Source organism: Pecten maximus, chromosome 8 (genome assembly GCF_902652985.1).
Source record: "Pecten maximus chromosome 8, xPecMax1.1, whole genome shotgun sequence".
NCBI classification, from domain to species: Eukaryota; Metazoa; Mollusca; class Bivalvia; order Pectinida; family Pectinidae; genus Pecten; species Pecten maximus.
Genome location: NC_047022.1, coordinates 26,787,257 through 26,910,150, shown reverse-complemented (window position 1 = coordinate 26,910,150; position 122,894 = coordinate 26,787,257). Strand labels below are relative to the sequence as shown.

Here is a 122,894-nt window from a genome sequence, read left to right as displayed (position 1 = left end):
TATTTGAATTTCAAATCGTGTGGAATAGACCGATTTCAAGTCAAAGAGACTGGACACATTAAATACAAAATAATATTTTCATATCAGGTATGTTATCTTTACTGTCTCTAATCTGTCTAAAATCTACAGGATCAATCTGTACGTTAATGTATGTTGCACAATATCAAAAAGGTTTTTCCTCTTGCCCAAGAAGGTTGACATACAATTGTACATGTAGCCTTTTCAAAACTGTGAGAAGATTAGCTGCGATAAAATAGCATTACCGAGAGTCGTTTATGTGTTGTCGGGCATTCCGAAACCGGCCAAGTCTATTCGTACAAAGAGAAGATGACCTCTTCTCTACATGCCCTCAGATCGAGAGGAGTTGACCAACAGTGGAATGAGGTCTTTTGTTTGCGTTCTTAACCAATTGCATTACAGACGTTTTGTTATGCGCCATAACTTCCGTACTTCCATCTCTACTTCAAATTGCTATGGTAAAGGGTTGGTTTCATCACAAGTACATGTTGACTGTAATATAACATCGCCAACAATTCTAAAAGTTTAGTTTTTATTTGTCTTAGCGCCGTTATTGTATTGTTCTACAACGTTTGGAACCGAGTCATTTTGTAACATATTGCCTGTTAAAATAGAAAGACAAGGTCATTAACTGTCTGACACGATAATGATTGACATATGTCTGAGGTTATAGGGATCGAATGTTTTACCTTGAGAACTCCTAGTTCTAGTATCTTTATATTCGGATTGTAGTAGTTTGCTAGTACAGAGTCAATTGACATTTGTCTTACATTCAAGCTCCGAATTTAAATCAAAATACGTTTCGAGTCCCGAAATCATGCTTGCAGCTTGCTCAAGACAACTTGCGAAAAGTAGTAACATTGGTCGTTTGAGTGGTAAAACTGGATGAATTGCCCAAAATTACACCAGTCTTTTCGTGCTCCCAGCTTGCTGACATTGTGCTAACGGGTACGTGAAAACTACAATGACCCGAATTCTAAGTCATGGGGATTTGTTTGCCTGCTTGATCATTTTCGGACATGTGTCCTGATAATGCCTGGACCAGTATAGACTGGACCGTCCCATGCTGTCAACTGCAATCTGAGATATCCAAGGATATGGTGGTCTGTTTTGGGATGCTGCGGTATGTTGTAGTAAACGCTTAATACTCATCATTAATAGTGGTGGATAAACGTGTGCTTGTAAAATCTATTTCTGCTGTAAATGGAAATGAAAGCTTTATTTTTACAACAACTACAAAACATAGTTTATCGACTTTCATGATGCTGAATATCTCTAGCACTCGGGAGCAGCTACAAATGTATATACCTTTTAGTGCTGGTGTACAGACATTGTCTGTCCTCGGGTGTCGGTCCCAGTTTGTTATAGGTCAGTACTTGAGAATTACTAACCATTTATTGTCGCCTTGCCATATATTCCTGAAGTTCCCGGGTATAATGGGACCAATACACAATTTTACCTTTATTATAAAATACTGCCCCAGTAGACTGTTCTATTTTGTTTAATTTGATTTGTCTGCTAATTTCCCACAGCCACCATAAATGGCCATTTGAATTTAGGTGATGTGGAGGTCCCGAGGGAAAAGTAAACAGTTAATTTAATCTAACGACATTAGGCACTCATTCCTCGTGTTTTAGCGGTCTGTTTTTATTATATCGTGTGACAAAGTTAAATACATTTATTGTAACTGTAGATTATGATGAAATTAGCGACATTTATCCAAACGGAAAACTAACTAATAATCAAGGAATCAAGTTCATACTATTTTCTTGCATTAATCCCCTATATTTTTTATCAACTACCTAAAGACCAATTTATTCACCAAGTAATTTTTGCGTAAACATGAGATAACTGCAGTTCAAGTCACAATGAATAATGATGTCGCACAAACAAGAACAAAGCGGCGATTGCTGCTGACAAAATTAGACAAGAAGGAAATCTAAACACTTATATGTAAATTATTCGAACTGTTTTTAACAATATGTTTTGTTCTTTTTCTTTTTTTTTCTTTTTGTTTGTTTTGCGAGATGGGAGATTTACTATCTATTAAACTTCAATCCTTGAATTTTTGAATGAGAGCTCATTTGCCATAAAACTTGCATGGCAATTTATACAAATTACATCTCAAACTTTGTATTAAGACTGTGTAATTCCTCTCCGTCAAACAGCACTCCCTTCGATTTTACAATTATATGTGTTTGTTGTTGTTGTTTATTTTTGTTGTTGGTGGTGCTGTTCTTTTAGGATGGTGTATGTCTAGTTACATAGTTAATAGGTCTGCAAGGATATATAGATCGTGTATCCTTTCCTACTGCAGGCCTAAGTTGTGGTTATAATGAATATATTAACATTCAGCTAATGATGAAATAAGAATCATCTAATTGGGATATCCAGTGATATTTTACAAACCTATACATCACTTCTTTAGTACAATATAACAGTATCATAGCTAACCGTGGGCCTTGCCGTTGACATTTAATTTGTTGAGCTAATTGTACATTTCGACAAAGCATGCGAAAAATGCATGTTTTAGGGGAACATAATTAACTTCTGTGTAACATATATAACAATATAATAAGCGCGGTATAGCACACGAAAATGACATTTGTTTGGCAGGATTTTACTTGATATACGTATAAACACCGAAACTATTTCGACTTTGAATGCAAATGGCGGTTGTGAGTTATATCACATCAATATGTCATACGGTGGCATTTCAAACATCAAAATGTTATTATTGGACATTATTAAGAATTCTGAACATGGCAAGTAATGCCTAAAAAAAGATTTAAGCGCTGAGTTTGAGGGAAAAGATGCATATTTTTGAAAAAGTTCCAAACTCAACAGTTTAACTATTTGTTTGAAAGGATTGGATGTCTTAATAGTATCCAACAGGAGCCATTTTATTTTCGTTGAAATGCCCCCCTTTATGCTATATTTGTGCAATATCCTTAAAAACCGCCATTTGCATTTAAAGGTCTAAAAAGCAAAAACCGTGTTAACACAAACAAAGTAAATCCGGTCAAACAAAGGCCCCCTATTGTGTGACACCTGTGAGCATAGCGCATGGCTATTTTTCAGGGTTGGTTATTTGTGACAATACTTGTTCTCTGCTGCATCTTACCACAAAACTTATTTTGAGGAAATATTTTGGTGTATTACATGACTAGGTTTATGCATTTGTGGATATTTGTTTGGTATCAGCCTTATTATCAGACCTCGTGTTTTAGTTAGTTACATATGTTACGTTATTCAAAATATCCAAATTATAAAATATTTTAATTTCAAAGTTAAATTTTAGTCTTTGTGACTTTAATGACGTTGATTTGTTGGTGCCTTTCGAGTTAGACTGTTCTTTTTCCGATTTTTACCAGGATTCTCCGTACAGCTAGTCTGTCGCTTGATTGTTTTAAAACGTTCATATAGGAATTATTACATGCATACATAAAGATTGTGATATAATTGATCTTGATTTAAACATACATGTACTCTCGATACCACATTGGCAATTTAGCTAAATGTTAAGCTCAAGTCCAAACAAAGATTGTAATATAATTGATTTTAATTCCCCGCACAATCTTTTTGCTAGATATTTAGGTTGTGTTTAAATAGAGAGTGCGATAATGAATTTTAATTCTTAATTCTTTACACAATCTTGAAAACACATTGGTGTTTAATACAATGAATTCTGTAGTTCAAAGAAATGTATTTCTCCTGGTGAAAACTAAATTGTTATGCGGTGCCGTTGCCTCGTTTTGATTTAAATTCTTTCTATATTTCAAATTTTTGTTACCGAATTTTCCCTGTGGTGTTGATTGCGACGATTGATACGTTTTCTCTTATGCAACAATCACATTATGATGTGCCAGTTGTGATGCAGTTGTCTAACAAAAGCCTTGTGAGCGCCTCTGGCTGCTGCTGCAGCGCAAAATCACTTTTCTCGTGATTAAATTTAAAAATAAACCTGATTATGCTTGATTTAAAGATGAGCGTACAAAAGAATCTGTACATCGTCGATACGATAGTAAAAATACACTGTTACAGTCACCATCGTCAATAACCATGTCTCCACAATGAAAATTGGAAATCAGTAGAAATGACACACAAGTGTATAGCAATTCTAGATACGAGTTTAATCAATGACACAGTGTTTCGAGAGAGGCAGGTTGATAAAAGACATGGGGAGGTTTTATGGCCGTCCACATGATCTCATTACAAACTATTCTACTTCCTGGTGTGATATGATGTAAGACGTGTTTAAAGCCTGCTGGAATGCCTAGCGGTTCCATTGTTACCATAGTTCTCATTTTGAGAATGTGTCTTTACCCAGAATTGACATAGACCTATATAACGGGTATTGTCGGTAAAGCAGAAGACGTTTATTATTTCTGAACATCTGGTCTTTTTCCTCTTTTTCAATGATCTCCATGCAAATCTTGCCAGAATTCTTTACAGGAGCCAAATCTAGAAATCTATGAGGGAAGTCCGGAAAATCGAAAATGGCTGGGTCCGAACATCTGTTCAATAACAAAAGAGGAAACGCGCCAGTCCTTAAAATCGGCTCTTTTTTATTTGCATACATTGAATGTACATGTTTGGAAACCTCACATACAATATTTTTTTTTATCATTTTCGTCGAATCGGAGTGAAATTCAGTAACTGAATCCTATGAACAGCCATATTTAGATAATTAACGTATAACTGTGTGAAAATCGTAACACACGATAAAAAGGAAAACAGAATCCATTTAAATGTCCTATACCATTGCAGAAAATCTCGGCTTCGATTTCCCGTGAGACCTGACTTAAAAGTACATCGGCAATACAATGTTAGCGAGTTAGATTTTACTGCCCGAGAGAAGGTCCCAAGATATTTCTTACTGCCTCGAGTCTGCCTTTTCAAAACCATTTCGGAAAAGGCGGTGAAGGAGAGTAAGTGGGCGATTAAAGTATGGTTGTTTTACATGGCTATTAACTTCGGATTAGCTGGCAACGGCAAGTTAAAAAAAATAGCATGTTATGGTGTGTGCTTTATTTCATTTGTTATTGTTACCTCTCACGACCACAACTATTGTTGACATTGTCAGTGTAAGGGGATACTGCAAAGTTCCCTTTAATTGCCAATTAAGTCAGGACCATAACGTTTTCCTCCGGATAAAAGCATGCATTTGTATAGGATTTGGGAAGATCTGAAAATCTCTCTTGATGTGAGGCACATTTTGTCTTTCTAGAAAATGACTTTTTAAAGCTTATTTTGTGACCAGCAAGGCAAAGTTCAGAATCCTAAAATGTAGTGTTGACCTGTAAAAGCTTTGGACAGACTCCGGGCTTGACAAATCTACGGTCATGTTCATGTATGTAGAGTGTAGTAATTGTGCTTGTTTTCGCCCTCACAGCTTGATTCGTATCGTATATCGTTTTTTCTTTCCAAATAAACTCTTTTCTACCCGGTTTATTCGTTGACACTGCTTCACATTTTGTCTTCGTGTTGAACATTCTCACATGTAAGGAGGACAATGGGTTATGTTCCAAGACAGTCACTAATGTGATTGAAACTTGCTGCTTATCACTGAAACAGATGCAGAAAGAAACATAACTGGCCGATTGTAATGTCAGTAAAATGGGCCGGTATAGATGTCATGACATTGCAATTTGTACGTGACATTTCAGTGAACGCGGCCCTAGACTTGGTCCCATGGCTTCCTTAAATGACCTAGATGTGCTGATAGGTCGTACGATCAACCCAACTACATTTAGGTCAGTACAGCGAGCAGTGACCTATACTAATCTGCGACCAGCAATCTAGGTCAGTACAGCGACAGTGACCTGTACCAACCTACGACCACCAATCTAGGTCAGTACAGCGGCAGTAACCTCTACCCATCCACGATCAATCATCTAGGTCAATCCAGTGGCAGTGACCTTTGCCCATCCACGACCAAACATCTAGGTCAATTCAGTGGCAGTGAAGATACGAAATTTGGAAATAAACTTTTATTTTCTGGAACATTAAGACAACATTATGTTATGAATTTATCCAGGAAACGTTTGAATTTATCATGATGAAAAACTTTATTGTTTCGCGTGCCGTTGCCGTCTTTTGATTTAAGTTTGGCATTGAATACTTTAATCTCACTCTTATTCAGGCTTCAGGGATGCTCCAAATGATAAAAATCTTAATATAGTCAGTGTGTAACTAAGGAACTCACTTTACTGGGATACGAGACCACAGATTTAATTGAAATATAATTTTTCATATCAACTATTTATAACATAATAAAGCATTTAAGCTCGTTTTATGAAAACATATTTTCCCTTTCCATTGATGTATCACTCTTAAATTCTATTAATATTCCTAATTTTATTTTGCCAAAATTTGCCTGAGGGGATGATCGCAATGATTGATATGTTTTCTGATATGCAACAATTACATTATGATGTTAGCTGTGATGTAACAATTACATTATGATGTTAGCTGTGATGCAACTGTCCAACAAAAGCCGTATGAGCGCCGGGGGTTGCTGCTGCTGCTGCGAAAAATCAGTTTTCGCTTGACTTAATTTGAAAATAAACTGGATTATATCGGATTTTAAAGATGAGCGTAATACAATTCGTATTTAGTCGATACGATAGTAGAAATACATGTTAAGGACACCATCATCATTAACTACGAGTCAACAAATGAAAGTCTGTAATGAAGATTGTACAAAAGACAGTAACGACAACTACGGTCAGTGTAAGTGAGGCCTCCCTGTGTGCGAGATACATATGTGAAGTGTATGAATGAGTATTATTGGAGTCTGCGGTATGTTTGTCTCATAGTGGTCGCCATGATTGGAGTCTGCGGTATGTTTGTCTCATAGTGGTCGCCATGATTGGAGTCTGCGGTATGTTTGTCTCATAGTGGTCGCCATGATTGGAGTCTGCGGTATGTTTGTCTCATAGTGGTCGCCATGATGTCGACTTCCTAGTGCTATCTCACTGAAGCATACTGCGGTAAGTGTCACTATTATCAGAAGAAAATGTGGCCTGCAGGGTAACGGGAAAACTCGGGGACTAATGTCCACCAGCATGGCGTTCTACCCAAAGTTCTCAAAAAAGATTGCCAAAAAGACACAAGTTAATAGCACTTCAGCCATCAATTTGAAAATAGATACAGTATATACTGAATTATGAATGTATAAAACTGATAAACAGTAGTTTGGTCCAACCAGGATTATTCAGTGATTACAGGAGCGTGGAAACCCAGAGGGGAAGTCGGGTAAATCGAAAAGGGCTGGGTCCTAACATATGTTGAATACAAAAGGGTTGGGTCCTAACATATGTTGAATACAAAAGGGCTGGGTCCTAAAAAATGTTGAATACAAAAGGGCTGGGTCCTAACAAATGTTGAATACAAAAGGGCTGGGTCCTAACATATGTTGAATACAAAAGGGTTGGGTTCTAACAAATGTTGAATACAAAAGGGCTGGGTCTTAACATATGTTGAATACAAAAGGGCTGGGTCCTAACATATGTTGAATACAAAGGGGTTGGGTTTTAACAAATGTTGAATACAAAAGGGCTGGGTCTTAACATATGTTGAATACAAAAGGCTGGTTTCTAACATATGTTGAATACAAAAGGGCTGGGGTCCTAACAAATGTTGAATACAAAGGGCTGGGTCCTAACATATGTTGAATACAAAAGGGCTGGGTCCTAAAAAATGTTGAACACAAAAGGGCTGGGTCTTAACATATGTTGAATACAAAAGGGCTGGGTCCTAACATATGTTGAATACAAAAGGGTTGGGTCTTAACAAATGTTGAATACAAAAGGGCTGGGTCCTAACATATGTTGAATACAAAGGGGTTGGGTTCTAACAAATGTTGAATACAAAAGGACTGGGTCCTAACATATGTTGAATACAAAAGGGCTGGGTCCTAACATATGTTGAATACAAAAGGGTTGGGTCTTAACAAATGTTGAATACAAAAGGGCTGGGTCCTAACATATGTTGAATACAAAGGGGTTGGGTTCTAACAAATGTTGAATACAAAAGGACTGGGTCCTAACATATGTTGAATACAAAAGGGTTGGGTTCTAGTTCTTCTAACAAATGTTACAATATAAAAGGATGGGATGCATCATTTCCATGATAATATAATCACTGCCTTATTTTTGAAGGGTGAATACTTTTTAAAGGAACATTTAATGAGTGTAAAGATTCATTTGGATACTTCATATATATTTTGTTACCATTTTCGAGGAATCGGACTAAAAATGCTAAAATTTAGTAACTGGATCTTATTAATAGCAATTATAAGATGGTTCACTTGTAACTTCACGGAAACCGTAACACAAGATAAAAGGGAAATTAAAGGTAATTTTCATATATCATTACAGTAAATGCCGTCTTCGCTTTTTCCACCAGACCCAATTTAAGAGTACCTTGGCGAGTTAAATTTTAGAGAGAGAGAGTTTAAAATTTCTAGCACTTTATGGTGTAGGATTTATTTCATATGTTCATTTCCAGGACCAAACTATTGTTGACATTTTCATTGTAAGGGGATATTGCTAAGTTCCCTTTATGACAAATCAATATCCACGCGTACAGATGACATTTAAGTCAGGCCATAACGTTTTCTTCCATATAAAATATGCTTTTGTATAGAATTTTGGGAGATCTCAAAATCATTTCTCTGTGTGATTTACCATTTTCCGTTAGCAAAAGTGACATTAAGTATAAATAATTTAATAATGTAGCAGTGACCTGTTAAGCTATGGACAGACTGTTAACTTTAAAATATATCAATGCTTTGGACATATGCAGGGCGTAGTAATTGAACCTGTTACCCCCATTTTGTGGTTCGTAAGTGGCGACTTAATTTCGAATCTAATGTATTCTCCAAATAAACCCTTTACTACCTAATTTCTTTCTCGATACTGCTTCATTTTCGGCCTTCGTGTTGAACATTCTCACATTCGAGGAATACAGCGGGCTCTGTTGTAGGACCGTGACTTGTTAACGTGATTGGAACTGTTGTTCCACATTGAAAGGGGCGCAGTAGGAAACAGCGTGCCTATTGCAATGTCAGTATATAATAGACTGGTACATGTGTCATGCCAATGTGTCTGTGACATGACATATGAGAGAAAGCTGCCCTGGAGATAACTTCGTGTTGCCCTTAAAAGACCTTTATGTGCTGAGAGGTCGAGCGACCAAACTATAGGTAAGTACCTATAGCAATATACCTCCAGTCATCTGGGCCAGAACGGTGGAAGTGACCTGGACCGATCTACGGTCAGCCATCTAGATCAGTAAAGTGGCAGATGCCACCATGTGGCATCATTTGATAATATGATTAATGACATGGACTAATGACATAGACTAGTGACATGGACGTCCATGCCAGTCCCATAGGTTTTGGTTTATTTGTTTAACTTTATATCAACAGCTATTCTCATATAAGGTTCGTATCCCGCTTGTGCGCCAAATGTGTGTATGTTTTGAATGCATGTGTTTTGGGAGGCTGCGGTATGCTCAGGCGTGTATTTGAGAGAGTATATCCTTACCGATCCTACAAAGACATTTTTTTCACAAATTAAAGTGTGGGAAAACGCAAAATGAAAAGACACGAAACAAATTCGACGTAAATGTTCAAGTTTGAAATATGCTTAAATTCACCATTTTGTGTTAAAATCGGATTACTTTTCCGTCAAATGGAAGAAACTTTTACCTAATTGAAGTAGGATTCTTCGATTATAAGGAGCTCGATATCTGATTAAAACTGACAGGATGATTCCGGTAGCACTGACTCCATGTAACAAGGGATGGGAGTACATGGGTTTTAAAAGGACGCGGTTCCCTTTGTAGTGGTACTTAAATGAACCCTGAAAGATGCGTTTAATGTTTCTAGGTTTGATTTAGAGATTACAGATAGAGATTACAGGCAATACCGGGTAATAGCCTGTCATGGAATAAACATATCTTCTTTATAAAGTACATACGTGTCTATGTGTGTTGTCTTGTTTGTGTAAAATCTACAAGATATAACTACATGTTGTTAGTAACAGGTTATTCTTCACGGGGAATAGTCACAATAAACATGAAGTGTTATAGACAAGTTTTACAAGTGACAATAAACCCCGTCTGTAGTGTTATAAACAAGTTGACAAGTTTTACAAGTCACAATTAGCCCTGTCTGTAGTGTTATAAACAAGTTGACAAGTTTTACAAGTGACAATAAGCCATGTCTGTAGTGTTATGAATAAGTTGACAAGTTTTACAAGTCACAATAAACCCTGTCTGTAGTGTTATGAATGAGTCGATATGTTTTATACTCTTCACAAGGAACGCTGTCTGTAGTGTTATGAATAAGCCGACGTTTGTGTAATAGGTCTGTTGATAGACAAAACAGCTACGAGATGTAGGTAAACTAGGTATCCTTCAAGACCGAGGGGTCTTGGCCAAGCGTGATACGTAACTTATTTATTTCATTTATTTCGTGTTGTTTTACTGTTCATCAGCATGATCGAATTGGTTTTCAGCAACTATAATTGGTTTGAGTAAAAAACGATTGCATGTAAATAACCAAACATTTGTGAAAAAATGTATCGAACAGTGTTTTCTTTGAAATAGCGTTATATTTCTTTGAAATTTGTACATCACTTTGATATTATTGGTTGTTACCTTGTAACATTTTAGTTTGGGTTTGATGTGCTTTCTTTCTGTGAACGGCTGTGAATATATTAGGTTGACTTTTAAATAACTTTTTGTCTCGTATTTGACATCAATGCTTTTGTCAATTCGTTTTAACAACACAAAGAGAGATGTTTAGAAGCGAGATGTTTGGTTTGGTATAAACTCCGGTTTTACAATAATGTCAGACGTGGAGTGAAGACGATTTTGATGAATTATTAGACGAACCCTTTTATAGTGTTATCACACTGAAATAACACACCTTGTAGCGTGGCAATGCACCAGGTCGTAATATAGTAATATCGGGCAAACCAGTCCTTACTGCACATTGAATTTGGGTTATATGATTTTACGGCCCATCGACCTTTGGGCCACATACTGTAGGGTCAAACAAAGATATACATTGTAAGTAATAATTGATGTATAGTATATATAACATAAGTAAATTAATATATAACATCATAGTTTCCAACACTTGGAATTCCATCATCACAGACCAGATAAAAAAAAAAAAACAATGGTACTATCGCTACAATGAAATTTACTGACCAGAGAAAAAGTTATTTATTACCAGATTTACCAAGTTTAAACAAAACTAAGCGTAGACAACATCAACTATCCTGTATAACCTATCTCTTATATAATTAATTTCTATACTGTTAAACTATTTACACTTAGAACGTCACATTCTGTTATCAAGTAGACTCACTGTCTGTCCGAATAAACTGTTGTAATTCACAGTTCCAAAACAAAACGCCTTTCACAAAAAAAGAATACACAACTCAAACTAAAGGGAATGAAACATGAAGACATAGAGGATATCTAACAGTGTCTTCAGTAATACCAAATATATTTCACTAGTGGGGCTAATATTTTGATATTTTTCACGAGTGCGCAAGTTAGATATTCTGTTTATTACATTTTTTATCAACGAAAAACCTACCCCATATGCTAACAAGGCCTACAGCGATAATTCGTAAACAAAAAAGTAGTTCCCCCTGTCCAGGTGCTGACATATACATATATGTATGTCGGGCGATCTGATTGGTCAATTATTTTGGTATTTTCTAATCATTAATTTGATTGGTCATATCAGCAAAAGTGAAAAATATCACTTTTATAGAATGAATAATTTTTGATATTTCACTGGTAAACATGTAATAAATGCAGGTTCGTGTATGATGAAACGACTCGTATTGGCAAGGAGAAAGACGATAACCCCGTACGTACAAGTGGGACATACTATACATTGCGACGAAAACTGGACTCATGACAACTAAAGGACATTGTGACCTAAACAGGATTGCCGAGACCGATAATTACAGGACATTATCATTATTACTACGGCGTGATCCCAATATAAATCATAAAACACTCTCACTAACCAAACAAATTCTGCCGGGGAGTCCCTTCACCGAACTGCAATACACTACTGTCTGATACTATTACTATATACTATTGAAAATATGATGTCAAAACCATTATGGCAGCAAAACGGCTGGAAACGTAGACACGGTGGAAAGCAGTTAAACCTAACATCCATGATTTATCTGCTTAAAAGCATGATTTTATAATATCAGTAACGGGCAAGAACATAACAAGTCAGTGGAAGGAAAAGACGAACAGCTAGTCATATCACCTGCGACGGATTTGGGATCATCGATAGGCAATACTAGGAATATTATAGAGTACATTCAGATCGACAAAAAGGTGCTACTATTATTGAATCAATAAAAAGACAACTGCTTATGCCTTGATTAGAGGACGTTCAAATGAGTTTCCGTGGTATCGATTGGAACTCAAAGCGCGCAGCAAGCGTGAAAACTGTAAAATTGCAATGACATTAATATAGAATGTGTTTTAGTGAAGAACTGATTAAAGTAACCGTACTATAAAGCGCCTACAGAAGTTGTCAACACGAAATGATGAGGGGTATATGATATAACAAAGTTGGTGTCAGCCTGGTAAATGTTCAGAGACTGAGGTTCGTTTGTTACATAAAGGACATCAAAATAGCACTGCTGTTAGAAAGTCATTTTAATCACGGGTAAACAACTTATATTTATAAGATCAGGTTCAAGTTATTGCACTGATGATGAATACAGGATACATGCATGGATACATCACATGTGTAGCTCAGTGTTCATCACACACCCATGGTTATGTACTGTATGTAGATTGTCAATGTACATGGTGAAAGTGTTCTCCTCATTTATCATAAATCCGGGAACACACCCACACACCCACACACACACCCTCACTCCCACACACACACAAAATTACACAATGTACATGACGAAATTGTTCCCTTTTTTATCATAAAGCCGGGAACACCAAGAATATTTACACAATTTACATGACGATATTTGTACTTTACAAAATTCAATTTTGACTCCTACCGTATTTGTTACAAAAACCAAAGTTTGTCCTTATGTGTTTAACACTGACTGACCACGGTCTAGTGGTTACGTGCGACACAGTGACAATGACAATAGGAGGAGGCCTTTACAGCGTTACCGAGGTCATTGTTCGCTCATTGATTACTTAATTAGGAAGGCCGAGACTGCTATCTCCTGTCTCTCAACAGGGCATTAGTATCACGACACCGGAAGTCAAGTTTTAACAGAACGGAAGTTAACGCGAGACATAACGGAAGTGCCGAGTTGGGCGAGTCGGTATATGCTAGTAAGTAGGATATCTTCCAAAAGACGTATCGATTATTTGATTCTGGGACACCGGAAATGAAATAAATATAATGATGTCCTCGTAACACGTACCAGACACAGGTACCATGACGTCTAAGACCATACACGATCTATAATGTATTCATTTAAAATACAGCAAAAATGGCATGCAGGTGGATGAGATTTGACCAGCTTTGATATTGTGTATCATTGTGACAAAAGTACATTACAGTAACCAAAGGAATGCCGAGAAATTTTAATCAGTCGGAATATATTCAATGTTATGTAGAAAAAAAAAAAACAGATGAAGGATGAATGTCTATTGTGGCCGTTTTATGCCCTTTGTAGCCTAACGTTCACAGGTTCAAAGACTTATCTGACTAGTAGTGCCAAATGCTAATTAGCACTTTAATCGCATAAACATGACAGAACAGGACAATTCATTAACCTAAGTAGCACAGATGAAACAACGCTTTTTTTCTACCTCATATCATTGTGAAACTGTTGTCGCTCTGGTGTGAATGTTTGAACTAAACAACTATATCAATGATATTCCCTCTGGATTGCATAAGAAAAGAACATGTGACAGAAATATTCTTTCAGCAAATATGCTTTACGAAGGCATTTTGTTATTAATCAATCATACTACCACAGATTTGTTCACATAATGATACTTGGCACACTGTAACAACCCAAACAAAATCATATAGCAAACGAAACGTGCAGGTATATGTATATAAAAAACGATTTCGTTTTCAGGAGAGATTCTTAATTCGGGTACAAAAAAATGTCATTTTCTGATCTGAACCTAATGTCTCCAATGACTACATATGGTTACATACTATTTATGGACCGTACCTAGCTGGTGAGTGTCGACACCTACTGACATACTTGTAGGGTGGATGCACAGCTGATAGTCGAGAGTGTTTGCCATTAGAATAAAACCGCCACGACGCCTTACCGTGGGGAATTGGGAATGAAACCATATATTGTGAAAGACGAAAAATGAGCTTTGACTTGTCGCAAAGTAGGAAGAGCTGAGAAAAATAGGATGAGCTCAGAAGTAATGAAACATTGCAAAGCTCGGAGAGCTAAAAAGACGACATACATGTGTTTGCTTTTGTTGACGCTGCTTTCTTCGTTTGTAGCTCTTCCAACAATGCCAATATTGCTGTAAATACCAATGCTGCTATTTTAGTTAGAGAAAACGTTTCTGAATATACAATTTTAAACCACTGTTTCAACGGGAAGTGGGTTATATATTCGCGGGAAAATCAAGATTCTTTAATGTCACTACAATGACACTATGTTGTCATCTTTACTAACACATTCAGAGTAGCTGTCAACGGGTAAATAGAAAAAAAAGAAACCATATGTTCAAATATTACGAATACGCATGCTTTATCTAACTATATATAATGATGTTGCCTATTTCATGACGTTTTGATTATTGATGTTTAAAATACTAACGTCTCAACGGTTGCTATGTCATCATTAATGATGAAGCCGTAAATATTTAACGTATCGTTCATTTCCGCAATGAAACTGAATTTAGGCAAAATGTGATGCGGTTTCATTCAATACCACTTGCTGAAAACTAAATAAATTGCGTCAAATGAACATCTCTTTGTCTGAAGTTGGCAGATGCCAAGGAGACAAAAGCAGGGGCAAACAAGAGCCAGGACGTAAGAACAATAAAAAAAACAGAAGAAAGGACAAAAAGGTGCTTAAATAGGGGCAACATATCCATTTTGCTTTATTTCCTCAGTATACTCTAGAGGATATATTAAAAACAAACAAAAACAAAAAATCCAGCCAATTACTGTTTGTAAAATTCTACGTTAAGTCGCCTTCTACAAAAATATGCAATGTGATAGAGTAGGCCTTATCCTCCGCAAGACATCTACACTGTTGAAGATCCATTCATTAAGATGTCACTTAATGTTGAAGCTAGGACAATGGCATAGTGATTAAAAATAACCAAAATATCACAATGAACTCTAGAACTATTGATTTTGTCTTTTGTATCTTTTCTTTTAAAGATACATTTGAAAACAAAACGAAAAAAACCAAGAAATTAGTCTGAACATACAAAAATGAAATGCTACTGTTTCTATGGAGTTTTATTTCCTTTTCGCCCGAGACGAATCATAGGAGAGAAAACCATGAACAATTAATTACAGTGTCTGTGATATACGAGCATAGCTTTAGGGAGTATAGCTTGTTATCTTATGTCTCCCGTCGCCAGGCCTGTCTCACTAATACCCAGTATCACACTTTATAATCCTCAACACTGCAAATCCTGTCGCTACTTCGAAAACTCTGTAGCGTTGTTAAAACTCTAGCACACTCATAATTACGTTTGTGTCAGGAGTAGAAGAAACATCGGTCACGTTCGATAGATCGTTAGTACCATCTTAATAAACAAAGATCTGATATATTGGCCTGTCACCCACCACCGAGGCTCGCATACGTTAATGACATTGTTAGTACAACATGGCTGGAACGCATTGTAGATTGAATTATGAAAAAAAATCCACATAGAGTTCTTTCTACATATATTATGCAACAGATCCGCCGTGTTGTTGATACATAAGTGTGAAGCCATCAATCTCTACAAGGAGTGTACGAAGGACACATATGATGTAAGGGAACACATCTATGTAGCAGACTCTACCTTGTCCGTGAAAAATATAAGCGTTTGATGAAAGTGCTTCTTACATATAGAGAACGATAGTTAAAACAGAAAATTTGACGATTTAGGAAGCCATGCGCCATCTTGTTTCTGTCATGGTCGTCAATAGACACGCGCTGAGAATGCGCAAATCACGGAAAAGGAAAATATAGCACAGGTGACTCCTATTTTGCACAATATTGCATTTATCAGCAAACTTGCAACCTTCCTCAGGCTAATTAATCAAACAGTTTTGACAAAGAAAAGGCAACTTCAGACTTGATAATTACTCAGTTGCGAGTAAAGAGCACTGAAGAAGTGACAATACCACATAAACGACAAGCTTAAAATCGCTTTACCTAACATGTGACATACCCAGTGATTTGTTATTACTTTCTATTTCCGGGGTCCGCTATGCTATAAAATTGCCACATTTCAATACAGATTGAGTTACATGTAGAAGCATTGGAGCGAAAAATGAATTAAATTATATTATACAGATGTGTGTACTTTTAGGACTCGTCAGTAATGCTAAGAGCCGATATTGTTGATACCTTGGAGGCGAAAGAAGACCATCAAAATAGGTCGAAAGAAATAACAAAATCTAGATGGTGTCGTGTAGTAGCCGTTCTATTCAATAAATTTAATAATGTTCATTGTTGTTTTTGAAAGAACATTATGCATTTATGTATGCTTGTCACAATTGAAAAAAAATAATTACAACGGCAAACTGCGGGTCCTCCAGCCATGTTTACCGACTTAAATGGGAATAACCAAGGTGACAACATCTTTAATCTAGTATAAACTGGAGGTGATTCTGGAACACGGTGAAGAAGTAAAAAAAAAAACATTGACATATGTAGCTTGAATATTTGCCATCGAATTTTGTCGCTATCATGTCATTTATTTTACCAAGTTTAAATGGATTGAACTAACGCCGGTATCTACAACACAACGATGTCTTCCATTGTATCTCCTTCATATTACTCTTTTTCTCGAGATGTACAAGTAAAGTGTTTCCTCCTGTGAAACAGGTGGCATGTTATTACGATTCATCATGATGTTTGTCCCAGAGCGGTGCTCATTTTAGTTCAGCCTTGTGGAGTATATTAAGGCAATGACGAAAAGGCAAGTATTTAAGGGTCGCGAGGGAAACACTTTGTTTAAGGCGATTTGCTGAAATGCCATATTTTGATCAAACTGTATCCGGTGAAAATGTATATGAATTAGAAGTCGCACATTGTGATGTCGCACACTAAACCGACTAATCATGAAACAGTTTGTTATTTAAGATAGAGACTATGTTATAGGTAATTTTGATCTGAAATTTGAATATTACACTCCTTCTCTCAACATTTTTGGCGCGATAATTAATCTCTTCATCGAAACCTTCACAAATCATACTCAATAAAAACATTCTTGGCTTCTTTAAGGAAGATTCTTGCATCTAATAAAATGAATGTACTGGCTATGTGTGGGTTGTGCAAATTGAAAATATTAAAAAAAAGTTTATCTGACGAGTAAATATTGTCACTAGGAGTGGTTACCTTATTAACAGATATGACTAATTATAAAAGAAAATGATGTATGCTTAGAATTAATATTTGCTTAGTAGTTATGATTGTTTGTTAAATATGTTACAACGCCGTCGTATATATTGCTTTTCACAAAAATATCTATCTAGAAGCAAAGCACGATCGTGTTGTTCGATATTCAATTGATATTTAGATTACATTTGTATATCCATTTCATCACTTTAAACGAAGTTCAAACTTCTGATGTTTTATAGCGTAACGTATTAACCTCTGTGTAGCATCTTTAATATTCCTATAAGGGACTCATTTACATGCAGGAATGAATAATTCATTAGCAAATGATTTACCCATTAATAGTATTTACTATCTTATCAAGAAAAGTGAAAAACTAGTGACGTTTTATTAACTTGAAGAGTGGAGACAATTTACTGGAAGGGTGGATGATAATTTACCCAGAGAGGAACGATAATTTACTGAAATGGTGGAGAATAATTTACTGAGACAGTGGACGATAATTTACTGAAATGGTGGATGATAATTTACCCAGAGAGGACCGATAATTTACTGAAATGGTGGAGGATACTTTACTGAGACGGTGGTCGATAATTTACTGAAAAGGTGGAGAATAATTTACTGAGACAGTGGACGATAATTTACTGAAATGGTTGAGGATAATTTACTGAGATAGTGGACGATAATTTACTGAAATGGTGGGGGATAATTTACCCAGAGAGGACCGATAATTTACTGAAATGGTGGAGAATATTTTACTGAGACAGGAACGATAATTTACTGGAATGGTGGAGGATACTTTACTGAGACGGTGGTCGATAATTTACTGAAAAGGTGGAGAATAATTTACTGAGACAGTGGACGATAATTTACTGAAATGGTTGAGGATAATTTACTGAGATAGTGGACGATAATTTACTGAAATGGTGGGGGATAATTTACCCAGAGAGGACCGATAATTTACTGAAATGGTGGACGAAAATGTAATGAGAGAGTGGACGATAAAGAATGGATGAATATTTTTTTCTGAAATGGTGAACAATAATTGACTGAAAGGATGGACGATTTACTTAAAGGATGGACGTTGATTTATTGAAAGTGTGGACGATAAGTGAGAGAAAGAGTGGATGAATATTTTTTACTTACACGACGATATTTTACTTTAAGGATGGATGACGGTTTACTGGAAGGGTTGACGATCATTTACTGAAAGAGTGGACAATAATTCACTAAAAGGGTGGACGATGATGTCATGAAAAGTGGATGATGAATTACTGAAAAGTTACGATAATATACTGAAAGGATGGAGATGAATTATTGAAAGGTTGACAATAATTTAATAAAAGGTTGGACGATGGTTTAATGAAAAGTTGACGATAATTTACTGAAATGATGGACGATGATTTACTACAAGGATGGGCAATAATTTCCAGAAAGAATGGACGAAAATTCACTGAAAGAACGGACAATAGTTTACTGAAAGACGGATGATTTATTAAAAAGGAGTACATTAATATCTTGAAACGTTCATAATACTTTTTACTGAAAGAGTGGACGATCATTTATTGACATATGCGACTATTTTTGTAAACTTATCATTTACGTTGCCTGCAGACTATGTACATATGTACAACAGTTTGATATCAACATTGATGGTGCATTAGGACCCAGGCCCATGTAGAAATGCTTGAAAGTGTCTCAATACTCTGACATAATTCAGAGAGGCATCTTTCCGGATTAAATGGAATTACTGTCTACGTTAGTACATACGTTCCCCGTGTTGCTATGGCCCTATATCTTGGATACCTGAACTGCATTATTGTCATTGTTTCTTTAACAGGTAATATTTATTATTCAATATTGTCTGCTAGCGGCTGATGAGATGTACAGAAAAAAAATCTTCCCGTGTATATCGTTATCATCCAGTCTAAATAGGTCTATCATATCGATCATTGTTAGTGGATTGGAGTACAAGTACCTACTTATGATCTGACCAACTGATATCTAGATTGGAAACTCGTGTCCTGAACGTAGTAAAGTAACATTTGTAGATTAAATCTCTCTCTCTCTCTCCCCCCCCCCCCCCCCCCACACACACACACACACAGATACACACACATAAATGTCAATGGCTCACAAAATTAAAATACTCATTATCTTGATGGCCAACCTCTGGTTGCTTGATGGTTGCCAGTGTCTGGCGTAGAAAAGAAAAAGAAAAAGTGGGGTAAATGCTGTCCATTGTTCCAGTAACTTTAACACGTGTTTCTACCATTTTTTCTGTCCAGTTGCCGCCCCCTGTTACTGCCACCACCCTAGCCCCACCCCTTTATGCACGCAGTGACCACAGGCATGACCTTGTTTGTGCTCTTGTGCGTTTGGTGTGCGACTTCCTTTAGGTTTAATGGTGGATTCTCATGAAACTCCGGTGGACCATACTGTAGAAAAGTGTTGCGGTTTATCTGTGTTGCTCACATGACACACACTTTGTTTGGATATATTTATGTTGAGAATGAATATTTAAACATTTGTTTGCTGGGAAAATGTTACGCTACAACTGATACTGGTTGGTCCCTTGCATATAGCATTGTTTGTCACTGACCATTTTTCTCGTATATTTACATATCTGTTTTGGACACCTCCTTGCCTTTCAGTGCAATTTACTTCTAAATCGACGAAATAATTACATGTTCAGTACTTGTTATTGCTTTCCACATTAACATAGCGATCTTCCTAACTCCGCGTTCCCTTACGAATGTTTTATGTCCAATGAAATATAAATAATTCGGGGTTAGAGGCTCCCTGCAGAGTTGAGGGTTGTTTCTCCTTTGCCTTCTGTTCAGAGGACATCAGTGAACCCCAGAATAAGACCCACCGAAACCTACTGCATATTGATTGTTGATTGTAGAAGGCCACTAAAAGTGGGAATCCGGGATTTCCCTTCATGTCTTCAATTTAGGGGACATTGAAGAGACCAAAAATAGATCTTCTGTCTCCAATGCAGCACATTAGATCTTAAATCTTTTATTTTTTTCCTCACTGATATGTCTTTCTGTCCTTTATTCTCTTTTAAAGGTGTCGCCTTAACACCCGTCCTTTATGACCTTGGCTGTCGGTGTGACCTTACCACCCGTCCTTTATGGCCTTGGCTGTTGGTGTCGCCTTAACACCAGTCCTTTATGACCTTGGCTGTTGGTGTGACCTTGACACCCGTTCTTTATGACCTTGGCTGTTGGTGTGACCTTGACACCCGTCCTTTATGACCTTGGCTGTTGGTGTGACCTTGACACCCGTCCTTTATGACCTTGGCTGTTGGTGTCACCTTTACACCCGTCCTTTATGACCTTGGCTGTTGCGAGGACGTTAAACACCTAAAACAACCATACATTAGAGGGATATAAGATATAGGGTAAAGCTGAATTGAAGTGTCTGTTGTCTCCCAATGAAATGTAATCAGACCTACAATACATAACAGATTGTCACTCAGTAGGGAAGTCAGAAGTACACACGGGATACATTATGAATAAGACTTGTGTTATGAAAGGTGTGTGGTGGTGTACAAACTACTGATTGATGTAGGAAAAGCAGGCGCCTGTTTGATGTTTAAACAACGAACGACTTGGTTTACCAGTCTGAGAGGTACTGTTTTAATCACCAACACGAAAAAAGTAATCAATTGTCAGAAAGTGAAAGTGACATTTTTTACGTTATAGAGTTCCCTTTTAAGTTAACTTTTCATTGATCTTGCGTGTGTGTTTTAAATAAATTATTTTGCTACGGTCTGATCGGCTAATGGAGCGGTATCATTTGTATTGTGTCTCTATCTGGAGTTTTTATTTTTCATCTGTAGATAGATAGTCGTAACGTAAGCACTGACTGTTTACTTTGTTTACTTTACATGCAGAAAAAGTTGAATAATATAAGTTAACAAATCGGTCAAAAGTTTAGATACATTGTACTTCCCCATAGCTATAAATACATTGGATATTTATGTGATATCAAAGACGATGTTTAGCTGATTTTGTTTCAAATGTACTTCATACCAGTATTTCTTAACGATGACATTCAATATTCAATTATATACAATGAATGCAGTGGGAAAGGATGTTCAGGACGTCATTATTTGACTGCTCGATGCATTCGATAAAGATCCCCACGACAGACATACACAGACAATAACACCAGGTTTAATGATCAATGCACCAATAAAGTGTTATATAAAACTCCTTATTTCAATGCTCGCCTTTATTTTCATGTCTCATTCTATATCATACAAAAACGATAATACCGTCTAAAACAATACACATTGAAACATGCCAGCATAGCGCGAGCTTTCATGTAGCCAATGAAATAGATTCTATCGTTTGTTAATATACACGTACTTCCCCTTCTATGCACTAAACCGTCTTTATTATGTTTACAACACCCGCTGAAAGGCAAAAGACAATTTGTATTTCCACAGGCTGAAAATAAAAGGAATTAAATATGGTATATTGTATATCTATCGACTGTCGAATCTCATAAAATAACGCATCTGTTTCGTCGTAAAGCGTCCTGCACTCTGACTGCCGTTGGTTTATGGCCGTAATCGATGAAGTCCACAGCTTTCATGAGTTCCTTGAAAAGCAACACGATATGCCAGTTGAATTTTGCTGAACATTCCACGTATCCACATTTCCATTGCTTTTTCACTATATTTGCGACTTCCCGTCGAAATTTCCCGCGTTCATCCGACAAATCGTGTTTATTTCCAACAACAAAAAGTGGAACGTCATGCATATTGCGACTTTCTAATATCTGGTCGCGTAGTGATTTGATATACTGGAAACTATCTTCGGAAGTGACATCATACACTAAAATATAGGCCGTAGCGTTTCGTAATCCATACCCTCGGAAGTCCGTGAATTCATACAAAGAATTCACCGGGAAGTATGGAATGTAAGGACAGTCTATAATTTTAAGTTCATATAGGTGATCGTTGATGATGACAGAGGGCAGATAAACGTGTTTCCGGTCCGTTGGCTCGTAATCCTCCTCGAAATGGTTGCACACGAACTGTTTGACGATTGAAGTCTTCCCGACACCCGGCGCTCCCAACACAGCGAGTTTTATCTTCTGCTGGTCCGAGTCGATGTTCAAATGAGAGGTCGTCATGGTTACTTGTTGTCATTCTGAAAAAGACAAAGGGATAATGGTAAAAATGTAGCTTTAATTTCAGCTTCATCATACTGTTGTTTAGTCATTCTAGTAACTTCAGCACACTTCTGCCATATATTTGACATTGTTCGTGAACTACGAAAACCTATATTGTCTTCGGTTTGTTTTTAGGGGTTCAACGTCCTCGCAACGGCAATATGAGAACAGATATCAAGTAGAAAACAAAGCAAAAAAAGACAATGCAGTGAATTAGTTAGTTAAAGTGATTAACGGCGCATCAACACTATAAAGGTCATAAGGGCCAAAAAATGTGATTAAAATTACGAGCAAAATGGGCAAGAGACAATATGACATAGAAAAAAAACGAAAGGTACACTCACGATCAGTTTAAAATTAAAAAAAAGTGGCTATGATTACTCAAATGTTGTGATAAAGACCAATAACTTTCAGATAGTTCAAAATTTGGTATATACTAACAGACTCGAACAGAGTCTTCAGACTTGCCATGCTGTTGTAAAAACTCTCTCTTGCATGTTGTAGATCAATGCAATCCAATAGAAAGTGTTTGACGGTAAATGGTTCATTGCACACGATGCACTGAGGCTGGTCCTCACGCTTCAATAAGTAGGAATGCGTTATGTGTATTGCCCATCCTAAGACGGACAAGAACAACATGGTCTCGTCGATTGTACAGAACCGTAAGGAAATATTTAAGATCTCAAGTGTTCCAATAAGGGAAGAAGATCTACTTTTTCAATATCCCCAAAATAAAAAATCACGGAAGAGAACCCCGATTCTACAAGGTGCCCACTTTGATAATTTGTGTCCGTCATGTAAGGTATACGATATATTGTAAAGTCTATCATGACTTGTGTCATTATGATATTACCCATAATACACATTTTATACATAAATGCCATTAAAATAACGTGGTGGTTGTAATTTAAATTGTTCTTCTGGGTTTAATGAATAGTTTAAGAAATTTAACTTCAATAATTGAAAAGAAGAAAAAAGTATTTTTTTACTGCAAGCCTCCATACATATCTGACAACACGTAGAGAAGATATTGTATGGATTCGTCCTGTAAAAGGTCAAAACAGCAAAATTCACTTAAAATAACATTATGTATAATTGGTATCTTTGAACAGTCGTAGCACAAAACGAGCACGCGGAGATATATTTATTCTTGCATTTTCTGAACAATTTTTAAAAATGTATATACATATACTTATAGGTATACATCCTTAAGTCCACTTTTTTTTCGCAATAATGCAAGGCAACTCTTGACTACACACATGTTATCCATACTTAAACAAGCCAGAAACATTAATCTTACCAACGCTAATAAAAACTTTTCCATTTAACGTCGCTGCAGGGGGAAGTAACTCCAGTAATTCAATAAAACTGACGACGTGGCAACTATGGTATTGAACTTCGATCGATAGCTCATGCCGATGTATAATGAACATTTGCGGTCACTATTGGTCAATCTGTAGATACGTAAAGAAACTAATTCCCCGTGATTAATGCTTTGATCGTCTGGTATTAGGTGTGACCACTAGAAACAAGGACCGTAATATGACGACTGTTTCCTAAATTAATTACTTTGCGTAAACCTAGGAGCAATGTGTTTTCCCTGGAGACTATCACAACTCGGTGTAGCTGGACAACCAGTCTGGACACCTTTGGCAATGGCATATTATGTATATATAATGCTAAGCTACCAGGAGAAGCAAAGAACCAGGTTATTACTGAACCAAATTTAATAACTACATCTCAGATCCTTGCTGCATCAGGTTACGATGAAAAGAAGTGCTGAATTATGATAACGTCTGATACCAGACTAGAGATAGGATAAGGCCTTTTTAGGACCGGATACCTTGTTCGTAAACGAACTTATCACAGGACATACGTTTCGAAAACCGAGGTCTGCTTCCTCATACCGACATAACACTGACTATAGTAAGTGAGACGAAAGCTAGTTTGGTTTGGTTTGGTTTCATTTGTTTAACGTCCTATCAACAGCTAAGGTCATTTAAGGACGGCCTCCCGTGCGTAAGATATGCATGCGTGTGGTGAGTGCGTATTTGTGTTTTGGGAGGCTGCGGTATGTTTGTGGTGATTCTCCTTGTGATAGGCCGGAACTTTTGCCGATTTATAGTGCTACCTCACTGAAGCATACTGAGACCCAACAGGACACCCCACCCGGTCACATTATACTGACAATGAGACGAAAGCTAGCAATAGTCGTGTAGTTAGTAAACCTCTAACTAATGCGAAACGGTTTTTTCATATTGGCTTTTGTAAATGTAAATCGATGATTTTGAAGTAAAACACCTAAAGATGTATTTTCCTGACTTTGAAGTCAAGCTTCTTTCTTTTATCTTATACGAAATAATTTGTCCGAACACCAACCCGATTATAAAACATGACACATTTTGTAATGGTTTTTTCCCCTTTTTGTGTAAACTGAAATACATGGTCCATGAATCTCAATATGCTTTTTTCTGATTCTGATAGGTTTCGTTGTATTTTTATGTCCTATTAACAGCTATGATCCTACTGTCAATAGAGATATTTTTAGACGATTTATCAAAAAGTAAATTATTGTGTGTCAAAACCATTTTATTCTGCACAATATGTGTCTTAATAGTAGTAGAAAAACAATTATGAAAATATCAAATATCAAACTGGAAACGTAAATGAAAGCTTACATCGAAGTAACACAGACAAAAATAACAGTCTTCATCAATATATTAAACAATCCATAACCACGGAAGAAGTTAATTTCCGACCCATCTTAGGTTGTGTGTTGAGACAATAATAAGCTCTATCTGTCTGGTACGATGTTTCTTGTGGTAGGTTCCGCTGTGCGATTAGAACATAATCGGAAGTCTTTTCCTCAGCGCAATCCATGCAAGGATACAACAGACTATGGGCATACGATGGAACCAGCGATTGTGGGATTCAGTCTGCTAGTTTGTGACGTAAACCCTATTAGTTTGTCTAGCATCACTTCAGCGTCTAACAATCTTTTCCGGATTTCGGGATTTTCATGAGATTTCATATATAAGCGCATGTAGGTGTGAAATCTAAATGATTAGTCTCGCGTTTCTCGCGCAGTTTCAGACAATATTCTTTTGGATTAAATCCGGAAACAGACAAGAAAATATATGTATTGTTGCCAGCGTAATGTCTGCGAGGACACCTCGCGTTGATGTGACCACCTGGCGCCGATTTCATCAATATACCTTAACTTACTGTCTAACCTTAAACGTATTAATATGATGCCGTTACAGCTTCCAGGAAACTTCCTTAACTAAGATCTTCTTTAATACCAATAATGTTTTACTATGGACATTTGATAAAAACGAATTTCCTGTGAATATCGATGACAATGGCGCCTAGTCCGTGGGTGCGTCCTGTTATAACGCATGACGCGTTCAGTAAATATAAACATGTTTGTTTGTGTGTTTGTTTATAAGAGTTTAACATCCTCGCAACAGCATGGGCCATATGAGGACGAGTGTAAAGGATTTGTTTTGGTTTGGTTTGTAAAGGAGTAAGAAAATCAAGCACAGAATGATAGAAAAGTGACGAAAGAAGAGAAAGATTTGTGATCCCACGTGCTGCTACTGAAGTTCTATTTTGGTCTCTTAAATATTCCCTAAAAAGAAGTTTTTGTTCTGCCTCTCAAAAGAACAATTAAGGAATGAATAGTTCAGTGTACGGTAGTAAAATATATGTAATACATATGACATTCACTAAGCATACAGCGATTTGAAAGTACAACTGTATCAGCTTTTTTTTTATATACATTCAGATTTTCCCGTGTATGTTGTATTGATTGATTTTTACATGAATGTTAATTGGAAGATAAATCAAATGACAGAAATCAAATTCGTCGTCGTCCCTCCATCTAAAACTATCATTATTATATAATCAACATTAGGGCCAATAAATGGTGGCCAAAAAGTTTCAAACGTAACAACATCAAACAAACGAAATTCAAATTTTAGTAAGGTTACGTACATACTTTTAAATGATATATGTGGCTATGGTTAGTCATATATAATTATAAAGATCGCCAGCTTCCAGGGAGTTCATAATTGTGTTTATGTTAACAGCTTGGAATAGAGGGTTTTAATTTGTTTTACTGTTATAGAAATTATCTCTTGCATGTTTAAGATCTAAGCAATCCAATAAGATGTGTTTAACGGTAAAATATGTACTTCATGCGATACACAGAATTTTGTTCTCACATATGACCCAATGAGGGCAAGGACAGCCTGGTCTAGGCGACTCCCTTTATAGCAAGGCGACCATTCACCAGCGACGTTAAAATAGGCCAAATGGAATTTAAAATTAATTGGTGGACGTGATAATGTCTTGGAGCGATCTGCTTGTTTGTTACCAGGTACTCCTGTACATGTATATCCAGGAAGCCTGCAAATTATAACATAGAGATAATATTATCTAGTCCATATAATATTTGTGTAGAGACATTTTCCAGATTTCTGCTACCAAGACTGAAAGGCAGATAGATAGTCAGAATAGATAATTGCTTTCGGTATGTCGTAGGTACAGAGCGTGAGCTTCCCCTATTGAAGCTGAAGCTGAATACGGGGTTTGATGGGTTTGACTTTAATTGAAGTGCATATTGCAAGAATTCTTTTCACTTTTTGCGACAATTTTACATTGATGGTTCCCTCACTTCATTGGCAATATTGTGTATGTCCACAAGAAAAAGGCGGAAGGCTAACTACAACAAGGTTGGAACACTGTTATTATTCCTACTAGTGTTTGTTTGTTAACCCCGGCTGTCATTGGCGAAGAGAGTCAACGTCCATGCTACCCAAGCCAATTATCAAGTAACAATCGTTATCCCTAGCGGTATAGGCTGTGATGGAGTATATAGACGTATAGCCAATGCAACACTTGTTATCTGTCCACACGGACAACGCCCCGTACAACTCATTAATCATCACATGGCGTTAATACAATCCAGATATCTTCGGTTTTCGTCTGCTCCACAATCATCAATACTGTGAATCACCTAGTCTTTGAAAAATAGCATCGCGATGGTACTCGATTTGATTTATAAACGACATGTCAAACAATCAGGCCTTCTAACAAATATTGATCAGCGGTATTTGTGAATGTTCCGTAAAGAACAGTGAAAACATGTTAAGTTTCTGTGGTGAACATTGAATTAAGACAAACTTACTCAGTACATAACAACACTGGTATATGAAGTTAGTGAAGATTGAAGATGACCAGTCGTGTTCACCGGTATCATTCGGCAGCAGCAGCAATCACACTATCCACTCATTTTTTATATATGTATAAGTATGTCATTTTGAAATTGCAGTCACATAGTATCATTCCTAGACCTCTAATTGATGTATCAACTAAATAACAGACTTTCAAAAAACTTACCCCAAAATCTTTAAAGTGGGTTTTGGTGCAAAAAGGTTAAGTCCATAAAATGGCAAAATGCGAAAAAAACCCACATCACTCCTAGAACTCTCATGAATGTACAAACAAAATTAGAAGAGCGTGAGGTGTACATTTATTGACGTACAAGCTTTCCAAAAACTTACCCCCAAAAAGTGGGTTGGGACGCCGACGCAGACGCCAGAGGTACAGCATTAGCTCATGGTTATTCGAAACCGGTGAGCTAATAAGACTCTCGGTCGTCGTGTAAAATAACAGGGGGAGGGGGGCGGTGTCAAAAACTATACTAAACATGGACGAATACTAAACTGTTCTTAACAAGGATGAGCATTAAAATGAACAAAGCAAGGACAAACATTAACTTTACAAAACTAAACAAGGATGAACACTAAACTATATTAAACAAGGACGAACATTTAAATATTCTTTAAAAGGTCGAACACTAAACTATATTAAACAAGGACGAGCATTAAAGACTATACAAAACAAAAACGAGCACTAAACTATACTAAACAGGGACGAAACTTAAAATATACAAAGCAAGGTAGAACACAAGCTATATTAAACAAGGACGAACACTAAATTACACTAAACAAGGACGAACATTAAACTATACAAAGCAAGGTAGAACTCTAAGCTATGTTGAACAAGAACGAACATTAAACTATTCTTTAAAAGGTCTAACATTAAACTATATCAAACAAGGACGAACATTCAAAACTCTACAAAACAAGGACGAACACTAAGCTATACAAAATAAGAACGAATAATAAATAATGCAAAACAAGGACGAACACTCAGCTATACCAAAGAATGACGAACATTAAACTATACAAAAGATGGCGGAACATCAAATCATACTAAACAAAAATGAACATTAAACTATACTTTGCAAGGACGAACATTAAACTATACTAAACAAGGACGAACACTTAATTATATTAAACAATGAGGAACATTAAAATAAACAAAACAAGAACGAGCACTAAAGTGCACAAAAGAAGGAGGAACATTAAAGCATACTAAACAAGGAGGAACATTAAACTAGAGCGAACAAGGACAAACACAAAACTATACAAAAGAAGGACGAACACTAAACTATGCAAAACAAGGACGAACATGAATCTTTTCGAAACAAGGAGGAACACTTAACTATACTAAACAAAGGCGGATATTAAACTATACGAAACAAGACCGATTATTAGGCTATGCAAAACAAGGACGAATATTAAACTATTGATAGTGCTACCTCACTGAAGCATACTGCCGAAGACACCCAGCAGGACACCCCACCCGGTCACATTATACTGACAACGGGCGAACCAGTCGTCCCACTCCTAATATACTGAGCGCTAAGCAGGAGTAACAACTACCATTTTTAAAGACTCTGGTATGTCTCGGCCAGGGGACAGAACCCAAAGCCTTCCTCACTTTATTTAACAGAAAAGAATACTGAACTGTACTTAAGCACTGAACTGTTACCAAATGGTAGTATACGGTCGATATGAATACAATTTTGGGTGACAGATAAATAGAATGTCGCCCGTTAGGGCGACATGAAATATTAACAAAAATTAACAAATTAACAGATTCAAGTCTAACCGGTCAACTCAGTGTCGCTAAAGGCGTATCTCACTGGCCTGGAGACTAACTGGCGACCTACTGGCGACTCGAGTCTCCGCTAGTCGCGGCGTCGTCGCTGCGACGTCTCCTGGACACTAACCGAGTCTCCGTGGAGTCGCGGGAGAATCGAATATGTTTGATTTTTTAGGAGACTTTTTTTAGTCTCCAGTAGGTCTCCAGCAAGTCTCGGCGACGTCTCCGAGACGTCCCCCGAGACGTCCCTGCAACGTCGCCGCAACTGATGGAGATTGATTTTGTCCGCGACTAGAGAGACGTTTTCGCGACGTTGCGGAGACGTCTCCGCGACGTCTCCGAGACCTAATAAAGACTAATAAGACTGAGGAGACGTTGCGGCGACGTCTCCGCAACGTGTCCACGACGCTGCTTGACGTATTTCAGAGACCACGTGACACACCCCAAGCTCACATCGCCGATACTGCCGCGACTAAGGAGACGTCTCAGCGACGTTTCCGCGACATCCCGGCGACTTTTCGTGCAAATTGATCGTCAACTTCTCGGAAGTCGCCTTGATGTCGTCTTGGTGAGAGTGCACGGCATTTTTTCCCCCCGACTCGCCGCACAGTCGCGGCAATCGTGGCGACGTCTCCGCCAGTGAGATACGCGTACATAACTTAGCAGACGATTTTCAACTTCACACCCTGGCACAGGGGCTCGATTTTGTGAGGTAGGCCTTTGACATCAGTGAATAACCATAAAACTAAAATCCAGTTGGCCTACACATACACAACCGGAAACCATGTCGATAATCCCGATTTTTATATAAGATTTTTTTTTTCATAAATACTTTACTTTTATTGTTGTCGTGTCTTGCATTTCTGAAAATTCGGAACGAGCCGCTGTGAGTGTGACGACATTGATAGTTTGATCATGTTTCGTATTGATCAAGAATGGCACTTATAATAATTTCGTGTTGACTACATTTTTCTAATTATAAAATAATACTCTCATAACTTGTGACGTTGCTTTATTTTTCGTTGTGGCTTCGGTAAATAAATGCTAGCATTCCAAAGCTCTCTAGACCGAAAGTAACTGGCGGCCATTGTTAAACCTACAACACCTGGAGCTGTATTCCTACACTGACCGAATCTCTGTAAATTGTAGTATACAGTCTCATGAATACAATTTGGTTTACTAACGACATATAGACAAATGCAACACAGAATGTAAATATAAAACAATGACAAACACTTAACTATATAAAAGATTCACAGTATCTTAATGCCGTTTTGTGCTGAATTTGGATGAGAAATTAGACATCGTTTGTTTATCGTGATGCACAACTTATTTTGTAATGCTTAGTTATCTGCTGAATATGGTAATTTGAATTTTTAGCCCAGATGTAGATCACGTTTTCAGAACATACTAGTACTTGTAGACTTTAGGATAGTTATAACGCTACGGTTGTCTACAATTAAAAAAAATGTCAACATTGCGATAAACCAACATTCTGTACTAATCCACCAAAGCCTTAGCAACAATGCACATTTCCAGATATCACAGCCTAAACAACACACAGTGTATATATCGTGATATTACTTTTACTACCATTTAGGCTTCAACAACAACTTGAAGAAAAGCCCGAACATGGTTCCAATGTTTCAATATATATTATGTAGTAGTACAATCGATACGTGATAAATTAACTGACGATTTATCTTTTTGTCTTTTAAGAAAATATAACAATAAACCAGACAACAAGCAAAGCTAACATAATGGGCAAAATCTACATCCCGTTATCGGATAAAAGCCGATAAGACAATGTTTGTCACTAGCAGGTCTTAATTATTTTCAGTAATTGTTTTCTTTAAAATAACTTGTGAACGCTAACCGTAGTTCTATGACGTTATACCCCGGTCTGTAATGATTGCACAATTCTATATTGACGTCAGTGCGCTGCTTCAGCATGTAGTACATTAACAGATGTTAATGATCCTAGGAGCCTGCCTGGTAACCATAACGTAACCTGGTATGGCAGCTTTCCTCTCTGACGGATATTTGAACATTTTACAAGGCGTCGTATATTGAAATGAGGCGATGCAAATGGACTCTAATAGTAATTTTGATAAAATTGTTCTGTTACTATGATGTTTAGCATCTTAAATAGTCTATCGATAGTAAACAGTATTTGTAAGAAAAAATGCTTGAAAAACTTAAGTATAAGTCATTTCATTGTTTACTACACAATCAAAATGTATAGGGATAAATTTGCCCTAAAAATATTGACCCAAATTTGACCTCAATGCTATATGGAAGAGATTTTATGTCAAATTCACGTCAGAAAATGTACCTGAATTTGACATGTAATTTGCTTAATGTGAAATGCAGGTCAATTTCGTGACATTAATTGATATCTTGATATTTACAGGTCAATTTGACCTGAAAATGTTCCCATAAAACTGACTGAATAGTCATGAAGACAGTTTGCCTGTGTATTACAATCATCTCTTGCATTATCGATGGAGGTTGTCGGCCTTGATCGGTGTCGATTGATTGTGTTTATTTTGAATATAATTAATTAATGTATAATACGTGTAGGTGATACTTCGTGTTTCAATTGAATTACCCATGATACACTTAAATCAAAGATGTATAGAGATAAATAACTTTATAGAATAGGACCATAGAGAGAATGACATTTCAAACGCTATACGTCAGACACCGACGGCAGATCTAAATATCCTCGAACACGTTGGATATATTCTAGGCGCAAATTCTCCCGTTTTCCGGACATTGTGTCCCCCGGGTGTAAATGACATCGGCTATACCGCCTGTAGCTGTTAGATCTCACAAGATTATAAACGATGTTGGCTGAAAACCGCATCATTCACCTTGATATTGCCATGGGTCGCCAGATCAAGGCTCCATGTTTTGCGTGATTAATCATAATTAACCATTTAGTATACTGTATAAATGTTCGATAAAAAAAACTACCGATATGAATCTGACAGTAATATAGATTAATAGCTTCATGTTTTTAACAATATGTATTTGGGTGCTATGCTGAATTAATACAGAAATCATTCATTCAAATGTATAACTATAAACTTCATATTTTATCTCGTCATTTAAAGAGGTACCCACACACAGCATGTATTTCCGCAATTTTGGATCGCTGAATAATTCATATTTATCAACGCAACAATTAGGACCCTTTCCATACTCATAGCTAACTATCGCTTCAGCAGCTGTCACCACAGTGGACGCTATCAGTGGACACGTGCTATCGACCCTATCCCACATTATTTAGCGTAACACAAATATTTACTGTTTGCAAATTAGCTGATCAGAATCTGAGAGTAGATGTTTTTCTCTTGAATTAAGCTTACCACAATATACGAATCGCTGATTAAATTTATATTTAAGATGTAAGCCCTTGAAAGAAGAAAATCAAAATTGATTTAAGACCAGATGTATCTTTTGTACTCTCACTCTATCTCATATGTGTATATTGGGTTTGTATGTGGCTGGGGAGGGGTAGGGGATACATGTGAGATTGTATGAATGGTGAGTATGGGCATAATCTGATTGAAGTTATGTGTAATTAAGTTTCCATCAAACACACTAATTACATCTAATTTCAAATAGATTGAATGGGCGTATGGTGAAAGTTGTGTGCCAGGTAGATACGTGTACTGTTATGTTTGCTTTTGTATATAATGTATCATGTCTTGTGTTATTGCGATAAGTTGTAAAACTTAAGCAAATAAAGAATCTGAATCAGGTCTTTAATCACTTCAACCTGCATCGGCTAAGTATTGTTTAATGTCCAATCAACAGCAATGCCATTTAAGTCCTACCCTGTGTGCGAGACCCATGCGAGTGGTGAATGTGTGTGTTTTGTAAGACTGTGGTATGTTCTTGTTTGCCTCTCTGTGATAGAGTTGAACTGATAACCGACTTTATAGTGCTACCTTACAAACGCGTACTACGAAAGCCGCCAACAAGTCATCATGCTCGATTATATTATACCGAAAACGGGCGAACCAGTTGAATCACTCCGAAACTACTGAGCGTTAAGCAGGAGTATAAACTTGTTTAAGCATTGATGTCATTTTGTTTTTAGTTTCATCGGGGTATGAAACAAATTTTGTTTGCAAACTTCTGTAAGAATCCGCTACGCGGTTTCATACAGTTTGCAAACAAAATGTGTTTCATACCCCGATGAAACTAAAACGAAATTGACATCAACGCTTAAAATTAATTTTTGAAAATGATTTTCTAATTGAAAACATGTTTTATGTACAATTTTACTGGTTTCACAATGTAAATGGGATTCTTTTTCTCAAATCAATACGCAACGTCAATTGTCGTATTGTGACGTCACATTTTTCGCGCCATTCTCGGAATTTCTTTCATAGAAGAATGAAAAGAATTTTTCGACCAATCACATTTGAGTATTTACCATGAACACAAAGAAAAATTAATTATATACTTATAAACTTGAATATCGCGGCAATGGAAATTTAACCCAAAGCCCTCCTCAGAGGGGCGAACGCTTAACTAATGGCCGAAATGGGGACAATGTGAAAGAGAAAGTTGCTTAAAAAGAAAATAATATAAAATGTCCTAAAAAGTTTGACAAGTTTAGCAACAAGTTAAACAAAATTTGACGTCAATGAAAATATGCAAATGGTATACAAAACATCATTACAAAATAGTGCTATGTTGTATGACAATGTGTTGTATCACTATCAATTCCCATTACTGTATTTATGATATATGCAAGATGATACGTTGTGTACATATTGTACACTGTAGAGCTCTGCAGGGAAGTTGTAAGAATTATACCTGCCGTTCCCATTGCATGATCTTAAATATGTTGAACTAAATTTGGTATCTTGGGCAGTTTGCTTCAGTGAGGTAGCACTATAGAGTCGGCATTAGACCCGCACTATCACAAGGAGACAAACAAGATATCGCAGCCTCCCAAAACACTCGCACAAATACCTATGCATCTCGCACACAGGGGAGGCCGTCCATAAATGACCTAAGCAGCTGATAGGACGTTTAGCAATACTAAACCAAACCAAATCAAACATACATAGTATCAATATTGTACACTATGGCTATATATTGTATCAACACTGTACACAGTGCCTGTACACTGTATCAATATTGTACACCATGCCTCTACATTGTTTCAATATTGTACACCATGTCCATACATTGTATCAATATTGTCACCATGCCTATACATCGTATCAATATTGTACACCATGTCAACAGTATGCATCATGTCATGCTGTAATATATCAGTGCTGTATATCATTATCTAAGTGTGACATCCATTATTACCCTTATGTGGATTGAATACGCTAGCATATTGACAAGTTAAACACGAGAATTCTCACAGGGCATTAACATGTGCATACTTAACAAATTATCAGGGCTAATAAGAGATACGAGCATTTTAAGTACATTACCCTACAAAGGTTGGTTGCAGCTGAAGTTCAAGTCCTTTATTACTTTGAGTCTGTTGGCTCATCAGTTTACAATGCATCAGTATCGGTGATTACAGCTGGACTCATTAGCCTCTGATTAGAAAACATGTCCACACTTCATGGACAGCAGATCAATAAGATATTACAAAGTAGTGGTTAGCACTGTACAAATGCGTATCAAACGGAATAAAAACTAGGACATGAATCAATGTGTAACACATGTCCATGTTATTACCCGAGACCTGGGCTGATTGTTGTATTTGTAGCAGGTGGAATACACGTCCAGCGTCGTGGTAGATGTCAATATAATGAATCATCTGAGGCATCGCTAGTATTTTATAGCTAAATGCATTGCTAGTATTTCCTTAAACTACTTTCCTATTGATGATAAGTGAAAACAAATTATATAGTGAAATATCTTCGGTCGAGTACTGTTACCCTGGAAAGCCAAATTAAATCCACTATATACCAATTTCTACGATAATGGAAGTCTCCTGATATAACGACTGTTCTCTCAAATAATGCAATATTGTTCAGAAAGGGGGAAACCCCCCATTGAATATAGCGATACAATATAAGACGAATACTGCATATCAAGTGGGTGACATTGTTCATCTGGAGCGGGATCCTCAGTGGTACGCCAAACGTGTTGAAATTCAAAAGGGAAGTCAGGCAATGTGAAGAAGGGAGGAAGGTATAGGAGGAAGGTATTACCTATATAATGTAATCAATTTCAATATATCGTAATGCTGAATATAAATGTTAAACGCATAGGATCAACGATATTTCCTCGCGAAAAACTACATCTGTTTTAAATGATTGAGCTTATTGGTGTCAAATGAAATGAACGTATGAGTCTTCCTGTTAACTTACGCGTGAATGCGAATTTTGGAAGTTGGAAATCGGTAGGTATTTTTTTTAATACGACAGTGGTAACTTGGCAGAACACAACCGTCAATATATCTCCTTAATTACGGTTATGAAAGTAATAACTAAACAATGTAAGGGTTTGTTAAACTTGAAAATCGTTCCACTGAAAACTGGACATACATTTTTCATGTCAATATCGTAGATCATATGACGTTTATGGAGCCGTTTGAATTTAGCTTTTAGCTTACCTTGAAAATCAATGCTATGAATCACCTTGACCATCAACAGTAACACTATATATATTTCCACTATTTCCAACGGTCTGTAATATACCGATAGAAGCACGTTGCTGCCAGACATTGACAGTGTACATTTGATACATTTTCCGAATATAGTATGAGTATATTCTACAATACAATTAATAATTAATGTTCAAACCCGTATTCGACACTACCAATCCATCTGCCATTACTTCACAAATGTTGTCGTAAGCCGATTACCAGTGATTAGTCCCCGGGTTAGCCGCTATCTCTGCCGTATTGTCCACTGATTGGTCATATCTGCGCCCAGCTGTGATACGGCTGTCAGCTGAAGTACCACCTTGGGACAACATCTACCAATCCCATCTACTATATATGTATGTGTATTAATACAAGGTTTGTAATTATATTTCGTTCGTTACCTACGATGTATCGGGTAATTATACAATATGTTAGATTCGGCTTAGATTCATTTTGTACGCTAAATGAGCGGGCTGAAGTAAGGGGATTCGTTGTTCGTTATTGGGGATTCGAACGAATCCGCTGCCTGCAGCGGCGGATTGGGGATTCGAATAACGGATCCGCGGATTGGGGATTCGAATAACGAATCCGCTGCCATCAGCGGATTAGGGATTCAGTTCTTTATGTTTAAATGATATTTCGTTTTATTGACATTTTGACGATTTGATTCAAATAACGAATCCGCTGATGCATTGGATTGGGAATTCAGTTACTTCTAAGTATTTTTCTTATAATATGTGACTGGCGATTCAGTGATATGAAATATGAAATGATATTTCTTTTTATCGACATTTTGACGTTTGGATTCAAATAACAAATCCGCTGCGGCAGTGGATTGGGGATTCAGTTACATCTAAGTATTTTTCATATGTGATTGGGGATTCGAATAACGACTCCGCTGCCAGCAGCGGATCGAGGATTCAGATTTTTATGTTTAAATGATATTTTTTATTGACATTTTGACGTTTGGATTCAAATAACAAATCCGCTGCAGCAGTGGATTGGGGATTCAGTTACATCTACGTATTTAGTATTTTTCTGATCAACTATGATTGGAGATTCGATTTTACATTTTGATTTTGTGATTCGAATAACGAATTTGCTGCCAATAGCGTATTGTGGATTCAGTTCTTGATGTTTAATTGACTTATTTTAATCACAAATTACGAAAATTGTAATTTGCGGGTATTCCAATGATGGGGTCTCTTTACAAGTAGACGAAGTTTTATGTTTCTTCGCCAGCATTCTATGGTACAAATATATAAAGACCAGAGTATCATTTCGATATAGCTGAAGGTTTGATTGGAATGCAAACATGTACCCGGAATTTAAAATTCTATCAGTAAAATACTCTTGGTTATTATATTTATGCTACAAATTGAATAATATTGTTATACTAATCTGCTGTTATTCGAATCTCCAATCACATATTAAAAGGAAAAATATCAATTAAACATGTATGTAACTGAATCACCAATCCGCTGCTGGATTCGTTATTCGAATGTCCAATCATATTTTATAAGAACTAGAAATGTTTGTAAGACATAAATGGCCTCGGCTTCATGAAATTAGTTCCCGAAACATGGACAATATTTATATTTTGACCAATAAGGGGCCAGAAAAATTGCTTCCATTTTTTTTTTTTTTTTTTTTACAAAAATAGATACTGCCATTGACTTTGTATAGCCAGACTGCATATAATACCAAATTTCATGAAAATCGAACGATATTAAAATATCGACCAATCAGAAATCTCTATTTGGCGGCCATCTTGAATCGGCATTCACTACAGAGGAAATGTTACAATTTTTGTCGATTTATTATTTCAACATTGTCCTGAACGCTATAATAATTTGATATTCTAAACAATCATTTGCTTACTGATGCAATCTGGCAATGTTTTACTTGTACATTTATATAGTTGTTCTGCTGCATTATTGAAGTCTGTAACATCTAAAAAAAGAAGATTAAAACTACCAATTAGTTGTACTCTTTTTATATTGAAATACAAATGTAAAAGCTTAGAGTAAAGGCTACCTAACTAGCTTAGATTAGAAGAAATATCCCTTTAGTCTAGTGGTAGGATATGGAGAGTATAGGTCACCTTACTAGCTCAGACTAGAGGGAATAAACCTTTAGCCTAGTGGTAGGATATGGAGAGTATAGGTCCCCTTACTAGCTCAGACTAGCAGGAATATCCCTTTAGCCTAGTGGTAGAGTGTGGAGGGTATAGGTCACCTTACTGTATGTGTTATTGTGATAATATGTTATTGATTGTGAGAGGAAGCACTCTTACGTGGTCTGCTACACACGTGTTTCTTCTCCGGTTGTGTGTATACAAAATTTTACTTCCGGTATTGCGCATCGGAAATCTTTATATTTTTACACGCAAGAAAATCTTATCCTCTGGTTTGGTAACCTATTATAACTTAATTTTGCTATAATCGTGATTTTGTAAGCTTCTAATATCGTTTTTATTAGAATATAAGTAACATTTTCGATGTCTCGTAGTCCCGCAATTTACGATCCCTTCGAGCCCCTCGGACTTTTTCATACTGCGTAGCGATGTAAACAAATGGTGGCCCAGTTGTGTTTTCCCCTGGGACACAACACAATTTTCGATAGGGTAAGGAACATCCAATCATTTTGAATCAAGCCAAAATTCTAATATGTATATTGGAATCCCAGATAAACGTTCACTTTCAAAAATTCTGTGTTACTGTACAGACCACGTAGGTTGCTGCTTTGAAAGTCGGCAGCTTCAAAACTCTACCTCTCCCACCCACCCTTTATTATAAGTTCTCTTATGTTGGAAAATGTCAGTTATTTGTATCTGTAGAGTAGATTAATGTGTGTTATGTAGAAGTAGACTTTGTGATAGTATCAGTAGTTTAGAGAGTCAAGCTAAGGTTCCTCTGTCCAGGACAGTTTACTACATGGTTTATTACATGTTTTTCCTCTAAATGTATCTGTATTAATTATGAATATGTTACGTAATCCTTTATGCAATATTATGTAATCCTAGTCAGATTATGTAATGACAGATATTTACGCAATATTACGTAACAATGACAATACAGTAATAAACCTTAGCTATCACCCAAACCTGATGGTCTTTCTAGTTTTAATTCATTTACAACCATTAGTGGGAAGCAGAAAGTTTGTACAAGAAACTTTCTACTTGCATCTGCCTGACGATTGAACTATTAATAGCTCAGACTAGAGGGAATATCCCTTTAGCCTAGTGGTAGGATATGGAGAGTATAGGTCACCTTACTAGCTCAGACTATAGGGAATAAACCTTTAGTCTAGTAGTAGGATATGGAGAGTATAGGTCACCTTACTAGCTCAGACTAGAGGGAATAACCCTTTAGCCTAGTGGTAGGATATGGAGAGTATAGGTCAGCTTACTAGCTCAGACTAGAGGGAATAAATCCTTAGCCTAGTGGTAGGATATGGAGAGTATAGGTCACCTTACTAGCTCAGACTAGAGGGAATAACCCTTTAGTCTAGTGGTAGGATATGGAGAGTATAGGTCACCTTACTAGCTCAGACTAGCGGGAATAACCCTTTAGCCTAGTGGTAGGATATGGAGAGTATAGGTCACCTTACTAGCTCAGACTAGCGGGAATATCCCTTTAGTCTAGTAGTAGGATATGGAGAGTATAGGTCACCTTACTAGCTCAGACTAGTGGGAATATCCCTTTAGTCTAGTGGTAGGATATGGAGAGTATAGGTCACCTTACTAGCTCAGACTAGTGGCAATATCCCTTTAGTCTAGTGGTAGGATATGGAGAGTATAGGTCCCCTTACTAGCTCAGACTAGTGGCAATATCCCTTTAGTCTAGTGGTAGGATATGGAGAGTATAGGTCACCTTACTAGCTCAGACTAGCGGGAATAACCCTTTAGCCTAGTGGAAGGATGTTTCCCTTGACGGCGAGGGGCTCTAGTTCGAGGCAAAGCGATAATATGATGTTTTCATTACTCGTTCTTAATATACCAATAGTAGGGTTTTATTTATGGGAGTGCATGCTACTGTAGGTACAATGTAGAATCCTTGCTACCTTTCGTGTCGCAGTAAGGACGTGCGAGGTCGTATGTTGTTATTAGTAAACTGACAAATACCCACTACCTCTCGTCTCATCACAGTAAGGTAATGTGGTGGTGTATGTTGGTATCCGTAAACTGACAAATGCTCACTACCTCTCTCTCTCACGTCACAGTAAGGTAATGTGGTGGTGTATGTTGGTATCGGTAAACTGACAAATGCTCACTACCTCACTCCCGTCACAGTAAGGTAATGTGGTGGTGTATGTTGGTATCCGTAAACTGACAAATGCTCACTACCTCTCTCTCTCACGTCACAGTACGGTAATGTGGTGGTGTATGTTGGTATCCGTAAACTGACAAATGGTCACTACCTCTCTCTCTCTCACGTCACAGTAAGTTAACGTGGTGGTGTATGTTGGTATCCATAAACTGACAAATGCTCACTACCTCTCTCTCTCTCACGTCACAGTAAGGTAATGTGGTGGTGTATGTTGGTATCGGTAAACTGATAAATGCTCACTACCTCACTCCCGTCGCAGTAAGGTAATGTGGTGGTGTATGTTGGTATCAGTAAACTAACAAATACCCACTACCTCTCTCTCACACTCTCACGTCACAGTAAGGTAATGTGGTGGTGTATGTTGGTATCCATAAACTGACAAATGCTCACTACCTCTCTCGTCACAGTAAGGTAATGTGGTGGTGTATGCTGGTAGCCGTAAACTGACAAATGCTCACTACCTCTCTCGTCACAGTAAGGTAATGTGGTGGTGTACGTTGCTATCAGTAAACTGACAAATCTTCACGTCCTGTTTCATCATGTTCTATTGATTGTTAACAGGACAAATACCCCAATAACATCTCCAGGATGTGTTCGCGACCGTGACTAAACTGTTCTAATATGTTTGGAATATTCACCAGACAGAAGTATTAGTCTGTTAAAGATAATAATTGGATATATATATATATAGGCATGCATTTGTCACTACTGTATACAGTCCCGGACAAGCTCGACAAGCTCTTCGCAACTCGCTTCATCTGCGCGTTAATAACCTCGCTTAAGAGTTCTCCACTATAAATAACAAACATTCATATTAGCATTTTGATGAAGTATGAAGTATCCAACGTTATTTGGGGTAGTGCATAAACTAGTTATATATATTACACGCTTCACTTCTAATGATATAAATATTGAAAATTTCATCTAAATATCAATAGCCAACATTCAAATGAAGTATGATATATACATTGTTGTTTCGAGAAGTCGGTAATACAAAACTCTATATCACAGACAGTATGGTGTACTATTAATGATTAAATATAAAACCACCAGGCTTCAGGTGATTGTGTTACCAATAAAGGGTAAGGTCTGGAGTAGCATTGGAGCATTATAGGGACACACATTCCTATGGAACTAAATGTGAAGGCTGCATGGTTTTTCCTATCCTAACTTCAATCGTTAATCTATACAACCGACAACACTTGATTCCGCATAAGGCAGGCGTAAATATAACTCCTATTAATAGTAAAAAAGGAAAGGCTGTGTTTTATACGCGTTTTAATTGTATTTTGCTCTAAACATAATATTTTCGTAAATCTCGAAAATCAAGCATTTGAGTAGTTGCAGTTGAAAAGTGAGCTTTCAAAATCATATGTTCTAGTTGTAGGCAACACAGATACTTAATGAAATTCATGTGCCCTTGTTGAAAATGAAGCACCAAACATAAGTGTATGAACAGGTTCAATACATTAATTCTAACGCAAATTATTAGTTAATAAAGTGGTAATTTGGCAAAAGTATTATCAAGTGTTGTAAATTGAATTGCACACGGAGCTACTTCAGTGCACTATGAAAATGTTCTACAGTTAAAATTCAGTCGACCTTGACCCCGTTCGACGCTGCATGCTTTCAGCAGAATTGTTAAGAACGAGTGCATACGGGGTACTCTTGCACCATATGTACCGGTAAAGCATTACAAATCGAACATTTGAACAGTAGATCAGTTACACATTTCTTTTCGAAACGATTTTACAGTGAAATACCGCGATTGAGTGAAATCGGTGCCATGAAGCCCAGCAATTTTGTGTACACGAGAACAATATCCTGTTGGGCGTATCAGAGCCACAGGGAAATTTGGTGACCGTCCCAGGACGGACGCCCGCACATTACGTCGCGACGTCAATATTGGGGAATACGTTTCTCGCACTTCCGTAACCGATTTAAGACGGTGGCGGAGACGACACGTCATGTTCTCGGCACTCATTTGAGGGTTTCATTTAAGGCCACGATGTCCCTGTGTTGGCAGGCCCCTGACGCAGTGACGACGCCATCGTGTCGAATGCAGTGGCTGCTTGCACATGCGTGAAAACCCCTGTCGTAGTAAACTATGCACTGGGAGACACGAATGTCCTAGTTTTTTCATATTTTCTCCTAATTTAGATTTTTTCACCAATTTTACCAAATAAGCACTAATTTAGCACAGCACAGACTATTTTTTCAGAAACATATCTAATTATGAAATCCACACACTAGTTTTTTGCCTTCAAGCCGAATTTTGTGAAACGTACCTAATACTTCTGTGATAGGCACTAATATTGTTTTCAGTGTCTATTATTTCCCTCAATGTCTAAAAAAAGATGAATACTCTCTAATTCTCTCTTTACTGTCTAAAACTAGGTGATGTGTCCTATTATTCTTCAATTTTGACTATTTTTCCTGTTCGGTACTAGAAATATAGGACAGTGTCTAAAATTGGAGAAAATGACTTTTTTTCTTGGAACAAGGACTAATTTTGAGAGATTTGCCTCGGGCTATTTTATCGCACAGCAACACCACAGCACTGCTAGCTGTATACTACGGATTACTGATGTTGGAATATGTCAATAAAGTCATAGTTATGATAATGTTCGTGATGAACTCGATCTGCCTATAAATTAGTATCTTTGATGTGTACAAGGCTCACAGGGGTGATGATCTGTTAAAACATTTAGCAAGGAACAGTATACGTGTGGCGTATGTACCCGCCTGTTGTACCGACCAGCTACAACCCCTTGACCTTATCCCAAACAACATTTTTAAATGTCATCTGAAATCGGAGTTTCAGTCTTATTACGCAAATGAAATCCAAAAACAACTGGAAAAGGGAAATGACATCAATGGTGTAAAAATTGACTTGAAACTATCAAATAGCAAGCCGTTGCATGCATCGTGGCTTGTAGCCGCAGTTGACAAACTTGCAAACGATAAGGCCATGCTACGCAATGCTTATGGTTTTAATATTTTATGTGACTTTTAATACCATATAACCATATAGGGAAATAGTAGAAATTATACTTACGATGTACACATTTTATGCGACTCTAATATGATATCGTGAAACAGTAGAAACTACATGTATACTTACGATGTACATGTTCTGCTTAACAATATGCTTTAAATAAAGATTGTTTATTATTCATTGTCATAGTGGTCACTCATCACAAGGTGAAAAATATTCACGGGTATTTAATTTCGCGGACATTACCTTGACCGCGAATATAGCGAAATTAAATCCCCCGTGAATAAAAGCAACTCTACAGTACCTTACCTGGACAGCAGTAATCCCTGACCACCAAGCTCAGTGGCTAGCCATGGCCTGGAGCTCTCATCCATGAAGCTGTCTTATATAATTACCTAATTGATGGATATCAGGTCTTGAAATAATTAGGACACAGTAGGGAAATATTTCATCATTGTGATAATTTATTTGTGAAAATTAAAACACATACGTCTAAAGTTTAGTGATATGAAAAGGACTACCCAAAAAGCTGATTAATATTTCATCAATTAAAAAAATAGTCTGTGCTGTTCTAAATTAGTGCTTATTTGGTAAAATTGGTGAAAAAATCTAAATTAGGAGAAAATATGAAAAAACTAGGACATTCGTGTCTCCCAGTGATGGTAATCTTATAGCAGTACGATATCGGGATCAGGTCTTGAGACCCCATGTTGCAGCAGGACAACGCGGTTTGTCGTGACTTTCTGGCTTAAAACCACGTTCGAGGTCACCATACAGTCCATATATGTCCCCAATCGGACATTTGTGGGACGAGCTAGACAGGAGGGTTAGGAAGCGCGTCAACTTCCCGTACAATGTACGCGCCGCTACTCACACAGGTCCCTACTCAGGAGTGGGATAATATCCCTAAAAAGGGAATAACCACTTTGATAAGGTCCATGACAAGGAGAGTAAGAACAGCGACTGATGCCAGAAGTGGGCACTAACGCTACTGATTTGGATCGGGAGACGTCGTAGGATACTCTTGTTTTAACGATATTACATTAATATCGTCACAATGTATTCAGTAATGATGAAATAATCGAGAAACACCATGAACACATCATCATAGAATTATGTAAAATAGTAACGTTCGAAAATAAACCAACGCTCCTTTTTTCCGCTAGTATATTTCTGGTTTCATTCATTTAATATTCAAACAATTATTCAACAGATGATATATCTCAGGAGACTCCTGTTCATTCCCCCCTTGTGTAGGTTTATTTCTATCCGCATTTCTTGGTCAGCAATATACGCGCGCCACTATAGTAACACAAATATATCAGGTAAAACAATCGATATGACATCAGGTGTTAGGAGGCATTGGAGGATATTAGTTGGGTTTGCAATAAAATAAAACACGAAAAAAATGTTCCAAACTGTTGAATTAAAAGAAATTGATATCTACTATGAAGTATTAATATAAATATATCTTTCAAATATACCCTACATTTTGAAAGGACACAATTTTTTTTTAAATGTTTATAATTACTATTTGGAAATTGTTTGACAAAGCTGATTAATAGAGGGAAACACTGATTGCAGCGAGGGGACATTCGCCGTGACGATATGACAATAACAGAAAACGAGTACCCCAAATGGAAGCTTAATACTCTGACCCTATTCAGAACTTGAACAAGAAAAGACAAAGAACCTGTTTTCGTAAACTGAATCCACACCATCATCAACAGAACATTTACGTCAAAATTAGGTCAGGAACACTCGACTAAACTCTATATCACTGACAAAACAACTTGCCACAAAACTTAACCAATTGGTCACGGACAGAAGGACGACTGGACGGACAAAGACGGTATACCTTAACTATACCGAACTCGAACCAGGTAATGACACGCCTATCACAAGGAGACTTAACACGAACATACCGCAGCCTCCCAAAACACACATACGCACTCACCACACGCATGCATGTCGCACGCACGGAAGGCCGTCCTTAAATTACCTTAGCTGTTAATAGGACGTTAAACAAAATAAACCAAACCAAACCAGGTAATGACAAAATCGAGAACTGGGATGGTGACAAGGATACGGCCGTGTAAATCAACAAGCATCGAACACGTCCAAATTCATATCGCACGATGAAATATAACCCTTGAGATGATAATATCGACAATACAACTCTCCCGTGATCTTCATCTCTCGAAACCCGATGATATGAACTGCTGAACAAATAACACTTGATCCATGCCAATGAATGACTACTAGACGGACAAGTTACTACAGGATGGAAAAGCAATTCACTCGTTCGCAATTTTTTCTTACATCATGCTCTTACCTAGGTAACAGTATTGGTGATGGCTTCGGTTATTTGGATATGTGATCATTTAAGCATTGGCACAGAAGGGCAATGTATATGGAAAATGTCGTTTTATTGAGACAATCTCAATGACAGTCATATCTTATGTCATGAGGTACATGCGGTCTTTTCGTACACTATGGCCGTAATGTTTATTTAAGCATTGAACCGCGCTTCATGGAATTTGCCTCTGCCCAGTTGGCATTCATATTGACTATGAATGCCAACTGAAAGCCGTTCAATGCTTATATTTACCATCTGCGATTTTTTATTTGTCGTGCGATTTTTTTTTTAAATTTTCAAATTCAAATTTCAGTTGGCAGTTCATAAGCTGGTGAACTCGCAACTGAATTGGTAGGGTTATATGTAGTGGCAGTGCCATACAATGGTAAATATATGTATATAAACTATGTAGGAGACACAAACTGACATTATACATCGTGTGCAAAAACAATATATGGACGAGTCTGTATAAATGGACAAACCAGGCCTTTACGAAAATCTGATGTTTCCGCATCAACCGACCGACGTTATTGTCTATGACAGCTTCATTTTTCTTCGTCTGGACAACGTGTCGTTGGAGATCTGCCACGAGAAGCCGTTAAGTTATTTCTGTGCGAGACAACTGTCATTCATGTTAAAAGGCCATTGGTGTAGCTGTAATTCGGCTCCTTGGTCAAACGTCCATGACAGGCATATCCCATTTTAATACGAATCATCGTAAAGGTGCTATTTCAGTCGTCGACATGGCATGATTTTGTTAGATAAACGTTTATGTATACTTATCAATGGGTAGCGTTTCTACATGCAGGGCATGCATTGACTCGTCAGTCATCACGACCCGAACAATGCCATGTTTTCTCATTAGTTTGGAAACAACACACATAATCATTATTACTATCGATGTCAGTAACCCCTCGTTACCAATCTTGCCTAACAAAAAGCCTATCTGTTTAACGACAGGTAAATGGTGTATAGTGTTCTATGGAGTTAATGATATACACATATCAGGCTAGACATATTCAGTTTTGAATAAACAAGAAAAGGGTTATCATTAACTGCAAACTATATATTTCTTATCTAATATGCACGGCCAATGCATTGCGTGCAATTAAGCACATACATTATATTCTGTGTATGGATGCTGTAAACGTATATATTATAATAGTAATCTTATTTTAGTGTTTTCGCGCTGGAAGCATTCTGCTAAATTATGATTGTGTTTATTGTAGTTTATGTACATTGGTTTCTACGACAATCATTGGTGAGCTTATTCATCATTCCGCTAATCTGTTTAGTTTTGTGCTAAAATTTGAGTGCAACAAATTAAATACGTTTAAAGTAGTTTGTCATTACACTGTGTGTTGTTTTAACATATTGTATCGTTTATACTCCCAGCCTCGTCAGAATCCTAAAAGACTATATATTGTACATAATAACAGTCGGACATTATATTCCGTAACTCCCCTACCGTAGTATTGATACAATACCCTCAATTACACGAAGCCGTCTGTTCGGTCTGGATAGCAACTCCACCTTGGCCTAAATGATCTGATGTTGAATCGGGAGATTTGTTATTATTGTCACTGTTTATGTCGTTCCTCGTCTCGATTAGATGTATACAATACTCATAATCGATAGCTAGTTACAACGGCAAGCCGGTATTCTGTGGCCGAGTCTTTATCATTATGATTTGTTTTGTATATATATCGGCACTATACAAGTAATGTGGTAATGCATGTTTTACTTTGATATATCTTGAAATCTCGTTATAATTTACTGAAAACTGCTTCCGTGCCAATTAATTTATTTGTCTGTACAACAGAACGAAGCCTTTTTTTGCTTTATTGTATCGCAATATTTATAAAGCTGTTAGCAAGACAAAAATCAACATCCCTTGACCAGATGCAAAAAGTGTTTTTTTGTTTAATTACGGTTGAACAAGGCTTAAACACTTACTGATGTTATTCTGGATCTTCAAACATTGTTGATAGCACCAATCGAATAACAATACCGACGTGTAGTTAAGTGTAAAGATCACATGACTAATATAGAGACTGACTGTAGTGACCTTGGGGTCACAAATTCAGGAAGATAATTCGATCTACATGATCAAGTTTTGAAAGATGAAACAACAGTGTGGATTTTATTGGAGGATCTTGCTGGCAAATGCAATCAAGAAAGTTTCCACCAGGAATTCAATAATTTCCATGTTAACATTTTCAGTTCGTCTGCTTGCTGGGTTACTATCTAACAATCTAACAAGGCATGAAGTGACTCCTTCTGGTCCTTTGCAGTAACAAAACCAAAGTTTGCAATAGAAGATGCGTTCTAAATGAGCACTTCCTCAGAATCACAATTATACTCCTCGAGAGGACAGAATCATCAATATATTTCCTCAATAAGCGTGAAGCAGCAGTAGTTGAGCAACTAGTCAATTTAACAGCATGTCTTAAGCCTTTATGTTTTGTTTGTAGATAAAAAAATATATGCTTAACTTCATAAGCCCCTATATATTTATCTTCATTTAATTTTTTTCAAAACTTAAAATCTAAAGATAGAAGGTCAACCAATCCCACACACGCTGGGATACTTCCGCGGGTGATAAACAGAAAAAAAAACATTGGTTTCACTGCCAAATCAAGGCGACTTTTAACGTTTAACTCTATTATATTTTGCTTAACAGAATCATGTTGTCTCTAAGTCGTAAATGATGCTATATGCCGCACTCATTTTCTTTCCTTTTGCGGCAGCAACCAGTACTTCTCGTCGACGTTTGGCTGCTTTTATCGCCAGTTCGCCATTCTTCAAATCACAACAGTTTGCGCATGCATGTATGGCATATTTTCCAGGCCTCATTTACATACAGAGAGTGGAGCACCGATTTAGAGATTCCCCGCAATTAGTTATTGCAAATAAAAAAATGCGATATCAATTCTCACATTATTCAATCATTAGGGCATACATGCTATCATTCAACATATTTTGTAATTTTGTTGTAATTTATATACTAGGCAAAAACAGAGGAAAATGTTTTAATAAGTCACTAAGTTTTTTTTAATATTACAACATAAATATACTACAATCCTGAAATCGGTTATACTAACGCACAATCGTCTTCAAAAATGGAATCACCCGTACTTAAGGGCTTCTGAACTGCTCAACAAGTTCAGTTCTCTTTAACAATCAGGAAATAAATGTGTGCTCAAACTGGGATCAAGATACGAGATCTTTCGCCAAACACAATTACAGTTATACATACCGATCTTGCAAGTAGCTAGGTGTGGTCCTGTCATAAATGTAACGAAAAAAGTGATAAGTCTCCAATGTTAGATTTTTAGCTGCTAGTTCACACGAGGACGAGGGCCTAATGAATCTAATCCAATCGGAATGAATTCTAAGCATCATGTCCTCACGTCGCCAGGAAGATATTGATAATTGTTGAAGCATTGAAACACCATTCTCTCTGGCTTGAAGAATGTTGGTCGTGATTGATCCGTTGCATCTACAGAAGACATGTAAGAAACATCATATACACCGATTGCGACATCTGTCGCGTCCTTTTTAACAACTCACTGATTCGGTGGTGCATACCAAAGCACTAGCTTCACTGGCTGTTGAGGGGAAATTAAACGTGATAAAAGCAAAACACATTAAACATACTCAAGCGTAGGATGATAATGTATTTCCTCAAAATAAAGATATCCACTTTTGTGTGGTTAACAAACTGGCACGGCACTTCATACAGATCAAACTAACATGTCTCTCATTGTCTGACCTTCTTGAAAACATTATTGGACCAGACGTGATGATAACACAGAGGCTAAATGGGACAGACAAACTAAAACACGTTAACAAGGCGTTAACTGGTCTGAAGAGCACACTCCCGGGAATAGGGTTATTAACGTGACACGGATACATTTACACGTGTCTGCAAAATATCGAGGGAGGTTTCTATATAAAATCTGACAAACAATTATCGGGGATGGATTAGGTTTATTATGTAATTAAAAAACATCAATAACATTTTATGTGACAAAGATGTACCGGACCACTTTATTTAGTTTTATTGTTCTGTTTTATTAATAGTCGAAACGAATAAATAATTAACGTAAAAAAATCATTTATTTTGTCTTTCATTCCTATCCAATCGCTTCAAACTTCTAGGCTTTTCTCTTTTATAACGTTAGACATATTCTAATACTCCCTGAATACAAGGATTGAAATGTTAGTCCATTTTTTGTTTATTCGACGCAGAGAGACCAGAAATGAATAATATACACTAAATCATCTACAAAAGGTCACCTGCACTCTTTTTGGGATTGTCTTGATAAAAACCGCAATACACGTACACGCTTATAGCGGTTTTATGGATATTGCGAACTGATTCCGATTCCCAGGGTATTCTCCCTCCTACTTCTATGTAATTCTATAATTATATTGCGAATTTCACAGCGAAATATTGTCTATAACGAACCAATTTAGCGGTCCCGTCGGCTGAAATTCCATGTTATTTAAACACTATTGTACGAACCCATCTTCCAAAGTCGGTAAGTCATGCTCAGTTGATCACGCCCGTGTCCCCGAGAGGTGCCCGAGGGCACATTTCAGGGTATATATTTGTACGGCTATTGAATCGGTGAGTTGTGTTTTCGATGACTTCTGAATAAAGTGGGTTGTTTTATCGATGTTTATATCGAGTTGTTAATCCATTCTTAGATGTCGTAGTGTGTACACAATACATGTATGTTTCGCAATGGCTTTATCATCAAGCGACTGATAGCTAGTGAAAACGAGGCTTCCGGGGTAAAGGTCAACGCGAACGATTTCGTCAGTAATACTACGGTGATGATTGATGCAGATGTTGTAAAAGACGTGGAGAAAATAGAGGCAGAGGAGGAACATTCCGTAATCAGTGGTGCTACGGCGGTGATTATTTACACGAGATGAGCCGTTTTTTGCATCGGCAAATAATTTTAACCATTTTATTGAATTTATTTTAACACAATCGAGTACGAAGTTTTCCATTATGAAACCATACATTACATAAGCTTTATTCAGTGCAATGACAAAAGCAAACATCAGGCATTTACCTTTTGTTACTACTACTACTACCACTACTACTACCACTACTACTACTACTACTACTACTACTATCACTACTACTACTACTACCACTACCACTACTACTACTACCACTACTACTACTACTACTACTACTACTACCACTACTACTACTACCACTACCACTACTACTACTACTACTACTACTACTACCACTACTACCACTACTACTACTACCACTACCACCACTACTACTACTACTACTACTACTACCACTACTACCACTACCACTACTACTACTACTACTACTACTACTACTATTGTTTTCGACTCTATATTAATTTTCCAAGGTGTAATTAGTGTTTGTAAACATCAAACTACAATTGTACACAGCCACAACTCTAACAACATAATGAATAGCGTATGTCAGACACATTTAAACGAAAATAAATGTACTTAGCACACAGTAAAGTCTTGAACACTCGATATACATGTACTATTTACTATTCTACCCACGTCTTATTAAAACATCTTCTAAAATTCTCTTTCAAACATGTATGCTTGGTTTGAGCCTTTCATTGTGTCGAGAGATAGAAACGTCGATCTGTACATGGTTTACGCACTTTGTAAAAAGAAGTGTTCGGGCTATTATATGCCATTTAATGAACATCTGTCATAACAAACACTCTTCTATCCTGAGGTTTGTTTCACGACTTTTTGTTCTTAATGATTGTTTTTCTCGACTTTTTGTTCTTAATGATGCTTTTCTCGACTTTTCCCCCCACGTCCTCTGTATTCCTATTGATGTGTTAGTCTGGGTAATGAGAACTGATGGTGTCGGTGGATATTGTGCTCTGGTTTATAAGAGAAGATTACTATTGAAAGCTTTGAGAGCGGAACGTGTCATAAAGCATTATGATTGATAAAATTTGGTTTGGTTTGGTTTATTTTGTTTAACGTCCTTTTAACACCTAAGGTCATTTAAGGACGGCCTCCCGTGCGTGCGACATGCATGCGTGTTGTGAGTGCGTATGTGTGTTTTGGGAGGCTGCGGTATGTTCGTGTTAAGTCACCTTGTGAAAGGCCGGAACTTTTGCAGATTTATAGTGCTACCTCACTGCCGAAGACACCCAGCAGCACACCCCACCCGGTCACATTATACTGACAATAGGCGAACCAGTCGTCCCACTACAAATATGCTGAAAAAAGACACAAAAATGAATATCACCTATAGATGTGAATTTAGTTATAGATACAGAATATATCGAATATAAACTTCAGCGATTAGAGAGAAGAAACAAGGAATCAAGAAGGAAAGTTCGGAGCATGTGCATTAAGCCCATAATTTTACTCATTTCTTATTTTATTTTGTGGATTTTTCACAGCATCGGCCAATCGAAACATTGATTGATATCATATATCGTCATTATACTGTTTTAATTACGAACAGAAATATATTAGCTCATTTGTTGTGATGAAGAATATAACATTACAGATAAAAGCTTGTGCTGCAAAGGTATGGATGAATTAGCTAGCCAGAAATATTTATCCTAATTTTGTTCAGGATGTAAAACAAAACACCACTGAGATTAAGTGTCATAAAACGACTTGAGGGTTAAGTCTGGAAATCCCGGGATAACATATAAAATTTCAGTCGCCGACGTTCATTAATGTTCACACAGCACTAAAGCAGCTTCTGGGCACGACAAAAAAGTCGTGTCTATCGCCTATTTCTCCACAATACATTAAACGTTCAGACAAATCCAGTTAAGCATGAAGGTCAGAATATACATAGCGACAGCAGTAGTACTGGCTCCGGCGTAGTGGCTAGAATCTCTATATCTGCCTAGTAAATGTTACTTCTCGGTACATTTATCAAAAGGACGGAGGGGAAAGTTTGAATTACGTTATAGGGTTTGAGTATAACTACAGCATAGAGACGCTTCGTCCTTTTTATGGGTTTACAGTTTTGCTATTAGTCAAAAGTGAAAATCTAAAATACAAAAAAGCGAAACAAACGATAAAATGAACAAGAGAAGGTTCACTGACCCCATATCTCGGTTTCAATTTGTGTTTTAACACTCGTGGATGATAGCTGAACACATGTTATATATTACGTTTGGTTTGGTTTGGTTTCAATTTGTGTTTTAACACTCGTGGATGATAGCTGAACACGTTATATATTACGTTTGGTTTGGTTTGGTTTATTTTGTTTAACGTCCTATTAACAGCTGAGGTCATTTAAGGACGGCCTCCCGTGCGTGCGACATGCATGCGTGTGGTGAGTGAGTATGTGTGTTTTGGGAGGCTGCGGTATGTTCGTGTTAAGTCTCCTTGTGATAGGCCGGAACTTTTGCCGATTTATAGTGCTACCTCACCGAAGCATACTGCCGAAGACACCAAGCAGGACAACTTACCCGGTCACATACTGACGATGGGCGAACCAGTCGTCCCACTCCTAATATACTGAGCGCTAAGCAGGAGTAGCAATTACCATCTTTAATGACTCTGGTATGTCTCGGCCAGGGGACAAAATCCAAAGCCTTCCTCACAGGGGCGAACGCTCAACTGAAGACCAAAAGTGAGGCATTGTCAAGGGAGACATTAGGAAGAAAAAAGTTGTTCAGAAAGAGAAAACATAAGATCCCAAATTGAGTCGCCTCTTACGATCATGCAATGGGGGCAGCAGGTACAATAAACTCTTCTCAAAGTCTAGGTGAACACTTTTCAAATAGTATCGTAACCTTCCTCCTCAACCGTCTGAATATTCGTTAGTGATCATCCGAGGGTTGGTCATTGACCAGTTTATCGCCTGTCAATGACTATTTGAAAGTTTGACATGTAGCTTTGGGACTAAATAGAAGACAATGTATGAACAAGTCAATTGGTAGTTTTATCGGGTATGGATGTTCTGCAATTATACAATATACATACAGTATGACAAACTGTATATACACAATGGCTATGTTTCGGTTTAACGTCCTCGTACTGTTCAGTGATTGCAAAAGAGCATGCCTGTAAACAGCTTCAATTACACCACTTAACAGTTATCTGAACTGTAAACTGCTCATCGGTAATATGGTAGCAAAGTGAGTCCGCATTCCAACATGCTAAATAAATATATCGTTTCTACATGTTCCTAGCAAAATGAGTTGTTAGATGCAATGTTGGCATATAATGCTTGTTCCTGGTTTCGATAGATGAAAGATGTCTGTATTGGCATCACATACCCCACTCCTGATCATTATAACGACAAACCGTTCATATAGGAAAGGACAAACTCTGATGAATAGCTCTTGATTAAAACGACTACAATGCGTCTGATTACCGCATTGAACGGTGACAACATACGCCCGATCTTATCACTACGATTGATGTGTAGACATGCTTGTGTTCCCGCAGTACTGAGGTGGGTAAAGACCTCAATGACTGCCCTCTTGGGACACAACCCTGAGCTAGGCTGGCGTACTATACAGTATGTTCCGATTAGCCAGAAATAATAATATATCAGGTAGCAGTTCGAAAGGGTCAAGGTCACGTTAGTATCTATACATCGTCTGCTCCTACGCATTAAAACAAGCTCAGATAATACAGAGTAACGTATTATGTACATTCTTAGGTATTCCGAGACCACGAGTATATATATTACAATTATCTACTTTGATCTATTTGCACAGAACACATTCTAAAGCAGGAAAGATTTGAGAATGTTAGTCCTACAAGTTACCATTCAATAACGACAAACCTTATTCGGCATAATCGACCAGTAATTCTCACATACCATTACATTCGTCATATTTCATACTCTACCAGTTATCCTCACATACCAACCCCAAAATCATTTGTCACAAAGTATCAGCCATCCTCACCTTCAGATACAATCACCATATTGTATACACTACCAGTCACGTGCACTTGAGTATACTCGCATACTGATACATTCATCACATATCATACAATACCAGTTATACTCACATACCGATACATACACCGATGTAATACACTACCAGTTATACTCACATACCGATGCATACATTGTACACCATGTCATACAATACCAGCCATCCTCATATACACCGTGTAATACACTACCAGCCATCCTCATACACCGATACATACACCGTGTAATACACTACCAGCCATCCTCATATACCGATATATACACCGTGTAATACAATACCAGCCATCCTCATATACACCGTGTCATACAATACCAGTTATACTCACATACCGATACATACACCGTGTAATACACTACCAGTTATACTCACATACCGATACATACATTGTACACCATGTCATACAATACCAGCCATCCTCATATACACCGTGTAATACACTACCAGCCATCCTCATATACCGATACATACACCGTGTCATACAATACCAGTTATCCTCATATACCGATACATACACCGAGTCATACAATACCAACCATCCTCATATACCGATACATACACCGTGTCATACAATACCAGCCATCCTCATATACACCGTGTAATACACTACCAGCCATCCTCATATACCGATACATACACCGTGTCATACAATACCAGTTATACTCATATACCGATACATACACCATGTCATACAATACCAGCTATACTCACATACCAATACATACATCGTGTCATACAATACCAACCATCCTCATATACCGATACATACACCGTGTCATACAATACCAGCCATCCTCACATACCGATACATACACCGTGTCATACAATACCAGTCATCCTCATATACCGATACATACACCGTGTCATACAATACCAGCCATCCTCATATACCGATACATACACCGTGTCATACAATACCAGTTATACTCACATACCGATACATACACCGTGTCATACAATACCAGCCATCCTCATATACCGATACATACACCGTGTCATACAATACCAGTTATACTCATATACCGTGTCATACACCGTGTAATACAATACAAGTAATACTCACATACCGATACATAAACCGTGTCATACAATACCAGCTATACTCACATACCGATATATACACCGTGTAATACAATACCAGTTATCCTCACATACCGATACATACACCGAGTCATACAATACCAGCCATCCTCACATACTGATACATACACCGTGTCATACAATACCAGTTATACTCATATACCGATACATACACCATGTCATACAATACCAGCCATCCTCACATACCGATACATACACCGTGTCATACACTACCAGCCATCCTCATATACCGATATATACACCGTGTCATACAATACCAGCCATCCTCATATACCGATACATACACCGTGTCATACAATACCAGTTATACTCATATACCGATACATACACCGTGTCATACAATACCAGCCATCCTCATATACCGATACATACATCGTGTCATACAATACCAGTTATACTTATATACCGATACATACACCGTGTCATACACTACCAGCCATCCTCATATACCGATATATACACCGTGTCATACAATACCAGCCATCCTCATATACCGATACATACACCGTGTCATACAATACCAGTTATACTCATATACCGATACATACACCGTGTCATACAATACCAGCCATCCTCATATACCGATACATACATCGTGTCATACAATACCAGCCATCCTCATATACCGATACATACACCGTGTCATACAATACCAGTTATACTCACATACCGATACATACACCGTGTCATACAATACCAGCCATCCTCATATACCGATACATACACCGTGTCATACACTACCAGCCATCCTCATATACCGATACATACATCGTGTCATACAATACCAGCCATCCTCATATACCGATACATACACCGTGTCATACAATACCAGTTATACTCGCATACCAATACATAAACCGTGTCATACAATACCAGTTATACTCATATACCGATACATACACCGTGTCATACAATACCAGTTATACTCATATACCGATACATACACCGTGTCATACAATACCAGCCATCCTCACATACTGATACATACACCGTGTCATACAATACCAGTTATACTCATATACCGATACATACACCGTGTCATACAATACCAGTCATCCTCACATACTGATACATACACCGTGTCATACAATACCAGTTATACTCATATACCGATACATACACCGTGTCATACAATACCAGCTATACTCATATACCGATACATACACCGTGTAATACAATACCAGTTATCCTCACATACCGATACATACACTGTGTCATACAATACCAGTTATACTCATATACCGATACATACACCATGTAATACACTACCAGTTATACTCACATACCAATACATACACCGTGTCATACAATACCAGCCATCTTCATATACCGATACATACACCGTGTCATACAATACCAGCCATCCTCATATACCGATACATACACCGTGTCATACACTACCAGTTATACTCACATACCAATACATACACCGTGTCATACAATACCAGCCATCTTCATATACCGATACATACACCGTGTCATACAATACCAGCCATCCTCATATACCGATACATACACCGTGTCATACACTACCAGTTATACTCGCATACCAATACATAAACCGTGTCATACACTACCAGTTTTCCTCACATACACCATGTCATACATGAGCAGCACTTGTCACATACCGATACATACACTATTTGTCATCATACACTACCAGCCATCCTTACATATCGATACATACACCATGTCATACATGACCAGCAATGGTCACATGCTCTTACATACACTATATGTAATGGAACGATATGATGCCTTATAGAAAGAGGACACGAGGCCATACATCGCCAGTCAATTTTATGTTCACGTGGTATTGTACATATTGTAAATCAAAGCAAAACAGAGAATTGAAGGTTGATTCAGTAGTGTTTGTTGTGTACGAGTATATAACGTAAAACACAATGCTTGATGGCCTGACCATATGGTAGAAATAAGTGGACAGAAATAATGATAATGTATATAAATATAGCTGAACAAAGTGTTATTTATTTACTGCCAATGGCTATTTTAAGTATGGAATCCTTAATCGGCGATACGATGTGTTCCATATTACATGTACATGTGTAGGGATTTGTTCTTTGTGAGTCTTTGTTCTGAATGCGTGATCGTATCACAAAACTGTTTTATGATTTTTTCCTTGGATAACGTAGTTATAAATACATACATATCTATAGCAGTCCTAATAAGCGAAAACACAATACTCGGAAACCACGATTTCTAGAACGACCGTCCAGATCGTCCAAACCTAAATCGAATTGCTTGCCTCACATTCTGTATTCGTGACATAAAGTCGATGAAATATCATGGAGTCGAGTCCCGCTATTGACGCTATGTTATATATGTCTGCTGATCCTGTTGATTGTGGGGTTGTATGACGCTACAGGCAATAGAAGGTCAAATCTCAACATTTAGATCATACAATATTTATATATATTGGGGGTAAATCTCTATATCACTGGGGAATCAATACCTTCACATGGAAACGGACCTTGTCGAGACATAGGCATTTTCAAAAACAATGACAATTTTAAGAAATACATTTTGATATTTTCCCCAATATCCTTAATATCCTTACTCATAACAACTATCTTATATTAGCCAACGAGAAAAGTGTGTGTCTTGATAGACCTTTTTTTCGCAAAACAACCATTGCACTTTAAAGACTTTGTTGGATTTCCTTTCCCTAAATGATTGACATAAATGCCAACGCATTGTAAATCCAAGACATACACCCGTGTACACGTAGTACAACATAGTATAAATGCTGAACCTCGTGTCTGTGGTCAATGTTTATGTAAATTACTATAGCTGCAGGACAAAACACCAACGTTTGTCTAAGTAGGGCATATTTAAACGAAAGGCCGTTTCCTTGTTGATAACAATTATGTGATTGACTCACTGACCGATACAGGCAAGTCTGTAAGCAAGTTATCCTAACAAAGCGTATCGTAGAAACAGTTTCCCTTCGTCAATAGCTTGTCCTCCGGGACGGATCGATACAAATCACGGCAATACTTATCTGGTTATTGTATCGACACAGAAATACAGAATTCATAAAACTCATTTGATTATAACCCCGAGTCACGTATCCTGATTCCGGAAGTTGCAAAACACGTGACCGGAAACGGTGTGGGGCTAAAGTAGGCTTCATTTACATAGGTAACGATTTGCGATAACACTTTAAAGCTAGATGGTTTCTTTAACGACCGTCAGTGTTGTCAGTATAAGGAGTGTGCTGTCACCGTTGTTTGTTTTACAGTCAAATCATAGGGAGGTATAAGACTAATGGAGGTAATTACCAAACTTAACATCTTACACTCTTATTGATAGTTATTCAATAATGCCAGTCAGTAAATCCCCGTATATAAACCCTAGTAACATCCGTCGGCAGTGTAGGAAGCTATAATTAGGCACTCCCTAAGATTTCGTTCGACCCATCGGCAGGTAATGTCCTTTAGGGCTATGAATTATCATTATCACGACAAAAGAAGAAAAAACAACATATTTATATGTGTCATTAACTTTATCACATGCTTACATTCAACATATGTATTGATTATTTGTATCCTTTTGTATAAAGAAGGTTATGACGATCTGGTGTGTGATTTGTAGCTAGCAGGCTCCCCAGTTGTTATTGGCAGTTTCTATCGGGATTAACAATCTATATGATGGAAGAACGATGTATCCAGCCTCTACATTATCTTATATCATTGATACGTTCTATTTTGATACAAATGACCACAAGTTGATGCCCCGCAATATATATACCACACAGACGTAATGCGTGCGTGAATGATATATGAAAAATGTTTGTTTTTGTGTCGCCTTGAATAGCATCTTTCACATTTTTCAAATATAACTTTTCTGGAATAGGATAGAACCATAGGATATGCTATCAAAATATGCAGTGCCTGACTGCAAGTCTTAGGCTGGTAGGTTAATTCTTCTATTGGTAACGGAGATGGAATTCTTAAGAGAAAAAGACATTAAAATTGAATCAATTTTGAAATGTTAATTTTAATATCATGATAAGCTTTGAATTTATTTATTATTTAGATAAAAGTGTCGAAACACAGACACAAGACACGGAACCGGATAAGTGACAACAAAACAACCAGATATATCACCAAATACTGAACCGGGGTAGTGACAACAGAACAACCAGACACACCACCACACATTGAACCGGGGTAGTGCCTACAGTACAGCCACCGGACCCCGAGCCACGCTATATACCGCTACCATTGAAATACAAAATGTATGTCCGTATTTTCCCTGGTCTATGGTCTTCCTTAAAACTCTACATGGGTCATATTTTCATTATCAACCCCCCCCCCCCCCCCCCCCACCCTGAATCTAAATTCCTCTATAAATTCTGCCACAATGCCTCTAAGATGAGAATCCCAGCCAAAAATGTGCTAGTTGGTACCATCATCTTGTTTCCAGGCACGCTGGATGGTACAAAAAGTCATATGCGGTAGCTCGCTATAGGGACCAACCAACCAATTGTTTTTCCATAGACATTAGTGTTAACGTTTTGGAGTATTTCATTCAAATTCTTGAATTCAATATGACAATTATGGTTTATAACAAAAGTTTAGGGTCTCATATAACACCTAATCAAAAAAAGTTGGGTCCTTTAGCTCAAATTTTCTCCAGGGTAGCCATTTTTGAAAATGGGTGAATTTCGAAGTAAAAATTCTAAAAAAAATCTTAAATGTTTACCTGTTCTTTTATTACTACCTGAACTTTTGAAAAAAAAATCAATCGGACTTTTATTTTTAAATTTGTATCAACATCTCTTATGGATAGTTACCTATCAGGCTACATATCTATTTTCTTACTTCATAACATACTGGCCAATCAGTGGCTGCCAGACATTTGATCATTTGCTCAACTTTCTATAAACAGGGGATGTTTCAAAAATCTATTTTTTCAATTGGTTGGTTGTTTCCTATAAAGGTGACATATAGGTACTACTATGTCGGCGTCGTCCGCATAATGGTTTCCGTCCAATAACTTGAGTTCCCTTGGCCAATCAAACTCACACTTCACATAGTGCTTCCTTACCAAAAGTGCTTGCTTGGGAGTGTTTTTCAGGTTCAAAGGCCAAGGTCACTGTTAGTATTAATAGAAAATTGGTTTCCATGCAATAACTCGAGTTCCCTTCGGCCAATCAAACTCGAACAACTTCACACAGTGCTTCCTTACCAAAAGTGCTTGCTTAGGATTGCTTTTCATGTTCAAAGGTCAAAGGTCCTTGCTACTATAAATAGAAAATAGGTTTGCTTAATATAACTTGAGATACCTTGGGCCAATCAAACTCAAACTTGATGCATTGCTTTCTTATAGAAAGTGCTTGCTTGGGATTGCTTTAAGTTTCGATGTTCAAAGGTCAAGGTCACTGTTGCTATTAATAGAAACTATTAATAGAAACTTGGTTTCTATTTGATAACTCGAGTTCCCTTGGACCAATTACACTCAAACTTTGTATAGTACTTCCTTATCAAAAGTGCATGCTTGGGATTGCTTTTCAGGTTCGACAGTCACGGTCACTCACTGTAAATAAATACAAAATCTGTCCAGTTTCTTTTTGGTCAATCAACCTAAAACTTCATATAGTGCTTTCTGGTTTCTGTATGAAAAACACTAAAATTTTGCATGAAACTTGTTTTAATTTGCAAAGCAGATCAGTTTGATTTTTAAAATTCAAATCCTAGCTTGGTGTGCAGGCGACACATCCACTTCCGTGGAATTCTTGTTATGATTCAGTCTCCTACCAGACAGAAGAACTGGAAGTGATGAAGCGTTTCATGTATACACTCCATTGCGGAAAGAACGGTTAAGAACGCAACTCGGTGAATAGAAACAAACCTCAGCAGACACCAGAGCACTAGCAAATGCGTCTTACATGTAACTACATGTTAAACGTAGCGTTTCTGTCGTCCATTAAATGTACAAAGTTACAGCCAAACTCATGTGTTACCTCTGCATGACCGTTAAACATCGTTCCTCCTCGATATCAACAGGCTCTGCTGTCAGCATATCATGTTTAATTACACGGATAAACATGATTTCAATTTCCACGTGTTTATATTTCTCATACTTAAAATTTGCATGCCACAATTGGTGTGAAATTTAGGTGCATGGTCCAAACATCACAATGCACCGTCAAATTAACGATGTAGGTTGATAAAGATACCGATGAAAATACAAAAGAAGCCTCAAGATTAATCTTATTTTCTGATTTCGTGATATTTCTTATCTGTGTGCAATTTGAAGAACATATTTTTTTTATTATGTTCATGCTTTTACGAATATGAATTTCTTTGTCGTAACCCTGGTTTTTCAATTTGAGACCGTTAGCTACTTCTCGAATGTCGTAAAATAACGCATATCCTTCCTGTAGACATGGATTTATTGCCAATGCACAGTTTAATGTTTTGAACATGCTTTGTATCTTTTTATTTTTTTACCAACAATTACAACTATTTACGGTATTTTCGTGTTTTAACGACCTCGGTTGCTTTTTGGTTGATGATGATATAAAATTCCAATAGGGAATATATTATCTTAACCTAACATGTGGATCATTAAGCTGTATTTTCTAAATATGTTTCAATGACGTGAACGTATTTGTTTTCAGCTATTTCAATGTATTCTTTATAATGTAAATTGTACTACTCCTTTTCGTAATATAGACAGAAAAAGGTCTACATTACATACTCATACAGATCTTGCGTCACATAAGCGTTAAAAATGAAAAATATGCAGCAGTTGAACCGATATTGCACATCATTTGTGAGAACATGAGCTGGCGTAATGCAGCATGAAACGCACACGGATGTATGAGAATATTCGTTATTGAAATCGATACCGCAACACGTGATGAATATGCAGCATTTTACGTTTCATTAGATTTACTGAAATAGAGTTAATAAACACAGAATATCATTAACCTGATTACGCCGTTTTATAGGCACTGTGAAGGATTACGCAATACATTTTTGTATATGAATACAGTGTAGGCCAACTGTATCATCTAATCAAACGGGGGTCTAATATGATAAGTTACTCTTTAATCAAAAGTCGATGGGCTTCTCCTTGTTATGAACGTAACTTACGACGTCTGTCCTGGTTATGCTTACATACATTATCGTAGCTTTTTAATCAGTTAACTAACGTTCCTACCAGAGAATGTAGGATTTGATTTCAGAAAACCCAGCGCGAAAGGCTGCTGCTTCTTACTGCATACACTTTTACTCAAAAGGCAATGTTTGACTGACCACGTATACTCCTACATGCCTTCCTCATAACATGATTATTAGAGACAACTCAATTTGCAAGTTTATATTTTCTTTTGTATCTACGTAAAATTTGAAATTCATGAATCCCTTGACACTGCACCTCTATTGGCTTTTGGGGAAGTCAACATTCCTCTTTTGAAATGCCATTTTAGGCAAAATCCCAAACGTCTTTAAGACATATAAGAAAATTCGTAAGCAAGTCACCGCAAATATTCATCTGTATCGCAAATGAAAACATTCTTTGATAATATCTTTTAATTATTAGTCTACAGGTTCCAATAGTTTTATTGCTCAAAATGTAAGTAGGAAAGTTTCACGTTCTAGATGATTCATTTGAAACTGGACATTCACATATCATAGTGTGTGCGATAAATTTATCTAAATATTAGTTAACGATCAGAGAAAAAAATCGATATGATTTATTTAGTTTTATTTGATCTACTGTTAACAATTCCCCTAAAAATGAACTTCTACTGATGAACTATTTTCTATTAGATATAATTTGGCCCTTCATGGGATGATCAGCCCTGATTACAACCAATATTAAATTATATTATTATACCTCATATTTGTAACTGTGCCCATTATTACTTGAAACGCATCACGTGGCAGGGTATACAACATATATACTTCTCATGAGGGAAATTAGAGATGTCTCCCTTCCCATTGTTTACAAATGGCAGACGAACAGAAAGGCAAACGTTTTCGTGCAGTCGAAGCAACCGTAAATATAAAATTCTGCAAAACAAGAATGCTTAGAACACGACAATATATATCGACAAATATACCGATCAACTGTTTACAAGAATTTCTAAGGGTAATAATACCTTGGTTTAGAATCGTATCAATCCAGCGATTTGGATCACATGGTTTGCAATAAAAACAAGAACTGTCGCCAGGATGGCTGACTGATACCCCAGCAATCTGCACGAGTCAATGGTGAATTGGAACTGTTAATTAGAGGCTAACTAAGATAACCCGTGCATGCCGAAATTTCTATGTCTGAAATATGTGTTGTTCACAATTAAAGAGAATTCAGTGACCGGTTGCCATAGCAACCATAATTTTGAGAAAAAGAAAGTGGCATGCACATCTACACATGGTCCTCTATATTTGTGTGAAGTTTCAATAAAATCGGCCCTTCGGTTTAGGAGGAGTTGTCCGGACAAACTTAAAAGTTATGGTTCTTATCGGAAACCCTGTTTATAGTGACCAGTTGCCATAGCGACAATAATTTTGAGAAAAAGAAAGTGGCATGCACATCTACACGTGATCATTAATATCTGTGTGAAGTTTCATTGGAATCGGCACTTCGGTTTAGGAGTTATCCGGACAAAATGTGTCTACGGACAGACGGACGGTCGGACGGACAACCTGATTCCAGTTTATCCCCTAACTTCAATGCGGGGGTATAATACATTTTCAATCTTTATGCTTATTTGGAGTACCATCAATTATTATATACTAGTTACATGCACTATCGAATTATGATATGTCATAATGATGCCACAACTTAAATATATTAACCTGTAATTACACGCGCAACAATCAATATGACCCTGCTAAAGTTTAATATTTCTATAACGACGTTACGTGATGACAGGTTAATCAACTCTACGAAAGAATCGGATGTATCTATTGATTTTAACCTAACCTAAGGCATAGTATTCTAACAACCAATGACATTACGCATATTTTTCTTTTAAGATGAATCTCCATAGCACGTTGTCGTCCTTGAAACGGGATGATAAGTGGGTGTTGCTATCGCTCAGCTATAGCTTGTGGCCATCATAAGACATATTAATATGTTATTATTCGCCAGTCGCGAAATATAAATCGGATTGAAACTGTTAAGGACGTTTTCAAATGTTAAACATCTTGAAATAAGGCATCCCTATCGAAATGGCAATTTTTTTTTACAAAATCTGGCAGGCAATCAAAGAATAATATGGACACATTTGATGTACAATCAATCCGAGATGTGAAAAGTAATATGTAGTATGAGATTTCTCTATCAGCATTGATGAAATATCAAATAGAAAGAAATCGATTTGACCAGTTGTACATAGAGTAGATAGTGGAGACGCTAAGACTAACAAAGGGATATAACCGACATATCGAATAATTCAGATCACGGAACACTCTATGACCACAGCCTTCTGAACAAATCTTCCAATTTAATTTCGGACCTCCATCGAAGACGATTTCAACACGCGTTTAAACGAACCTTCGACAGACTGTTAAAGAAAGGCCAAACGATGTTTGCATTTTTTAATTTCTGGTTTATTATATATGAATGTCCATCTAATATCAATATCAATAGACCTCGACATTTAATATTTCTACAATGGTAGTATAACGAACGGAAATATGTTATCTTTACGATGCTGGAGTGTTACTACAGAGGAAAATTGATTATCGTGAAATCCTTCATGTTTGTCTTTCGTTAAGACCTTTGCTTTCGCCATTTTCTTCAGTAGTATTTAAACATCACAAGTGTTTCTGATTGGTTATCAAAGAGTTTATTATTTTGTCGTGTGGAAATACGATCTGTGCAAAATAATGGTATAAACTAAACCATGAGAATACCTGAAAACCATAATTCTAAATCCATGGCAAAGTAACAAGCAAAATAAAGATATGCACGGAGACAATTGAAAACGTACAAAATTAAGACTACGTGTTTCGGAATGATATGCGTCATCTACTTCATTGTCGACACCCGCCATACAAACCTCGGTACATCCAAGTTGAATCACATTCTCTAAACGAGAACTAGTTTGGTGACATCGGAATAACTAGGTTATCAGGAATCATCGAACATGGCCGACTTCAGATCGCACGAGGATCGAGTATAGTTTCAAATGGTATCACGATGTCTGATGCAATAACTGTGAATTTATATTCCCCTGTATCCTCCCATCTTAATAGTGTTGTATGCGTTGTGAGACTAAAGAACGAATTGATTAGGTAACCACTATTGTGAAACCACCAACTTCATTCATACAACGCAGACCTTGCCGTTCTGCAAACGTCACTAACGGTCTTATTACGTTTGACAGCAATGGCATTTTGTGCTCATTGACCATAACACTGTCTGTTAATACATGTAACGCTTAATCTAATTTCACCAATTGGATTGTTTACAATGACTATGACTAACGATGTTTTACCTTCGACGATGTCTAGACGGAGTTATATCTTAGGGTGTCCTCACGTTGAAGTTTATGTAACTGAAACCAGTTCACTCATACCACTTTTCTGTACTGCGTTGCACGGTAATTCGAGGAGACCATGTGTCATTGTCGTTCCAGAGACCGTTTAACATTAGCAATGGTTATGAACTATTGGTCAAGCAGATTGTCTCTTTCTCTATGCCATCGTGAATATTTAAACCCAAAGGAGTCAAACGTCTTGACATTCACCCAACATATACTCGATTGCTAGAGCATTTCCACTTTATATAAAGTAGAATCCGCATGTTATATAAACTAGTTTTCTATAATATTTTTATAGAAAACGTTTGATCGCAACTGCAGAATCGATTTGACATCCCTCAAGAGAACTTAAGTACTGTTTTAAGAAGCAGCGGAAATTTTATTGGTTGACACTATTTGACCATTAAAAGCGATCGCAACGAGGCTCCTCAGTACGCTTATTACAGAATAGAAGTGTTACACAGAATTCTTATAGCACGGTTATTTTTAAAGGGTATCATTGACGATTTTCGAGCCTGCCCTGCAGGTAGGGCGTAACAATTGTACCTGCTGCCCCATTGCATGATCGTAAGAGGCGATTAAATTTGGGATCTTATCGTTTCTCTTCTTTCTTTACAAATTTCTTCTCCTAACGTCTCCCTTAACACTGCCTCACTTTTGGCCTTTAGTTGAGCGTTCGCCCCAGTGAGGAAGGCTTTGGGTTCTGTCCACTGGCCGATACATACCAGTCTTTAAAAATGGTAGTTGCTGCTCCTGCTTAGCGCTCAGCATGCAAGGAGTGGGACGACTGGTTCGCCCGTTGCCAGTATGTGACCGGGTGGGGTGTCCTGCTGGGTGTCTTCGGCAGTATGCTTCAGTGAGGTAGCACTATAAATCGGCAAAAGTTCCGGCCTATCACAAGGAGACTTAACACGAACATATCGCAGCCTCCCAAAACACACATACGCACTCGCCACACGCATGCATGTCGCACGCACGAGAGGCCGTCCTTAAATGACCTTAGCTGTTAATAGGACGTTAAACAAAATAAACCAAACCAAACCCCCTCCCCAGGGGCAAACGTGAGACCCCAGGGTCATGAAATTCACAATTTTGGTAAAGCAACATAAGACCCTTCCATCTTTGAAGTGTGTTTAATATCATATCTGAGAATAGAGAAGATTTTTGAAATTTCAGTCAATTTGACCTTTTTCAGCCCAGCCCATCAGCCCCTGGGGGTCAGTCAAGAGTTCGTCTCAGGTGACCTAAAAACCCAGAAAATGTACAATGTGTTATCGAAAGTGAAATAAAATGCGAACATGAACCAGTAGTATGTGAAGATTAGACATTGATCAGGCTATCCGGAATGGAGCTTGTTAGTAATAAATTTGATCCCCGTCGTAACCATATTTTTGTGCTTCCTATAATATCGGTAAGTACCGTTCGTCTATAGTGGCCGTGGTTGACGGCAACTAAATTGATACTCCCTAAACAAAACCTCCCTAGAGGCCTATACATCGTACATAATGGTATAGGATATGCTTGATGGTCGTCTTCATTCCATCATTTCACATTTCTCGGATGTGAGTTTAAGTGATGCAAACTAGAAATGGATGGCGTGATGGAGGAAACGTCTGATTCTGCTTTCCCCTGACGGCAATTGAACCGAGCCACAGCTCATGCCTTGAGCTCCTGCTTGTCACGTATACGTTTGTTTGAACCTCGTAAAAGTGTTCTAGTCCAGAGTCCTCTGAACATTCGCTAAAAACTACCTTATTTACTTGTATAATAATAATTCACTCATTGTTATTGGTTTGGTTTATTTTGTTTAACGTCCTATTAACAGCTTAGGTCATTATTATACTTGCAACACTTTTCTCTTTTCAGAGAGGATCTAAATGTGAAAAAATTTCAACGGTAAATGTCAGAAAGAATATATTATTTCAACGATATATCTTAGTAGTATTAACGAACCGATAAATCATTAAATATGACGTAAACTAAACGAATTAACCATCACATCAAGTTATAATTTACATTTTTAAAAAGTAATTTGTTTTATCTAACTTTCTTGCAGACGGGAACTTTGTATTTCGCGATATAACACGAGATCTTAGCTACCACAATATCACGCTTTCTGACTGTCTTCAATGTCGACAGATCTCCCCACGAAATGCTAGCAGAGTGAATCCCCGTTCCTATAATAGTGTTGTTAGCGACGAGCTATCACAATGAACTACGTATCAATCAAGTCCGTGATTCATGAACATAGAATACCAACGTCAAACGAAGGACGCTTTAGAAAAAATAACAAATCTCCTCAATTGCTGCGAATCACTTTGTCCAGAAAAAGGCTCGTGTAAAGAAAAACAATTCCAAGATCAATACCGCGATAAGTAGCGTTTAGACACAAAACCAGTGATATATAGATCTGATGATTTCTACAAAGGAGGGTTAGTTCACTGAAATACCCTACTTAGAGGATTTCATGGCGTTTGTTTGGTATGGTGTATCTGTTTGTTCGGTATAATCATGACAGCTCATATGGCTTGATGTAGAAAACTACAGGTAATGTTATATAGAGTTAGACGCTTAGACATTAGTAAATTCATACTTGCACACATTGAAATAATACTTGCTTTCATATTGGTTTGTTTTAGGGGATGAACATCCTCGGAGCAGCCATGTTAATTTGGGGACACGTGTCAAGGAAACGCCAACAGGAGAACAGTATAGAAAAAAAGTAGAGGTAAAAGAAAGGGAAACACTCAATGTAATAATATAATACATAAAATAAAATATATTGCATTTAGAAATAGTTTGGTTAATATTTTTTGTTATCATATTCGTGAAGTTAATTTTGAACAATGTCGGTCTACTTTTCATGAATCTTCATCGATAGAATCGTAGACTAAAATCAAATACAGAAATTTCAGCAAAATCAATACACATTAGCTTCTGCAGAAGCACCATGTTAATATGGTAAGTACATGTCAATGTCTGCCTTTCACATGTGCCATTACCTGTCATGAAAAGAAGTCGATTGAAATATACCTAAAATGCATATTTCCTATCACAATGATGCAACTTGTTTTGTTTTCGCATTAAATGTGAGCATTTTTTAAACAAAAATAATTTTATCAAAACAAACAAGAAAAGCCGCTAAATAAGTAGTAACTAATAATCAAATATGAATTAAAAATAATTTCACATAAACAATTGCAATAAATGCATGTGATTGATGTTGTTAAGCGTTCTATCAACAGTAAATGTATGGTCACGCAAGAGCGGATTATCTGTGAATACTACAAAACTACATGACGATAAGATACTAAGTCAATGGCACACGGAAAGATGCATTATATAGATTATTTAATTAATGCTGTATTACGTATATCAAGTGTTAGTAAATAAATATGACCCTAGCTGTTGATAGGACGTTAAACAAATCAAACCAAACCAAACCAAAACAAGTACATATATAACACTTTGGATACAAATCACTATCCGTCAATCATGAAGACATTAGTGAGTGTTGAGAATTGTATCAAAACGAAGACAGAGCAATGCGTTATTTATACAGTATGTATCACTTACCTTATCATAACACACACAAGTAGGACTCCACAAACATAGTCCAGTCGGTTATATAATCACCCCCTTTCTGAGGAGCGACGTGCGACACGCCAGTATGCTGATATAACTGTGATCGCTGACATCCCCCAGTGACCACCATGTGCTCTGTGTGATAGGGCTTGTGCAGAAATCTAGAGTGACTAAGTAGCGATGCGTCACAAGCTAAGTAAGGGATGTACTAGGTACTCTTTAGGATGTCATGCCCGGATTAGTTTAACTGTCGCGTTTGATGTTTGGCATGGTAGATAAATACATGTATATTGCAATGCAGTCAAACTGATCTTTCACAAAGCAATACCAGGGACGTATTTCCAATCTTGATCAGTTCAAACGTATTTCCAATCTTGATACGTTCCGAGTGGCTAGCCGTTAAACCGGCATGTATGTAACCAAAATGATATTACTTCCTGGCTGTCAATATAAATTTGATCTTGGATTTCAAATTTCCCCAATTTTCATTGGCTAATGCATGGTCACGTGAGATCACTACTTTCAGTCAATATTGTGTACTAGACTGATAATATAAGATAACTGATTAGTTGATTAACTCATGGACAAATCAATACTTCAAATGTTCTCGGTACATTTTACTGTAAATCAAACTATTACATATTTTATGGAAATATAATTAGAAAATGATTACCGTATAAGAAATTTAAAACATGAAATGTTCCTCTAGATTAGGATGTAATATCTTGGTGGTTATCATTTTGTAATACTGTAAATTGGCATCTGTCGTGATGGCGTCTGTTTGTCTAAAAGTACATGTCATTATAAACAATTGGTCTGTGAGAACGAACACTATCTTCCTTACTTAATCTGTTTCTCCGAAATAACAATTATCAGTCTAGAGATCGTCGAAATAAAGCACAAGTTTACATGCAATTCTAATTTGTTCTCGTGAATAAATTGTAACGGTTAAACACGAAGCGAAGAGTTTTACTCTATATGTAACAGCTTTTGTTTTTGTATTTGGATTTTGTCCCGGCAGTGTATGATTCCTATGAAAACATGTTTGTTCCCTTTTGGTTATTAGTATAGAGTATTTTCAGTTCTAACTCCAATCCAGATGTACGTCTTTTTAAACAGTTAAACGAGTTTCCAGTATTTGAAGAGACCGCATTTTCCTACCTTTTCATGGCGTCGGCAGCCTCTTTACCAACTTCATAAGTCACGAATTTAGCAACTCGCAGACAAAGTGTTCTAATCACCAGTGACATTGAAGTCAAAATCAATCATGAACGTCTCTTTGACCTGTCAATACAGGGAATACAGGTTTATACAGAACAACGCATCAACACTGTAATGGGAACATGTCTGTTTTAATTAAGATCATTCGGGTGGAACACGAGATCATCCTTTTATGTGAAAGTGTCCGTCAACATTGAAAGGAAAGACCTATTAAGTCAAAATACTTCACAAGTGATAGTGTCCGTCAAATGTTATAGACAGAATTAATATCATTAAAATTCTACAAGTGTGATAGTGTTCGTCAAACGTAATAGCCTGGGCTGATATGATGTGATCTCAGTGTTAGTTATGCATTATAGCCAAGGCTTACGTAAGATGGATATAATTATAAACGTGTGATAATGTCCATTAGATACTGGACTGTTGCAGTTAAAATTCTACATGTGTAATACTTACTATCAAACGTAATAGGCTGGACTTATATAGCTAAGATTTGTAGTGTATTAGGAAGCCGTTCTGTAGTGGGTTTTGTGTTTAGCTTCTGTTCTAATCACTCATGTAAGATTTGTGAAAAGATAAAGTAATACATGAATATTACATTGCTATTCCGTATTTTGTTTATTTCTTCAGAAAATAAGTTGATTTTAAATCAATAAGTCAATTAATTGTTTCCAGACCATGTTCTCATTAGACAACACAGAGCTTTTATAATGACAGCACGCTAAACGATATGATGTTAAAAGAGTTTCTTAATTGTGTTGTCGTGCATTAAAGAAACCACACTGTTTGAAGTCAGGTTTGTGACTACAACGCTTGATACCCTGACACATCAACAAATTCTTCCTAATTATCGAATGATTAAATTAAAAACTTGCTTCATATCAATCTACTGATGTTTAACCCGAAAAGAAAAGAAAAAAAGTATTCTGCAATACACAAGACGATGTTTCAGTATTTGACAAATGTCTGCTTAAATTACCATTTTCCAGGAGTCATGGAAACTAATTACGGCTTGACAGTTTCACTCAATTTTCATCACGAAAGCAGTTTTACTTCAAAGATATCGATTTACTGGTTGTAAAGCAGTATGAAGTAACACATCGCATTGTTCCGGAAATGTATACATCGATAGTATAGTGCACGTTTAAATACATGTATACATATGCTAAATTGGTACTTTATTAATTCTTTAATTTTCCAAAATTCAAATACCATGATTGCATGAGATATAGGTCTTTTTCAATGTTCACTCCGAAAGTAGTACCAAAGTTCAATTTAAACAAGTACGTCATGTGTTAATTCTTCAGTCTGGATTTATAAAATTAGAAAATGCCATTATTGGCAATGTTAACTGATAAATGCTGTTTCCTTTGTTCCCGTTAATCACGAAAAGATTACATTTTGCATGGGATTCCAATCAGTCATTGCCATGGTAATATAAAAGCAATATCATTGTTTACGTTGCGATATGTTTTTGAAACGGCCGAAAATCTGTAATAGCACAATATTTTATATTTCGCTGGGGTCCTGGATATACGGGAACGTCTGGTAATAAAAAGGCAGATCGTGCCTCAAAAGCAGATTTATTACTAGCGCCCAATGACTCTAATGTACATTTTACCGATTTCAGGCCATTGTAACTATTTTTAATATAACGGTGGCAAAAGGAATGGAGTATGAACAACAAATTACACTATGGTCTCTTGCTAGAGAGAATCACCAGGACGAGGTATTTTACCCGCCAGAGTTTGCAGATTACCTTCAATGTTGATTCATTAAATATTTTTTAACTCACCGTTCGTTGACTCTAACAACATTGTGTTGTTGGGCCGATGGGAAACTCTTCAGTGATAGACATACGCACCCACCAACATACATACATTATTGACGTATTGCATTGATAGTTTACGCTGAAAACGACAATTTTCAGATACACAAGACACATTTGTTGAGAGACCTGTTTAAAAAAAAACTCATTGAGAATATTAGCTCAATGTTTTACAGGAGACACTTAAGACAGCTCGGATGACTTCGGCAGTGTTTCCGTGAGATAGCACTTTAAAATCGACAAAAGTTCCGGACTATCATAAGGAGACTTAACACAAACATATCACAGCTTTCCAAAACAAGCATACGTACTCGCCACACACATTCATATCGCACGTGCGGAAGACCATCCTAAAATCACCTTAGCTGTTGATATGACGTTTAAACAAATACAATCAAGCCATTAGGTCGCCGGTTCGAAGTCTAAGGGAGCTGTTTTATATTCCCGTTGTCGGCGTCAATATACAGCACGCTTAGTAAAAGGGTTGTTTTTTAATAAGTTTGTTTCAGTTCTAATGAGAATATAGCTTATGTATTTGCATGCGTGTTACACGAGATGAGACGTTTCCATTGGTAATATATTTGTTGACTTGCTGACCTTTGACCTATGTTTATGAAATTAAATCAGAATCACAGCACACTCGACGAGCTATGTTGTCTTCTGTCGAGGGTTGTTATAGATTCTGGTATGTCTCTACCAGGAGACAGGATCCAAAGTCTTCCTCAAAGGGGTCAACTCTCAACTAAAGGCCAAAAGATAGGCAATATAACGGAAGAAATTAGGAAGAAAGAGTTAATTTGCCAAGCCTCTGAGGTGCGAATCAAACATTGTAATGACTTTAATAATAGCTGCGAAAACGCTTGAACATTTGATGGTCTAAGCGCAAGGATGAATATCCCTTTGACCGAAGGTTTGGTTTGGTTTGGTTTATTTAGTTTAACGTCCTATTAACAGCTAAGGTCATTAGAATTTGTGTTAAGCTTTCAGCAAATTTCTGAGTATGGCTCACTATGCCTAAATATTTTAAGAAGAATAACCAAATACTTGTAATAACTACAGACAATTGTTAGAGATGATAATTGCTATATACTTAACTGTATAGCGGGAGTATGCATGTACTGAATTATGCGCGCGCACCACAAACGGAAGTTGTCTATAATTTAGTTATCTGGACAAAATCAATAAGCCGCTGAGCTCTCGCCAGGAAAGGCTTAAATAAGAAGGTCATTAGAGCCTACAAATGATGGGCTGAAACGATTTAGAATAGACACATCAAACAGACTAAAGTGAAATAGATACGGATAAAATTCTTCGTCTTCATATGGTTTAAAATTGTAAAGGTTGTATAGGCAACTTTCAAATTAAATGAACCAAGCCTAACTTTCCAAACCAGTAACATGTACATTCGTACCTATGAAAAGTTACTCTATCACTGAATCCTGCATGCTTTAACATAACCATCGCAAAATAAAATATTTTCAATTAAAGCACGAGATAACAATTTAAGCTGTAATTGTATTAACAGAGCCTGTGTTAAATTTAGATTAATTTCATCATATCACGTCTATATTTACATTATACCACATTAAATTCCACTAGTCATTATTTCCGAGCTGTATTTATTATTTTTGTTTACTAATAACCTGTGGTTAGAGGCGACTAATTGAGTACACCGTGCACGATTGGACAGTCTTCCTTTGTCGTATAGTCAGCGACACTGGGGAGCCAAAGAATAAGTATCACACTGATTGTAGAATATGACTAAACTGGCCCCTAAAAATCGAGGATTTTCTTCAGTGTCTTCTTTTTAGGGGACATTGAAGAAATCAAAATAGATCTTTTGTCCAAGTTGCAACATTTGGGATCTTCAATCTTTATTTTCTTTCCTCACTTCTGTATTTCTTTGCTTTGTTTTCTTATTCTAGGTGTCTCCTTGACAGCCGTCATCATATGACACCAGCTGTTGCGAGGAGGACGTTAAACATCTAAACACAAACATCTAGATAATATTCATTCTGGTGCGTAGGAATACATTATTGCATGTTTATTGGCTTATCAACACTGGGTTGACATTGAGGTTGGATCGGTGAACAATGCTTCAAAATTAGTGTAAATCTGCGATACTTTGCTGCATAACATTGCGAATATATTTTTTTATAAATTATATTAAAAACAATATGTAAATGTTTGAAATACCTCAAAGAAATGGAATGAACATATGATGGTATAGTGGAACTATTTTCTGTTTATTTCCCGTAGTTGAAAAATTTGAATTGGCTGTTTATTTCGTCGTTGCGTATGAAGGACTCGCATACGTATTTTATTATACATTGTACATGTATGTAACTTCTGTTGACTTCATCTCCTTAATCGCTCACTGAATGTGTTCAACCAATGAACCTTATACAATATTCTTGCGGGGGAAAATTTTAATTTAGTGTACCCAAAAAAATGTCAGAATACTGAGATTGTATTTAATGGAACCTTGACGATAAATGTGAATTGATGAATAGAATAAAGATTAGTTCGGCAAACGAAAATATTGCGAATATTATTCTGTTTGACTTAAAAGGAAGAACAAAAGCAGAACAACAAAAGAAGAGCAATATAGATTTAATTCATAATTTAATGATCAGTTACTTTTAAGTTTAATGTTAATTATGTTGAACACGTTTGATGTGTTTGTTGTCTATTTGTTTCCCATTCGATTGCAGACATCTCAAAGTAACAAACTAACAAGGCATCGCAAACGATACAAATCCCCTCGCGTGCTAACACATGAACTCTGACGCAAAATGGGGTGAGGTGGGGGTTATTGCAGGACATTGAAATAACATCAGTTGTCATTTGCACTGAAATGCAATAGACATGGATGGGCTTATTATCAGGCATGGGCTCATTGCCAGATAAATATGGTATATATTGTTATGCATTCAACAGTATCTGGTTACGCATCACACTAGCAACTTCATTTCATGATAGTTATTATAATTATGGTCAGGATCCATTCAAAAATGAAGTCGCAAGAACACTGACAAAAGGTTTTCTATAAATAGTAACGGTGACCTTGACCTTGACGCCCTGAAACACAAACTTGTTTGAGATATTGCCATGCTTGACCCATATATGAAGTTTGGTCAGGGTCCCTTCAAAAATGAAGTCGCATTACAGCGCTGACAAAGATTTTCTATAAATAGTAACGGTGACATTGGCCTTGACCTTGGCGCCATAAAACACGAACTCGTTCGAGGTATTCCCATGCTGGACCCATATATGAAGTTTGGTCAGGATCCGTTCAGAAATGAAGTCGCAAGAGTGCTGACAAAGATTTTCTATCAATAGTAACGGTGACCTTGACCTTGACCTTGGCACCCTGAAACACGAACTCGTTCGAGGTATTCCCATGCTGGACCTATATATGAAGTTTGGTCAGGATCCGTTCAAAAATGAAGTTGCAAGAGCGCTGACAAAGATTTTCTATAAATAGTAACGCTGACCTTGACTTTGACCTTGGCACCCTGAAACACGAACTCGTTCGAGGTATTCCCATGCTCGACCCATATATAAAGTCTGGTCAGGATCCGTTCAGAAATGAAGTTGCAAGAGTGCTGACAATGATTTTCTATAAATAGTAACGGTGACCTTGACCTTGGCACCCTGAAACACGAACTTGTTCGAGGTATTCCCATGCAACTAGCAACTTCATTTCATGATAGTTATTATAATTATGGTCAGGATCCATTCAAAAATGAAGTCGCAACAACACTGACAAAAGGTTTTCTATAAATAGTAACGGTGACCTTGACCTTGACGCCCTGAAACACAAACTTGTTTGAGATATTGCCATGCTTGACCCATATATGAAGTTTGGTCAGGGTCCCTTCAAAAATGAAGTCGCATTACAGCGCTGACAAAGATTTTCTATAAATAGTAACGGTGACATTGGCCTTGACCTTGGCGCCATAAAACACGAACTCGTTCGAGGTATTCCCATGATGGACCCATATATGAAGTTTGGTCAGGATCCGTTCAGAAATGAAGTCGCAGGAGTGCTGACAAAGATTTTCTATAAATAGTAACGGTGACCTTGACCTTGACCTTGGCACCCTGAAACACGAACTCGTTCGAGGTATTCCCATGCTGGACCCATATATGAAGTTTGGTCAGGATCCGTTCAAAAATGAAGTTGCAAGAGCGCTGACAAAGATTTTCTATAAATAGTAACGCTGACCTTGACTTTGACCTTGGCACCCTGAAACACGAACTCGTTCGAGGTATTCCCATGCTCGACCCATATATAAAGTCTGGTCAGGATCCGTTCAGAAATGAAGTTGCAAGAGTGCTGACAAAGATTTTCTATAAATAGTAACGGTGACCTTGACCTTGGCACCCTGAAACACGAACTTGTTCGAGGTATTCCCATGCTGGACCCATATATGAAGTCTGGTCAGGATCCGTTCAGAAATGAAGTTGCAAGAGTGCTGACAAAGATTTTCTATAAATAGTAACGGTGACCGACTTTCGTCGCGAGGGGATAATAAAGTAATCATCAAATTGAAATGGGAGATACATGACCAAATAATATTTAACAAAAACAATGGTTGAAAATGATACAAACATATCAGCTTATCCCGATAGAAATTATTGTAGACTTTATCTTTTTGTTTCGGTGTCCGTTCTCCTGACCTGCTTCTAGTGTATGACGTCATGTTTAACCATTCATCATGTGGAAAAAAATGCCTCTTAATCCGAAGTACCGTTCCCTTTATACGCCTGGAAGTACAGCTTTGTCTTGTATGTCTTAAAAAACTTACAGGCAAGCACAACACATTCCCCCCTATAGAAGAAAAACACTTTCAGAAAACAATAAATCTCACCGATAATACTACAGTAGTATGGCGATCAAGTCGTTCAATTCCCATTTAATTGCTGTAGAGATGTCTTTGCAACTTCAGGGTTTTTACAAAGATCATTGTCTGCTAATTGAATGGAGAACTTTCGTCGATAATATGTAGCTGGTGCCTGTTTGATTGAATCTTGAATTTTCAACTAGGACCGCGAACAAACTGTAATCAGTACTGTGCCGATACATATACTAACGGATGTATGTTTCTCAGCTATTCATAGTGCACAATACATTTTTAACTTTCCTCTTAAAACAATGTACTACAGCGTCAACACCTATGATGCAATAAACACGAAAGTCTATATAAAAACGTGAGTGAGAACGGATCGATCAATGAAGGTTTTGCAGATATGTTAACGGACGCCCAAGGTTAAACATTTGACATGTGAGCGAGCTGTGGTAATACATAAACGTTTAGCATCACCATGCGTTTTCCCCAGTCCTTTATATTTTCAAACACTTTAACAAGATATTGAATATTACTAAATCCCCTCACAGCCATACATGTATGTATAGAAACAAAACGCCTCCACGTAAAGTGTTGTTTACATCAGTTTCGGATATATACATTGTAATGTGAAAATCACAAAAACTTATACCCATACCGATTAAGAACTACAAATTTAATGCTTACGTGATGTTTGCTGGGAGGGGCGAGGCTAAGATAAATTTATTCAAGTTAAACAATATAATAAGTCTTCATCATCCTTGAAAAGTAAAAATGAATTCGTAATAAAATATCAGCTCGATCCATCTGAAAACTTGCTTAATTGAATTTTGGCATAAATCTATCTACCATGATTATATAATATTTTATAGATATTGAACGTTCACAGCGAACGCAAACCCGAGGGTAAGCTGTATTGATTCAGGGATGGTCTTCAATGTGTAATCCCCAAGACATCATTAATCATATCCACAAAGTGATTATATCAATTTTTGTTTTACATAGTTTGTTTGATGTTGTTTCGTTTAACATTCGATTTTTACTCGCCATTTGTTGGCTTTATAACCTATTCCGTGTTAATAGCCGTTAAAATGTTTTATCATAATTGTTCACTAATTTGGTTAGTAATAATAATGCATAACTTTTAAATAACTCACAGCAATATTGATCAATCTGAAAAAGGTACGCTCTTCGAAAACTTGTGGTAAGGATGTGGAAAGAGATTTTCGTCGTCGTTTGAATACATATCACAGGAAAAACCACTAGGCGCTACCTCACTTAGAAGCGAGATTTGTGGACAAAATTTCACTATAACACTGCATTTTGGGAGGCATAGAACGGGCGAACCAGTCCTCAATTCCATTTAAGATTGACCATATCTCAGGAAGAGCTGAAAGACACGAGAAGCTTTAGCTGAAATCGCTAGACAGACATCATTCATTGAACATTTATAAGTGTATTTGTGTTTTATTTGCTATGTTCACACCAAAGCGTTTCTTAATAATACCATAACGTGTAATTGACTAAAACATGATACAGGAAAAAATACGTTATTTTTGTCCATATTGTACACACGTGCTGAAAATTAAGCACTTTCAGAAATTGTGTTTAAAGTAAATGGAAAACCGTAAGGGTCAGGGACAAAACGACTAGGTACGTTTATCGAGAATAAACTACTCTACTCAATATCTGACAGGTTATACGGAAAGGCGAGACCTCCTGAACCACAAGAGGCATCGGGAGTAGTACATGTATCTCGTCAATTCTACGAAACATGATAGGTTTCATGTCATCAAAGATCAAGTCAGCATGTTTGTTAGGAGTTTAAACCCCTCGGAACAGCCGGTTTTATACGATGATGGCTGCTGTCATGGAGACTCGGAAGAAAATAAAACAAAGAAACATCAGATAGGAGAGAAAGAGAAAGGTCAATGATTCAAAGTGTTGCAACGGGACAGATTATTTCTATTCTCTTTGATGTCCTTTTTACAAGACAAAGAAAATGCTCCGGTCATGTAGGGGCCCAGTTTTATTCGTCTCCTATGATCAATCTGCAGTAGTATTTTTTTAACGTTTGTGTTTTATGATTTCATTTTCATCTAGAGTGATATAAAACAAGTCTACATGAATTTAAAATCATCGATAGTGAAAATCAAAGACGAAAAGCCTCTATAACATCCATGAGCGATACAAGTGTTAACGGCCAATCTAGGTTACGTCATTATTTATTTTAACTGATATTTTACTTTGGATATACGAACATCAACACAAATGATCATGCGGTGCTTAATAGTAAAATGACACCACATGACGAAGTAACGTTGATCAGCTGCCCCCTTTAAAAAGTGTGAACTTGTAATAAAGCCGGGCATCATCGACATCCTTTAATATGTACTTTCTTTTACCAAAAACCGGATTATAAATAATAAGTAATTAATGACCTGTTTAAAACTGACATTTTGCAACTTTCTACCTTAGGATACACTTGTCCTCATATGACCCCGACTGTTGCGAGGTCGTTATTTCCATGAAAACAAAAACTTTGGAATAATTTATTTTGATTACCCCAAAACTAACTCTCATGTGTTGAAGAAACGATATCACTAATGCGGACTTGTAGACGAGTTATCAAAATAAGGCTCTAGTATTAAGATATTTTAACCATGTATCAAAAAGGCGATACATGTCAAAACTATAATGTACCATAACACTTACAAAACCTCTAATTTCCCTGTCGAGTCGTCCATCCAATTAGTGTAGTGGATTTACGAGGCACGTTTTGTATGAAATAACCCCCTTGTGTCATCTCTTATTGAAACCGACAGTTGGAAACCTTTCCTAGACCTATAGTTAATACACGTACAGCCATTAAGAAATGGTATCGACTTTGTTCAACGCAGCTGGACACTAAAAGATTTTTGTAACAAATAGTATATATATGCACACATATATATGTAACCTTTTGCTAGATAACATAGTTACGTAAATAATGCAATTGTTAAAGATCACGGATTCAAAATAGTAGTTTGATAATTGTCTACTGAAATTGCCTATGTTAAGAAATTCCAAGACGAACCATTACTCTCTTGGACGTGGTGGCTTGACTTTTGGAGCCGAACGGCATCTTGTTCTCCAAGATGCACATTCACAATGTACCTTCTCTGAATATGCATCATTTAATGAAAAAAAGTACACTATGTTACGAGATAAGTTCAATCTACTTAATCCTTCTTGTTGGTCCGGATGGCAGCGCGCGATTGATTTAACTCTAGGGATTGGTTTGGTTTGGTTTTTATAGCTCACCTGGACCGAAGGTCCGGTGAGCTTATGCCATGGCGCAGCGTCCGTCGTCCGTCCGTCAACATTTGCTTCAAATCGGTACTAGTCATACAGTTTTTATTGGATTTTGACCAAATTTGGCCAGACACATCCTTGGCAGAAGGGGAACAGATTTTGCATAAATGGTGACTGACCCCCGAGGGGCCAAAGGGGTGGGGCCCAATAGGGGAAATATAGGTAATTCCTTTAAATCGCTACTAGTCATAAAGTGATGAATGCATGTTCTAAAAACAATTATTAGGTCTTTCAGACCTTAGCGAGTCTGTGCTTCATTAATCTTTAAAGCAGTTCGGATTCCCACACTATAACCATATATAGCATTGTTAGAGATTTACAAATAAAACAAATTGAATATGAACATTATTTTGACATTTGGTCTTATCCAACCAGGTGAGCAATACAGGCCCCATGGGCCTTTTGTATTTGATTAACGTCCTATTAACAGCTAAGGTCATTTGGAGGCTGCGATATGTACGTGTTAAGTCTCCTTGTGATAGGCCGGAATTTTTGCCGAAGACATCCCAGCAGGACACCCCACCCGGTCACATTATACTGACATCGGGCGAACCAGTCGTCTCACTCCCAAAATGCTGAGCGCTAAGCAGGAGTAGCAACTACCATTTTTAAAGACTCTGGTATGTCTCGGCCAGGGGACAGAACCCAAAGCCTTCCTCACAGGCGCGAACGCTCAACTGAAGACCAAAAGTGAGACAATGTCAAGGGAGACATTAGGAAGAAGAGTTGTTCAGAAAGAAGAGAAAAGATCAGATCCCAAATTTAGTCGCCTCTTACGATCATGCAATGGGGGCAGCAGATACAAGTCTTTGCCCTACCTGCAGGGCAGTAAGGACCCGTTCAAGATATACATCCTGCATGTAGAAGTACCCTCTTCTGATATACTTATGTTTATACATGTGTAAAGTAACACAAGGTAAATTTTCTCAAGTTATCTAGAAACCATGTCTCAATCTAGTTTAATGATATATAATTAACACATTCAGATTAATGTTGATCCATATGTTTTTAGCGAGGGGGTCATAATAATGCAAATATTTATTATTTTCAATATTATATATAAGCTACTATTCTTTTGTTATATAACATTATGGAAATTTCGTAGACTCTTCATAACATATCCGGATATGCATCAATTATTTTGCAGCTGTACTTTCTCCCACTAAACATCCGGGATGTAGTATACCCTCTCCAAATATAATTTTACATAATGTTATACCGAACGGTTTCTACAAGTGTTTAGTTTTCAAACACCGAGAACAAATATAACACAAATTACTCGAAGATGAATCGCAGTTCTTTGTGGTCCTGACAGTCGTTTGAAAGAGCATTGTTAAATGTCAAAAGGCCATATATGACTCGGAAGCAGTGTTCACCTTAAAACGTATTTTTTCTGCTTTTAATATTTTTTAAGCAAAATTTCATTTTTATCTCAAATTCGTACACGTGAACATCAACACTCACTCGCTGTTGAACTTTGACCTCGCCACTGATCACGATGTAATTAATGCATTGATAATGACCGTCTGTTATTGTTAATAAACCTAATAATTTGCTGTCGTATACATCTTTATTACATGATTGATCGATCAATAAAAGCAATAACATGTGTTTTACTAGCAAATATGAAAGCGTATTAGTTTTATAAGATCGATCCAGTACAGAAATAGGTAATATTCCATAACATGAACACATAAAATGCCCCCATAACCATGAGTGCCACCAGTCAGCAGTTATAAGTGTAACTTAGTTACGCCGTGCGTGTACCTCGTAATCGTTTGTGACCTGATGTACGAATATGATTTGCACTGGTTCACATTAGGACATGGTGTGGATGATACCGAATAACACACGTCCATGGCGTTTTACATACCAGAGTACACTCGATATGATGGCGGTGTCCTTACATTTGTCGTGTTTAACCTCAATAAATAAAAGTCATTTTTTAAAATGACATTTTGATAGAAAATCAACTGTTGAAATTAAGAGTTGCCATGTGCCTATGATGCCAAGGGCCAATTCGGTTTCCGAGAGTATGCCATTCCCATGACACCAAAATTGGTACCGTGTCTAGATCAATAAAAGCTCGTGTACACACAAAATCTGTACGAACACAACGCCACTCAGGACCAATACAGCTAAGACAACATATTTAACAGTATCTGATTATTTGCATCTAGAGACGTCGAGTTAATTTTATTTCCACAAGTGTAATTTAAGGGTACTGAAATAGTTTCATCAGAGTAATTAACTAAACTCTCAAATTATCTCCTGTTATGTGCAGATGTAATTATCTACTTTCTTGTTGCAGATAATTACCACTAGTCTGTCATAGAGGTATGTAATTATGTATATATATAAGATGCCCTGCAGGTAGGGCGTAAGAATTGTATCTGCTGCGCTCATTGCATGATCGTAAGAGGCGACTAAATTTGGGATCTTATCTTTTCTCTTCTTTCTTTACAACTTTCTTCTTCCTAATGTCTCGCTTGACAATGCCTCACTTTTGGCCTTTAGTTGAGCGTTCGCCCCTATGAGGGAGGTTTTCGGTTCTGTCCCCTAGCCGAGACATACCAGAGTCTTTAAAAATGGTAGTTTACTACTCCTGCTTAGCGCTCAGCATATTTGGAATGGGACGACTGGTTCGCCCGTTGTCAGTATAATGTGACAGGGTGAGGTGTGCTGCTAGATGTCTTCGGCAGTATGCTTCAGTGAGGTAGCACCATAAATTGGCAAAAGTTCCGGCCTATCACAAGGAGACTTAACACGAACATACTGCAGCCTCCCAACACACACATACGCACTCCACACACGCATGCATGTCGCACGCACGGGGGCCCTCCATAAATGACCTTAGCTGTTAATAGGACGTTAAACAAAATAAACCAAAACAAACCAAACCAAGGTAACTGTATGTTCAATATCTTATGAAGCTCCTGATTTATATCAGGGTATACTAGATAATAAATTATAACTAATCTTTTTATTTAAAAGATTATTGATGACAAAAACTAATTATGCATTACTGCTTAAATATGAAAGTAAAAAAACGAGACGAGTTACAAAAGATACAAAGCATACGACGCTATAACAATGTTGTTGTGTAAATGTCAATATCCTAGGACGTAAATAATCAATTTAAAATTCTCTAAACTGTACTCGTATTAGGAGTTGCAAAGACACCTAGTACTGTAACTGCAAAATCTTTGTCGATAAAAAAAATCGCACTACTTCTAAAATTATAACAGGGATATGGTATTGAATGCGTTACATGATAATTTACTATTAATTGATTTCGAACATGGAGGATGGACTTTCTTTAGATGAAACTTGGTGATAATGTATTGTTCTGATTGAATCTTTAATTCTTGGAAATTAAAAAATGCCTCGGGCAGCGCCGAAATAATAAACAGAGATCAAATGTTAAGATGTGCTATTGTCAAGATTGTCCCGGATAGATTAACATCAAATGACTTGATATCACAAATTGGAAAAGAATTGCCAGATTGTAGCGGAATGAATATATGAATGTTACGTTGATGCAAAGAGTATAATTACTTGACATGATATATAGTTATCAGGTTGTAATCACACGGCTTTTATCTCAGCATGACGCAAACACATTTGCTCGCACGGTTAGTTGTATTACGTGTTATCAAAATAATCTAATTATGTGATAATGAAGTATTGTATTTTTAGGGTTAATCATAGGCCGTTGTATAATAAGATAGCATCGTGTCATTCAGTTATTTCCATTTTTGTTTGTTGAGGATATGTCAATGATTACTGTAAAATGGTGACATATTTAGTCCTGGATACCTGAAATGTTCATACGTTGAACACTCGTTGGTGTACCCTGTGGTTCCCCACTAATTTAAATAACGTGAAAAAGACAAAATTTGTCCTTGAATAACATTCCTATGTCGTCCATCAAACAAAGACACCTACACTTCCGGAACACGTATACTTATTTTCCTAGTTTTGCACAAACTGATCGTGTCTATCTATATTTTGTTCATATTTACCGTCCTTTATCAACTTTGTGTTGGTTTACAGGTATAGACAAATTGTTCGTTTCCCTCAGAACCCATAGACAGCCGCGACCAGTAAGTACATGTACCCAACATTAGTACCACAAGGCGCGACCAGCGAGTACAAATTACAAGGCGATACAATATATGAACATCCAATGAAAACAAATTGTATGAAGTGAATACATATACTGAAATAGAAGATCAATTACAATTGCCATGCAATAGTAAATTCTGTAATGTTTGAAAAGTATGGCTTAAAATGAAAACGTGGCTATGGCTGTTCAAATATGTTGATGAAGACCAACAGTGTTTAAATCTTCTGATACATATCAATAGCGTTTAGATAGTTCAAGATTCAAGTTCAAGCTGCAAAATGTAGTTGGGAGTGATAATGCCGTTTATACGGTGCGATCTGCTTTTTCATTGCCAGGTATTCATGTATGTCCAGAAACAAAACAACATTCTGTTGTCAAGTCTCTTTAAGGCAGATACGTCTGAAAAAAAAAATATATTATAAACGTAATGCGGAAATTGCATATTTTCTATAACAAAAAATGTAGACAAAATAATAAGTCGTTAAACTTAATTATCCTGGATATTGTAGTTCCGGTTTGTGTTGTATTAATTCGCTGTTAAGTGTAGGGCGTGATGGATGGCATTTAAACGTACATCAAAGCTAGAGCTCTCAAACTGACTATATAGTGACAATGCCAGACACATATAAATATATACAATTATGATTGGTTTGGTTTGGTTTATTTTGTTTAATGTCCTATTAACAGCTAAGGTCATTTAAGGACGGCCTCCCATGCGTGCGACATGCATGCGTGTGGCGAGTGCGTAAGTGTGTTAAGGGAGGCTGCGGTATGTTATGTTCATGTTTTAAGTCTCCTTGTGATAGGCCGGAACTTTTGCCGATTTATAGTGCTACCTCACTGAAGCATACTGCCGAAGACACCCAGCAGGACACCCCACCGGTCACATTATACTGACAACGGGCGAACCAGTCGTCCTACTCCCAATATGCTGAGCGCTAAGCAGGAGAAGCAACTACCATTGTTAAAGACTCTGGTATGTCTCGGCCAGGGGACATAACCCAAAGCCTTCCTCACAGGGGCGAACGCTCAACTATAGGCCAAAAGTGAGGCATTGTTATTGGAGACATTAGGAAGAAGAAAGTTGTTCAGTAAGGAGAGAAACGATAAGATCCCAAATTTAGTCGCCTCTTACGATCATGCAATGGGGGCAGCAGGTACAATTCTTACGCCCTACCTGCAGGGCAGATACAATTATGAATTTTGCAAAAAATGGTCAAATGAAATCGCATCTAAATCCTTAGATATTTGACCGGAACGATTCACTTTATTAGGTAATGATATGACCAAACTTTGTACAGAAATTATTTAAACAAATTAAAACAGATACATTCTATTACCATGCATTCGGAGAGCCCCACCGGACCGTATATATATTGTAATATATGTAAACATTACATGAATTATCCTTCCATTTGCCACGTCAAATATCTCCAGTTTGAAGCGATACACGGCTACTCATGGTTATTCAGGGAATTATAAGCGCCCTGCTGACATAGACCATTAGAATAATTATAGTTAATTGTAATCGGTAAACATGCAGCGTGTGATTTATGGAAACCTAAAGAAGTATCAGATATTTCACTCTAGTAGTTAAAAGGATAGCTTCCATCACATGATGTGAAAGTTTCGTGTAGGCGTTATCCATTATATTGTCTGATTGGGAGTTTATATTTGACACGAGCGGATATTCACAATAGAAATTATTCACGAGCAGCTTCAAATCTATGACGCTGATAACGTAATTAGGGCTACACAACAATACTAGTTCACCGAGGTGATTGTCACTTTAGATCTGCTCAGAGTAGCGCTATGTTTCATGGTATCTTGCTTCGTCATTTTAAGCTAATTAGAATACATCAGGTGCTGCATGCTTAATATATATACTCATTATTATTGGTTGTTTGGAGCCGTGATCAGAACTCCTCACTCGTTGCTATTTCTCGATTGCATAATCTGAATGTGGAGCGAGGGTCACGAATGAACAGTAATCTATTGGAATCAGTCCGTTTATGGCTGTTTGGTTTGTTTGGTTTTATTGATTTAACGTCCTATTAACAGCTAAGGGCATTTAAGGACGGCCTTCCGTGCGTGCGACATACATGCGTGTGTTGAGTGCGTATGTATGTTTTGGGAGGCTGCGGTATGTTCGTGTTAAGTCTCCTTGTGATAGGCCGGAACTTTTGCCGATTTATAGTGCTACCTCACTGAAGCATACTGCCGAAGACACCCCACCCGGTCACATTATACTGACAACGGGCGAACCAGTTGTCCCACTCCTAATATGCTGAGCACTAAGCAGGAGCAGCAACTACCATTTTTAAAGACTCTGGTATGTCTCGGCTAGGGGACAGAACCCAAACCTTCCTCAGAGCGGCGAACGCTCAACTAAAGGCCAAAAGTGAGGCATTGTCAAGGGAGACATTAGGAACAAGAATGTTGTTCAAAAAGAGAAAAGATAGATATAAAATTTAGTAGCCTCTTACGATCATGCAATGGGGGCAGCAGGTACAATTCTTACGCCCTACCTGCAGAGCATGTTTATGGCAGCAACGGTATTACCCGAATAAATGTTGGAACATGAAGGTATCAATTTCTCAGCAGTGCCGCTTGCATTCAGTCCTGGTTTTTATGTCAACAGGTATTATGTCGGTATCACCAATAATTCAAAAGCATACTATATCAAGCTAAACTGTGAAGAGAACATTTTGAGCAACCAAAAACGTCTTTATACAAAGAAATATTCAACAACAAACAGCAAGTACAACACGGGTCATTAAATCCGATAAGAGTAAATGTAAGCACTATCATAACACCATTATATAGCATATTACAAAACGATGTCCACCTAAAAAAAATATTGGAAATATATAAGCCACCACCATAGCCCTAGGCTGAAGAAAGCCGATTTTCAATGGAGGAAAAATATATATTAGAAATTGACCTTTTTTCTTTTTGCATGGCCGTGATTTATTTGTATAGAACACATTTACATTAGTATGTTTTTCGATAAAAACAAATCATAATTACATTAAAGATAAATATTTAAAGAGGACATGCTTTACATCTAATGACCAGTTCGATGGAAACTTGGTGATTGTGTTGTAATTCGATTTCCATGTCGAGGACATGTTTATGTAATGCTGGGTTGGTATGAAGAAGATTGCTATCACTTCAGCGCTCTCAACGTTCTCTGGCGCATTCCCATAAACACTACATACGTGTCTCATCTCTGTGCGAAACTGCTTTTTCCTTATTTTATTTGTTTGAAACAGATCTTTATAAAAAAAAAAAAAAATCTCTTTACGATCAACCTGTGTTGAGGAAATACATTCCCCGATCTGTATTATTGCAATGGAACTGCGTCATCTATTTTCCGAAACCCTGGAAATGTCGATGCCAAGATCCGCCAATGATAAAGAATGCGCATCAGGCCACGTATCCTTTACACCATTAATTGTTCGATTTTGTTTCAATGGATGTTGTGACAATGGGATACGTTCAGTAATTACATGAAATCGTTTTGCCTTGTTGAACAGAATTGAATTCGAATTGGGATAATAAAATCGTCAGTCCAAAATAACCCGGGAATTCGTTCTATTACTGCTACACAGTCAGTATTGTCATAAAGGGTCTTGTATACTTCTATTATAATCCATTTAAAGAAAACTTATCATGCGTTGTTCCTCTGTACTTATGAAGGGTAATGACAAGGCGTATACCACTTTCTACTCCTGCATTATAATCTAAAAGAATGGTCCACACGTCACTCTAGCTACCATGAAAACTAAGTCACGGGCAATTTCTACATTACAAAGTTACAAAGACTCTCAAATCATTGTTCGTTTGTTCTTCTGAAACACAGATAATAAGGTTATTCATTTGTCTTTTCTACTTCTACAACAAAGCTTACACTATTAGTTTTGTTTTATTTGTTTAACGTCCTATCAACAGCTAGGGTATCGTTGTTATAACGCCTTGTCCAGAATTGTTTCCGATTTATAGTGCTAGTGCTACTAGCTCGCTGAAGCATACTACCGAGGATACATAAAGGACACTCCACCCGTTCACATTATACTGACAACTTGCAAACTAGTCGTCCTACTCCCAATCTGCTGAGCCAACGTTTTAGAACAGCCTTTTTAATACCATTCAAGGTGGTAAAAGGTTGATGAAAACAGTTGTCTTCGTAGAATCTTTTATACGTGTACATTGTACATTGCTACAGCCATCACATAAATCATGAGCATTGAAGAGTTTATGTTCAGTCAACGTTTTGTAAAAACACCGATAGTACCAACCTTCATCAATAAGTTTAACTATAAGAGCTCACTGAAGATAAATATATCATTCAAAGGTAAATTTATACAAAATATCTTTTCACAAAGGATTGGATATCTTTTCAGCACGAAACTGATAATAGTGGTCACCAGCGCCTGCTAATCCCATATTAGGATATGGCATATATCATTTAGAATTATGTGACGTCATAATGATTCGGACAATCATAACGACGATTCCTATTGTAAGCAAACCGAAGATATTCCCACCAATTTCACCATAGGAACGATATTCTGTATTTATAGTTTTACAGCTATTGACAACCCAGTCATTTAGGGCCACACAAAAACAGATTAGAAGGACGTTCATAGAAAGAAAACACCTAAAACTAAAGTGTTTTGAAAATATTTAAAATCGAATGAACTGGTTGTAAAACACTTAATTGACTGTATAGTTCCAAAACACATTAAAAATCGAATATAAGCGATGCAGATATTTTATCGAGAAAGTAGTCCATAACGTTAAAAGTGATCGAACGAGTGTTTGAAATCGGAACACTCAAAAGTAAAATGCTTGACAATAAAGGTTAATCGCGGTCATGGCAAAAAGGAGGGTATTCTGGCAATATTAAAAAGTCATTAGAACAAGATATGTTGCTACTTGTACGGAATATCAAATTGACGTATCCGTGCACAAGGGCAAAATTGAGATTAGTTTAAGACGCTGCCATACAAAATCAGGAAGTTGTGGCGAACAATATTTGGTGCGAAGCCGTCTTTTAGTCCATCCAATGTAATATTGTACATGTTTAATACAGCTCAAACAATACATTCGTACAATTACTAGTGGGGCGACACCTAAAGGAGTGTAGTGAGGGGCGATAACTCCGTTTGAGCACGAAAGACGGATAAAATAAATAAATTCCCTTCCTTTAGCATTAATATCTTCACTTGCACATAATTACGTTCAAAAATTCATACTGGCATTTAAGGTTACTAGTGTAATAATTCTCATAATCTACAGTTTTCTGCAATATGACACTTGATAATGAGACATCAATTCGCATCTATCCAAACATCCCAACGTTCTTATTGGATTTTGACCAAATTTGGCCAGAAACATCCTTGGCAGAAGGGGAACAGATTTTGCATAAATGGTGACTCTGACCCCCGAGGGACCAAAGGGACGGGGCCCAATAGGGGAAATAGATGTGATTCCTTTAAATCTCTACTTGTCATAAAGTGATGAATGGATTTGAACCCAATTTAGTCAGAAACATCCTTGGGCAAAGGGGAACAGATTTTGCATAAATGGTGGCTCTGAACCCAAAGGGGCGGGGCCCATTAGGGTAAATAGAGGTAATTCCTTCAAATCACTACTTGTCATGAAGTTATGAATGGATTTGAACCCAATTTAGTCAGAAACATCCTTGGGGAAAGGTGAACAGATTTTGCATAAATGGTGACTCTGACCCCCGAGGGGCCAAAGGGGCGGGCCCAATAGGGGAAATAGAGGTAATTCCTTTACATCGCTACTAGTTATTAAGTTATGAATGGATTTTAACCCAATTTGGTCAGAAACATCCTTTGGGGAAGGGGAACAGATTTTGCATACATGGTGACTCTGACCGCAAAGGGGCGGGGCCCAATAGAGGAAATAGAGTTAATTCCTTTAAATCGCTACTTGTCATAAAGTGATGAATGCATGTTCTAAAAACAATTCCTGAGGTCTTTCAGACCTTAGAGAGTCTGGACTTCATTAATCTTTAAAGCAGTTCGTATTCCCACACTATAACCATATAGCATATAGCATTGTTTGAGATTTACAAATAAAACAAATTGAATATGAACATCATTTTGACATTTGGTCTAATCCAACCAGGTGAGCGATACAGGCCACATGGGCCTCTTGTTTAACAACTTTCTTCTTCCTAATGTCTCCCTTGACAATGCCTCACTTTTGGCCTTTAGTTGAGCGTTCGCCGCTGTGAGGAAGGCTTTGGGTTCGAGACATACCAGAGTCATTAAAACTGGTAGTTGCTACTCCTGCTTAGCGCTCAGCATAGTGGGACGACTGGTTCGCCCGTTGTCAGTATAATGTGACCGGGTGGGGTGTGCTGCTGGGTGTCTTCGGCAGTATGCTTCAGTGAGATAGCACTATAAATCGGCAAAAGTTCCGGCCTATCACAAGGAGACTTAACACGAACATACCGCAGTCTCCAAAAACACACACCTTAGCTGTTAATAGGACGTTAAACAAAATAAACCAAACCAATAGGACGTTAAACAAAATAAACAAACAAACAAAACCACTCGGAACTCCTCGGAGAATCATTTCAGAGACAATACCCGATGAGTTCAAGATGGCGTTATCTATAGTTTTCCTTTATATATGCGGACAAGCCGACCAAACCAATTGTGTCAATAATTTTTAAAACGTATACATTTCATACATCAATCTTAACGGACCTGTTGATGTTAATGCAGGCTTTGAAAGACATCATTAAGATGACTCGCCCAAAACAAATATAAAACCAGCGGATCCATAATGATTTTAATGCTAATAACTTTGTATGCTGATCGGCTCCATCTGTTTAACCGTGCTAAACAGAAGGGAAACGCCTGGTTCACGTCATCAAAACAGTCTGTCTATTTATAGGAAAATACTCCTGTCGAGTGGAAAAATACTGAGAAGGTCGAAAAAATAGGCCATTTTCAAAACAATCTATGACCGTTGTGTTAAAGATATCGAAAAACTAAACAGACCGTTTTCTTCAGAAACATGTATCTATTTACATACACGTATGCATCATATATGTTTCTGGATTTTTGTTTTGAATTTTGAGAGCGATTTAAACATAACCTCTTAGTCAAAATGACGATTTTGGCATGTTTGACCGAAAATATCTCATAAATACGAACTTCCACAGGGATACCAGATACATCCAGCCGCGTTATATAATAGTTCAAAAAACAATCAAAATTGTATGTGCCATTTTTTCCACCTTCAAATCTCTACAAGAGCCGGTAAATGGGCGAAATAGCCCATACTTTCATTACGTTCCGCAAGGAACGATAACAGAGTTATCGCCCCTTACTATTCTTTACTGCTTATCGGAATCTCGCCAATGTAAACCGGAAACGAAACTTACCGAAAATGAACCAGATTGTTATATCCAAGATATTTATTTAAAATCTTAAAATTGATTTTTTTTGACGTTTTTGAAATTATACTTGATATTAATAACGTAAGGTTTAAATATATTTGTCGTATCATCGTGCAATTGTCTGATGATATGGTCCAGCTATTTACATGTTGGTATTTATATTAAATTGATTCAAAGGAGGAGTTATGCAAAATTAAGCTGACGTTTACCGAACCAAATGTGAAGGTGAATTATTCCATTTAGTAAGCCCTGCAGGTAGGCCGTAAGAATTGTACCTGCTGCCCCCATTGCATGATCGTAAAGGCGACTATATTTTGGATCTTATCTTTTATCTTCTTTCTTAACAGCTTTCTTCTTCCTAATGTCTCCCTTGACAATGCCAATGTCGCCCCTGTGAGGAAGGCTTTTGGTTCTGTCCCCTGGCCAAGACATACCACAGTAATTAAAAATGGTAGTTGCTACTTCTGCTTAGCGCTCAACATACATGTACTTGGAGTGGGACGACTGGTTAGCCCGTTGTCAGTATAATGTGACCGGGTGGGTTGTCCTGCTTGGTGAGGTAGCACTACAAATCGGCAAAAGTTCCGGCCTATCACAAGGAGACTTAACACGGAACATACCGCAGCCTCCCAAAACACCCATACGCACTCACCACACGCATGCATGTCGCACGCACGGGAGGCTGTCCTTAAATGACCTTAGCTGTTAATAGGACGTTAGACAAAATAAACCAAACCAATTCAATTTTGGTACTATGATATATAACTAGTTATAACATGTACAATAAAATTACAGTATTCGATTAATTTTTTTGGTATGGATTTACTTTATGTGTGTACGTCTCGGAGCTATTGATTCAACAATATAAAACGTGATAATTGGTGATAGATTCTGATTCTGTGAAAGTACACATACCCCTGTCACAGAAAGATGCACTGACCTATATAAGACGCCTTTGTTGTGTGTTATTTGGCGGTACGTGTTGGCTTATCGAATTGATCTTTATATCGAATCAACTCTAACCATACTAGTTGTTACCGGATAGATTGCTTGTATATGTGTGTATTGTAAGGAATCCTAAAATCAATCAAGGAGAAATAAACTTGCCTACAAATGCTTCAATATTCAGTTACCAAGTAAACAAAACATGGACCTTATACACTGGCCGCCCCTCACAAATGATCAGTGGTTCCTGAACTTCTTTGTATAAAAATGTAATTTTACAAACAAATGAAAACCAGGCGACCGAGTATTTCTCCTAAAGTTGAAGCAAAGGTTATATACATGTCACGTATTATTGGGGAAATCAGCTGAATCTCAGCATATATGTTATTGTTTACAATAATATAATCATCTCAAACATCGTAGGAAAATACGTTCTGAATTACGGTTTTGTAGGTTCGATCCCGCATTTTCGAAAAAAAAATTGGATACAGAACCTGCACAAGTATAAAGTCACTTGATTTGAAAGCATACACATACATTGTTTACCACAAAAACGTGGTGAAAGTTTAATCAATGAGAAACGCTTCCTTTAAACCATTTCGAATGGACTAAATTTAAAGTGTGTAGGATTTACATTAAGTCTAGCACAAAGAGTTACTTTATTGAAAAGATTATATTATCAACAGGTCTTCCGTTGAAACCTTAGTAACATTTTCGTTTACCTATGACTTCGAGGATTTATGTACTGGGAGATTAATTGCATTTGTTTCAATGAAAAATGTCATTCCATAATTGTCTGTCTTCACCAACATTTTGATACAGAATTTGCACAGTATAAAGTCACTGATTTGAAAGCATATTCATATATTGCTTACCATAAAAACGTGTCATGTTAGGCAACAAACGGGATTAATCTTAAATCAACGAGAAGGACACCTTCACACCATTTCCAATGGACTCAATTTTGTAGGATTTACATAAAGTCTAGCGCAAAGAGTTACTAAATTGATACTAACAACAGTTCTCCCGTTGAAACTTAGTAATTACACGCGATTTGTCACCTTATCGCTTTGTCACGACTCCGAGGATTTGCTTTAATGAAAAAGTAAAACGAAATTAAAAATCACACAAAAGATAATCACATTTACGAAACTGGCGGAACACAAAGGTGTGTGCTAGAGTTATTACTGAAGCGTAGTAATTGAAAATCACACGAAAAATAACTTGATTGATTTTCTATTGTGACAGCCTTCTTGTAAGTTGGGGATTGGCTCTGCCCTGCAGGTAGGGCGTAAAAATTGTACCTGCTGCCCCCATTGCATGATCGTAAGAGGCGACTAAATTTGGGATCTTATCTTTTCTCTTCTTTCTTCTCCTAATGTTTACCTTGACAATGCCTCACTTTTGGCCTTTAGTTGAGCGTTCGCCGCTGTGAGGAAGGCGTTGGGTTCTGTCCCCTAGCCTAGACATACCAGAGTCTTTAAAAATAGTAGTTGCTACTCCTGCTCAGCGCTCTGCATATTTGGATGGGACGACTGGTTCGCCCGTTGTCAGTATAATGTGACCGGGTGGGGTGTGCTGCTGGGTGTCTTCGGCAGTATGCTTCAGTGAGGTAGCACTTTAAATCGGCAAAAGTTCCGGCCTATCACAAGGAAACTCAACACGAACATACCGCAGCCTCCCAAAACACACATACGCACTCACCACATGCATGCATGTCGCACGCATACGCACTCATCACGTGCATGCATGTCGCACGCACGGGAGGCCGTCCTTAAATGACCTAAGCTGTTAATAGGACGTTAAACAAAATAAACCAAACCAAACCGTAGTTACAAAAACAGATTCTGCAGATTGTTTACTGTTCGGTGTTTTGGACGGATGGGGTGAGGGAGGTTCTGACAGAGTCCTTTTGTTCTCCATGGTAAACTTTGTCCTTTATTGACCGCGGACACTAAACAAGTTGATTAAGCAAACAGTGAGCTCTGTGCTGTCATCAGATCAATTTATACGGTAACACTGTCTGCAAGTCCAAATGAAATGTAAAAATCCGCGGGATGGCGGAGTTTAATATAATGCATTTAATATTAAGATAGTCCGTTAGTAACTTATGACTAAATTGATCATTACACTTTTAACATAGGACAGTTACAATCTGGAGGTGTAACGCATACATTTTAAACGCATAATGAAATATCAAACTTCATACTTATGGCTTTTTAAAAAATAAGTTTAATTGGATCATGGCGACAATACCATGTGGCACTGAATGTTTTTGGATTGCCCTGCAGGAAGGGTATATCTCATATGAGGCACCTTAATTATCGTGTCTTTTCTCTTCTAAAAATGCCTCATGGTGGTCTTTAGTTAAATGCCCTCTCCCCTGTGAAACAGTTAATACGTGTTACCTTATTTAATCAAACATTACACATCTTATGCACCAGTCTCCCACATTTCGGTCCCCCAATAAGACTCTCATTACATGATTATTAAAAGCGTACTTGCGACACATTACGAGACAGTTCTGTCGGTCCGGCGACAAGTAATCTGCTGCCCCGATTGTATGTTCGTAAAAGCCTTCTTTATTATTTTTTTTTCTCTTTTGGTTCAGATCTTTTCTATTCTCTCTGAACTACTTTCCTCTTCCTCATATCTCCATTGACACTGCCTCACTTTTGGCTTTGGCGTTTTGTTGAACGTTCATCCAGTAAGGAAGGCTTCCGGTTCTTTCCCATAGCCGAAACATACCACAATCACTACTAAAAATGAAAATACGATTTGCATTTCATTTCATACCAACCTTTCTCCCTATTGTACCGGCACATGGATCATCGCCGTACATAAATGTAATAACAAAGTGCGCCATCCAGCCTGAAAACCTTCATAGGCGAACAGGAAGGTGTAACAGCTCATGCCTTTTCAAGAAGAAGAAAAAAAAAAAAAACAATCAGCAGATTTCTATTTTTTTTTGTTGGTTTGGTTTATTTTGTTTAACGTCCTATTAACAGCTAAGGTAATCTAAGGACGGCCTCCCGTGCGTGCGACATGTATGCGTGTGGTGAGTGCGTATGTGTGTTTTGGGAGCTGCGGTAGACGTAAACGTAACTTACGACTGCAATGGAAATCAATTATTCCCATTGCATGATCGTAAGAGGCGACTAAATTTGGGATCTTATCTTTTCTCTTCTTTCTGAACAACTTTCTTCTTCCTAATGTCTCCCTTGACAATGCCTCACTTTTGGCCTTTAGATGAGCGTTCGTTGCTGTGAGGAATGCTTTGGAATTGGGTTCTGTCCCCTAGCCTAGACATACCAGAGTCTTTAAAAAATGGTAGTTGCTACTCCTGCTTAGCGCTCTGCATATTTGGAATGGGACGACTGGTTCGCCCGTTGTTAGTATAATGTGACCGGGTGGGGTGTGCTGCTGGGTGTCTTCGGCAGTATGCTTCAGTGAGGTAGCACTATAAATCGGCAAAAGTTCCGGCCTATCACAAGGAAACTCAACACGAACATACCGCAGCCTCCCAAAACACACATACGCACTCACCACATGCATGCATGTCGCACGCATACGCACTCATCACGTGCATGCATGTCGCACGCACGGGAGGCCGTCCTTAAATGACCTAAGCTGTTAATAGGACGTTAAACAAAATAAACCAAACCAAACCGTAGTTACAAAAACAGATTCTGCAGATTGTTTACTGTTCGGTGTTTTGGACGGATGGGGTGAGGGAGGTTCTGACAGAGTCCTTTTGTTCTCCATGGTAAACTTTGTCCTTTATTGACCGCGGACACTAAACAAGTTGATTAAGCAAACAGTGAGCTCTGTGCTGTCGTCACTAGGGTCAAGTTTTAGTCATTCGTTAAGGGAACTACCGTTACTTCAAATAAATGACCTTAACCCTCAATAATGTCATTGGAGTGAAATACACTAAAATCTTCACAAACCAAGAGGCATGGGGACTTGATATTTAGCCTTGAGCATTCTTAGACGAAGGGCTACAAAGCCCTTTCAAATGAAGGATCTTTATCTACATTCAAGATAACGGGGTTCAAATACGCCTTCATCTTTAATCAATGATTAATCGATATCCTGGAGACTCCGAGGCCTGATATTTGGAAAATGGAATAAAGGCCTAGAAAAAGTATTCGCATGGATAAACCTAGCTTACTCTAATAATTGAATAAAGTGGTCATCAGCATAGTGTCTGTGGAAATTACCTAGATTAACTTCAAAGTTGCTGTAGAACCAAGCGAGTGATACAGGTCCATCGGACTTCTTGTATATATCTAAATCTAAGAACGTAGGTGACTGCTAAGACCCATGGGTCTCTTTTCATTTTTGTAATTACAATAACCGATCAATTAATATATGTGCTCAGTACCAATTATATCAATGCGTTCTATAATAGTACTTTATGGTATGATACGCGTGCTATTATCATTATCGTACATGTATGTGCGTGTCTGTCAATGTACATGTCACTATATAAGGGTGTGATCATGAGTCTGAATGTATTTTATTTTCTTTCGATGTTGTTTGAGATGTATTTGTATTGTTCTTCATTTCTCTTACTCTTAACATTTGGGGAAAATAAAGGAAATAATAAGAATGAAAAGAGCGCATTATTTCTAACACATATTAATGGGAATTCGATTTTCATTTAAACAATTTTGCGCAGGTATAATTAATGACAATTATATAGATCCCATTAACAAAGTTGGTGCTAACACCCAGTCAGATTCCTATGCATTTCTTCATTCATCACGATAATAGTTCATTTAAAAAACCAAGCCTGATTTTGCTGAAATTGAACATGCATTTTACCATTTCGTAATTTTTGTTCACGTAAAAGAATCGGGCTGTTACCACATGGCATGTAACAAAAATATTGTTAATATCCCTGTGGCTGTTACGAGGCATACTATTTATCAGCATTAAAAGAATCGGCGTTTTCAGATGCTGGTCAAGAATCAAATTGTTATAAATTGGTCTATGCATATTTCATTTATTTATTTTTCTATTTACTTTTTAAATTTTGAAATTTCGTAGTCAGACTTTTCTTAAGTGTAAATCATAATCGCTTCATGTAATGACGTACAGTAGATCTTCAATTACAGCTGCTAATCACAGTGATTTATCTTTAGAGAAAAATATTTCTAATAAGACTACTTCATACCACATAATTCAATAAACGGGTATTAATTAATTAAGTAATAATTATAAATAGTAGAAAATGTATAGAAGCAGAAAGTTGGATTCAAAGGAATACCAAATGTTTTCTTACATGTCGTAATCCAATGGTGACATAATTTAATTGACGCGATACAGATTAAAATAAAAACACACTCACAAACATATATACATTATATACATTGTATATAATAGTCTCTGTATAATGCTAAAGATTCGTTCGTATTACGCAAAATCAATGTGTTGGTTGAGACTATCTTTAATTAATGGCCTTGCGGCTTTCCCCTATAGTACATTTATTACGATTTATAAGGATATGGACAGTGTTGTATAGCATCTATATCTATATCAATATAAACAGCAGGAACAGTTTTTAAAAAGCTCCTGTATTTATAATGTTGTTGCAGTTTGTGCCAAAGATAGACTATTAAGAAATTTGTTTTTTAATAAAGTGTGGCCTCTGGTTTTATTAAATTTGTGTATACGGAAAAAAGGTTTTGCAACAAACCTTTGATTTCTATTTAGTGCGAGTGTTGGTCAAGTTGAGAACAGTATATTACTTCTGTATTCTTTCCGTAGTCCAATGTTTAGTCCATTACCTATGATATTTGATTGTTCAGAAAACAAAATTATTAGTCCCATAATGAAAAGTGGGTCACATCTTACAATCTGAACTATCCTAACAGAGGAAATACATAGAATATAACATATTCGGTTCTCCGTGAATATGACCCGTCATCCAGTTTATATGAATTATGTTGTGTCATGTAACATCCGTTGTTCAAATCGTCTGCTGTGATGAGAATTTGTTTTGTTTCACTTACGTTTCATTTTAAGTGTACTCAAGTGCAGATGTAGACTTTCGTGCAGATTTAAGCTAACTTTACGCTTTGCGAAGTTACGACTTTTAGTGAAACTCATATTAGACGTAGGATACGTCAACGTCTACGTGTAGACTTACGGCCTTTAGTGAAACTGGGGCCAGGTTATTGCAGTGAACGTTTCAATATTGCTTTTGAAATCCTGATACTAATTCGTGCGCCCTTCCATGATGCAGTGATTTGCGTTTTATCATCTATCTTTTAAATGAAGTGAATAGAAAGATATGAAGTTATTCCGATGTTATGTCGTACTCTTTAAATATATATTGACTTTATATAGACTTTTGTACGACATCTTTTGGAACCTCCTGGATTGATTGGATACCAAATATGGAGCAGAAAACATTATTTTATCTCCTGTTTGTGAAAAATTATGATGCTATTTTTCTTCTGAATGAATGTCTCCTCATTTGTTGTTGTCGAGTTCTGTTATCAATTTGTTAGTGTAACGTGTGTGGATTTCTGTTTACTCGAGTGTGGAGGACTGCTACTGATATAAAATGACCCGTATGCATATAACTAGAGTATGTGAACAAACTATATATATAGCAGATAATATAAGCATGCCAAGTAACACATTTGCCCGTCTTATTATTCACTCATTCCTACATTTCATTGAAAGTGAATTAAGTGTATCAGTGCAATGATGCCATTGCAGACTACTGGTAGGTGATGAGTGATCTTAAGTTCGGGATACACGATGCTTAATTAAAATAACTATATAATGCTTGTTACTTTATATTGTAAAATTACTATTGCGATATATGCATATTATGTTAGGTGTGAAAGCAGCATTTTTGATATTCTTCACTATATGAGGCGCCTTCAGACTTCATTACACAATGAACAGTTAGTTAAAGAGACATATATGTGACAGCTATGTCACTATTATAAGATATGTGTGGACAGGCACTCACCTCGAGCGATGTCGTTTCTTCTGTAGATGTCAAACAACGTCAACCATGCTGTTCACTTCCGGAGCGCGTGACTGTTTTCCGGAAATAGTAGGTTTCCGTAGACAAATGTTTAAAGGCGATGTATCCGTTGACGTGCTTTTGTCAATACTGTTGGATGAGATGAATGGTAGATGCCAAGTTGTGACAGGGCGACGACACACAGCGACAAGAAACAGCCATAGAATCAATAACACGGATAGACGTCCATGTGTAGACTCATGAGCCAGTCCTGATATTCACACTTAAGATGTGTCCCGCTCGTCTTTTTTCTGTCCACGCCGCATATAAATAACGTGTATACATATATATATATAATCAAGCACCGCCAATCGTGCAAAGAGAGACCGTCTCCCCTACACAAACGGTGCAGAAATCTCGCATGCGTGTGCTGTCCGTACCGAATCTTGACAAGTTCGGCTAAATGTCACCTCAATACACGTCTAATCACGAGCGAACATAAGGACAAACAATCGTACAATCTTTATGAAAGTAAAATCTCAAAACCAACAAAATGGTAAAACGTCTTAGCACTTAGGATGTTTGAATCGAAGCTACCATCGCATGTTGCTGCAGCCTAATGCTGCCTGGTCTATCGATCGGTTCCCACCACGAAACACAAGGAAAGCCACGCCGACCCCGGCTTGTCTTTGGTCTATGCGTATGGCAGATCTGAACGTATTTAGTCCTCCAACGGCAATATACTTGGATGTTTTTCCATTATAGATTTAATTACCTGCCTCACTAGGTCTCTATTCGGGTTCAATCAGCGATTGGAGATGAACTATTTTATATGACAGTGGTAAACTCCTCTTCTAATTGTCCATGAAATACCTTCTTTGGCTATTCGTAACAAAGCCAATTTTCTTATATAGAAGGCAACGTTAACTTCCAAATGACAGGGTTTCTCCACTTGTAGTGTCGAAAAGGTCAACGAGGGACAATACTGCCGATATGTTGAGTCACATTCAAATTAAAGTCGGAAATGCTGTTGCTTAAATATAGAGCAGCATACTGCCTTGTCCATCAATGTCTAGATTGACTAAATCGGTGAAACGTAACGTCAGGTATGTTATGGCGTTTTGCTGATATATAGAAATCTCCAAAAGTTACACCTAAAATGTAATGTATACCATTCAGGTAGTATATAGTTACACATGAAATACGACCTTTAAGAAATAAACACACTTTTGTCTGTTTTATATATTCATATCATATTTCACGGTAAAGACTGGTTCGCTTGTTGACTGGCAAGGGTGTCATGCTACCGCATAGTATTTGGTTTGGTTTGGTTTGGTTTATTTTGTTTAACGTCCTATTAACAGCTAAGGTCATTTAAGGACGGCCTCTCGTGCGTGCGACATGTATGCGTGTGTTGAGCGCGTATGTGTTCCTGGGAGGCTGCGGTATGTTCGTGTTAAGTCTCCTTTGATAGGCCGGAACTTTTGCCGATTTATAGTGCAACCTCACTGAAGCATACTGCCGAAGACACCCAGCAGGACACCCCACCCGGTCACATTATACTGACAACTTACGCCCTTCCTACCTACTACATACGCCTTGTCGTACACAACGATTAGACAACATGTATGATATGGTATTCCAAAACGTAACTGGCACGACGTTCTTCTTAACAGTAAACTCATCTGGCCATAGCCTAGATCAACTGGCCTAGAAACAACGGTTAAATCGACCCCTGTCATTGGATATATAAAATTCCTCTGATCTTTTAATCTCTCCTCTTTTCTCAATCTCCTCATTTTCATATCTATAGAAGGATTGCATTGCTCACTTATCTATTATCCCACTTGTTTACTTACTGTATCATAAAAAGGAGACGGATTAATATAAGTTTAATACTTGTTTTCTAATCCCATTCAAATTATGATTGTATGATTACATGTGAATTGTTTATGTTTGAATTGAATGAATTAAATAAAGTTTATATTAATGTTTAATACTTTACTAAATTGTTTTTTGATAAAGCCATCCTTGAAATTTGACAAATTCTTATTTATAAACAATAACATAAACATCAGAACTGTTTTCAAGCCAAATATATATGTAAGGAAGCAGGATATTATTTTTTCCTTGGCCTAGTAGTGACAAGGAGCATTTGCTCTGATTATACACGTACTTTCCGTCAGCAATTACTTATAAATAAAAACGTGACTAAGTATGCATGGGTTAATAACACAATTATACAATTTACTTGATATAGTATAACGTGTAAATTATAATGAATCAATACATTTGTCAAACTCTTTATCGGTCTAGGCAAGCTTGGCGGTGTTGACAAGATTAGTTAACGCATGTGTACTCCTGAAATAGTTACCTAATAATGAATAAGTTAAAGTTGTCTTGATACATTAGGTAACCAATCTAAACCAGAGTCCCCTTTAATTATCTAATAAATTGTGCCCCATGTTCTCAGACATAATATGGTACTTGTATATGCATACAAGAGGGAGCCTTGGGTTTGGCACTCAAGCCGGCCGTTGGCCGCAAGGCTGGCCTCTTAAATTTTGGATGTAAACCATTATATATTGTGTATATACCTGTATTGGATTCTAATAAATATATACAGAACACATATATTATATTTCAGTAAACACAGGAAATGGTAAATAATGAAATACGAGATGTCTGGAGGGACCATCTAACTGCATGTGTTCCGAGATATGGTCATTTTAAGTACAGTAGTTTAATCATTTCTACAACACAACATTGAGATAAATCAATCACATTTCAGATATACAACTATCATAACTTCAACATACAAGTATAGCATTTGTGACCGCATTAAAACCTTATCTGAGATTAGTCCCGTTGTTATCGACTTCACTTAATCAATGTACTTCTTGCTTTCTACAGTATGTTTGGTAAGTTTTATTTTTTTTCTTAAAAAAAAGGGCGTTATTATCGAAAATAAACCGTGATGAACTTCTTGTGTCAGTTTTCTTCTGCGTGCCAGATTATACTCTCGGGAATAGGCAAAGTGAGCAAATCATTTCCTTAGTTCTCCTTTTAAAGGATAAACAATGGTTTATACGTCTTTGCTTATGAATTAAATTTTTCTGTGGTTTCAGCACGACATACAAAAGCAAATCGAAGGTCTATACCGACATAAGGTTGTACATTAGTTTTTGTGTAATTAATCACGATTTTGATGTTTAATGCAAGCATTTACCAAACAATGGAATTCACGTTCCTGATGTCACGCCACAGCTTTGTATAGTTTTCCTCTTTGGTAAGCTGAGTAATTACCCAATAATGATAAACACTCGCTCGCAGATTCTAAGTCTGTACAGTTAATTAAGTAATTGGTGGCAAACAATCGATTGAAGTAGTTATTAGCCCAGCAGCAAACACAAACTAAATGATCTTGTCTTCCATCACTCAGCACGCAAACAGGTAATTTGCATGTTTAATAACATTATACTGTTTCTTTTCATTTCAGTTCTTGATTGTGAATGTTATTTGCCAATCTCGCCGAGGCGTTTTATTATTAAATGCTAAAGTATTTTTCATTCGTGTACTATATGTACTTGTATGCAGTCTTTGAACTCTTTTTTTTACTACTTTCTGTCTGTTCTATCAGATATGACTTACCATAGCCACATTGATCATGTTGGATCACATTCGTGAGTGTACTAACTCTTTTTCAGACATTTCGATTGTTTGGTGTTGTTTTAAACATTTATACTTTTTAATCACAATATATTGACTCTAATGATCGTTTCAGTGTTGATGGGCCATTAAATCTAGTAATAGTTTCGGACAGTCACACACCAGAATAACCATGGTGCTTTTTATATTGTCGTTTGGTTTGGTTTTGGATTGTTTAAAGGCCTATCAACAGTTTGGTTTGGTTTGGTTTATTTTGTTTAACGTCCTATTAATTCGTGCGATATGCATGTGTGGTGAGTGAGCATTGTATTTTGGGAGGATGCGGTATGTTCGTCGTATGTCTCCTTGTGATAGTCCGGAACTTTTGTCGATTAATAGTGCTACCTCTAAGAAGGATACTGCCGAAGACACCCAGCAGGAACATCACACCTGGTCACATTATATTGACAAACCGGTCATCACCCTGCCACAATGCTGAGCGCTAAATTTGGTTTGGTTGATTTTGCTTAACGTCCTATTAACAGCTAAGGTAATTTTAACAGTCATCACACTGCCACAATGCTGACCGCTAAAGCTATGGGCGGCGGAAAGGGCAAAAATCCATTAAAACAAAACCAATGTCAAAAATCATATCAATAGACATCCTTTTCAAATCAACATATATTATGGAACAATCAATGTTCAAACCAAACCAACAGACAAACAAGCGGAATCAATAGTCACGGCTGCACAATCAATAAATATAAATCAATGAACTCACAAACTGACGCTAGATGGCGTTGTATTATAGTATACGTCATCGATACATGTGCACATCAATATTCCGGCGCTTTATGAAGACTCTTGCCAGCAGAGGCAAGGATGATGACACAAGTAAACGCCTCCGTATCTGAAACCGTTAAACTTTTACGGCAGGCAGCTGACTTGCTCGATGGCAAGTCAGAAAACGAGTCCGGAACTTTGCAACAATTGTCACATCGATATCGTAACCGGCAAAGTACACCAACAACAACATCAAGTTTAACTGTTTTGCAAGAACAATGCCAACTGTTCGGGCGTTTAAACAGATCTTAGGCCACAACAACCAGACAATTTACATTTTCGACTTCTCCAAAACCGCTTAACCAAATTCAATGAAATTTGGCAGAAAGCTTCTATGGCTAAAGGGAAACCAAAATTGTGAATTATATGTTCCCAACCCTCAAGGGGCCTGAGGGGTGGGGCCAAAAAGGGTCACATTGACTAAAATCTTCTTCTCTACTCTCAGATATGGGGGAATCAAACATTCTGCATAGATAGAAGGGTTTAATGGTGCTTTACCAAAATTGTGAATTTCATGACCTTGGGTTCCCACGTTTGCCCCTGGGGAGGGGGTAAGTTTTACTATAGTTTAAATAGGGAAATCATATTTTTGACTCTTATTTGTTGGATTTGAATTCATTCTAACCTGGTTAACACTATTAGCATGGGATAACAGTTTGATGGTATGGACATGTTGGCCTTGACTGACCCCCGGGGGGGTTTAACGTCCTTTTAACAGCTAAAGTCATTTAAGGACGGCCTCCCTTGCGTGCGACATGCATGCGTATGGCGAGTGCGTATATGGGTTTGGTTTGGTTTATTTTGTTTAACGTCCTATTAACAGCTAAGGTCATTTAAGGACGGCCTCCCGTGCGTGCGACATGTATGCTTGTGGTGAGTGCGTATGTGTGTTTAGGGAGGCTGCGGTATGTTTGTGTTATGTCTCCTTGTGATAGGCCGGACCTTTTGCCGATTTATAGTGCTACCTCACTGAAGCATACTGCCGAAGACATCCAACAGCACACCCCACCCGGGCGAACAAGTCGTCCCACTCCATATATGCTGAGCGCTAAGCAGGAGCAGCAACTACCATTTTTAAAGAATCTGGTATGTCTCGGCTAGGAGACAGAACCCGAAGCCTTCCTCACATCGGCGAACGCTCGACTAAAGGCCAAAAGTGAGGCATTTGTCAAGGGAGACATTAGGAAGAAAGTTGTTAAGAAAGAGAAAAGATAAGATCCCAAATTTAGTCGCCTCTTACGATCATGCAATGGGGGCAGCAGGTACAATTTTATGCAGGGCAGTATACATTTCAAATCCCCATAAGCAAACATTGACAGTTATAGAGCGAAGTAGTGTTGGGAAATCGGTTGAAAATCATAATCGATCATCGGTTGGAATCGGATACTCTATTCGATCCGATAATCGGTGAAATAATCGGTTTACTTTTCCAATGCATTTATAACTTTAATATCTTTAAAATTCCATTGACTATTAGTAACTTAGCATGGAAATAAACTGTTTTCAGTTATCTGCCTTTGTTTACTTTATTTTGTGTTGTATGTGTACTGTATGCTTCACCCCCTCTGTAGTATGTGAAACATAACTTTCTGATGAACATGATAAAGTCTCTAATCTGTTAATGTCACTTTATGAATCACTTAACCAGTTCCTTTAAGCACTATAGAAAAGTGGTGTTCCAACTTTATATGTTTTTGGGATTTGAGGATTTCTCAAAATAATTTTAATTACTGATCATGAGGACACATCAATCACAAAAAGCTACAATCAAGAAAAACAATATTTTTATTAACAATGAAAACAGCTTAATTGAGCTATTAAACTGATAAACAATAACAATTTAGTATAACAGAGCAATAACTAAACATTCTTGACTAGACAATTGAGTTTTTGACATTTTTGACACACCATTGTTTTGACTAGAAAATAATAGTAAACATTTATTGAACATGTACAAGGGTGAAAAACTCACAAATGCAAATACAATACATGCACTCAAATCTCCCTGGAAATGATTGTTTTTAATGTCTTTGCAATTTGGCTACTGGGGTAGCTAGATACTAGTGGATAGTAGATAATGTTCTGTAAAATCAGTTAATTTCCCATTAATTAACTATCGAGTGGCGAATATCACACTCACCAAAATATGAACAAATCAACCTGACTTGGATTCATACGATTGCGTTTGTTTGGAGACCAACTGACCTGCCAAGCTGAACACATGTTCAGATGGTACAGAAGATGCCTGTACACACAAACACCTCCTAGCTAACACTGATAATCTGGGGGAAAACATAGCATTTGCTTTCCACCATTCAAGGACTGTCTTCTGACGGTCTGAATCGACAACTGTAGTACCAAGGTACCTTGAAATCTCGGCTTGAACGGCATCTGCAGTTTCTTTTTTTTCTTCGCCTGTACAGATAACGTCGTCAAGCCAATCCTCTGTATCTTTGGATTTTAACTTTTTCTTGAGGCTTTCTGTTTCTTGAGTTTGTTCAGTTGTTTTATCCTCAGGTACAGATTTCTGAGACTGGGAAGTAGTCGTAGGATTAGATTCATCAGTCATTTCATGATCATCATCATAGATCCCCAGTGTTGGTAAATCAGGTACCACTTTCGTGACTGGTTCAAGTTCTTGTTCAATTGGTTCCTGTTTCACAGTGACTGATACCTCGACATTAGAGGCAAGTTTTCGAAGTAACCCTTCTGCGACTTCCTTTTTGTCCGGAAGAAACTCAAAACCCTTTGTAAATGGACTAAGAATACAAATAACTAGTGCAATTTCTTCAGCTTCAGTTCTAAACTCCATTTGTTTCCTTATTGTAGCTTTCATCGTACGGATGGCTGGTAGGTCTCCTTCATTTTCATTAAGAGTTCTGTATAACTTCACAACTACAGGCAGCACCTTATTTATTGTTGGGGTTTTCTCTGCGCACACTACCTCTGTAGCCTTTTTGAAAGGCTCTAGAATAGATACTACCTTTTCAGCTAATGCGGTCTCATCAAATGTGTAGACACAATTTCTGATTGTTGCTAGTGCACTCTTATTGATTTGTTCATCAGAAGCGAGGGCCATTAGAGCAGGGGTTTGTTCAATAAGTCTCTGTAGCATGGCCAACGTTGAGTTCCATCTTGTTGGAACATCCCCAATCAGCTTATGACCAACACGCTCTGGGTTGAGGAGAAGTTCTTGTTTCTCTCTTAACTTATCATTAACACTTGATGATGTGTGAAGAAGCGTTACTAAACGCCTGCCTTTCCCACATAACCTAGTGATATCTGTTTGTTCAAGAGACTTCTTCACTATCAAATTGATGCGATGACCATAGCAGCCGAAACGGGGCCATTTCAGGATTTCGAATGCCTTTTTCTCATTAGCCGCATTGTCGGTGGTGGCCACTATTTTCGGCAAACACCATTCTCTTTTCGTTTCATCAAGTGAAGCTGCAATTTTTTCTGAAGTGTGAGAACCTTCCATTTTTTTGTGCTCAAAACTGCTGTCTTCATGTTCCAGGTTTTATCGATGTAGTGGATGGTAGTGGTTTGGTAACTCTCAGTGCTTATACTGGTCCACCCATCATGTGTAATTCCCACCCCGTCACATGACCGAATATCCTCTTTTATCTTTTCCTGGATTTCCATTTTCTTGGTTAGAAGCGTGGACATAAGTTTTTTTCTATTTGGCAACTTGTATCTGAAATAATGAAACGGGTTTTTTTCTTGTATTTTGAGCTGCTTGAAACATTATATAATTAAAAAAATTTAGTTACCATTAGATTATTTAGCACTAGGTATTAGTTATGGGTATACATGTCATCAAGGTTTCATGACTACATTGAGTACACATTCAAATTTAAAGTCAAGAAAGTTTTCTGAACATAAAATCTATTTATCAACTTTATTAAGAGAACTGTTTTCAATTGAATTACACATTCACAATTTCACATTATAGTTTGTTTTGCTGCTACGGTGGTACATTAATTTAAATCAGAGGCAGGGTTGCTACAATGGTCACATGTGGCCAGTTGGTATGACAAAGTTCATTTAAAACTAACAAAAAGACAAACTTAAGGTACAACTTTACCATGTACTCATGTTTCACTATACCTTGGATCCAATTCTTTCACAAAATTGATAAAATGGTCGCTCTCAACTAGACTTGGAGGCAGGACTTTTCCGACGACTAGTTGATATATTGCATCATCGACCCGTCCTCTCCGCTCTTGACTCAATACAGTATTTGATCCTGATACAACATCACATCTTTTGACAAATGCAGCCGATATTGTTGGTTGAACTAATTTTGTTTCAACTTTGTCTGGTCGCGATTGTGTGGAATTTCCCGACGGTAATTTGTGTTCCCCGTCAATATGGGCTCTGAAATTCGTAGTATTTCCTGAAAACGACGGAAGAAAACATTAAGTTGATACTTGTTCAAAGATAATAAATATACAACTGACAAGCGTTCTAAACTGCTGATACAATTTTGAGTTTACAAATGAAACACATGTTACGTCTGCCGTACGAGTTTGTTAGCTTGGTAGAGCTTACCTGTATTTCTGTAAATCTTGCGGCATAGACGGCAAACAGCTTGCGTTGTATCCAAATTCTTTTTTGATGGTGGTTCATTATCATCAATTCTATAAAATCCGAAGAATTTCCAAACATCTGATTTCGTTTTGGAGCCTGGGTTTGGGTATATTTCCCTTAGATTTTCTTCAGCGGCCGCCATCTTTGTACATTGTTTATGTTTTCGAGTTACACCCCCTGACGGGCGCGTTCGATTACATATACTGAGGTTCGTTCGTTTTGGTACCTTTTTATATTTGCCGATGATCGATTGTTGATGTTTGCCATCGATCATCGGCATCGAGATGCTATAAACGATCGCTAATCGATCTTTACCGATCATCGTCCCAACACTAGAGTATCGGACAACTGAAACGATGATTCCATATGCTACACGGAGATAGGAGTGGATCCTCCAGAAGCTGCAGATTGTTGTGTCGTGTTGCGAACTCCATAATAGGTAATATTGGACAGATCCTTTATAATAGTGATAACGACGACTGTGTTGCGGCCAGGATGAGTAGTGCAAAGTACCACCAATATATCACTTCTACTACTCACTTCTAGAATTTGGTTTGGTTTGGTTTGGTTTATTTTGTTTAACGTCCTATTAACAGCTAAGGTCATTTAAGGACGGCCTCTCGTGCTTACGACATGCATGTGTGTTGTGAGTGCGTATGTGTGTTGTGAGTGCGTATGTGTGTTTTGGGAGGCTGCGGTATGTTGGTGTTAAGTCACCTTGTGATAGGCCGGATCTTTTGCCGATTTATAGTACTACCTCACTGAAGCATACTGCCGAAGACATCCAACAGCACACCCCAACCGGTCACATTATACTGACAACAGGCGAACAAGTCGTCCCACTCCTTGAATGCTGAGCGCTAAGCAGGAGCAGCACTACCATTTTTAAAGACTGTGGTATGGTTCGGCAAGGGGACAGAACCCAAAGCCTTCCTCACAGGGGCGAACGCTTAACTAAAGGCCAAAAGTGAGGCAGTGTCAAGGGAGACGTTAGGAAGAAGAAAGTTGTTAAGAAAGAAGAGAAAAGATAAGATCCCAAATTTAGTCGCCTCTTACGATCATGCAATGGGGGCAGCAGGTACAATTCTGACGCCCTACCTGCAGGGCAAATCAGATATATGCGAAGACCATAAACAATGAAATATTCAGGTTTTGTTATATGTCACCGTTTAAAACGGGATTAATGGTGAACAAGAAAATGCATATTTAACAACGGAACTAAAAACGAAAAAAGAACAAAACAATGACAACAAAAACTAAGAAAACATCTAGGCGGATAAATGAATGGAGAATGAAATCTGATTGAATGGTGTTGCTTTAACAATTTGTTTCGATGTTTATTAGCTTATCTTTTCTTCAATCTTGAAGCAGTTCATTGACATTCTTGTAGCACGACATGTGGTTGAGGTTAGGATTAGGTGTTTGGGGGCAGGGCGAATCAACGCAGGCAAAGGCTCGGTGAGTTCGGTGAGGCCAATTAGTAAGTCAATGCTAGAACGATCTGCAATAAAAAAAAAACAAGATTCCAAAAGATTAAATATCTCATTTAAATGGCAATAGTCAATGACAATTTGTTGAAACCTTCGCATCATGGCCCTAACACCAATTTACGTTCCTATGCACCTGTTCGAAGCCTGGGTAATTTTACTATCTGATATGGTCGTAACCCATATCTCGCCATAGTCCAACCCTCCTGGGATCCGCCCATACCTAGTACATCACAGGCAGCTGCGGTAAGAGTTTCCAAACGCTGTGGTGCAGGACCACCTGAAATTACAATCGATTGCATGTGAAAGGAAACACAAACAATAAGCATGAATTGAATAAATGCATTTATTTACTAAATACTACGTAAGTGGTATTGAAATGATCTGGAAGTTTATATCTCATTGAATGCAATATGAAGGTTCATACATGCAAATACATATACATATGTAAAAGCTGATTTGAATTTACTGCAGGGTTGATAGTTTTGATTTATTTTTAAATGCCGTTATAAAATAAGAAAACACGAGACTGTGCTGTAGGAATTTCTATTCTGCATTTGGTACTACATGTAAATTAATGCGTTATCATATTATATCTATAAAAATACTTCAGTCAAATTAGGTTGTTCCATATATCAACGATTCTGCGGAGGAATATTTTTTTTCCGAATATCCAGGCGCGTTCTTTGTTTATATAATTTTAGTTTGTTTCCTCTGGTGGTGTTCTTGTTACATGTGATGAAAGTCGACACCCCCGGATCATATTTCTCTGTTGTATTTTTGTATAGCTCTGACTCCTCTTGCTCTTCGATATGCCAATGTTGGTAATTTCAGTCGTTGATGTCTCTCAGGGTACGATAGATTAACCATTCTTGGTATTAGCTTGGTAGTTCGCCGTTGTATATTTCCTACTGATTCTGTACAATACGATGTGGGCTAAAGACTTAGTTTGCATACTCTAGGTGTGGTCTCACGAGTATAGAGCTGAGGGTTTTGTAAGGTCCATCCATTCCATAGACCGTCTTATAACACACGTTAATGAATTGGTATTGTTTTTTTTCTTCAGATATTTGAACATCAAATGCTAATTTGTTTTCGATGGTGACTCCAATATCTTTCTCATGTTCTGTTGAGGAAAGTTCATCTAGGTTTTAGGCGGAATTGTCGATATATATCTATTGGCTATTCGCATTTTTTTTTTACATTTGTATGGGTGGACAAATAGAAGCAAGTTTTTGTTTCATAATTGTGCTTTCAGCAGGTTTTCCTATAGAATCTCGCAATCTTGAGTGTCAAAGATAGCACGGTAAAATTTGGTCTCTGGATGCCGTCCTTAAATGACCTTATTTGTTAATAGGACGTTAAACAAAATAAACCAAACCAAACCAATCGTCTGCAAAAGGGTATATGTTGGTTTCCGTACTGATGTTCGGGAGATCATTTATGTAAATCTCCTAGAAAATGTAATACGACTGCTCAACTCCTTCCAACATGACGTGTCTCCCATTATTGTTTCACGTTGATTAAGAAGAAATGCTTTAAACCGTACATGCTTATTTTATACACGAGTCGGTGGCTGGGGACCTTGTCAAATGCATTCATAAAATCACAGTATAGTACATCAAGAATTTCCATCCTGTGATCGGTAACTTTAAAAAGGATCTTCCTTGGATAAACCGAAACTGTTTCTTGCTATGTAACTTATCGGCAGGCATGTACTTGTTTACTGTTTCTATTACAATCGTTTCTGATACTTAACAACATATACGCGTTTAACTGAGGGTTTGGTTCGGTTTAATTGGTTGAACGTCCTATCAACAGCTAAGGTCATTTAAGGACGGCCTCCCGTGCGTGCGATATGCATGCGTGTGGTGAGTGCGTGTGTGTGTTTTTGGAGGCTGCGGTATGTTTATGTTAAGTCTCCTTGTGAAAGGCCTGAACTTTTGCCGATTTATAGTGAAGCATTGGAGCATACTGCCGAAGACACCCAGCAGGACACCATACCCGGTCCCATTTTACTGACAACGAGCGAACCAGTCGTTCCACTCCTAATATGCTGAGCGCTCAGCAAAGTCTTCCTCACAGGGGCTGCCCTGTAGGTAGGGTGCAAGCATTGTACCTGCTGCCCCCATTGCATGATCGTAAAAGGCGACTAAATTTGGGATCTTATATTTTCTCTTCGTTCTGAACAACTTTCTTCTTCCTGAGGTCTCCCTTGACACTGCCTCACTTTTGGCCTTTAGTTGAGCGTTCGCCCCTGTGAGGAAGGCTTTGGGTTCTGTCCCCTGGCCGAGCCTTTAAAAATGGTAGTTGCTGCTCCTGCTTAGCGCTCAGCATATTAGGAACGGGACGACTGGTTCGCCCGTTGTCAGTATAATGTGACCGGGCGGGGTGTCCTGCTGGGTGTCTTCGGCAGTATGCTTCAGTGAGGTAGCACTATAAATCGGCAAAAGTTCCGGCCTATCACAAGGAGGCTTAACACGAACAAACCGCAGCCTCCCAAAACACACATACGCACTCAACACACGCATGCACGTCGCACGCACGGGAGGCCGTCCTTAAATGACCTTAGCTGTTAATAGGACGTTAAGCATAATTAACCAAACCAAACCAAATTCCTCACAGGGGCAAACGCTCAACTAAAGGCCAAAAGTGAGGGATTGTCAAGGGAGACATTAGGGAGGAGAAAAATTGTTCAGAAAGAAAATATAAGAACCTAAATGTATTCGCCTCTTACGATCATGTAATGGGGGCAGCAGGTACAATTCTTACGCCCTACCTGCAGGGCAGACATATTTAAGGGTCATCTATATAGCATAATACTTGTGAATTTCAAACACAAATAGATATCCAAAAAATTGCACAGAAATAGCCATGTAGTATACCAAAATGTTTATTTGGACATGTAGTTTCTTCAAATCACAAATAATTTGCTGTAGATGTAAACAGTTTCTTCTATAGACGTTTTGCATATTACACCGCCATTTTGGGGTCAGATGTCAGGCGGTTAAACCTTTGTAAACAAAACATGGTGGCGCCTACAGCCCTCACAGCTTTCCGTCGTTGAACGGTGTCATTTTGAGGATATTTTTGTGAAAATCGAACGTTATTATTAATGGGAAAATTACTCAGATATTATATTCTACATATTTGTGTCGTTTGCAGCTGAAATACCTCATTCTAATCACTAGAAACAATCAAAGTTCAATACCGCGGCATATTCCAATTCCCGCGAAATGTTTACAAAACGCACACGGGAAAAGTTAACGAAACGTCAACGAACTGAACGTTCCTGGTACAATGTATTGTATTTATTCATATCATCAGCATCACATTTGTGAAAATTATAATATATATACATGCTTATATCGTTGTAAAGAATACAAATAGAAAATGTCTAGATCCATCGGTAGCAAATTTACCAACGATGTTAAAATATGGCGTTGGTCCTCACATCTTATATTCAAACATATCTATAATTAGAGGATGATGCTTCGTGTGCAATTGACTAACCCCACAGGCAAAGGTATACGCTTAGGTTTTAAATATTCCAATAAACAAATTTCACATTTCTGCGTCCCATAAATGCCACACACATGTGCTGAGGCCGTCCTTAAATGACCTTAGCTGTTAATAGGACGTTAAACAAAATAAACCAAACCAAACTATATAGTAGCCAGAGTTCCCCTGTAATGCATTTAATGATCAGTTGCCAAAAAATTAAATTTGACCAATGGTTATTCATGTATTTCATGGAGGTACACCTCCAAAGGGCATAAACATCCTGAGCGGTGTCCTATAAACTCGCATTACCTTCTTTGAAATATCTCTTGAATTTGAAAAAAAACCCAAAAACAAATAAACAGAAACAAAAGCATGCATTTTGTCTCATGATCTCTTGATCCACAACTTAGCTACAAGTATTATGTCACATATTATATAACATTAAAGTCATTGTTTATATTTCTTGTCAAATAAGAATATAGAATATATCTAAATACATGATAATACAGTTAATTACAGTGATCAATATCATTTACAACTGATACTGAACTAACAAAATTGTTATCAACAGTTTCTGATATGCTATTATCACATAGGTCTGATATTTAAACTGTTTAAAACAGTGATTGGTTAAAATACATTGGTCCTCCAGGATAGGTCTCATATTTAAACTGTTTAAAACAGTGATTGGTTAAAATACATTGGTCCTCCAGGATTGATCAGAGTATATGTCTCTGGTGTGATGAAACATACATTTATTTAAGTCTATTTCAGGTCACTTAGAACTTAATGTAACTACATTTGTATGACCAGTACAACATCCAGACTTGGGTGGTGGGGTGGCATTGTGGTAGTACACTTGCATTTCACCAAAGTGGTCAGGGGTTTGATTCCCAATTGGATCTGAAAATGTGTGGGATCGCCTGCCCTTAACACGAACATACCGCAGCCTCCCAAAACACACATACACACTCGCCACACGCATGCATGTCGCACGCACTGGAGGCCGTCCTTAAATGACCTTAGCTGTTAATAGGACGTTAAACAAAATAAACCAAACCACACCAAATCGCCTGCCCTACCACATGGGGTTTTCTCCAGATGCTGCTTTCTCCCACAGTAGAACCCCTTGCACGCTTCCAATGGACCAACACGAGCAATTGATATAAGTTGGTATATCTTGTTTTGCAATTGTTGTAACATGAATAAAGTTCACGTTTTTCAAAATCAAGACTTAAAGCAACATCCAGACTCAAGCATAGGGATGTATTATCAAGCTTACAATATGCATGGCTGGTATAAGGATATGTTCCCCATGATAACAAATTAAAATGTAGAAAAGCTATGTATCACAGTGTTTGTTTGCTATATTATATATATATATGCAATCCATTGTGTTAATCCGCGCTCCGCATTGTTGGTGCTTAGAATCTTATTACATTATGTATGTTCCTATGATCCACACTCCGTACCGCCGTACACGCGATGTCACGTGATTGCTACTTTCGTTTTATCTATGTAAGTTATTATGTGACGTAATGTTTGTGTATCTGTCAATCATGTTGTCTCGTGACTGGACTGACTGACCACGGACACCTCGTGCGTCATGACTTGGGCGCATTTCTTTTCCCGCCGTATTCCCTTTCTTTCCCTCGACTCTCTCTACCGCACTTCTCAGCCAGACGTGGAGCTGTCCACATACGAAACCACTATAGCTATTTTGTCTACACTTTGTGCCGGGTCTCCAGCACCATATGCAGGGTGAGTACACTGAGTACAGCTAGTGATATTTTGTTAATTATTGCTATTATATTCTATAGGATTTTTATATATTTTATATCAAATAATGCCGTATCGGTTATTATTGTATTTTCTAATAATTCTGGGCCGAAGCTAGATATAGGTTTCAGTACATTTCATAGCCAGTTTATATACATATTTCTAACTATCCTTATTAGCTAGACCAGTTAATATATTTCTGAACCGTGTAATAATTCAGCCAGTGTGCGCGGGTATGCAAGTCCGTGTGGAATCCACGCTATGTGTTTATTGTCTATAGGTCAGGTGCGTTCGTGTACGAAGTTCGTTTATATATATTTGTATTTTTAACATTGCAGGGACCATATTTGTTAGGAATAAAAGGAATTAGAACCTGACGAACATTTTGGTCATTCTGGCAAAAGAACCCTAATACCACAATGGCGCCCATGTATGCTTTGCAAGCTGAAGGTCTACCTCGACTGAATCCGTCGTCTGTTCGTCGACATTCCTAAGGTTCCGGATCGAACGCATCCCATATTAGAGCATCCGAGTGACGGTGCAATCGGGAGTCCTCGGGAGTCGTCGACGTCGTCATCAGTGTTCTGTCAAGTACCACGTGCCGCCAGGATTTTCATTTCACGTTTTTCATGGATGGATTTTGGATTCCACGGACCATTGGACCAGGGACACTTAGCTTTTGAGGTGAGCGGTGACATTAACTGTTTATTGTACGCGACATATACGCGTTGCCGTTCCCAGGCGAAGATGTGCTGTGATTGACATTTTATTTTTATGAACTTGTACATTCTATATTTACACAGTGATTTTTATGCCTGTTTGTTAACTATGCATAGTTATAGGTTGTGTAATTTTTTAGCTTTTTAGTTTTGTTGTGTGATTAACCTTGACCTCGTACTTCCGGTTTTGTGTTTCCAGAGGTTGTTGTTTTCTGCAGTTTATATTTTTGTGTTAGGAATTTATTTTTCTTAGCTAACGTAGGATAATATCGTTATTTCATTATTATTATTATTTTTGGAACGATTTTTCTTTTTCCAGGCCCACTTAGGTTATAAATACGCATTTTGTAGGTAATATTTTTCATAATTTTTTTTCTCACATTAGATCTAGGTCAACTTAGGTTTTTTTTCCTGTAGACCATCTTTATTTTCATACTTTACTAAATTTTGATTTTTGTTTTTTTTTCTATTCGTATCTACTTTATCTTATCTTGGTAACTTTGCCAATTCACTGTTTAACATTGACCTGACACCTGACATGTGACTTGTTTATATTTATGTGATTTAAATGTTTTTGTTTTGTAAATCACTTAGTATCGGTTTATACTGTACGCAATCGCGATCCGATTTCTCTGGTAACACGTTTAGAGTGAGTTTAATTCGCGGTATTTTTCCTGCTGCTGTTTGGCGTGCTAGATAGTCGTTTCTACAAAACTTTAGTTAAACTGTATTGACTTGTTTATTTTAGAAATTTACTTTGAATTTTGATTCTGTATACCTTGTAGTTTTGGATCTTGGTAAGTGATCTTTACATATTTTTGTTTCAGGATGGATAGTACTTAGCTTTCTTTGATTATTCCATTGCAGTACAGGTACATTGGTATTGGTAAGTTACCTTATGTACGTTTCATTGTGTTTATTTTTAATTGTACTCTCAACTACTTGGACACCATGTCGCTTAGTCAGGAGGAGACGGATCATGCTGCTTCCCTATTTAAAGGTTTTCAGGACCTGGGTACTATACCAAAAGATGGAGACTCTCTTAAACAGTGGATATTGGACTTTGCTGCCCAACAGAAGGATGCAGAGCCTACCGAGCGGACGTTTGACCCTAAGACTATGCAGGTATTGGAATCAACCATGACTTCCAAGCCTAGACCAAGACTGTCAACCTTTTCTGGCGATCCACCTTTATCAAAAGGTGACGTCACTTATGAACAATGGAAGTATGAGGTAAAGTGCCGTATGATGGATTCGAATCATACTATGCAGAATATATGTGAGGCCATGCGCATTTCCTTGAAGGGTGAACCTAAGAATATTATGATGAAGCTCAAACCAGATGCTAGCCTGTACGCTATCCTGGATAAGATGGAATCTGTTTATGACAGGAATGAGTCTACTGAGAACTTACTTGGAGCCTTCTACATCGCTAAGCAGAAAGAGGAAGTGTCTGTTACTGCTTGGGGACTGCGGCTTGAGGACATATTGAGCAAGGCTACAGAGAAACTAGACTATTCTGAATGCAGGATCAGTTCTATGCTGAGATCAGTATTCTATAAGGGTCTTTTACCAGCATTGAAGAATGTCAGCGGCCACAAATTTGATAGCATCACGGATTTTGATCAGCTCCGGCAAGCAGTTAGGCGAATTGAGTTCAGTAGTGGTTTGGAACCAAAGGGACCTGCCAACACAAAAGAAGCTCAGGTCAAGATGCTGTCCGACAAGTCAGACATCGAGGAACTTAAGGAGATGGTGAAACAGCTTACAACTCGCATTGACAAGTCCGAGCAGGAACGTAAGGACAAGAAGAATAAACAGCCTGGTAGAAATGGTAATGGTGGACATAGACATGCCAAACGAGATGGTGAGTATCAGGGCAATGGTGACAAGCATCGTACGTCGTTTGAGAATGGACACCAATTTTATGGCCAAGGGAAACCAGCTCAGTGATATGGTGAACCACAGCAGCGACCGTTCAACCAAGAGCATCCAGCACAACCACACTATGAATATCAGCCACGAGATGAACCTCAGTGTTATAGATGTGGACAATATGGTCACTTGTAGCTTGGATGCCGGGTGCGCTTGGATCATCAACGCGGTCATTTAAACTGAACAGGACCTGTAGAAGGAGGTTGTCTGCAGGTCTACAAGCTGAACCTCAAAGTATTGAAGCCGATATTTTCGTAGAAGGGAACCCAGCTAAAACACTTTTGGACACCGTTGCTACTGTATCGGGCGTCGCCGAAGAGTTTTATAGGACACATTTCAGCCATTTACCACTCAATAAGCTACAGGATGGGGCCCTAAATATTGAGATGGCCGGCGGAGAGCTGTTGCCCTACTTAGGATATATAGAGGTGGATATCCAAGTCGATAGGCTGCGGAGGGGGGATGAAGACAAATGCTTGTTATTAGTCATACCGGATTACGACTTCAATAGACGAGTACCCATACTTCTGGGAACCAACATCCTTACACACTTTATGAAGCAATGCGAGCAGTGGTTCGGTCCTAGATATCTACAGGAGGCACCACTTACAACACCTTTGGTATCTCTCATTTAGATGTATTTCACTACAGGAAAAGCAACTTAAGCACAATAGTTACTGCCTGGCTGTTCTGAGAAGTTTAGAGAGGGGAAATATTATAACGCCCAACCGCCAGGTCAACATTTGCTGTCAAGTCGATAAGGAGTTACCTTACCCTGAAGTCTGCGCTGTTATACATACCACACCCAACTCTGTTCTCACTGAGGACTTGGATATATCTCCGGGGGTTTTTACATACAAATACAGACGCAATGGAGTTGTCAACGTCAACGTGTCTAACATCACGACCCGAACAGTTGTTGTACCGCCGCGTTCAGTAGTATGCCAGCTACAACCAGTATGCCATTCCCTAGAGACAAAGGACTTTGACCAGGAAGAAAGTTCGAAACCAGATGTCCTGGAGCAAGTTACTTTCTCGTCCATCCTGGATAATGCTTACCTGCTTGAAGGGAAGAAGGTCCTCAATGCATATCTAGATGTCTTCTTGCGAGGGGAATTGAACTTGGGGCACACAGAGGGGTACAAACATCGCATCGAGCTAGACAATCGCCCATTCAAACAACGTCATCGGAGAATACCCCCTGGAATGGTACAAGAAGTCAGGGATCACCTACAGCAGCTGTTGGCCTGCGGGGTTATAAGGAAATCCCATTCACCATGGGCATCGGGGGTGGTGCTAGCACGTAAGAAGGATGGTAAGTTAAGGATGTGCATAGATTATCGTCAGCTTAACAACAGGACCATCAAAGATTCGTACGCCTTACCACGGATAGAGGAGATCTTGGACTCATTATCTGGAGCCAAATACTTCTCGGTATTAGATATGAAAAGCGGCTATCACAAAGTTGAAGTTGAAGAGGAGCACAAGGAGAGGACTGCCTTCACGGTTGGACCCCTAGGTTTTTATGAATACAACAGATTACCATTTGGATTGGCAAATGGGCCTGCCACGTATCCACGACTAATGGAACACTGTCTTGGGGAACTACACATGGTAGATTGTTTTATATACTTAGACGATGTCATAATATTTGCCAAAACATTTGAGGAGCACCTGGAAAAGTTAACTCGTGTACTGGATCGTCTCAGGCAGCACGGAATTAAACTTTCACCCAAGAAATGTACCCTTTTCCAGCAAAGGGTAAAGTACCTGGGCTTTATCGTCAGTGAGAAGGGAATTGAAGCAGACCCTGAGAAAATAGCGAAGGTTACATCCTGGAAGACGCCTTCTAGTCCCGAAGATGTACGCCGCTTCTTAGGATTTGCCGGATACTACCGGAAAGTCATTAAAAGATTTCCGAAAGATAGCCAGACCCCTTACTGACTTGATGCCAGCACCCAGCAAGGCTCAGAAGGGAACTGATAGGAAGGAATAGAGCTTGGGGGGGGGGGGGGGGGGGGGGGGGGGGGGGGGGGGGGGGGGGGGGGGGGGGGGAGAGAAGCGGGATGCTGCTTTCGCATTACTTAACCCTCTAGTGCCCAGCGTATCATATATGATACATTTTTTAAAAATCTGTATAACAAAACTTGTGTGTAACAAAGAGTTGTCTCTCTTTGTCCAGGTGTTTTATGAAGTGCCATTGTTTAGTTTCGTATTTTATTTGTTTTTGCCAGCTTTGTATCACAAGCTGGATTTTTTGTTCCAAGATGGCCGCGCCCATGTAACTTAACATACTGTTTTATACTGATCTTCAGGTTGACACTTAGAAAGTTACAGGTAGGTACACTTATCATAAAATGTGTAAATATAATGTTTATGGTATGTTCTATCATTTTAAAACAATTACAATGCAGCATTATGAGCAACAAATGTGCAATCTGTTGATAAAAACCGATGTATCATATATGATACATTGGGCATTACTGGAATAGCCAAGGGCAAATAACTCTGTTTTGAAAAAATATCAATTTTTGTTTGTAATGGAAAATAAACAGGATTGTCGTTCAAATAATTCATAAATTTGAATATGTTATTATTATTTTTCAGGATGGCAAGTTCCAGCCGCCCTAAAAGTCACGTGAAGAAAATTTTTGACTATATTGATGGAAAAAATGATGTCTCCGATGATGAATTTGGACTAAATGATTCAAGCGAAGATGAATATTATCCTAAAAATAATGTGGACACAGAGCAATCGTCGGAAGAAAGCGACAGTGATGACAACACCCCCCTTGCAAATCTTGTTAAGTCTACACAAATCAATAAAGAACCGGAGGTCCACACCAGCAGCCAATCTGTAGACAGCGATGACGAGGATATCAGTCTTGTCAATTTAGCACGTCTCAATTATATACAGAATGTAACATCCGAAGATATTATAGATGATCCAGAACTCAATGCCATCCTGCCACAGTTACAAACTCACAAGCAAGAAAGAACATGGAAAAAGAAAATAATTCAAGGGTCCGAACACAGAATTTACGGGAACGTTAGAGGAACCGACTCCTGGAGGAGAAACTGAGAGTCCGTACACATATTTCAAACGATGTATTACTTCTGAAATGTTGGACAATATCGAACAACAAACAAACCTGTATTCAATGCAGAAAGACGGGGTAAATATTAACACCACCCAAAAGGAAATTGAAATTTTCATTGGCATTTATATACGGATGGGCCAGGTAGAAATGCGCTTATTGGGAACAATCCACAATGTATGGCCCAATTGCGGACCATATGAGT

At 37.6% G+C, this 122,894-nt stretch overlaps 2 protein-coding genes across 6 annotated transcripts; both read right to left on the bottom strand.

The window, feature by feature from the left end:
* Window positions 1-21,789: 21,789 nt before the first annotated feature.
* Window positions 21,790-101,407, bottom strand: LOC117333354 (ras-like protein family member 10B). 4 transcript variants are annotated; one of them, XM_033892617.1, is made up of 3 exons: window positions 70,307-70,466; window positions 49,401-49,643; window positions 21,790-22,774 (listed from the first exon to the last, which is right to left on the bottom strand). In XM_033892617.1, the coding sequence occupies exon 3, from the start codon at window positions 22,755-22,757 to the stop codon at window positions 22,122-22,124; it is 636 nt and encodes a 211-aa protein (XP_033748508.1). In that variant the 5' UTR covers window positions 22,758-22,774; window positions 49,401-49,643; window positions 70,307-70,466; the 3' UTR covers window positions 21,790-22,121. The 4 variants fall into 4 exon arrangements, with proteins under 4 accessions (XP_033748508.1, XP_033748509.1, XP_033748507.1 ...); XM_033892618.1 differs by lacking the exons at window positions 49,401-49,643; window positions 70,307-70,466 and adding an exon at window positions 101,087-101,407; XM_033892616.1 differs by lacking the exon at window positions 49,401-49,643.
* Window positions 101,408-107,599: 6,192 nt separating this feature from the next.
* Window positions 107,600-110,316, bottom strand: LOC117332388 (zinc finger BED domain-containing protein 4-like). Of its 2 annotated transcripts, XM_033891275.1 has the most exons (3): window positions 110,129-110,316; window positions 109,685-109,973; window positions 107,600-109,271 (listed from the first exon to the last, which is right to left on the bottom strand). In XM_033891275.1, exon 3 carries the CDS (start codon window positions 109,053-109,055, stop codon window positions 107,730-107,732), a length of 1,326 nt encoding a protein of 441 aa, XP_033747166.1. In that variant the 5' UTR covers window positions 109,056-109,271; window positions 109,685-109,973; window positions 110,129-110,316; the 3' UTR covers window positions 107,600-107,729. The 2 variants fall into 2 exon arrangements, with proteins under 2 accessions (XP_033747166.1, XP_033747167.1); XM_033891276.1 differs by lacking the exon at window positions 110,129-110,316 and having other exon boundaries at window positions 109,685-110,122.
* Between the last annotated feature and the right edge of the window lie 12,578 nt (window positions 110,317-122,894).

Bases quoted from the DNA above. Each gene is read 5' to 3' on its own strand.
- LOC117332388 (XM_033891275.1), bottom strand. From the start codon at position 109,055: ATGGAAGGTTCTCACACTTCAGAAAAAATTGCAGCTTCACTTGATGAA.
- LOC117333354 (XM_033892618.1), bottom strand. From the start codon at position 22,757: ATGACGACCTCTCATTTGAACATCGACTCGGACCAGCAGAAGATAAAA.